Source organism: Equus caballus, chromosome 7 (assembly GCF_041296265.1).
Source record: "Equus caballus isolate H_3958 breed thoroughbred chromosome 7, TB-T2T, whole genome shotgun sequence".
Lineage (NCBI taxonomy): Eukaryota > Metazoa > Chordata > Mammalia > Perissodactyla > Equidae > Equus > Equus caballus.
The window spans coordinates 12,431,288-12,575,466 of NC_091690.1; the positions used below are offsets into that span (position 1 = coordinate 12,431,288).

At 36.0% G+C, this 144,179-nt stretch overlaps 2 protein-coding genes across 9 annotated transcripts; one reads left to right on the top strand and one right to left on the bottom strand.

Moving 5' to 3' along the window:
• Positions 1–2,950: 2,950 nt before the first annotated feature.
• On the bottom strand, positions 2,951–17,567 carry ANGPTL5 (angiopoietin like 5). The gene is made up of 8 exons (XM_005611535.4): positions 17,399–17,567; positions 15,432–15,576; positions 13,762–13,865; positions 12,785–12,878; positions 10,562–10,662; positions 8,770–8,890; positions 6,455–6,640; positions 2,951–3,520 (listed from the first exon to the last, which is right to left on the bottom strand). Exons 1-8 carry the CDS (start codon positions 17,492–17,494, stop codon positions 3,201–3,203), a joined length of 1,167 nt encoding a protein of 388 aa, XP_005611592.2. The 5' UTR covers positions 17,495–17,567; the 3' UTR covers positions 2,951–3,200.
• Positions 17,568–22,124: 4,557 nt separating this feature from the next.
• Positions 22,125–93,129, top strand: CEP126 (centrosomal protein 126). 8 transcript variants are annotated; one of them, XR_011440427.1, is made up of 13 exons: positions 22,125–22,542; positions 29,122–29,241; positions 50,904–51,049; positions 55,996–56,107; positions 62,908–63,106; positions 66,731–68,885; positions 73,408–73,570; positions 77,136–77,248; positions 79,582–79,657; positions 81,276–81,489; positions 85,616–85,680; positions 88,126–88,311; positions 92,322–93,004. XR_011440427.1 is itself a non-coding variant. In XM_014741343.3 (11 exons), the coding sequence occupies exons 1-11, from the start codon at positions 22,415–22,417 to the stop codon at positions 92,351–92,353; spliced, it is 3,360 nt and encodes a 1,119-aa protein (XP_014596829.2). In that variant the 5' UTR covers positions 22,125–22,414; the 3' UTR covers positions 92,354–93,129. The 8 variants fall into 8 exon arrangements, 2 of the variants coding, with proteins under 2 accessions (XP_014596829.2, XP_070128824.1); XR_011440426.1 differs by lacking the exon at positions 88,126–88,311 and having other exon boundaries at positions 92,322–93,129; XR_002809029.2 differs by lacking the exon at positions 73,408–73,570 and having other exon boundaries at positions 92,322–93,129.
• The last annotated feature ends 51,050 nt before the right edge of the window (positions 93,130–144,179 follow it).

Sequence of the window (144,179 nt, forward strand, 5' to 3'; positions counted from 1 at the left end):
AATGTCCATACTACCTAAAGCAATATACAGATTCAATGCTATCCCAATCAGAATCCCAAGAACATTCTTCACAGAAATTGAACAAACAATCCTAAAATTCATATGGGGCAACAAAAGACCGCGAATTGCTAAAGCAATCCTGAGCAAGAAAAACAAAGCCGGCGGAATCACAATCCCCGATTTCAAAACATACTACAAAGCTACAGTGATCAAAACAGCATGGTACTGGTACAAAAACAGGTCCACAGATCAATGGAACAGAATTGAAAGCCCAGAGATAAAACCACACATCTATGGACAGCTAATCTTCGACAAAGGAGCAGAGGGCCTACAATGGAGAAAAGAAAGTCTCTTCAACAAATGGTGCTGGGAAAACTGGACAGCCACATGCAAAAGATTGAAAATTGACCATTCTTTTTCTCCACACACCAAAATAAACTCAAAATGGATCAAAGACCTAAAGATTAGGCCTGAGACAATAAGTCTTTTGGAAGAGAATATAGGCAGTACACTCTTTGACATCAGTTTCAAAAGAATCTTTTCAGACACTGTAACTCCTCAGTTGAGGGAAACAATAGAAAAAATAAACAAATGGGACTTCATCAGACTAAAGAGCTTCTTCAAGGCAAGGGAAAACAGGATTGAAACAAAAAAACAGCTCACTAATTGGGAAAAAATATTTACAAGCCACTTATCCGACAAAGGGTTAATCTCCATAATATACAAAGAACTCACACTGCTTAACAACAAAAAAACAAACAACCCGATCAAAAAATGGGCAGAGGACATGAACAGACATTTCTCAAAAGAAGATATGAATATGGCCAATAGACACATGAAAAGATGTTCATCATCGCTAATCATCAGGGAAATGCAAATCAAAACTACACTAAGATATCACCTTACCCCCGTTAGATTGGCAAAAACATCCAAAACCAAGAACGACAAATGTTGGAGGGGTTGTGGAGAAAGAGGAACCCTCATACACTGTTGGTGGGAATGCAAACTGGTACAGCCACTATGGAAAACAGTATGGAGATTTCTCAAAAAGTTAAAAATAGAAATACCCTATGACCCAGCCATCCCATTACTGGGTATCTATCCTAAGAACCTGATATCAGATATCTCAAGAGTCCGTTGCACCCCTATGTTCATTGCAGCATTATTTACAATAGCCAAGACGTGGAACCAGCCTACATGCCCAGAAACTAATGATTGGATAAAGAAGATGTGGTATATATACACAATGGAATACTACTCAGCCATAAAAAAAGACGAAATTGGCCCATTCACAACAATGTGGATGGACCTCGAGGGTATTATGTTAAGCGAAATAAGTCAGTCAGAGAAAGACGAACTCTATATGACTCCACTCATAGGTGGAAATTAGTATATTGAGAAGGAGATCTGATTGGTGGTTACCAGGGAAAAGGGGGGGTGGGGGGAGGGTACGGAGGGGGAAGTGGTGTACCCACAACATGACTAACAAAAATGTACAACTGAAATCTCACAAGGTTGTAATCTATCATAACATTAATAAAAAAAAATAAAAAAAAATAAAAAAAAAAAAAAAAAAAAAAAAAAAAAAAAAAAAAAAAAATCAAATATATCTTCCCACTCCCAAGCCCAAAGAAATTAACATTTCTTACTGCTCTCTGAGTCCGTCTTTCTCTTAACATCCCCAATTTATTCCCATTCTGCTTTTACCCTCTGTGTTCCGTTATCTCTGTAGCGTTTATGGTGGGATAAAAACGTGAAGCCCTAGACCTTGCAATGCAGTGAAGGATGTTGCCCCTGTACAGACTCAGCAAGAATTTCAAGGTCAAGAATCCACTCATGAGATGTGTCTTGCTAAGTAACAAAATGATTTCCTTAATTTGTAAATAAATTGTTCTGGTGTTTGTATTACTCCAGGTATAAAAAGTGGTGAACCCACACTTGTGCGCTCCTCCAACCTGGTAGACATCTTACTCCACTGCAGAGACATGGGCCTCATCTCTGCCTCTAAGAGATGCATAGGAGGCCATGGGGAAACACGTTCATTCAACTGCAACCTTATCTCATGTACATTCTGCACATCATTTATTCCTGCTTAGAGAAGAGATCAAAGTGAAAGCAATCCTGAAAGGTGACCATGTCATTTTTGCCTAATCCTGAACTCACATCAGATTCTGTGTTCTGATCTAGCTTAGTCCTCTTCTCAGCTCAGATATCTCACCCTCACATCTACATCCTCATATGTAATTTTAATTCAGTCCTCTTCTCATCTCATTTTTCAGCTACTTCTACCCTCCTTTGTACATTGTCTAATTCTAACTCTGGACAAAGTACTTTTCTGTTCAATACTAATTCTTAATTGTTTCCCTCATCTTTCTTATCAATAATTGACACTTGGCCCAGCATGTTCCCTCTTGTGTTTTCCCATGGAATCCTTACCACTTCAACTCCTTCCAACTTAGTGGAAAAAGTGAAGGGGACCAGCTTGCTCCCAGAGCTACCTCTAGGCCACTGATTCATCACTCTTTCTCCACTGTCCTTCATTTAAAGTTCATACCATTCCTATTGAGTTAAATAAGAGTTAAGATAGAAATGTATTTTAGAATGCAACTGATCAAGATATAAACATACAGCAAATGTATTATAAAAACGAATAAAATTATTAACCACAATAAAATGTGAAAATGAGGATGACTCTATTTTTGCAGCAAACTCTTATTACCTGTAGAATATTGTAGAAACACCTGGAAATAGTAAGGTTTTTAAACCATATGAAGTTTATATGTTATTGTCTTCAATAGAAATTATCTGTAGATTATAGAGTTAACCATTTCGAATGAATATAGAAATAAGTATAATGCTCTCTTCAATATTCCTAATAAGCTACTATGGTTTAATGCTTTAAAGAAAAGAGAAAATCCTTTAAAAGGACAACAGACTCCAGGAAGACAAGTTGTAATTTACTTAAAACAAATTTTATTACATATTGTCAATAGAATTAGTAGTAAAAGCCTACATTGAACCATGTTTTCTTTTATAAAACTCTACAAAATTAAAGATTTCTAATTAAACTCTTAAGACCTAGATGTCATCTATAGTTAAATTTTGGCTAGTTTAAAACACTCAGTAAAAAGAGAAACTATGTAAAATCTTATATATTATCAAAAATAACTGTGGAATGTGCATTGGAATTTAAAATGAGATTATTTAAAATACGGATTGTAAGTTCTTCTAATTTTCATTGAAACAGATTTAATCTTGACAGGTGAGTTGTTTTTGGTCCATGTGCCCCACTGAATTCCAGTTGCAAGCAATCTGCCGGGGAAGTGATGGATGCCATTAAGATTTGCTAGACCACATTGGTTGAACCACCAGCCAGTGTTATTATTGAGGTGACTACAGCTCTTTACAGACTGACCATTGATCAGGCATGCAGGGCGACATTCATCATTATCAACATCTGATGTGCTGAAAGGCATTGCATTTTGATTATCTTCTTTTTTGAAGCCCCGGAATGCATCACCTAGATAAAATAAATTTTTTTAAATGACTAAATTTAAAGGCACTTTCTGTAATTTTAATTGACCTTTACCAGCTTATTATGCAAAAGCATTGCATCTAGAAATAAGATTTAAATTATTTTCTACCAGGTATCATATTAAAATATCTCCTCTAGATTGCAATATGTCAAAATCTGATGATGAATTCCTCAACACAATAGGCATCTTTAAGTGGATATTCAATATGAAATCACAATCCAAATGGAAGTTTGGCTGCATAGACAGAATCAGATAAATTAGGCCAAAAAACGATGGTATATACCTGTCATACTTCAAGGGAGAGTAATGTGATGATTGGTAATTTAGGAGAAGAAAATAATTTACATCTAAGAGGTTTTCATATCACTACCATTTTACAACACTTTAGGTAGAGAGATATGGATGAATGTGAAACTTCTACCTTTAAAAAACTTAGATTTGTAACTCCAAAAGTTATTTGGTTTCATTTAGGGACCACTAAGTTTATATCCAAAATGCCCATGTCCTCAAGAAAAACTTAGGTACACTACCGAGGTGTGCCTTTTCTTCATGGCTCCCCACAAGATGAATGGACTAATTGGATAGTGGTTAAGACAGTACAATTTCTAAGGAGTTTACATTGGACGTTGTATATATGGTATCTCTGATATTCACAATAACCTGCAAAGATTAAGTATGTTGGCCAAGGAAATCCAGTTAACTAAGTGGCAGGGGTGGGAGTCATGTTTTGTTTTATAAAAATTATATAAATAAAACATTCTAATTAGTCCGTTGTACCTAGATTTCACCTATAGGGAAACTTTGCATATGTTGGAAACACTAACTACAAGTGAAGCTATGTAAAATCTTTGAAGAATTCAAAGCACACGTTTGTTACATCATGCTTCCAAATGTTTGGCATCTCTTGAGATATGTCTTTGAGGAATCTGAAGAACTTCATTAGCAGTCGTGGCCTGTCCTATACCTCTACCCCAGAGCACCTGACTCTGCACTTCACGAAAAAAAAAATGCCCACACTCCAAGAATTCGCAGGGAGAATATATTTCCAACACCCACACGGTACAATGCCTTTCAGAAGTTCAAGTGAGAGAGACAATGCTTATGAAGCATTGCCTAAATTATATGATGCCTCCACAGAAACTCTCCCGGGATAAAGTCCAACCGTCGGAAGGCTCATACGTCAAATCGGCTCTTCACTGGATTATATTTAATAAATTTTAAAATACTATGCATAGGTCTATTTTTTAAGAAATAGCCTATGAAAAGTCATTACCATATTTTCTGCAAGAGTGTAGAGAACATGGCATTTAGTTTTCTCTGAGAACCTAGAGCAAAAGTCTCTCGAGTTTTAGAATCAGGAATATTTTCCTTTTCATGGAACAACTGTGTTGCTCACATGTTCAAGTATCATATTTCTATTCTTGCTCTGACACATGATCACACTGAACCCCCTGGTTTTATCTATGTTTCTATCTTTACATTCTATTGATCCTTTTTCTTTATTTTGATTATATTATGTGATCAATAGTTGAAAGTTACTTAACAACCTTATTGGGAAAGTATAGATTAGGGCATGGCAAAATTTGATGGTTCTGTGTTGAAAAAATTTTTTGCCATTAGAAATTTTGTCCCCTAATTAGATCCTAATTGTCTTTAAGAGAAATCTCACATAAACTTTTCCTAACATAGTATGTTCCATATTTAGATGGATCTTTACACGTTTAGAAAGGAAGCATTAAACATTATATATTGTAACTCTTTAAAATTTTGCCTTTATATCAAAATTTTAAAGATTTCAGACTTTCACCTACTATCCCAAGGCTAAGCCCCCTCAGATGTCATAGACTAACCATACCACACAACTCTTCCTGCCTGGTAATTTTCCTCCTCTGTGCCTTAACTCAAGCCACTCTCTTTGCCAACATTCCTTTGCCAAAAGCCTATCTATTCCTCCAAGAGAAGATGAGTGGTTCTCAATTATAAAGATGCCAACATATCCATCTGTAAATGCAAACACCTGGACTCAAATTTACTGAATCAGATTCTGCAGGGCTTTCAAAATCTTCTCAAGGTTAATCTAACATTAACCTCTTGTTGAAAGCTACTTCTCCATGAAGATTTTTTATATGCAATTCATGAATCATTTTCTCCCTCTCGTTAACCTCCAAAGCTCTATCAGTATTCTGTTTTCAGTTTTATCTATCTACCCCTCTATTTTGTGATCAGTTAAATAGTTGGGAATATATCTCATTCATTTTTGGATTTCTAGCAGTAAATACACATAATGAACAAGTACCATGATGAGCAACAACAGGAAAGTTAAATTTAGTATTTCTTGACTCAGATTTAAAATTTCAGCATCAAAATAGCAAATTTAACATCAAGTATTTTGAAGTTCTAACAAATTAAATTTATTTGGAAATGAGTAGATGTACTGAAGTATAGTGAAAAAACACTAAATTAGTTGTTATATCAACCTGGGTCCTGGCCCTGGCTCAGACATAATAAGCTGTGAATCTTGGGCAAGTCACTTAATCTTTCAGGTCTCTTCACTTGTAAAGTTAGAAGAGTAGAGATCAGCTCTAATGTTCTATGATTTCTAAATTCAGCCTCTCTGAACATGAAAATGTAAATAATACCTTCCCAGCCTACCCACAGGCTCTCAAACTAAAGAATCAATTGAGATTACATATGGAAAATTGCTTTGAAGAGTATATAGCACTTCAAAATCAATGATGTGGTGCAACAACCATAGCAGAATTTCAAAACTCAAGACTTGGAGGGTTTTCTCATACCTAATCTATTCTGTTACCAGTTGTGTGTCATATACCAAGAGAAATGCATTACTTTTAACTTCGCCTAATATTGAGTCAGTTATATTTAAATGTCCTGGATAATTTTAGGAATAAAAAGCTTACCAGCAGTTCCTGAATACCGTCCTAAGTGCATTTTAAAAAACCTTGTTTCATCCTCTAGCCAAAAGTTATCATATGATGCATAAGCGAATGTGTCATCTTCAGATTCCAATGTCACATACAGCATAAAACTGGTATTTTTCTGATTTACTATATAAAAAATCTTTTTTAGTCCTAGCCAAAATTCACCTGTAAAAAAAAAAATGCTTTTTTAAATATATTGTAATGCAAATTAGAATAACCCTTCATTATTTAGTGTTTGGTGGTGTTAAATGTTTCAATAACTCTGAAATGGCTCACCTAAACCCTTTGAGGGACTGGATGGCCCTAGTTCAAATCATCAGTGTTTGCCTAATCTACCAAAAAAAAATATCTCCCCACTTCCACTTCCCTAGACTGGGATAACTAGACTTTGTTTCATTTTTCTCTCTCCAAATTAAATTCAAAAGTACATTTAAAAATTAATTGAGTAAAAAGTCAAGTTTTACCTTAAGGCACGTCAACAAAAAGTCAGTTGACATGTTTTGGCAGGTAACAAAATGATGTAAACTGGTAAATGTAAGAGATTTAACCTCCAAATCAGCAGTTCCTAGAGACAAATTTCCTGATAATGCTCAGTTGAAATTGTTTTTGTCTGTCTTTGAGAATAATCCTTTGAGAACAAATATTTCTTTGTTATAATGAAGCTTGTCAGTTACCTATGAATGCAAACGTAATGTTTCCAATGAATGGAAATCTGAAATATTCCCAGGTTTAGAGTCAATATTTCCAAGATGATTGTAGATCTAGGACGAATTATTAACACCCCTAATTCAGACTGCATAGTTCTTGCATGCATATTCTAGCCAATGGCTTTCTACCTCCCCCTACTCAATGTGGCATAGCCTAAATGTGTACACTCCTGCTCTGAAATATATCCCTCCACCTGAATTATGAAATTACTACAGGAAGTAAGGGTCTAGTCAGAATAAACTTCAAAAAATTGGGGGACAATGTGACATCATTCAAACTCTTAAAACTATAGCTTAGAGGGTTTACAGCAGCATTTTACCTACACACTCACTTAGAATTGAAAAGTATTCTGAACAAGTACAGGAAGAAAGGGGGTACAGAAAGTAAGAAAGAAGTATAGGAAGTAAGACAGGTTCTTAGGGGTCTGTGTAGTGTTTCAAAGTCTATGACTCTCCAATTTGTGTCCCTGCCATCTTTCCCCTCTACCCCAATGCCAAATTTAAGACTGAACAATATATTTTCCTTAATCCTAAGTTTGTTTTTAAAAATATCCCAAGTGCAAACAGTCTGTTTACATGAAGGATACCTGCCTGAAGACCTTTTCATCAAAATTTATACAACTTCCCCATAGAAATAAGCATAATATAAGGAAGATGACAATTCAAAGCCTCTGGATCCATGACAACTTCATTCAGGAGAAAGCACTCACTGGAAATTTACAGGTAATGCTAAGAAAACGTAAGTATATTAACTGTGCTCCACAGCATGGCAGCTATTTGGCCTTATATGTAACATTTTATTACATTTCATGCCCCTTCTAAAATCACTGGCATGCCGTAGAGTTTTTAGCACTAGGATTAACACCACCACTTACTAAATCCTCGGGTAACATTATTACGGGATATTAAAGATTTACATTATAACAACAGTAACTTAAAATAACAGCATAAAAATGCTGAAAATAAGTCGCGTAAGTTCCAACTAATGTAAAATTCTACAGTGTTCAGAAAGACTGATGTTTCTATTCGCCAAGAAAAGTGATGCTGCCATCTAGCAATGATGTAAATAGATTTCACAATTCACCTGAGGTTTACATTTTTAAAATTTTCAACATAGTGATTTTAATTGATATTTTTATAAAGCACTACTCCCAGTTGACATGATTCAAATTTGTACAGCCATGTACCTAAATTTTCCATTTCATTTGCTTGCATAGACACAGCATACATCTCAAGAATTTCAAGATCCGTGATAACCCTGCCCATTCAGTTTTTCATTCTGCAAATAGTTGTAGAGCCCTTGCTAGAACTCTAATAGGTACGTGGTAGATACTTAATAAGTACTCGATTTATAATTTTCATTCAAATCACATTTCAACAGGTATCTAAAAATTTCCAAATCCCAATTGAAGAGCTACTTATTTTAAATAAGTTGGCATATGAAGAGAGAGTAATTTAAGTCATATGTTGATATTCACATGGATTTGCTATTTTTTACTGACAATTTGACCAATAGAGAGAAACAGTTTATAGGTGTAATGCCAAAAAGAAGAAAAAAAGATAGAAGAGAAATAAATAAAATTTGACCTAAAAGGTCGCCAAATCCATCCAGATAATCACACCACAACCTTTGGAAATCAATTATCCCATCAATCCTTTTCTGTATTACAGTCCATCCACCTCCTCTGTAATCCATGTCACACATTACCTAAAATAGACCCAGAAAAGACAAAAATAACATACGATTATTTTCATTCTTTTATATAAAACTCATGTTTCACCCTTAAGCCTAGAGAAAGAGAAGATACTTCCACTGAAAGGTTCCACTGCAATTGTATGCCATTAATACGTGCAGATTTTTTTTAAGTCGCTAGAAAAAATACTGTTTAGCATAAAACAAACTTGTAGTTAACCTGAGTATAGTCCCTACATCAGTCACTTTTTAAAACATATTAAGTGTTTGTAGCATTTTAAGGTCAGCCTTTTATTTCTCAACCTTATAAATAATTTTCAGTTGAGGAATAACTGTACATTCAGATGTAGCAGAATGATGTATTTCTTTATAAATTAACTTTTCCTCTGAATTAAAATACTGATTTTTTTTAAACAGTGTTAAATATGCCCATGTGCCTATCTTTGATTGCTCTTTTCTCCAAAAGCCTAGAAGGCCTGTGTTCAGACTGGAATTTTTAGACAGAAAGGGATGATCTGTATCCCCAGCAGGCACTCATAGGTGCATCTGTTGGTACTGTGTAAAATGCCCTTAAGAGGAAAACTGTAGGGGACCCATGGAAGTGACATAGGGAGGAAATCAAAGCAATCCTCTCCATCAGAAACTCTCTGCACAGAGACAGAGAAAGGCAGTGTGGAAGAAGTAAGGGAACCAATACGCTCCTACAAAAGAGGCAATTATGCATCCCACTCTTCACAAAATTAGAAGTCTTCCCTTTCTACATCTGTTCAGGCCCATTTTTGAATCTGTAGGCGAAGCAATTTAGGTAATTTTAAAATTATTTCCCCCTTAATTCCCAATTTTTTGACGTCTTGTCAATAGATGTCAAAAAATAATGTTAGTAACTCTAAGAAGAGAAACTGGTAGCATCTACTTAGAAAAAATGTATTTTATTGTGTAATAAAGACTATCAATGTGATATCAGTATCATAAACTTTCTTATGTACAAAAAAGTACCCAGGAAAATTTTATATATACAATTTTTATATATATTATTATATTATATATAATATAATAATATATTTCCTGTCAATAATATACAATTTCTAGTAGAAATGTCTTCTAGAAATCCTAGTATAGAGCTACTAAGGATAGACATAAGAGTAATTTATTTTATTCAGTTTAAGAATGCATCAGCTTCTCAATCTAACACTTTAATGAAAGGTTTTTTAAATTATTAATTTCTTATACAATCACGTAAACTCACTTGTCAGCCAAAGAAATTATAACCATATATAGGAAGGGGAATCAAAAGTATTTTTAGTAAGCTCCAAGGCAAAGCACACCGTTATTTTCTAATACCCATAAGCTAATTAAAGCAACTAAGTATTTATATTGCATAGTTCTACCTGCTATAAGGATAATATAAGATCTTGTACCAAATGGATTTATTTTAAGGAGTGTAACCATGAGAACTCAAATAGAAAGGTGAAAGATAGATTCTCTAGTTCTTTTACTGGTTTGTGGTTTGGGCAATGAATTCCAGAACACCAAAATTTTGAAACTGTAACTTTTACTAATTTATTTAAAATTTTTCAAAAAAAATAAATGTTCAAACAATTAAATTTTTAACATTAATTAAATTGGTTAGATGCTTATTCTATTCCATATAATAATATAATTCCATATAATAAGGGAAAACTTTACCTCAAATGGATAACTAGATCCTTCTGGGTAGATTATATATAAACCACTTGGTGTTTTGGTGACAGACCCAACGGTATCTTTAATATCAGTACAGTCTAAACCTATAAAAGTAAAATTAGTTACTTACGATATTTTCAATTACAATCAAGACAATCATTTTACTATAGAGAATTGACAGTGCTATCTGAAATTATTATTGTAATTTCCATTAATGATATGATGATTTTAACTTCTTGGAAATGAAAAATGATCTCAACTTTAGAAATAAGGAGAAAAATACATGGAAGAACTGAGATTAAAGAATTTATGCTGCAATGAACCTTCACTAATAACATTACTGTTAGTGATTAGTATTCCATACTGTTTAAAAGTTTCATTTGGGATCAACATTTATTTAATATATTTTATAACTATGCATTCTCTTGCCCAACAAATAATGCCCTTTCAGGAGTCTAGGCTTATCTTGGGGGCATAACATGTAAAGGAAACCTACATGAATGGGGAGGAGAAAGCCCAAAGGAATTAAGTAGATTAACTGCTACTGACACATCCTTGATTACTCTATTTAAAACTCCAGAGACTCTAATATGCTAGGGACCACTATTACAAATGGCCAAAGGGAGAAGAGGGGGAAATCACTTTCTTCACAAGGAAGAAATTATGTTTGAAGCTAGAGCCTGCTCTGTTGACAATAGTTAGAACTCCAGCGGGAATTGTAAACATATTATGTGGATATGACATCTTACTCTATGATACTGTACTCTCTGTATTATGTTTTATAAATGTAAGAAAATAAATTCAACCCTTACAATGTAAATTACCCAGAGAAACAAACCTGAAAGCCTGGGACTCCCGAGCCAGAAGCCTGGTTAGAGCCCTATTTCTGTTCTTCACCAGCCCAGAACCATTAGTTAAGTTACTTATCCTCTTTTCTTCTTGTGTAATATGCCTAATAATAATACTACCTACTTCATAGTGTTATTCTGACGATTTACATAGTAAGGCATTCTGTAAAGCACTGCACAGTGCCTAGCACACAGTCAGTACACAGAAGATGTCATCTACAAAAAATTAGCTACAAAAAATTGTTTGCTTTCCCCTTCATTTCCAGGAGACATAGATTTGTTGCCTTTGTTCTGAATTGCTGAGATATTCTGATAATACCTTTGTGCTCAGATATATGATAGAAGTTCACAGTGAAGGACTGATCTGGGTTGAAATAGCTACTTTGCCGTCACCATCCAAATAAGTCTGAACAGATTACTTCCATTTCTCTGGGCTGCCTATTCTTCATCTGATGATGATGATAATCATAGCAAATCCTTATATTGTCTTACTACGTATCAGGCAATATTTTAAGAGCTTTTCCTGTATTTACTCATTTAATCCTCACAACAATGGTGTGAGGTAGGCACTATCAGTTCACTGATGAGGAAACTGATAACAAGGACACATGGATCAGGGATTTGAAGGAAGCGGTCTGACATCAGAGTTTATGCTCTGAACCACCATGTTACACTACCTACCTAGGGATGGTGGCGTAATAAATGAGACACAATAAAATAATAGAAAATAACAAAACAACATGTAAAAGTGCCTGTCTTAGTACTCAACACATAGGAGATTCTCAGTAACTGTTTATTCCCTTCCCTTTGTAAGGAAAAAAGAAAGCTCATACACTAGGCCTTCAATAATATTTGCTTGGAATTTTTTGATATTGTTTCACATTTTTCTTAGAAATGTAAGCCTCTAGGAATCGCTACATTGTATTTTAGTACAAAAAGTACTAAATTCCGGTTTATTTCTGTCTTAAGTTTCTTTTCAAATTTTATATCCCAATTTGAAACATTTCAAACACATCAAAAATGCTTTTTACAGGTGGGAGGAACTCTGAAACTTTCTTTTCCTCTAACTGAAGATTAATTATTAATAAAATGTAAAGGGAAGCCCAGAATTCAGTTACATAAAGCTATGCTGTTTTCAACAGATTTGGAATAGCTGTGTACAGCCATGGCTTTCAAGTGGTCACAAAAGTTTCCCAATTTAGGGAAGTACACATTGTCTGGGTTGAAATTTGCTTAATGGCAGATATTACTCCTCCAGTCTGTTAGATTCTAGTGAGCAGTATTTTTTAAACAAAACTTCTAAATGCACCAACTTGTCCAGGAAAATTTCAAGCAACGAAAGACAAGTATGAAGAGGCTGAAATACCAAAGTTCTCACCATGTGACTGAACTGGTCTGTGAGGAAAAGGATCCAGCTGTTTTCTAAAAACTTCAGTAGTCAAAAGGAGAACTCGATTCATGAGCTCATTAACCTAAACACACATGCACACATTTAAGCAAATTTATATTTGAAGAAACCTTTAGCTGAATTCTGTAACTGATACCTCTAAGCCTCTTATAAATCCAGCTCTGAAAAATATATAATGCCCATTTTTCTGCACTGAATCCCTTACGGCTTTAACAAAGCAGTAAAGGCATAGCTAAACAGCAATCGTTAAATTTAGTACCGTTTATCTCCTGCACATTGCTTTTATCTGCTCATTTTCGCATTTGACTGCTCCTGCAAATCTGTTCTTTCTATCTTGCCTGAACCATCCCTGTAGTTTCTTATCTGGTCTCCCTGCCTCCTCCCTCTGCTCTTCCTCAAGTCATCCTCCACACCAGCTGCCAATCTAATCATTTCATTTCCCTGCTCAGACACTTCGGTGACTCCTTGGTGTGGCACGATTTAGTTCCTGTTTCTTTAAGTCAGTTTTCCCTATATACCCTCAACCTCACCAGCTATTCCACCTCTGCACCAATTTCAAGTAGATCGCCAGAATGGAATGCCTTACCCTTCTTACCTAACCTCTGTGACCTTTGAAATATTTATTCATCTTTCATGACTCAGTTCACAAGCTCTATTATCTGGGAAGATTTCTTTCATCTCAGATCTTGGATATCACTTTTGTGTCATTCTAACAGCAATCACAACATTTTCAATACATTTTCCTGCCCCCCTAGACTGTGTAACGCTTAAGTGGAGGTCCATTTTTTTGTGATTGCTTTCTGTTTGCCTGAGGTTTACAATGATGCATCTAACATGGTAGGCACTAAATAGATGTCTGGACATGAAGGCACTAAAAATTAATGATTGCACCTCCAGCTAACACTATCATTATACACATGCAATACCAAACACTAAAAAATCCATACCTGATTAGATAAATAATCCAAGGAAGCTTGCTGCTCATCCATCATATTTCTTAGCAGTTTTTTAGTATTTCGTGTGTAAGAAACAATAGAATTTTGCAAATTTCCTTAAATCATAAAAAACGTGTTTGCTAAATATTATATTGTTACAGAAAATAATTACAGTAAAAATAATGAATTTCACATGATTTTGGGTAAATATGTAAACACAATATATCTCTATCTAAATACTCAGAATTGTATATTCTAATTAGTATATTTTTCATTTAACTCAAGATTAACCAAGAAAACAACTGTTTCAACACTTCTTAATGAAACTATACCTCCTAATAATTTAGATTGCCCCCAATAATTTAATCCGATATAGTTGAGAGACAATATTCTCAATACCAATTCTCATGTTATAAAATGAGAGGTATAGAAACAGGAGGACTAAGACTTATGAATTCTTACTATATAAGAAAGTAAAAGGCAATAATTTCATATCATGCAAGTTAATTTTAAAAATTAATCGTTCTTCTAATTTTTTCTATTAATGCTATATTTTTATATAAACAAATTGCAAACACATACATATACACACACATAAAATTTTAGTCAAAAGTTTTGATTGGTTAGTTTCTGATTGAACTTTTACTATATATTTTCCTTTTTAAAAAACGCTTTTATTTTAAAACAATCTTACTTATAGAATAGTTTCAAAAACAGTACAAAGAACTTTCCTAAGTCATTCGAGAGCATGTTGCCATGATGTCCCTGGACATCCAATTATACTGATGATGTCCCTTATAAGAAAAAGAAGCACACGTTATTGCATACATTATTCTTTTTAAAAAATGTTTTATTTCTATGTTTTTAAATTCACTCTAGCAGTAGAATTACATTAATAACTCTTGATATTTTAAAATCTACCTCACTCAGCCTTATTTCTCTTTTTTACTTTCAATCGCACACTTTCTATGAGATTCTTATTCTTCCTGGATTTAGACATCTGTATTAATGGACATAAAGCTGCATTCATTGGTTTCAGAAGCCTGAGACATTTGTGTGATACATAGAATTAAGAACACAAAAGTGAGCTTTTTGTACTTTCTGACCTGGGAGTTACAATCCTATAAGAACTGGATTAGGTTATCATCTTCTCTATTTCTGATCCCCTTCTTCAACCCACTCCCTATGTACATATACTAGACCACGAAAATTACTACACTCTTACTAAATAGTTTTAACAAAAATCAGGATTTTACAACTTTTTATTTTTTATTCTTTGCTGCATAAATCAGCTGTGAATTTGTATTATACCTATTGGAGAAGTTATCCAATATTGGTGAATTTCCTCCTTAAAGCTAAGGTAAAATTTCTCAGCGTTTTAGATGAAAGTAAGAAAATAGCCCTAGGTAAATTGACACAACACTACCATCAGTGCCCTCTGGCTTGTCCCTTCCCTCTGTGGTCACTTTATGCCACAGGGCTATATAGAAGAAGGATTCATTCATTTACCAAATATTTACCAAGTATCTACCACATGCCAAACCCATAAAACCTCTGGCCTAGGATTATCAGGATATATATATAAAAAGAGCCAAACAAAAGTTAAGGTATATTTTTTCCATGTCTATCCTAGAAATAATAAATCATATACCTTTATAATTGCGGTTATTTTTAATACTTACTGCACATGAAATGTTTTTCTTCTCGTGTAATTTTAGTTTTAACATCACATGATTCCTCACATTCTTCGCTATAAACAGTATCGTTACTTTTACTCTCATCTTTTGCATTAGACACATCTTCTACAATGTTAACTACTGGAGAATCCTTTACACAAAGAAATAAAAATGAGAAAGAATATATGAAATATGTTATATTACCTAATACATGATAAATAAGAAGACTATAGTGAAAAGATGAGATTTTAGGACATAACACGATGATTGTTAGAAGAAAAACATAATGAAGCAGTCAGTCCTGTGTCCTACTGGTTAAGTTCTGCGTGCTCTGCTTTGGCAGCCCAGGTTGGTTCCTGGGTGCAGACCTACACCACTCATCAGTGGCCATGCTGTGGTGGCAACCTACATACAAAATAGAGGAAGATTGGCACAGATGTTAGCTCAGGGTGAATCTTCCTCAGCAAAAAAAAAAAATAATAATAATAATAATAATAATGAATTTGTTAGTTCAAGCTTCCACAAATAAACCTTCTGGATAGATTTGGGGTATGAATAAGAAGTATATGTTAATTCAATACTTTTGCTCTCCTCTTTTCTTCTCAAATTCCAAAATGATTTATTTAGAGTCTGCTCTCCATAACTGTGGCTCTATGGCTTTGACATTTAACTTTTGCACATTTCCATGTGTGGTACAGGGCGGAGCCATCCTTTTTCCAAGAATCTTGCAATTTGAAGTTCCTTGAACATGGACTAAGAAAGTTCCCTGAGATACCAACAACATTTCTATGCCACATGGACTTCTGTCACCAATTAAGAAACATGTTGGGGTGTGGGGGGATGTGTAGGAGAATTGTTGCTTTAGTTTAAGCTAAAGTATTTACAGATTTGAGAAGTAAAGTATTTATAGATTTGAAAACTATCAGTGATAGAAAAAAAGCATGGAATTTTGCTTCGCAAAATCAACAACAGATGTCATTTTAAAAAGCCAACTACAGCCGTCATTCCAAAGGTATCTATTCTTGTCAATACTATTGGTTTCTTCAATGTTAAAACATTCTTTGGTAGAAGTTATATAGATTTAAATAACTCTGTTATTAAAAGAAAATAATAACAAGCTTTGTCCTCCTTTGACCTGGATATTGAGAGAAAGATAAAGAGCTAATCATATTATAAAAGGTACTTGCTCCAAAAAGATGCTTACATTTTTGTTACATAGATCTATTTTTAAATTCTTGCTCATTCCCCTCAACTCCTATAATAATTGATATATTAGATGTTTTCAAATCTAGGTTACAACTATATTTTTTCAGATCTAAATAAGATTCTTAAATTTTTAGTATTTTAGAGAATTAAATTATTAATATTTGTGGAACTTTCCTAGAATTTATTCTTGCTTCAACTGTGGAACCATGGAATTTGATACTGATACAATGGGAAATACATTTTATAACTTTTAAAAATTATAAGCCAACATTTAAATATGTATTTAAATAAGTTCAAATCCCCATCTACTCATCTACTCATAGTACTGCATATACTACATTAGCTATCATTCTGACATTGTTTTGAAAAAAATTTTGTAATTTCCTAGGTATGCACTCACAAGACTGTATTTGAAATATGAAAGTTTATGGTGTTTTTTATAAAGCAAAGTGAATTTTTTTATTACCCATCAGACATTTCATTATCAAAGTTAACTGGAAAGTTGCTGGCTAGTTTTTAACCTAGGCCTGCAATTTCTTTAAAAATTTTTCACAAGAAATGTGTTAAGAGTCAATACTCAGTTTATGGTTTCCTAAGTTTAAAAATAGTATCATTTAAGCCAAGTCTAAGCATTTCTAAATAAATACTTTAATTATTCCACAAATTATATTGGGTGGCATAATTAATCTTTTCAAACATCTAATACATATCTTGAAAAATATATAACCATGCTTTTCTAGCTAAAATAATATTTCTGAAATTCTTACCGTAGAATGATGTACACAGTTACCTTGTACAGCTTCTCCACAAATAAAAATACATATATTTAAGAATAAGAATGAGGCTTGGGAAAGATACATCATATTTTTCTTGGAGAAATGAAAAGCTTCTTCAAATACCAGTCAGCTCTCTGTGAAAAGAACTACAGTGCCTAGAGACTTCAGTTAAAAACTTCTGGAAGGTGTACAAGAAAAACACAAGCCAATACTTAGTAGTTTCCATGCCCTCGTTTGAAGCAACACCCTTCATTCGAAAAACAAGTTAGCCTCTAGAGATCCTGTCATTTTAAGTTATACAAACATTTTTTATCACTGCATGCCCGCTTCATAAATCCATGCTTTTGAAATAAAGCAATAAATAGATAAATAAATAAATAAAGCAAGAATTGACAAATTCATTCAGTTTTTATGAGTCAGATTTTTTTTTTTTTTGCCTTAGAAAAAAATGCCTTTCATAAGATATACCTCAATAATTGTGAACTGGTTTGCATAAAACTGGTAAGAAAGTAGAAATCAGTGATGGAGTAGGAATAGTATTACATCAGAACTATTTCTACAAAACGCGAAGTAGAAATTTAATCAATGTGAATATCCAAAGCAGATAATTCAGACTGAAAATATGCTTCTAACTGAATTTAGCTATCAACGATGCTCAGATTAACCATATAAATGCCAAGTTTCCAGGACTTTAATTGATTTGTATGTTTTTCATCTATATAGTTAAAACTTTAAAAATTCTGAATATAAGGGAACTATTGTTATTGAAAATTACCACACTCTGAAAGTTGACAGACCAATGTCTGTGACGAGTCTTCAAATTCTCCCATACAATGGCTCCATCTCTTCATTACATAAACATACCTAAGTCTTCACTATCCTAAAATTAAGAGGCAAAGTAAAACTTTCCTGAGCCTTGCTTCCTGTTCAAGGTATTATTTTCTCTATTTCCTTTCCTAGCCTGAGAACCACAGGGCAGAGATCATAGTTTTTATGGTACTAGCATAGTGACTGGGATAAAATAGGCACTCAAATATAAATTAATGAGGTAATATCTTAAACTATTATCTATTCTCTGACTTTACTTCCTCACCACCGACTATGTGAAACTAAATGCTTTTATCTGTTTTTCTTCTGAAACTTTCTCAGAGTTTCTCCAGTGAGGCAGGGTGGGGTGGTTGAGAGTGCTGGCTCTAGGACAAGACTGCCTACCTTTGAATCTTGATTCCACCATTCCCTTGCTCTGGAAACTTGGGCAAAGTTACCTAATATCTCTATAGCTTAATGACTTCCTTTGCAGAATGGGGACTGTTGGGTGGATTCGATGATTTAATATATGTAAGCGCTTAGCACAGTGCACAGGAAACAACAAGCTCAAATGCTAGGTGGTGTCATTATTATTTGTATTATTATTATTATTTAACTTGGTCTATAATATAGTTCTAATATGGCTGAAAATATTAATGACCTTTAAAATCTATATTAGGAGTAGATGAGTATATATCTTTAATCTTAAATTTCCAGTTGAAGTCTTATGAAATTAAAATGAAGATGGCAGAACTTTAGCAATTTTAAATCAGCCAGAAATTAAAATTCTTTGTTCTTTCACAGCTTGCCCAGAGACAAATTCAGGAAATACTTACTTGAGCAAAAAAAAAATTCAGCAGAAGATGGAAAAAATAGCCTCAGCCAAGATGAAAGTGAAACTCAAAAAATTGTCCATCACAGGCTCCCTCACATAACTCACAAGGTTATAACAGTACTCAAATTAGATAAGTTATGTGATCATGCTTCATAACCATAAGTGGTTATTATTAGTTTCTTTTGTAAGTAGAACATCATTAACAATTTATGAGACCATGTTAATGAAGTTGGGTGTCTAATAGGCATCTCATGTTTAACACATTTGAAGCCTAAATCAATTCCTTCACCCGTCCTCAACCTATTCCTCCTCATCTTAGTAAATGACAATATCCTTTATCCAGTTATTCCAGTCCCAATCTGAGAGTCACATTTGACTCTTTTTTTTTGTTATTTCCCTCACTTGCCACAACCATTCATCAACACATCTTATTGGCTCAAGGTTAAAATTTTGAACACTTCTTGCCACTTCCATTACTACCACGCTAGTCTGAGCCTCCATAATCTCTCATCTAACGTACTATAACATTCAAACTAGCCTCCTTGTTTCTAGTCTTATCAACTTTAGTCTACGTTTCTCCACAGCAGCTAGAGTGATTCTTTTAAAGGTTAAATTAGATCATATTACTCTCCTACTCAAAATTCTCCAGTGGCTTTCCCACCACTGGAAGTTGGATTTTATATTAATTCCTTGCATACTATATAAGTCTCCACTGAATCTAAGCACATCCCCATGCACTCCTCCAGTTTCATGTCCTAGCACACTTCCTCTACCTCAGACCCAGTGATCTTGCTGTTCTTTGAACACATCAAACATAACTCCGCCCTCAGAGCCTTTTGTGCTTACAGCATCCTCTGCCTATAACATTCTTCATCTAGATATTTGAATGGCAATCCCCTTTTTTCATTCAGATCTCTGCTCTAATTCCCCTTCCTCAGAGGCCTTCCCTAAGCCCCTATCTAGAACTAGCATAAGTCTCTATCTCCCTACATTACTCCATTTTTCCTTATAGCACTTTTTACTACCTAATATATTCTAGTGGGAAAGAAAAATAAATACAAGCTTCTTAAGCATAGAGATTTTTGAAGATTTTTTACCACTGTATCCCCAGCACCTAGAAAGTGTTTGGCACATGCTCGATATGTGTTTGCTTAATAAATGAATGAATGATTTTATGGTTTTGAAGTGTGAAAGAATTAAGCATTACATTTAACACAGATGTCTCTTCTGACAAAATAGAGATTTTACTACAATTTTTTTTATTTTTTGAATCATACTTGTCTTTTGTGTCAAGAGATACAGTTCATAAATGCCTCAAATTATCTTCCTATTATCCAAATATCTAATCTTAAAGCCTTTTTTTAGAATCTAGGACTACACAATTAAATAAAATGTGGAACATCTGCTTAATATTGCAAAGAAAGAATTTAAAGGTCAAAAAATAGTTGCTGTTATTAAAAAAAAAAAAAGCTGGCAACATTGTGCTTAAAATTTCCTTTCTTCTTGGTTATCATTGTAAAGTAACATTGGAATGAAGAATGTTTATATGAGCAAGCATTTGTAGGCAAGCGGGAAACCAAGTCATGCTTCTTAATGCTAATATACCAGCAACAAAGCAGTAAGATGCCTAGAGTTATGACATACCAAACTAATACTATAGCAAAAGCTAGACTTTCAGGAAGGGTAAACCTGCCTACATACTCCAAACAGCAACCACAACCGCCACACTTTTATTTGCACTTTGCTTTGCCCTACTTTGCTCTCTCTCTCTCTCCTCTCTCTCTCTCTCTCTCCCTCTCTCTCTCTCTCTCTCAAATTGGCCCTAGAGAAACAGACTTGTGATGATAGCAGTGGGAATACAATCAAGGTCAATGCCTGTGGCCAGGCCTGCTGAAAACTTGCCACGATAGCTAATTGTCCAAGTGTACACATTTAGCCTTTCTTTGCCAAGATTATATATTCTGTCCTTTTGGCATGGTCCTGAAGGAGGCTTGCATGTTTTATGTTATAAATCAAAACTGGATGTGTTGTGGCACTTTAAAATCTCAGTCACCAGAGCACATTCCAGTTTGAGTCATTGCATCCAACTTTGCAAAAACTCTATTTTAAATAGTTTCAACTGGAAAAGTTTATTATTTGAACTCTAAAAAATGAGCAAATTGATTCACAAAGGCAGAGACATTTGAATGGTGGGTGAGTGATCTTTATTTGGTTTGTACATTCTGCTTCCAATCTGGGAGTTTTTCCACAAAAAAAATCCTGGCTGAAATGCAGTCAGAATTTATATGTACTTTTATAATGGGCTCCAACAAAAAGTTTCAGCCTTTTTTCAAATTTTCACTTGCAGAGCTATTAAACTCATGGCTCAAAAATTCACTCAATTTTCCATAGCTCCTGAAACAATTTCAATGCGATGATCTCTTCTGGCACATCTTTCCAGGAGATTGCTAGGCTTAATCTGAACTTCTTTCCAGACCACAGACGCTGTGATGGTCTATTTCCAGAATCTGGCAGCAAGGCAGGCACCATTAGGAGCCTTTGAAATGTAGACCTTTTAAGTAGGGAAATGGCAGAGGGAATGGCAGAAGCATCATGGAGTGGGTGAGGGAAGGCAGAGAAAGGAAATTTCCACTTCACGAAGCCTTTTTTAAAGAAATGGTGCTTGGGGATAGTGCTGCCCCCGAAAGACTCACGACTCAAACTCCACAACAGATTCGGTAATCACACAACAAATTCTACTCTGAATTAGCTCCAAGGCAATCATTTCAGAATCCCCATGGTGGCGTTTGCCTGTATCTGGGGATTTTGCATCTCACTGTTTTTCATCACTCTCAATACCCCAATGAAAACGTTGTCATAAAAAGGGAGGTAGAACTGAGTCAGCTCTAACATACAATTCAACTCTCCCCTCCTGCAAAGACTCCGGTCTCTGAGGATGCCAAGGCTCCTGCCCGCCGCCAGCAGGGCGGCGCCGAGCAGGCGAAGAGGGGGCGGAGGGGAGGGGCGGAGAGGAGGGCCTCCGGAGCCTCCTATTGGCTGCCTCGGGCGCCTTGCCCCGCCCCGCCCCACCCCCCTGGTTTCCGTCGCGAAGGACGCGGCGTCGGTTGGTTGTCAAGATGGCGGCGGCGGTGAGGTCGGTGCTGCCACCTCTGCGATTGCTAGGCAAGGTCGCCGCCGCAGCTGCCGTCGCCACCACAGCCACCAGCGTCGCTGCGCGGGAACGAGAGCTGCCGAGGCCAACCGTTCCGCGCCCGTGACGCGGGGCCTAGAGACGAGTGTTGGGAGGGGCCGAGGAGGAGGAGGAAGCCGGAGCTGCCATGAGGGAGGCGCTAGGGGCGAGCGGGGAGGCGGCGCTGAGGTGAAGGATGCTGGCCGGGAGGCCCGGAGTCCAGAGCGCGGTGGCGGGACTGGGCACTGAATCCTCGGACACTCGCGACAGAGCCCCCCTCAGCCCTCGGTTGAGCGGCGGGCGTCACCGACCTGGCGCTTACTTGTATCCTTCCCAGCCGTGGCTGCCGGGGTAGCAGTGTTGGAAGCGGGGCCCATCCTTTCCCCGTTAGATTCCCGTTTACCGCTGACGCAGGGTGACAGCAAGGAGCCAGTCATCTTAGTGCGGATATTTGCTTTAGCAACTGTCGTCGCTCCCCTTAGTCCTGAAATTATACCATTTTATCCTATTCTGTGACCGCTTTCCCTGCCACCTAGTTATCCCACCCTCATTCAACTTGGGTGTAAAATTTTTGCGAATTTTAAAATACATCAACCGTGTATTTTATGGGGATTGTGTTCTTGCCTTGTAGAATTATGCCATTATGTTCTTTGCTTCATATTACCACCTCCTGATTAACCATGCTGCTTGGAGAGAAGAATTCCACCAAGAAGTAAAATGTTTTGCTATCCTGAGAGTCCATTTTTAACAGTTAACCTAACACACCCCTAATTCGTTTACTCGAGCTGCCAATGCCTAGCACACTTGGGTAATTTGTTTTGTTTTTCATCCTCTGCCCAGTCTGTTGTCAGAGAGACTGCAGAGAGAAAATGAGAAGCAAAGGACCTGGACGCTTCTCGCTGGCTTGTCTCTGACCTTTCCCTAGGAAGTGGTCGAGCCCACCTTTGATGTTGCCATTGGTTGCATTGCAGAAAATCGAAAGTTTTGTTTTCAAAATATGTAAACCATGTTTATTCCTTCAGAGAATGTTACGATAGTTAGAATTTAACCCTTGGACTCTCAAACAAGTTGGTTGGTAGTGATGGTGCTGTATAATCATCTTCTTCGTTCTTGTCGGAGAATGAAGTGTCTTCTCTCTCCCCGTTAACCCCCACTTTCTTATCTTCAGTGTCTCCCACTTCTTCCAGGATGTTGCAATTTTAACAGCATTCAACAAACAGTTTTAATTTAGTGCCTGCTCTTTGGCAGACTCTGTTCTAGATGCTAGGGGTACAACCCTAGTGAGGAAGACAGGTATGTACAGAGCTTCGCTAAGGTAAAGGTCTCTCCTCTGACATGCTTTCCTCAAGCTTCCATCATTTCTGTCTTTTTTTCTTTAGCCAAGTTCTCAAAATAGTAGCCTGCAGAAGCAGCTTCTAGTTCTTCTCATCTATTCATTATTAACCCCATTCACTTTGCCTTTTGCCCTTGCTACTCTTTAAAACAGTCCTCTCAAAGATATATTCTGAAATAAACAGTATTGTTTTCTGTATGGATTTGATTCTGTCCCCTTGACATTGTATTTTCTTGGACACTCAACTCCTGCTACATGGACCCTGATTTATCTCTCAATCAGAAAATAGGGACGCATTGTAAGTGGCTCATTGATAAAGTGTATCTTTCCATCATTTTCACTAGTGAAATGGTCATAGACCTACCTAATTTTTTTTAATTTACGTGGTATGAACGTTGATACAAACATCAAAGAAAATATTTGTAAATACAATCCAGCAGTACTTCGAATAAACAAAACCAAATAGACTTAATTCCAGAATTGGGATGATGATGTCCTATAAAAAAATACATTACTAAAAATATACTTAAATACTAAATATATGGTTAAAATTAAGAAAGTTGTAAATGATCATTTCAATATATGCCCAAGAGGCTTTGATAAAATCCAACAACTTTTGCCAGTGTGTGTATATATATAATATATATATCTCTACATATGTTTTTTGCTAGTTTACATATATGTTTGCTACTATATATAAATATATATAGTCTATAGATCTATATTTAAATTGGGATAAAGGAATTTTTTAACATAAAGACTATGACACTAAATCAGGAAAATCATTATTTACTAGTTGGAGAAACACGTAAGCACCTTTTCTAAGTTTTATTTTGGATCTTCTTAGTGTCTGTAATGTTTCTCGTTGGCTATCTGATACAAAGTAGGTGCTCACATTTATTGAATGAATGACTAAATGAAAAAAAAAAGAACTATAGTCTTAAAATAAGCGAATGGCTTGGTAAAATTCCTACATGTAACTTCCAATATGAACTCAGTACTCAGAAGCCATCCAGCTTCCTGTTGAAGATGTTTTCTCACTTGAGTCAGATTTTCCTGACACTATATAAAGGGCAAAACCTTATAAAGTTCATCTAATTAAAATTAGCTCAAGTTCTATCATTTCAATCTCTTATAGGCATTCAAATAGAAATAGAATAAAGTTTGTTTAAAAAAAAGTGAAAGGTCTTTCATGTCACCTCACTAGGCAACATGAAAGACCTTTTTTTTATGAATATGAAAAAATTTTTCATTTTTCTCATAAATATCTCCAGTATTTTTCCCTCTCATTGTATCCTAGCTCCCACCTTGCCTCTTTCTTCCCTACCCAGTTTATACCCTATTCTTCATTATCTACACGTATTTTCTCACTAACATCCTTGGTTCTTTCCACTCATATCCTTCTGCCTCAATCACCCAGTGACAACTACAGTCCTATTTCTCTGCTCCTTCACTCGAATAATAAAAATGCTGTCAGAAATCAAAAAACAATAGACTGGCGCCACTACAGATTGATGGTTTCCAGCTTCACCTGAACAAGAGCAAGGTTCTCTCTTGTTCCTCTTAATGCCTATGGCAGATCTTTATCACTTTCCCTCACTCTCAGTAGACAGTCTTACCACTTCTTAAGACAATGGATGCCATGAACTCCCTCAGGTCCCTCCCAACAAACAACACACACCCACATGTTCCCATCACCACCTCAATCCCCTGCCCTGTCTTTTTTTCCCAGGCTCACTCTTAGCATATCACCTTTACTGTAGAAGGTGAATCCATTCACTTGTGCCCTTATTTCCATCACATCTCTTCTCCTCTGTAACCCTGGATTATAAATTATTCCATCTCTCTCTTATAATTTACTTTCACCTTCTCTAATGGCCTTCTTTCCTCACAGCCTATAAACATACTCAGGTCTTGGCTATATTTAAAATCAACTAACAGTCAAACCTTTAGAGCATAAGAACCCTTTGAACTATCTTCTGATATCTCCTGTCTCCTTATTTTGACTTCTAAAAAGAGTAGTCTAAATTCACTGTCTGTACTTTGAGTCACACTTTATACTACACTCCAAAATAAACTTGAGCTGATCAAAAGGTAAATATAAAATAAAATTGTAAAAGAAAACTGACAGAAAATAGAATTTCACATTTTTCCTGTTTAAAGTTATAGAAACTTTACCATTTGAAAAGAAGAAATGTCAAACGAAAAATATTTCAAAGATAACTCATTTAACTTAAAACTTTAGTGTAAGGAGAAGTTGTATAAATAAATAAAACTCGAACTATCTGGGGAAAATACTTGCAGTAACTATGATAGAGGATTAGTAGCTACACTATTCTATCTCCATTAATTTTACTGAAATTAATTTTTTAAAAACTCAAGTTCTTGGGGCGGTTAAGTTCAGTGCACTCCACTTCAGCAGCCCAGGTTTGGTTCCCAGGCACAGACCTACACCACACATCTGTGGTGATGCTGTGGTGGTGACCCACATACAAAATAGAGGAAGACTGGCATAGATGTTCACTCAGAGCAAATCTTCCTCAGCAAAAAAAATCAAATTCCCAATACACAAATGACCAGTGACTGAACTAACAATTCACCAAAGAAGAAAATAAAAATTAGTAATCAAACATGGAAAGCATTCTATTTTGCTAATACACACATAATAAAACATGATTTTCCACTTGGTCTTTAAAAAAAAAAAAGTACTACCCTATGCTCATGAGGTTTTGAAACATATATTTCTAATTATATGTAAATTTATAAAACCCTTTTATAAACCAATTTGTCTATAAGGCACAAAAAGCTATAAAAATATGTATGCCTTTGTCCTAGTATATCTACCAAGAATTGTTTCCAAGGAAATCATTCAGCTAGCTTTTATTAAGCCATTGATATATTCTAAGCACCATGCCAGGCATTGGAGTTATAGAAATGTAGGGAAGACACACGTAATGTCCTCATGAAGGTGTCAAGTCATCCCATGGGAGTTAGAAAAAGCTTCATAGGGGAGGAATTGCTTTGAGGTATCCCTGAAAAGATGAGGAGAGTTAGCTAAGCTTGTGCCGAGAGATAATGGCATGATACATCATGGCTTGTTTTGTTAATAAGTATCTTTGTGTGGCTGGGCATAGGATTCATGCAGGGCAATGTTGAAAAATGAAGCTGAAAAAACAGACCGGATAGTAGAATGCTTTATATTCCAAGAAATTTGGAATTTATCATGAAGGTGATAGGGAGCTTTTGGAGAACAACAAAGAATGAAAAACCAAATCAGACTTGCGCCTAGCTGGCTTAGTGGAGGTTCAAAAGGAGGATGGCAAGTTTAGGAGTAAGGCGATGAGTTAGAAGACTACTGAGATAGTCCAGGCAAGGCATTTAGAGCGCCTGAGCCTGGGCTGTGGAAGAGAGTACAGAGAAGAATAAAAAGATTCAGGACAGCTCTAATAAATTTGTCATTAATATACATTGTATGATTCATGGTTATTTGTGATAGTACCATATTTAAAATCACCTAAATGAGCTGCAATTAAAGACTAAATTGGAAGAGGGAGAGATGAGAATGAGTTGGGGTAGATTAGGCTATGCTTTTAAATTATAATTATTATGTCTTACTTACCCAATCCTACAACCCATAGTATTCTTGGGTTTTTTTTTTTATATTAAGTATATAAACATTACCTTCCTTTGAACACGTATTTGACAGTGATTCTTATGGAAATATCTTACCTTTCCAAGATAGCTTGTATAGAAAACAAAAATTTAACACGTCATCTAATAGTTTTTAAACTTGAATACCAAATTTGAAAAGATGCAAAGGCAGCAGCATTTCTTTATAACTCAGCAGGCAAAAATTATATTTTTATAGGGAGAGAGAGAGTCATTTGATTTAATTTGAGAATATATAGTTGTCAGAACATTAAGAACATTACATTTGTGATTTTCTTTATGTTCTTGTGATATCTCAAGCATGTTAAACAGAGAACAGAATTGTCTCCCCCTCCATCATAGTCCTGCATACTTCTCACCTGAGCCAAAGCAACTTCTCGCTGTCCTCCCCATGCAATGTTGCTCTCATGTACCCTGAAAGGAAGTTACACTTTACTCTACTGTCGTGTTGTGACTTTTAGTAGCTAGCCGTCTTATAGACATCAGACTCCTCCTAATACTCTATTAGAGAAGAACAAGATAAATCTTTAACTGTTTCCAAGCTAACGAAGAACCAGATTTCCTTCCTTTTTTGTTTCATTTTTATAAATTCTTCAAAAGGAACTTTAAGTAAAATATCACGTGTGCAAGTGTGTGTGGGTATATGTTTATCTTGAGGTCGTGCAAAATTTTATAATAAAACAAAGGTAAAATTAGTTATGGCCAATGGTATAAGGATGGTTAAATAGAAACATAATTGAAAACAAGTGAGTTCCCATTAGGAAAGTTTCGAATGACAAAAAAATTCAAATAAATATGAGTGTTTTGAAGTATATATAATATTGATGTTGAAGCACTATAGGATCCTGAAATTAACACATTTTGAGTTAACAATTATGTACAGCATAATTTATTATTGAATGTATTTATTGTGTTCTGTTTTACCATTAATAATTTATGGCATATAAAAAACCTTGGTTAAATAGACCTCTCAAAGAGAATTTTGAACCTCTGTTATTTGGGGAAAAAGATTTAAACAGGCTATTTATTCTAAAAAGACGAGTTGCATGCCCTGCAATATCTAACTTCAATACCTCATATGCATCTACATCTAATGATGAGGTACTGAATAATGACAAAATGATAAGTGAATGACCATTTTTTAAAATTTGAAATCATTAAAAACAAAAGTACTGTGATAAATTTGGTAAAGGTATTCAATAATGACAGTTGAACCACACCTAAATAAATTGGGACATCAATTAACCACATCAATACAACTTTTTTAAAGTTTCATTTTATATAATAAATTTCAAATGAATGGATGATTAGGATAACTAAAATATTTTCTTCTCTGGCAAACTTCTGAGTAAACGTTACTGTGTATGGTTTCCCTACTGTTTTTGTTTTTGTAACACAGGTAAATCAATAAGCAAGTAGACTGTCTTCCCAAACTCTCCGGTTATATTGCTATTTGATTTTTTAATATTTGGATGTGACTTTCGTACTATAGATTAAAGGATCTACTGAAACATTTAATTAATCTTTCTATTAGCGAAATACCACCTTTCTTCATTTTCCTATATACATGCCTAAGACAGTAACTTGTTAATAAGTACTCAAATATGTGTTTAATGAATCAAAACATATGCAGTCTTCTTATCCGAGTTCATGAAATCTAAAAGTAATTTATTTTTTTTCCAGGGAAAGTGAGGAATATCTTCAGTTCTAATACCAAGTCAGAAATTTTTTACATAAAATATCTGCCAGTCATATACTAACACTAGTGTGTACACATATTAATTGTTCCACAAAAATTCATTACATCATTAGTATGAAGCTATAATTATATTTATCAGATAGCACTGACACTCATCCACTAAAGATGTAAACCATTCTCCTTAACTTAATGCCATCATTAGAGATATGAAAAGCCATTTAGAGAAAAATTTAGAAGAAGAGCGCCAAATATTACTGGAGCAACAAAAAATATGTCGAAATCGAGCACGTAGATATTTTGTGGAGTCAAATCGGAGAAAAAAGTAAGTAATTGTATTTTATTCAGAAGTGTAGAAATTCAAATTCATTATAAATTAATAGTTTCTCTACTTTGTAGCATTTTATAAACTGAAGTCATGACAGTGCTTTTTCTATAAAATGACCAAGATTTGTGTGGCTTTGTAAATTTTATTATTGTTTTCCTGCCTAAATTACAAATATAGTGGTGTATTGTCTGGTCTACTAACTGTGACCATAGCAGTCTTTTCTTGTTGTAGAACTTTTTATTACAGTATCATATACACTTCTTAAAATGACTGTTAAATGTATTATCTTCTTTGTTTTTTATATTATTTCATGGTAAATTAAAAGATTACCAATTAGCATTTAGTCTCTAATAAAATATAATTCAATTTTAATTTATTATTCACTTCTATATAATTTTTCTATATATGCTACCCTCATTTATCCAATCAGAAAAATGGGGGGAAATATGAATAATGGTGGAAATGTGATAAAAAGAATTTTATAAATGACTACCATAAGAAAAGGAGCTTTCTAGTATAAACTGGAAACTAGAGTAAAAATGCATGTCATTTAATCACTGCTTAACATTTTTCAAAATTTGTTTGAATTATTAGGTTTTTGTTTTTTAGACAGAGTGGTTATGCCGTTTTTTAATGTTTTTACCACCTTGTCCATATTTCCACAACATATGAATAGCAGAAAGTCCCCAGAGTTTATTAACTGCATCATTTGGCATATGTTGCAAATCCCATTTGGGGAATACAAAATTGTTTGCCTGTAATTTTTTCCTAGTATTATATTTCTCTTTAGATTAACTCTTTCATTGTCTGGTGTAGTTGAGATGATTTAATAAAGCTTGTTTTTGTTTTTGTTTGTATTCATATATTTCAATTTTTCTCCTACATTTCAGCCCCTGAAGCCTGTAAAAGGCAGATGATAGGTGTTCAATAAAGATGAATAATCATATGTAAGAAGGGTCATGGGCTTTGGAGTCAGAGATCTAGGCTTAACTCCTAGCTCCATGAGTTGGAGCAAGTTATTTAATCTCTTTGAGCCTCAGTTTCTCATTTATGATTGGAATCAATAGTGTCTATTTCAAGGGATTGTTATGTGGAGCAAAAAAAGTGCTTTTTCCTACAAGTAGAGATAGTCTCCTTTCAGTATTTGTCAGTTATACTTTGCCATTGTTTGTGCTGTCTCCCCACTAGTACTCAAAAGATGTTCATAGCACAAAGTGCTCTTTGTTTATTTACATTAATTGCCTAAAATTGCTCATTTTTAATTTTCTTGTTATTTACTACTTTCTCATTTTTTTATTTCCCAATATTTTTCTTGTATGTTTTTATCACATTCTCAAGTTTTCCTTTCTCCCACTCAGTGTCTATATAATGGAGTCTTTGTTTCCCTCCAAGGCCTGCTCCGTTCATCAATAGGTACTGCTTCAAGAGATACTGGTTACCTTTAGGCCTAACGCACAACTGGCATCCTGAGACTTCCTTATCCTGCTCTTAGGAGTTGGAGCCACAGTTTCTTGCCTACCATAACATCCCTTTTTTCATTTCATTTTATTCCATTAGTTTGCTGGAGCACATCCTCAAGTAACTTTCTAGATGCTGCTTTGTAGACCAAGTAATTTTAAGTAACACACACACATAAAGGAAATTAAGTTATTTCCTCCATTGTTTTTAATTTTCAATTTTAGAACTATCTTTTGGTAAATAAATATTCACTCAACAAGCCTAGCTGTTGAGTACCAGTGATTAAACTTTATACCAGGAGAAAACATTATTCTGCCTAATCTATTCTGCCATTAAACTTTAGAAATGACAATAATCAGATTTAATGTGACTTTGTGAAGAGAAAAAATTGAAATAAACTTTAAGAAGAACTCAAAAGGAGCCTTCAGATAGTTTTAAAAGACCATAATGTAAGCGTACAGGCTTAAAAGTTCAGAAGATCAAACAAATTTCTTATGTAATTAACTGACAGAATAAGAAAGAAAAGGACAGAATAGGGAAAATTGCCCAAATAAAGAGAAGAGGAAACACTACCAAGTAATAGATGAGGGACAAGCACTTTGGAAGAGTCACTAAAATTTATAATAAAAACGATTCCTTAAATATCCTAAAGGCAAAAAAATTACCTAGAGAATCATGAAATGAATTACTTGGTGAATGTGAAGTTTGAGGTAGCGGCATTATCTATTTGCGAGAATGATGGAGTTTTGATTTCACCATGAAGCAAGAAAAATGTACCCTTAGCATAGATAAGAAGGAATTATACTTTAAGCAATGTTATATTTATCAAACATCCATATATGGATGTATAGTATAAGCTAAAAAATATAAATAGATTCAAATAAGTTTAGATATCAGTAGATTTAAATATCCATGGCTATATTATTTATAATATATTCATCACATATTAAAGGAATTTAGGATATTTGGAAGGTATCTTTGACCATTTAAAATATTGTCATAGAGGACAGCCATTTATTCACTCAGTTGACATTTACTGGGTTTCGTATACTGGTGGATAAAAAATAAAGTGCATGATTCCTGCATTCAAGTTACTAATAGTGAAGTAATAAAGGATGGCAATGCTCTGCAATAAATACTATGATAGAGTTGCCTATGAGGTGCTATGAAAGCACATCTCATATACTACAGAGCGAGGAAGAATTCCTGGAAGAGTAAAGTCTTTTTAGATAAGCAGGAGTTAGCCAGGGGACATGAGGGTTTAAGGTGTTTTATGCAAAGAGAAAAAATGTGAAAAAGCTTGATGTTATGAAATATAAGACGAGTTTTATGTGATTTAAGCACAGGAAAATGTGGAAGAGTGTCAGGAGAAAAAGCTATAGAGTTGGTGGGAGACATTTCATAAAATGACTTTTGTGCCAATCTAAAGAAATTAAACCCTATCCTTAGGACTCTGCGATGCTGTTGAAAGAGTAAAATCAGAGAAATGTCATGATCAGATTTACATTTTAGCTTATTATAGCAAAGCGGGTAGAGGATGAATGGAAAGCACAGGCTGGAGGCAAAGAGAACACATAGAAAGCTGTTATACTGACCTAAGAAAGAGAATGAATTTGGAGGTAGAGTTGGGCTTGAGTAGGTAGGGTTAATAGAAGTCAAAGTCAATTAATGGTGATACATAAAGAGCATTGTCAGAAATGAAATATTTATAGATTATGAAAAATTTGACATTTTTAATATCTTTCTAAATTACAATACACATTACTGTAATCTTTTATACAGATTTTGATAAATGTGGTTTGATCTTTTCTTCATGCTCTAGAATCATTATTATGAGCATCAAATATTCTACTCTATTGCTATATTACCCTTGATCTATTATGCTTTATTTGGTATACAAGAGTAGCCTTTAACAGGTAAGCTTGGTGAATTCTTCTATTAAAGATTTTCTCCCTCACTTTAGTTGTAATTTCTCTTTTTTAAATTAAACTCTTTATTTTGATATCAGTATAGATTCACATGCAGTTGTAAAAAATAATACAGAGAGATCCCATGATACCCTTTAGTCTGTTTCCCCCCGTGGTAACATCTTGCAAAACTATAGTTCAATCTCACAAACAGGATAATGACATTTATACAGTCAAGACACAGAACATTTCCCACACCACAAAGATTCCTCACATTGCTCTTCTGTATCCACACCCACTTCCCTCCTACACCCGCCCCCTGGAAATCACTAATCTGTTCTCATTTCTACAATTTTTTTTATTTCTAGAGTGTTATAAAAATGGGATTATTCTGTATGTAACCTTTCAGGATTGGCTTTTTTCACTCAACACATTTCTGTGGGATTTGTCCCAGTTGTCGTATGCATCAGTTCATTCCTTTTTATTGCTGAGTAGTATTCCATGTTACGAGTCCATCAAAGTTTGTTTAACCCTTCACTCATTGATGGACATCTGTGTAATTTCCAGTTTGGGGTTACTATGAATAAAGCTGCTATAAATATTTGTGTGTAGGTTTTTGTGTGAATATAAGTTTTTATTTCTCTAAGATAAATGACCTGGAGTACAATTGCTGGGACATATGGTAATTGCGTGTTTAGTGTTTTAAGAAACTGCCAAATTGTTTCTCAGAGTGACTGTACCCACAGCAGTGTAAGAGTAATCCAGTTTTCTACTTCCTCACTAGCACTGGTGTTGTCACTTTTTATTTTTTCTCGTTTTTCTATTTTAGCCATTCTTAATAGATGTGTAGTAATATCTCATTGTGGTTTTAATTTTCATTTCCCTAATGGCTAATGATGCAGAATCTCTTTTCTTGTGCTTATTTGCCACCTGCCCATCCTCTTTAATGAAATTTCTCTCAATGTCTTTTATCTATTTTCTAATTAGATTATCTGCTTTTTTACTGTTGAGTTTGGAGAGCTCTCTGTATATTCTAGGTACTAGTCCTTTGTCAGATAGGTGGTTTACAAATATTTTCTCCTACACTGGAGCTTATCTTTTCGCCTTTTTAATTGGGTCTTTCCCAGAGCAAAAGGTTTTTGTTTTTTTGAAGCCCGGTTTATCAGTTCTTCTTTTTATGGGTTGTGTTTTGGTGTCAAGTTTAAGAACTCTTTGCTTAGCCCTATATCCTGAAGATTATAGTTTTACAGCTAAGCCCGTGATCCATTTTAAGTTAATTTTTGTGTAAGCTGTGAGACTTAGCTCAAGATTCTTTTCTTTTTCTTTTTTTTTTTTTTTGCCTCTGGTTGTCCAATTAGCCCAGCATCCTTTGTTAGAAAACTTATCTTTTCTCCATGAATTGTTTTTGCACTCTTGTCAAAAATCACTTGAGCATATTTATGTGGGTATATTTCTGGGTTCTCTGTTCTATTAAGCTATATATCTGTCCTCCGCCAATACTATACAATTTTGATTACTGTAGCTATATGTGTCTTCAAATCGTGTAGACTGGTTCCTCTCACTTTATTATTCTTTTTCAAAATTGTTTTAGGTATTCTAATTCCTTTTCCTTTACATATAAAATCTAGAATAATCTTGTCTATATCTGCAAGACACTGCCTTGTTACTGATACATGGAGATGGAAGTCTAGGTTTACCACTTAACCTCTGTTAACACCACGTTGGGGGAGGGCTCCTTATTCCTGCTGGGCAGTAGTGGGAGTTCCAGCTCCTCACGTGGTTTCTATTGACACCAAGGTGAGAGTGGTCTCATTACTGCTGGATGGTGGTGAAAGTCTTGCCTCTCCACAACCTCCTCAGACACCGTCCAACTGGGGAGAGATAGGGGCACCTGCTTACTGCTGAGTGGGTGGAAGTCCAGACTCCCCACATTGTCTCTACTAATACTGGGGTGTGGGAGGGCCTCATTACCATCAGGTGGGGATGAAAGCCCGACATTCTACTCAGTTTCTCTGACACCATCCCGGCAGCAGTGTTGGGGGCACCTTGTTAAAGCCTGGCAAGAATGGAAATGAAACCTAGGCTCCCCTCTCAGCCTTTGCCGGCAGGACCATGGCTTTTTTCTGTGGCATTTGGATGGAGTAGTAGGATTATTGTCTTAAAGTTTTCTCTTTTCATAGGTTGCCCTTCCTCATCCTGGGGCTAGAGAAAGCAAGCTTTAGTTGGGACTTTTTTTTTTTTGTCTGAGCCTATTCACATTGCCTGTTTCTCCCACTCCAAGTCTGGAATATATGAAGCCGAAAGAAAACCCAGGGAACTTACCACATGTTTTTCCTCAGGTCCCAATGTCCCTAGCCAGTCTGCCTCCTCCTCTCCACCTTTCAGACTCTTCTTGTTTATTTTTAAGTATATATAATGTCCAGGATTTTTATTTGTACTTAGTGGGAGAAATAGCAAAAAGTATGTTTACCTGTCTCTTCCCAGAAGCTAAATTTCTTTCTTTTTGATGTTAGTATTTCTCTTTCTGGAAGACCTTTCCCTTTTCTTCCTTTGTATTTCTAGTACATTATGACCTAAGTAAAGAGAGGATTTTGTTGGAACTCAATCTAAGATAACAATATATGTGAATAAGTACCTAAGAGACTCTTATGATTAGAGTTTATGAGCTTTAATTAATTGATATTGACGTTTATTTTGGCTGACACCTCATCCTTTAGAGAAATGAGCTACTATTATATTTTCTCTTTGTAGTATGTACATTCCTAATTCTATGTGATAAATAAGAATATAGATCTTTGTTGTTTGGGTGTTTTCCTCTCCAATAGTGTGATAAGGATCATTTTAGACTTTTCATTTGTTTTCTTTTCCAGTCAAGTGACAGACAGTAAGTTAGAAATATGATTTTCAATAGAGATTTATGGGATTTCAAATAATTTTAAGTCTTGGCAAGTATAGGATTAATAACCCGGGACACATAAATTTCTTGCCAAGCAGTGAAAACTGACAGTATATTCTTGAGTTTAGTTTTATTTCTTATAGGCTGTTGGCATTACTGTTTGTTAAAAATGTTATGCTTTATTTTTAAAAACTATTTTTCCCCAGTTGCATTTTTTTAATTAGAGTGATATTTTATCTTTTTTAAAGTTCCTTTAATTTCTAATTGTCTCAAAATATAGTTGTCTTAAACTCAAATATGATCATATCTCTAGAAAGTTGTAACTACCTAAATCTGAAATATGGTTCCATCCAGAAAAAAGAATGCATCACAAAAGGCCAGCTCTCTGTTTTTGCCTGTGTCTCCTGTGACCTCAGATATTCTTAATACTACTTCTTGGGTTCTATTGTTAAAGAAAGTTGTTGCCGTGATGGTTATTTGTTCATTTCTTAAGAGTATTTTCAACAGAAGAAAATGATACTCCATAGTTGTGGGTTCCTGGGAAACCAGAACAAACAGTTTGGCATACAGCCATCATTTGATGAGGTGACTCGCTTTGAGCCAAAATAGTCTACATGTTTCATGAGGCAGAATTGCACATGTTAAACAGACCCTTCAAAAGTTGCTAAGTTACATTATTCACGGTACCCAAAATATGGAAACAATCTAAATGTTTGTTGACAGATGAATGGATAAAGAAAATGTGAGATAGATCTATATATACACATGTATATATATACCTAACATAGAATATTATTCAGCCTTAACAAAGAAGGAAATCCTGCCATTTGTGACAACATGGATGAACCTGGAGGATGTTACACTAAGTGAGATAAGTCAGACACAGAAAGACAAATATCGCATGATCTCACTTATGTGTGGAATCTAAAAAAAAGCTGAACTCATAGTAACAGAGTAGAATGGTGGTTTCCAGAGGCTGGGGACAGGGGTGAGAGAAAAGGAGAGAGATTGATCAAAGAGCACAAACTTTCAGTTATAGGTTGAATAAGTTCTGGAAAACTAACATGCAGCATGGTGATTATAGTTAATAATAATGTGTTATATACTGGAACTTTACTAAGAGAGTAGAGCCCAAGAGTTCTTAACATACACACACACACACACACACACACAAAAAGGTTAACTGTGGGAGGTGATAGATATGTTAATTAGTTTGATTGTGGTAATTATAACACACTGTATACATATATCAAAATATGCTTTGCACCTTAAATATAAGCAATTTTTATTTATCATAAATAAGTTTTTTTAAGTTGCTAAGGCAGACCATGTTTCTTTTGTGAAAAAGGCTAATTCCAGGGTTAATGGGAAGAAGCAACATACTCTTCCAACTCTAAATTCTACAATGGCAGAGAAGGTATCTTTCTTGTTTTTGTCGCCAAATCCTTTATTCCCACAGCACTTACCGTAGTGCCTGGCACATAATAGCATAAAAGGAAATCAGTAACTAGTCATTAAATGAATAAAGAAAGAACTATATTAATTATTGTTACAATTGCTTATTAAAACTTTTTATTATTGGGCCTACTATTGTGTTTAGAACTGGAAACTTCTGCTTTTTGGTCACATTGTATCCCTAGTTTAATTCAATTCAGTCTGGCATAGGCTTTATTCCCTATGATCCTGGAAAGTAGTGTGTGAAATTATTACTATCTCCATATATTTTAGCCCAGAGGACAGAGCCACCATGGAAAATATCACCTCTTAGCTTTGGAAATCCATCATTCCTCATTTCCAAACTTTGCTTAACTAGTGGTATTTCCTCAGTTTCTTAAATGCTAATTTTTTTTTTTCTCTTTTCCCAACTCAAGGCCTTTGCGTGCTGTTTCTTCTGCCTAGTGTAGTTTTCCCCCATTCTTTTTGTGACTGGCCTCCTTAGTCTGAAAATTTTAGCTTAGATGTCATGTCTCCAGAGAAATATTCCCTGTTTACTTTATTTAAATTGAGTTCCCTTGGTTCCCTATGTTGAACTAGAGTTTCTTCATATCACTTATGACAATTAGTAATTCTTTGTTTACTTGGTTTTGTTAGCTTACCTCACTAGATTATAAATAACTGCATAGATCATATCTATTTTACTTACTATTATAGCACCAGCAGATAAATTAAGTCAAAATAATAGATAACTGCTTTTTAAAGTGCTGTGATCTATTTGAAGTTGACATATGGTCATCAAGCATTCATTCAACAATGTTTATTAAGCATCTACCAGGTGCAAGGCTTTGTGTTAGGCCTAGGAATTCCAGAAATTAAATTTTTAGCTCCTGCACTCAATGAACTTAGAGTCTGATGGGGAAGACAAACAGTTAAAATGCAATTAATTCTTTCAACAATTCTCCGAAGTACCTGCTGTATTCCAAGCTCTGTGTGCTATGTGCTGACACAGACACTGTCCTTCTTATGATACTTAGTGTCTAATAAACAATACTGAAGAGTAAATACATCATTATGATTTACTGAGATAAATACTACGATAATGTTAAGCTTAATGTTCCACGGAAGACAAACTTTTGTGGTGTGTGGTTATTGGGGATAGAAGTGCTTTGAAGAGAAGAGAAAAATTACAAAAAGGCTGTTACGTAGGGTAATAGAATAATATAGTGGTTCAAAACAAGGCAGAATCAGAAGCCTAGTTTAAACTCCCAGTTCTTCTACTTAGTGATTATGTGACCGTGAAAAAATTACTTAACCTTTGTAAGACTCAGTTTTATCTGTCAAATATTCAACTCAGAGAACTGTTGTGAGATAAGACAAGGTAATGAATATAAAATACTTGTCATATGCAGTGCTTGGCCATAGTTAGCACTTGTAATAAGTGATTGCTATCATTACTCCATTTTCACAGGTCACCTTATGTGTAGTGACTAACTTTCCTTTGCTGGTAGCCTTCCCCCAAACTTTCTTTCTCAATCAATCCCTAGAATCCTGATTGTATCCTCTGCCCAAATACAAAAGTCAATTATATAAACACTTACCCACACGTATAGTGCCTTTGGGAAGAAAGTAAACATGGAAAATGTTTACCCCCTCCTAAAGGAAATTAAGATTTAAAGCAATTGAAGACATGTGATTGTATTAGAAACTGTTCCTAGAACCTCAAATTGAGATAAATGTGTACGCAAGTAATTTTTTAGGAGTGTAAAAAATTCTCTGCTTACAGCTTCTATTTTCTCTATCATAAAGAACATAAGAGGGAGGGAGAAGGTGATAGTGGAAAGCATGAAGAGACTAGTAGATATTTAATAGATACAACGGATGAGATATATGGAGCCATTATTGCTCTTCACTGTTGCATCTAACCATTGCTCTCCCTTTTCTTTAAAATCCCCCAGCTCTTTTGAACATCATCCCATTAAACTATACTGCTCACCGTTATCTCTTATTGCAGTCATCTATGGGATCCTTTATGGCATTCCTTGAAAGTTTTAGCACCTGTCTCTTTTTGTCTCCCTGCTGCTATTCCAGTGACCGTTCTTTGTAATCTGCATAGACTATCCATCTCTGGTGGCCTGTCATTTTCTTGAACTTCACCCATTCAGTGGCACCTCACTTCAGCTATTACCAATTACTCCTCCACCTCCAAAATCTCAGTTTCAGGAATCTCAATTTCTGATCTATACTTCCTGTCTTTCCATGTCACTTCCTCTAATACTTTGAATTCAGCAATTCTAAGACTGCACCTCAGTCCATTTATCTTATCACCCTTTCTCTGTTCATTCCATCCCTTATCTGCTCACTTTTGCTCAAATGGATTTTCTTACTCCCTGGTCTGTCATTATCATTCCTTTGCATTTACCCTCAAATCCCTTGTAGTCAACCTCCACCCTCATAGTAAACACTCTTCTCATTTCTGTCATCAGAATCAGTTTTGCCTGTTTTTGCATTTTGTTTCAGGCTTCTTTCACTTAATGTTGAGATTCATCCATATCATTACATGTATCAGTAGTTCATTCTTTTTTCTTGCTGAGTGGTATTCTGTTGTAAAAATATGCTATAATTTGTTTATGCATTCTTCTATTGATGGGCATTAGGTTGTTCTAATTTGGGACTATTAATAAAGCTGCTGGCAGAAAGATAATTTAAGCTGAAATAGTAAAACATGAAAGAATCAATAAGTAAGAAATCTTTTTGTGGATATATGTTTCATTTCTCCCGAGTAAACACCTAAAAGTAGAATTGCTGGGTCTTAAGCTATGTGTAGGTTTATTCATATGTGAAGCTGTCAAACAGTTTTCCATAAAGGCTAATCATTTTACACACCCATCAGCAATGTGCTTGAATCCCAGTGGCTTCATTACCTTCCCACTCAAGCTTTTTAGTTTTAGTCATATAGTAGGTATAAAATGGTTTTATTTTGTGCTTCCCTGATTAGCCATCCCTGTATGTTTTTTGTGAAGTCTCTTTTCAAATATTTTGTCCATTCTTTCATTGAGTTGTTTGTCTTCTTCTTGTTAAGTTGTAAGATTGTTTATATATTTTGAATACAATTCTTTTGTCAGAGATATATGTCACAAGTATTTTCTTTCAATCTGTGGCTTGCCCTTTCGTTTACTTAATGAAATCTTTCAAAAGAAGTTTTAAGTTTTGATGAAGTACAGTTTCTCAATTTTTTTTCTATAGACAGTTCTTTTTGTGTCCTAAGACGTTTTGTCTACCCCTAGGTTATAAATATAGTCTTCTTATTTTCTTCCAGAAAGTTTACAATTTTAGCTTTTAGGTTTAGGTTTATCATCAGTCTCAAATTATTTGTGTATGGTGTGATGTAAGGGTTGAGGTTCATGTTTTCCATAAGTTTATCTACTTGCTCCAGCACCATTTGTTGAATAAAACAATCCGTTTCTCCATTTAGTGGCCTTGGCACCTCTTTCAAAAGTCAGTGGACCGTATATGTTAGTGTCTACTTGCATGCTCTATATTCTGTTCCATTGGTCTATTTATCCCTATACCAATCCTACACTGCCTTGGTTATTGTAGCATTATAGCAGGAATTCTCAAAAGCCACACTGTTGACACTTTGGAAGAGATCATTCTTTGTTGTGGGGGGCTGCCTATGAACTGTAGGAGTTTTAGCAGCATCCCTGGCCTCTATTCACTAGATACCAGTAACACACCCCTGTCGTGACAATTAAAAATGTCTCCAGACTTTGCCAAAGATCCACTGAGGGGGAAGGAGCAAAATTGCCCCCAGTTGAGAACCACTGTTTTATAGTGAAGTAAGGTAGTGTGAGTCCTCCAATTTTGTTTTAATTCAAGATTGTTTTGCCTACTCTATTTATTTTTGTTTTTCTGTATAAATAAACCTGCCTGGTTTTGCATGGAATTGTGACGAATATAAAGGTCAACTTAGGGGGAATTGATATCTTAACAATACTGAGTGTTGCAATACGTGAAAGCCATGAATATAGCATATCATTTCCTCCTCATGATTTTTTTTGTTTGTTTAATTTCTCTGAAAAGAAATGTCAGCATTTTCTGATTTTCAGTCTAGAGGTCTTGCGTGTCTTTTGTTAAATGACTCCTAAGTATTTCATATTTTGTGATGCTATTGTAAATGAATGTGTTTCAATTTCATTTTCCATTGTTTGCTGCTTATATGTAGAAATACAATTGATTTTTCTATACCAATCTTGTATTCTGAGAACTTGTTAAATTCATTCCTTAGTTCTAGGAGTTATTTTATAAATTCCTTAAAATTTTCTATTTGTATAATTAAGTCATCTGTAAATAAAGGGAATGTAATGTCTACGTTTCCAATTTATATGCCTTTTATTTTTGTGTTGGCTTTATTGAACTTTCTAGGACCTCCAATGCAATGGGGAATATAAGTAATAGGAGTGAGCATCTTTGCCTTCTACGCTTTTGGGAGGAAATATTCACCATTCATCATTATGCTACTAGCCTAGGGATTTTTGGTAGATGGCCTTCATCACATTGAGGAAGTTTCCTTTCATTCCTAGTCTGTGGAGAGTTCTTATCATGAATGTGCCTTGAATATTGTCAAATACTTCTTATTCATTTGTTTTGGCAATCATATAACTTTTTCCCTTTGTCAATATTGTGAATTGTACTGATTAATTTTGAAATGTTAAGGCAACCATGCATTACAGAGAGAACTCTGTAGGACTTTATAAATTTTACTAACATTTTCATAAACAACTTTAGTCTATGTGATCTCTATTTTTTTGTTCACTATTTCATTGGTTTCTTTTTTTATTTTTGTTAGTTCCTTTCTTCTTACTTTAGGATAAGTTTGCTTATCTTCTAGCTTCTTAAGGTGGAAACTGAAATCATTGATTTTAAACCTATCTCCTTTTCTAATATAGGCATTTAAAGTTATAAATTTCCTTCTGAACAATCTTATAACAAAATTAAACAAATCTGATATCCTGTATTTTCATTTTCATTTAGTCTAAAATGTTTTCTCGCTTTGCTTTTGATTTCTTCTTTGACCCATGGCTTATTTAGAAACATGTTGTTATTGTGGTTTTCAATTTCCAATTATTTGGAGCTTTTCCAGATATCATAATTGATTTCTAATTTGAACCTATTTTGGTCAGAGAACATGCTCTGTAAAATTTAAATCTTATGAAATTAATTGACATTTATTTTATGGCTCAACGTAAGATTTCTTATGGTGTACTTGAAAAGAATGTGCAATACAACCGTTGGGTATAAATAGTTGTTGCTCTATAAATATCAACAAGGTCAAAGTAGTTGACCATGTTGTTCAAATCTGTATTCTTACTGATATCTTTTATCTGGTTGTTTTGTCAAATATTAAGAAAGGGATGTTACAATATGCAACTATGATTGTGGATTTGCCAGTTTCTCCCTTTAGTTCTGCATTTGCTTCATGTATCTTGAAGGTCTGTTATTAGATATATTTATGATTTTTATGTCTTCCTGCTGAAGTGACCCTTTTATCATTACAAAACATTGTTTACATCTTTGGTATTACTCCTTGTCTTAAAGCCTACTTTGTCTGATATTAATTTAGTCAAATAAATTTCTTCTGCTTTTCCATCCTTTTGCTTTTGACCTATCTGGATTTGCACTGATCCTCTTGGGTCCTGCTTTATATCCAATCTAGCAAGTGCTAAATCAGAAACTGTGAACTGTGAAGGGTCTGAGATTTTAACCTATTTGCAAACCAGTGATTTAGCTTACCACAATTTCATATGTATTTGTAGCAGGCTGAAAAAAACGCAAAATTCCCTCATTCAAAGACAAAGACTGTATATTACTCATGGAAGAAGCAGCAGCCAAAGAAGTATCTTGTGTCAGTTCCCCAACCTCCAGTCCCCAAAGGGCAATACAGTGAGGGCCAGACAGTACCTGTACATGCAGTGGGGTTCATTATACACTAGGAACCACAAAATTTGAAAACTCTGATCTTATACGTGGCTGCTGCCTATCCTCACCACCAGAGAGAGAGAGAGAGAGAGAGAGGCCTTATCTTTACTCTGGAATGTAAGCAAGTATTATCTGGGGAAGCGAAGGAGACACCTCTGTCTTTACTACCCCAGACTGTCTTCATGAAGGGAGACCTCTGTAAGGTTTGCTATCCTGGAGTGTTTCCTTATACAAACACTTTTAATTTGGTTGTAAATGCCTTTACTCAGAGGACCTGAACTGTGCAGAAACATGAAATATTCAAAGAGAATGTCTCCCCCAAAATAAGACTTTGCCTTTTAAAGAGCGCTCAGTCCATTTACATTTAATAACTATTGAAATGGTTTGATTTAGTTCTATCATTTAACTATTTTCTATTAATTCTGTATTTTTTTCTGCTTTTTGTGTTTTCCTCCTTTCCTGCCATTCTTTGAGTTGGTCCACAAAAAATTCAATTTTACTTTTTTTAGTGGCTCCCCTATGATTACAACATTCATACCTAACTATTTAGAGCTACTATTAGACCATTTCACATCAAAATGTAAAGATCTTTCAATACTGTAAGTCGATTTACCTCACCAACACTGCTGGCATTATTTGTGCTATTGTTGTCATTTCTTTTACATCTATACATGTTATAAGCCTCACAAAACTATGTGGTAATTTTTGCGTTAATCCTCAGTTGTCTTTTTAACAGTAAGAGAAAAGAGAATAACATATTCTTTTCCATTTTCCCACATACTTATTGTTTCTAGTGTTCTTCATTCCTTTGTGTAGATCCAAGTTTCCATCTGGTATAGTTTCCCTTTTAGCTTGAAGAATTCCTTTGGCATTTCTTGTAGTACAGGACCTCTGGCAACAAACACTCTCAGCTTTTGTTTATCTAAAGATAACTTTATTTTACTTTCATTTTTGAAATATAGTTGCATTGAATATAGAGTTCTGAGCTAGCAGCTATTTTCTTTTAGCACTTTAAAAACACCACTCTATTGTCTTCCAATCTCCATGTTTCTCCTGAGAAGCTGGCTGTCATTCATATTGTTGTTCCCTTATATGTAATGTCCTTTTTCTATGACTACTTTCAAGATTTTATCTTTATCTTTGGTTTTCAGCAGTTTAACTAAAATCTGCCTAGGTCCGTGTTCTTGATATTTATCTTAGTAGGAGTTCACTGAGCTTTCATCTGTAATGTAATATTTTTTCACCAAATTTAGAAAATTTTAAGCCATAGTTATTCAAATGTTTTCTGCCTCATTCTTTTTCTTTCTTTTCTATTTTTGGGACTCTGATTACACACATGTTGTACACATACACGTGATAATGACCACTTATCATTTAGTGACCCATAGATCACTAAAGCTGTTATTCATTATTTTCTGTCTTTTTCACTCTGTTCTTCAAATTAGATAATTTCTATTAATCTGTCCTCATGTTTACTCTCTTCTTATATCTCCAATCTGCTGTTAAGCCTACTAGTAAAATTTTTATTTCAGATACTATAGAACCATTTGGTTCTTCTTTTAAAATAACTTTCATTTCTCTCCTATGTTTTCCTTTAAGTGCTCAAGCTGTAAAAGGTCCTCACACATTCAGTATTTTGAATTTACTAATATAAAACCAATGTAAATATCAATTACATTTTCTCTCTCTTACAATAGTAATAATGGATAATGGTTAACAAATTTTTATTTATTATTCCTTGCTTCCTAGAATCTTTTCAGGATCTCTTATCTTTACAGTACCAATGAGTTGGTGATTAATTCATTTTGCCTGTTTTGAGATATTAAAGAACAAATAACTTATTTTTTTGTTTTTGTGTCTGCTATGCCACATAAGTGTTCACTGTCTTATTTGACAACTCAGATATGAGATATCACTGAACAACATCACGTACTTGAACTAGAGGAAAGTTTACATAACCATTATTTAATAAATTCTCTTAAGCATGTAGGCAGCCATGGATTTCTCAAGCCAACTGTCAGATTTATCTAGAGTTAGCTCCATATCAGCCAGATTAAGGAACAGACCATCAAAGCATTTTCCCAGGAAAAAAACAAATCTATAAGGATCACTGAAACATCACTAAAGTAAATCAGTAATACGTATCAACTAAGGTTTCCTCCTTACCTAGCTAGATAAATGTAAATTGTTCTCATTACCAGTGAAATAGACAGTGCCTTAGAAGAAAAATACAAAAAATACCTTGAACAGACATTTCTGTTAAAAAATCTTTATATGTATATAGTAAGTGTAAATTGTTTTGTACAATTGCATGCTGCACTATCAGCCATGAGACATAGAGGTGACAGTTGCCTAAACTGGCAGTTGCAATGCACTGATACTCTGAAACTGAATAATTTATGGCACAGTGCTATTTACTGAGAACACTTCATTTTATTATCAAAAACTAATTTCCAATATGCCCTTAAATTTTCTTAGAAAAGCATATATAATAAATGGATTTAATAAATCCTTTATAATTAACATAAAGAAGTAAACAATTTTTATTAATAAAGGTTTATCCCCAGCCCACTAAATAAATGATTAAAAACTTATTAAAGTTATTATTCTGGTCACTTACTGCTGTATAACAAAACACCCTAAAACTGAGTGGCTTAAAACAATTTTTACAGTTCTGTGTGTTGGCTGGTTCAGGTGGTAGATTCCCACTTGGAAGTCTCATGCTGTTGCACTCAGATTTTGGCTGTGGATGGAGTTATCTGAAGGTTCTACTGTGCTGGACATCCAAGATGGCTTCTGTCACATGTTTTGTGCTTGGGCTGGCATGCCTAGAACAGCTAGAGGCTAGCCATGCGTCTCTCTCCATGCCCTCTCTCCCTTTAGCTAGCTTGGACTTCTCATCATGGTGACCTCAAGGTTGTCGAACTTCTTACACAGAGTCTGGCTTTCCTTAGAGCAAGCATTCCAAAAGACCAAGTTGGAAGCTGCAAAATTTCTAATCTAGTCTAGGAAGTCACACAGCATCACTTATATAACATTCTATTGGTTATAAGAGAGCCATAGGGCCAGACTGCTTAACATGGAAAGGACTATATAATTATGCTTTATTGGAGACTAGTTCCATGGGAGTGCACTCATATTTTTATCCCTTGACACTGCCATTTTAATCTCAAGTAATAGCATATGAGTTTAATACTTTGAGTTGACTCCACCAGCTTCTACCAAGCAAGCCTCAGCTCCCTCCTCCTAGCAGAAAGTAGAATACTCTACTAAAGCCTGCATTTAATTGCCTCTGTTTTCTTTATCTCTCTACAAAGACTACATTAAAAAAAATGAACTGATCTGCCATATACTTTATTTTTCTCTTCTCAACTCCCAGTTCTCTCTTTATAGTTGTGTCCAATTTAGGTGTCTTAATATTCACGTCCAACTTGAACCTCTGCCTTCCTCCTTCCTCAAACATTACCTTCCTCTAATCTGGTGGAAATTGGGGTTAGGAATAGGGAAGTAGGTGTTTATCTTACTTCCCACCATAATTGTTCACCTAGTATTATTTCTCCATATAAATTGACCCTAGGTATCGCCAATTTTGTTGAGGCCTGCTGCTGGTTATTGCCAATAATTTTTGGAGGTAGCCCCCTTGATATGCTGTACAGTCTGCGTGCATGGCAACAGAGTCTAAATACCTAACAGGTCCACCATTCTCCAGGATTCCACCACACAAGGCTGCAGTGATGTATCACACTTTATTGAAAGATTTCTGGGTGAAAGTATTTGGAGTAGAACAATTCTTTTTTGTATGGAATTGTCCAATGCATTATATGACATTTAGCGTTCTTGGTCTTCGGGAACTAAAATCTTGTAGCCCACCCCAATAATTGTGACAATCAAAACTCCTCCACAGTTTTTCCCAAGCCATCCTGGGGAAGGATAAAAGTCCCAGGTTGATAGCTACTGGATTAGAGTAATTAAAGGAAACTCTATTTAAAAACAGAAAAATTTTGTAAAATTAAATAACTATGTGTTTTCCTATGGTCTAAGGGAAAACTACTTAAGAAGTTAAATTTATCCCTTTAAAGACCCTCCTAGTTTCTAACCTGTATCCCTTGTCCTCAAGTCTTTGCCTGTCTACAAAAGTCCTTCCGCCTTCAGAAAAGTCACACTGCCTATCAGCAGAGGTTCTAGTCTATTAAGATAACCATCAGTCTCATGTGTCTATTGAGCACTTAAAATGTAACTGGCCCAAATTCAGATGTAAAAATATACTTAGTATGAAAAAGGATAGAAAAAACTCCAATACTTTTTATATTGATACACGTTGAAATGATAATATTTTGGATATATTAAGTTAAATAAAATATTGAAGGGCCAGCAAGGTGGCTCAGCAGTTAAGTTTTCATGTTCCGCTTTGGTGGCCTGGGATTTGCTGGTTTGGATCCCGGGTGCGGACCTACACACCTTATCAAGCCATGCTGTGGAAGGAGTCCCACATATAAAGTAGGGAAATATGGGCACAGATGTTAGCTCAGGGCCAGTCTTCCTCAGCAAAAAGAGGAGGATTGGTGGCAGATGTTAGCTCAGGGCTAATCTTCATCAAAAATAAAGAAAGAAAGAAAGAAAATATTGAAATTAATTTCTTCCCCTTTTTTTAATGTGGCTACTAGAAAATGTAAAATTACATATACAACTTACATTTTATTTCCAGTAGACAGTGCTAATAAATTATGTCTTAGTATGGAAGAGCTTAGGGGTTGAATCTGGTTAGACAAAGGAGCTTAAAGCTGCATTCGTATTGTACAGTACACAAAGTTGAAAAAACATCCTCAATATCAAGGACCTGGGGAGATTCTTATTTTTTGTTGTGTAAAATATACATAACATTAAATTTACCATTTTAAACATTTTTGAGTGTATAGTTGTGGCATTAAGTACATTCATATTGTTGTGCAACCATTACCATCATCCATCCCCATCTGGGGAACTTTTTCTTCTTCCCCAACAAAAATTCTGTACCCATTAAACACTAACTCCCCATACCCTCACTCCCTCCAGCCCCTGGCAACCACGTTGTACTTTCTATCTCTATGAATTAGACTATTCTACGTACGTCATATAAGTGGAATCATACAATATTTGTCATTTTGTGACAGGCTTATTTTACTTAGCAGAATATCTTCATAGTGCATCGATGTTGTATCACATGTCAAAATTTCCTTCCTTTTAAGGCTGGGTAATATTCCATTGTGTGTATATGCCACATTTTGATTATCCATTCTTCTGTCATTGGTCACTTGAGTTGCTTCCACCTTTTGGCTATTGTGAATCATGCTGCTGTGAACATGAGTATATGAATATCTCTTTGAGCCTCTGATTTCACTTCTTTTGAGTAAATTCCCAAAAGTGGAATTGCTGGATCATATGGTAATCATATGGTAATTCTGTGTAATTTTTTGAAGAATCACCATACCGTTTCCTACAGAAGCTGCTCATTTTACATTCCCACCAACAAAACATAAGAGTTTTCATTTCTCTACATCCTTGCCAACAGTTGTAATTTTCCAGATTTTCTATAATAGCCATCCTGATAGGTGTAGAGTGGTATCTCATTGTGGTTTTGATTTGCATTTTCCTAATAATTAGTGTTGCTGAGCATCTGTTCTTGTGCTTATTGGCATTAGTATATCTTTTTTGGAGAAATGTCTATTAAAGTCCTTGTCCCATGGTTTAATCAGGTTATTTTTGTTGTTATTGCATTGTAGGAGTTCTTTATATATTCTTAATATCACTATTTTATCAGATATATGATTTGCAAATATTTTCTCCCATTCCCTGGGTTGCCTTTTCACTATTGATAGTGTTCTTTGATGCATAAAAGTTTTTAATTTTGATGAAGTCAAATTTATTTTTTCTTTTGCTGCCTGTGTTTTTGGTGTCATATCCAAGAAATCATTGCCAAATCCAGTGAAGCTTTCTTCTGTTTTTTTCTAAGAGTTTTATAGTTTTAGCTCTTATGTTTAGGTCTTTGATCCACTTTGAGTTAATTTTTATATATTCTGTAAGATAAGGATCAACTCCATTCTTTTGCATGTGAACATCCAGTTTTCCCAACCCCATTTGCTGAAAAGATTCTTCTTTCCCCAGGGACACAAGGTTTTGACACGTTTGTGGAAAATCATTTGACCATGAAAGAGTTTATTTCTGGGCTCTCTAATCTACTCCACTGGCCTTTGTGCCAGTACTACACTGCTTTTATTACCATAGATTTCTAGTAAGTTTTAAATCAGGAACTGTGAGAGCTCCATCTTTGTTCTTTTTCAAGATTCTTTTGGCTATTTGGGGTCCATTGAGATTTTATATGAATTTTTGGATAGATTTCTCTATTTCTGTAAAACACATCATTGAGATTTTGATAAGGATTGTCACTTTGGGTAATGTTGACATCTTAACAATATTAAGTCTTCCATAACATGGGATGTCTTTCCATTTATTTGTGTCTTCTTAAATTTCTTTCATCAGTGTTTCAGGCGAAAAGTCTTTTACCTCTTGGGTTAAGTTTATTCCTAAGAACTTTATTCTTTTTGATGTTATTGTAAATGGAATTGTTTTCTTAATTTCTTTTCCAGATTGTTCGTTGTTAGCATATAGACGCAACTTACTTTTGTATGTTGATTTTGTATCCTGCAACTTTGCTGAATTTGTTTATTTACTCTAATAGTGTTTTGTGGAATCTTTAGGGTTACTTACATATAATATTACATCATCTGTGAACAGACATGATCTTACTTTTTCCTTTCCAATTTGGATACTTTTTATTTATTTTTCTTGCCTAATTTCTCTGACTAGGATTTCTACTACTATGTCGAATCAAGTGGTGAAAACAGGCTTCCTGGTCTTGACCTAAGGGGATTCTTGAAGGAAATTATTTTGGGAGATAAAAATTCTCTCTCCCACCTGTGACACTACACCACTATCTCCTACCTACCCCAGGGGCTGAACTACTTGGAGCTCTATAGCCCTACTGCCCAGAAGTATAGTTCCCTAAATCTAAGTTGTTTAGACTAGAATAATGATCCAGCCAGTGGAGGTCTTTCGAAGGATGGTTACTATTCACCTGTGCACTAAAGATCTTAAAGTGTTCTTAACCAACCACCCCCCAACCCCATGCATTCCAAAGAGGTCACTTTGAGGTTTCTCTACCAGTGAGTTGCGAGCTTGCCTTTTCATTTTTAATATTGTCCATCAGATAATTATTGAATCACACACACATGCACACGTATTTTCTACAGACAAAATTAATTATTTGAAACAGTTTAAACTAGAGAGCATAAACTCAAATACCTAGGAGCAATCAGAAATAAATGAAATGCGAAAGTTAAAAATAGGGAATGGTAAGGATTATGGGCAGGTGTTTGTAGCCATGTGTGACTGAGTCCAAGTCTGCCAAATCTTCCATATTTTCAAGAAAAATTGAGAATAAAGACTTTTATGTAAACTGTCAGAATTACTAGCACAGTTTAGACTTAACATGACAGCCAATTTTAAACTTTTGGTCTAAAAGAAAAAGAGAAATATACAGTATTCTCCTTACAGCCCAATAATTTACAAGGCTGCTTCTTTCACCAATGAATTAGTTCTTCACATTGCTACCAATAATATAGATTTTTAGAAAAGAATTTTTCCACGGCAGTGCTTAGGAGGTGGAAACGTGTACAGGCCTGCCAGAAATTAGAGAGTCTCATAACAGAGCCTTCTCCTAGTTGCAAAAGACCTGGATAAGATTCTGAAACTACCATTACAAGATATTTAAATTCTTAGCCAAGGGCCTTTTGGTTTTTTAATTTAAAATTCATTGTTTCTAAGTAAGTAAACTTTTGAAATATGAAAATACTGTTATATAATAAATGCATAGTTTTGAAACTATTATCTGTGTTGAGATTTTTAAAAACTTATTGCCTAATTCTATCTACTTTATGTTTTAAATATAGAGCTTTTGAAGAGAAACGAAAAGAACAAGAGGAAAGAGAACACCAAATCAGAGAACAAATACTTCAACAAAGAAAACAAAAGTTTGAAGAAGTTACTGAAAAATTCCAACGTGCCCATATTCCTCTTTCACAGCGAAGGAGAGCAGGTGCCTTAATTTCAACAATATGAGAACAAAAATGAAAGTTATACTCACATTCAACTTGAGTAGACAATAAAATGATAAATTAAGAAACAAAATGGAAATTCAAACTAAAAAGGCCAATATGCCTTTTGAGTCAGAGGACTTTAGCCAAATGAAAAACTGTAATTTGATTTAGGTTTAATTTGGAGAATATTTTGTTGACTCTATTAGTAAATTCTGAATGCTCACAAGTTTGATTCTGTTTCATATGCCTTACAATGTTTTATATTTGTAAAATGATTTAGTAAGTATCTTAATAAAAAGAAAATTTAACATTTAGTTTCCTTAAATCAGTGTCACATTCATTATGGCATTTTATTCACATTTTGATTTCATATTTGAGAGACTGGCAAAATAAAAAGAAAGTCTACAGAGTGATATAATCCAACAATCTAAGACCTGGAACTAACTAAGAATTTAAATATGATTGTGGTCAATTCTTTGGCATCACATCTTTGATTTTTAAACCATAAAGAGTAACACAGAATTAACAACAAAACATCAAAGCTTCAGAAAGAAAAAGGAGAGGCAGAACTTTTATGTATTAAGCTAACATATATTGTACTATGTAGTACTTAGCCCTGGGTTAAGCTGAGATACAGAAAAATCTAATTATGCTCTACAATTAAACATCTCACAAAAAAGATCTTATTTTGGAGATGAGAGTAATATAAACAATTAATGTCAATAAATATAATGATAATTGCTATGGTAGCAGAATGTGTAAAGTACTGTGAGAGCACATAGGAAAGAAGAGTAAACCTATACAGGGACATCATCTCTGGAAAAATGACTTAATTTGAATCTTAAAGAATGAGCATTTTGAGATGCAAAGAGAAAATTTAAAAACATTCCAGGAGGCCGGCCTGCTGGTATAGTGGTTAAGTTTGCACCCTCTGCTTCAGCGGCCCAGGGTTTGGCATGACAGGGTTTGGCCAGGCTGTGGCATGACAAGCATTCCACATACATAATAGAAGATTGAAGGGCCAGCCAGGTGGCACAGTGGTTAAGTTCACACGTTCCACTTTGGTGGCCTGGGGTTCGCCAGTTTGGATCCCAGGTGTGGACCTACACAGCACTTGGCAAGCCATGCTGTGGCAGCCATCCCACATATAAAGTAGAGGAAGATGGGCACAGATGTTAGCTCAGGGCCAGTCTTTCTCAAGCAAAAAGAGGAAGATTGGCAACAGATGTTAGCTCAGGGTCAATCTTCCTCATAAAAAAAAAAGAATTCCAGAACAGCTTTTGCAAACAAATTCTGTATTCAGTGTATCCAAAGCATATCATGGGAAAAATAGAAGAAAAATTGACATAAGACTAGAAAAATAAGTTGGAACAAATCCTCAAGGAGCTTTATATGACATGCTAGGAATTTCGTCTTTATCCAAAATGCAATACTTAAAGTTTTTTAACTGGAAAGCAAGCCATTACTGTGTTATTAAGAGATCTTACTGTAAGTAAGGGCAGCTAGTAACACTGCTAAAAATAACAATAGCTTAAACATGATAAGAGTTTATTTTTCTCTCATATGAGAGTCCAGATTTAGGGAGTCAAAAGCTGGTTTGATGATTATGCAATGTGACTGGGAACCCAGACTCCTTCTCCTCTCAGCTCAACCATCCTTAGCATGTCATTTGTTTCCTCACTCTCATGGTCATATGGTAGCTGGTGGAGCTCCAATGATCATGTCAGTGTTGTAGGCAGGAAGAAGGAAGAAATGTAAAGGACAAAAGGGTATACCTTTGAGCTCCCTTTAAATTGTTTTCCTAGAGGCACCCATCTATCTGCTTATATCTAATTGCCAACTCCATGTACAAGGGAAACTGAAAAAAAAAAAATGTATTTAATGTGGCTATACTGCCACCCCAACAATATAGGCTCTCTTGACAAGAAGGAAAGGAAAAATGTATGTTAGGTAAGAAACTAGAGGTCTCTGCTGTAATTAGATTTGTTTGTTAGAAAGATAATTATAGTTACAACAAGGAACATAGATTGAAGTAGAAACAAACTAATTAAACTGGTAGGAGTCTATTTCAGTCTTTGTGACAAGAGGTATTAAGCTGCAAAATTAAAACATGGCACTGGATATGGCGATAAGAGGTAATATATCCACGAGAAATAATCAATAGGATTCAGTAACTAATTGATGAAGAGTGGTGGAAGAAGGCTAAGAGGAGAACAGTGTCCCTAGGACTTAGCAGAGAGCCTCACACATTTTTAGCACTCAATAAATACTTTTTTAATGAATTAATTATTTTGGTGGATGATGATATTAGTCAAGGTTACAAATAAAGGAATAGAATTAGGTTAGAGGTGTCAAAGATCATTTATTAGGTTTTAAATGCATCTATTTTGAGCCTCCCAGGGCTCATCCAAATGGAGAAATCAAATCAGCAACTAGAAATATGGGTCTAAGACTTAACAAAAAGATATGAAATAGAAATATATATTTAAGAGTCAATAATGAATAGATATGTAGTTGATAAATGAAGCCATGGGAAAGATAAGCTAAATAACAGAATATAGACCACAGATTGAGGACAAGGCCTAAAATAAAACCTTAAGGCATACTAGTATTTACTATAGGTTGAGCAAGAAAAGGTAAAACTGGATTTTGAGAAGTAGTTATGAAGAAAGCAGGAGGGGAAACAAAAGCAAACAAAGAAAATAATGAATAAGAAAGCAAAAGAGAAGGTAGTTTTAAGAATGAAGATGTGGTCAATTGGGTTGAGTGCCTTGGAGAAGTAGTCACCAATCCTGAGTATTATTTGCCCCAAAGAGGGTGCTGACTACCAAGAGTCTAGGTAGAAAAAGTCAGGAGTTTCCGTGAAAACAAATGACACAGACATCCACCCAATGGAATATTATACAACTTTAAAACAATATTGGGGAAACGCTCTATGGACTGATATGGAAAGATCACTAGCAGGTAGATTTAGATGAAGCTAATGAGGTTTAAGTTTCCGGAGCCCTCACTGTCTTGGCCCCTAAATCTAATTTTATAATAGTAATTTTGCATTATTTTTTCTTAATAAGGTCCTCCAAATTGTATAGGCCTTATACTCCCATGCAACCTCGATATATCCCTGATTGCTAGCATATATTGTTAAGTGTAAAAACAAGGTCCAGATCAGTATGCATAATACTCTGCCTTCTATGTAAGACAAGGGGAAAATTAGAATATATATTTATATTTGTTTGTATTCACTTAAAGAAACAGTGAAAGAATGCACAAATGACCAGTGAAAGCAAGACTTCCAAATGTGTATCATATTTGTTTTTTGATTTCTGAATATGAATATATTACATATACAAAATATTAAATTAATATTTTAAGAAAATTCAATGCTCTGGATGAAGAGCAAGAACAAAGTTGTGAAAGACAACTATTTATTTGTCTGTTAGTTTATTCCCAAATTGTGAGAGTTAAACTAAAAGTTCACCAAGTATGAATGATAGCTGACCTTTCCCCTTGCTACAAAGAAGGACAACAGATTGGGGATTTCAATGAGGTCATAAAATTGTTGGAGTGAGAATATTAGAGTAAAAGAAGTGGAAAGGTTGGAGCTCGTGGATTAAATGAGATAATAAAGCCCTAATACACAGTAAGTACTCAAAAAATGTAGGCTTAAATTATCATCAGTGAATGAGAGGTAGTGACTGGGAGGTCATTAGATAACAGCAACAAGAAGCAGTGGTTGTAAATTGACCTCAGTTAGTTTTAAAATTAGTTTTAAGTTCTCTTTGGTAGACAAGAAATGGTGAGGGTTTTAGATGTTAAGTATGCTAATTAGGAAGACAATCAATATATAAAGCCTAATAGTATCTGCCTCAAGAGGATTGGTCCTTTATGATTAGAATATCCAGCAAACCATCCAATAACTGTGCATTCTTCACTAGTATATTATGCCATTGCCCCTTGATTAGAGAAACGGGCTGTCTCTAGACGTCAGTTTGAACTAACCATACATAATATACTGTTTTGCTTAAATATTTTAAGGTAAATAACAAACATTGTAATAGTGGAAAGTCTGATGACATATGGGTTTTTTCAAGGAGAAAGGAGGAAAGACAGTTCAGAGGTGTCAATGGAGAACTAAAGTCACCTACCCTACCTTCAGGCCTTCAGTTATTTGTAGCATGTGATGGGAAGAAAATAATGTCTCCACTTATGAAGGCTACAGGAAAAGCAATATCCTTAAAAGACAGATGTGTTTCAACTCGAACAAGAAGGTGAAAAAAATATTTAGAGAAGTAGGGGAAATAGAGTATGTTGAGTACCAAAGAGCAAAGTGAAAGACTTTGGGAACGTGGATGCCTTTGGGAGGTAGGGTTGGATTAGAGGTTGTGCAGAGTAGTAAGTGGATGAGTGTCCATATAATGTATGACCTTGAACAAGTTTCCTACCTTCTCTGTGCCTCAGTTTCCTCAGTTGCAAATTGGAGATTCAAATAGCATCTGCCCATAGGCTGTAATGAGGATTAAATTAGTTAATACTTAAAAAGTGCTTAAAAATATGTCTCTAACAGTAAGAGCTCAGTAAATATTAGTTGGTCTTTTTATATCTTCCCCTTTTCTCATAAGAATATTTATAAATTTTGTCAGAAATGTATGAAAGTATGAGATCAAATATAGTGGGTTTTGCATGCCAAAATAAAGAATCTGGACATTTATCAAGTTTCTTTTTTCTAGATAAATATTCTTAAAATTGGTGATGAGAATTTTGAGGTAACAATTTCTCTTTGGGGAATTTTATGTCTAAATTTAAAATATTTACACTATTTTAAAAAAATGTTTTCTTTTTTAAAAAGTTTTAAAGTAGTATTTTATCATTGATCAATTAAATTTATAAAGAGATCATGGAAGATGAAGTGATTCTGTACTATTTGATCTTTCTTTATTATCCTTAGTTTTTCAAAAACCAGTTCCTCCATTAGAAGAGGCCCTCAAACAAATTCAGGAATCTAACTTAAAATCAGAAGTAATCCTTCCCTCTTCCCACAGATCAACAATAAACTGGAGGTGAGTAATTTATGATTATTATGTGTACTTATTAATGTATAATAATTAAATAGCTTTATAGTTGCTGAGTTTGTAGGTTTTTTCATTAGTTACTCCTCACCTCTGTTTTAAAGTTTACTATTTTATTTTCACAGATTAAGTTGAGGTAGAGTGGAATATAAATTGCTTCAAGAATAAGACAAAATTCTAATTGTTGTCTTCGGTATTACAATGCTGCCTATGTTGAATAATTTTCTATGGAAACTATCATCAAAACCATTTTAAAATATTGATATTGGTTATTCATCTTTCCCAAGAGGAAAAAATTGTGTTGAATTTTAATGACATACATTTAGGTAAAAGGAGTAGCTTCATCATAGAAATGGTTTTTCCTAACTGAAAATCTTTCCTGGATCTCTTGAAAAAGCTGCAGTGTCTCCTAGTTCCTCACCAGATCAGTTTAAATGAATCATCTAGAAGCAATAGGATGGACCAACCCACCATAGAGTACCTCTGACATCCTCTGTTTTCCATTTATTTATTATAAATGCTTATTGAAGCTACTACATGCTTAGCACTAGATCAGGCATCGTCAAGGGGATATGGAGAAGTATAATATTGTAAAATACAATCCCTAGTGTATAATCTAGGAGAGAGGGGAAATAATGCTTTAAAAAGTATAGAATAGTACCAAATGAGTAATGATAATATTTGATATTTATTTATATAAAGATATCTACAATTCAGACATAAATTATGTTAATATTTTACCTGTACATAATGTTATTTACTAAAATACTTCCATTTTTAGAATATTTGTGGCCAATAGTTGCCTTGATCAGAGCTAAGAACAATTAAATTCATCCTGTCAGTCTTAATTATAGTTCAGGAAAGACCTCATGGAAAAGAAGACTCTTCAGCAAAGCTTTGAAGAAAATAAGAGTTTATCATGAAACAAGTGGATACATGGTATTCCAGACAGAGGGGTGAGCATGTGCAAAGCCTAGAGTAAAGAAGGAATGATGTGTTTTAGGAGTAAGAGTATGGCTGAATGATAGAATGCAAAACACCAATAGCTTGGCTAGATATGAGATTGGAGAGGTAAATGCATCTGTATGCTAAGGAATATAAACTTTATCCTGAGAGTTTAAGAGAAGTCAATGAAGGATTTTAAGCAGATGGATAATAACATCAACTTTTCTTTTTTAACATATCATTCCATTGTGAACAAATGTGCATAAATGGATTGAAAAAGAACAAAACAGGAGGCTATCTCAATGTATGTAATTGAACTTATATGGATCTAGAGCTCGAGAGAGAGATCTAGGCTTAAAATATTTTGAAATCAACACAATGGATGAGATTAGCCATGGAGAATATGTACTGTGATGACAGGACTAGGATAGAACACTGAAGAACAACATTTAAGGAAATGGGGAAAAAGAGAAGCCTGCAAATAAGAACACATGTTTGGTATAAGACTAGGAGAGGTGGTATCACGGAAACTAAGGAATTATAGAGTTTTGTGGAAAAAAACCAGCTTATAGAGACCAAATGGCTTCTTGGGAGTTAGTAACATAAAAAGTTGTATGAGTCAGGATCCTGGTAGGAAACAGGTGGCACAGTTAAAAAGGGTGACTGAAAAGTGGTTTAATAGAGGAACTGGGAAGCCAACAAAGGATGGTGAAGCACCCCCGGAACTGACAACACAGCCAGTATTACCACCACAGACCTGAACAGAAAAGAGCTGTAGCTCTAGAAGAGGGCTCCTGGACAGGACCTGTGGTCCTGGTAGAGGAACATTGCCACTGCTACAGCAAGCCCAGCAGAGAGGAAGCCAGAGGAATAATTATCAAAAACCTCTTTCTTCTGTCACCCTCCCATCTCTTGCTAGTGCTTTCCAAACTTAGCCATAAATCAAAAGGCAAGGGATCATTCAGTCTCTGCCAGCAGAGATAAGTGGAGAAGTGTGGAATGTGAATCTGGAGGGGCAGAGAGAATATCCAGCACAGAAGCAATGTGTCCACTATATTTCACAACAAAAATATCATACAGGTGACTTTTGTCAGAGCAATCTCAGTGGAGGGATGGAGACAGAAAAGAGATTGCAGAGAGTTGAAAAGAAATGGAGAGCAAGAAAGTAAAGATAACAAGTATAGCTTGTCTGTGAAAGAAAAAGAGAGATAGAACAATAGCCAGGGGGAATGTGGGGCAAAGATATGGCTTTTTCCCTTAAGATGGAATAGATCTTATCATGTTTAAGTATGGATGTCAAACTGATGAGTAACAGAATTGCAGTCTAGAAAAGCAGAGGAGGATAAAAATGTGAAGTGTCTTAAGTACCTATTCTGTACCGGGCATTGATTAGCACTGTTTACACCTATGAATGAGACATAGCCCTTTGCCCAAGAAGGTTTACATTACATTAAACTATAATACCACGCAGTTACATTATAATACCATATAATGATATTTACATTATAATACACATGTAATACTAGGTAATGAAGGCTGTTACAGAAATATTAGCAAAGTGATAAAGAAGTACAAAATTTAAAGTTGGAAAGAAGCCTTAAAGGATGAGTATGAATTGTCTAATGAAGCCTCGGTTGGGTTTAGGCATGTTCAGGCCTATAGTATTGTAAATACAATCCCTTTTAGGGTCCAGGGGGAGTTGAGGGACAAAAATTTCCAAATCATTTAGTATAGAAGTAATTTACGTTTTTGTATACAGGCTTTCTTCACCCTCAGGTTTTTTTTCTGTGTAGCAGTTGTTATCCTTTGTGTTATCAGATATTTTCAATTAAAAGAGCACTTTGGGGGCCAGCAGGGTGGTATAGTGGTTAAGTTCCCAGGCTCCACTTCAGCAGCCCGAAGTTCACAAGTTCAGATCCCAAGCGCGGACCTATACATTGCTCATCAGGCCATGCAGTGGTGGCATCCCATATACAAAATAGAGGAAGCCTGGCAGGGATGTTAGTTCAGGGACAATCTTCCTCAAGCAAAGAGGTGTGGAATCTTCCTCAGTGAAAAAAAAACAACTCTTTGTACTATGAATGAAAGGATGGACTTTTTTTGTTCAACAGTGTATAGTTCCTTGAAGTCTTAGAAGAGATAAAGTGTCATAATAACTTTGATTTCTCTATAGCAAACAAATATATTATTGTCATTATACCAAATCTGTGATAGGACCTTAAATAACATACGTCATCTTTGTTTTGTGAGAAATGACCTCCTTTCTAAACTAGAATACATAGTTTTTATTTGTTATTGCAATATACTATTATGACTGTGATGTCATGGTACCTATATCTGTCTGGGTATACGTACACGTACACACATATAAGTGTTATGTATTTGGAAAACGACAAATGTATACAATATGTAGAGAGAACACTATGGTTCACTTACTCCAAAATTGAGCTTCTGTCCACAGGTAACTAACAATATTAAATAATGTGTGAAAATGCTTTGTAAACTATAAAATGCTGTACAAACATGAAATCTTGGAATATTAAAGATCAGGTATTAGGCGAATAGAAATATTTATATGTGCTATTTATTGAAAATATAATTAAGCTACAAATATTGATAAGCTATTGTCACATTAAAAATACATTTTCTGTGGAGTATAAGCCTAAAATGTGTTAAAGAATAAAATAATGCCAAGAAATGGGAAGCTTCCAAGGAAGTAGAAGTATATCAGTACTCATAAATGATTGTTCTAATGTGGAAAATATTAATGGTAGATAAAAATAACAAGATGTTGGTAATGTGATAATCTAAAAAAGAAAAAAAATGTTTGAAAAAATCGAGGGCACTCACTGCTTAAGCCTCAAGAAAAATCAGAGAATTTTGTCCATATGAAATGTCCATATGAAAGTAGAAGCAGCTTTAGGAAATAATGAAATATAAGAATATTAATAAAGGACTAACACTAAAAATGTAAGTAATCGGCCTTCCGTTGCAACCAAATCCTTATCACAAGGATAATATACTTGACCCTTCTGGTAGATGTAGAGTAAAAGAAGCTATATTTCCTGCCATATTAAATTTTTATGCTTTAAGGTGGTGATGTTAGATATCTATCTCCAATATCCATGTAATTTGTGGTGAGACAATTGATCCTGAACTACGTGCTACCCTGAGAAATCTGGCCAGAGCTGAGCAGTGATTTATTTGACCTCTATTTGACTTTTGTACTAGTACTTCAAACCAGATTTTCTGGACCATATTCATTATCTGTATGACTATCAGGCTTCTGAAAGGTGAAAATATTTTAAGAGCAAGGAATGAGAAAAGGGGAACCTAAATAAGCTATGTACATTTCTCAGCCCATGTGAGAGGACACTGGTTGAAAAGAAGAACATCATGCATGGACCCTCAGGCCAAAAAAAATACGAATCAAAAGCCTAGAGGCAGCCCAATAAACTAAACAACCATCTTAATAAGGCTGTCTTTCTACCTGCCTGTCCAAATGCTTTTCCACCTGTGCAGATCCATTCCTGCCTGTCCAGCTGTCTCCACACCTGGCCCCTACTTACCTGATCAGCTATCTCCTTCACGGGCCCCATTGCTATCCCACCATTCCCAAATTCTTCCTAGCTATCCAACTGTTTCTCCTACCCGCCAGCCCCGTACCCTGCCTATCCCTCCCTCTGTCCCCTCTGCTCTTCCAAAGACCTTTTTACCAGCCCCGTTACTGTCCTCCCCAGTCAAATATCTTCCTCGCCCTCCAGCCCCAGTTACTTCCAGCTTTTCTAGCAGTCTCCCTCGTCTACCAACCCCAGTTCCTTCTGGCCCACCTGACCATCTACCCCACCCACCCCAAAGTTCTCCAATCACTCCTGATTCTGACTCACAGAGCAAGTTATTTTACAAAACTTTTAGACCCAAACATTTCCTTCCAGCACAGCGTTCTACCCCAGCCACTCTAATGCCTGCCCTTGTTCGTCGTTCCCTTCCAGCTCGACTGGTTGTTTCCCCAACCCCTTTGGAAGCTCTCCCTGTTTTGAAGCCTTCCTGTTTGTTCAGTCATCCCCCTCATCAACCAGTCCCCACTCTTTCTTATATCACTCCGTTGCCTGAACATCCTGCTAGTTTAGATACTTTTCAGTCAGACCAGCAATCTGTTCCACAAATCACAACATTGTCAAATCTGCCCCAGGCCTTTGTAGACCATCCATCTGCCTCAGTTCTCTCCTGTCCACCTCCCTGTCATTCTCCATCCTCTTCTTTGTCTCTGTCTCTTTCTACTTCCACATCCTCTTCTTCACCCTCTATACAGGCTTCTTCCTCTTCATCCATTCTTTCCTCCTCTTCACCTTCCTCTTCTACTTCTCCATTTTTACCTCCTTCATCTATCCCTCTTTTTTCCGCTCCTTTGCAATCAGCTCCCTCTCCGTGGTTGCCCCCAACATATTTAGATTTTCCCCCTACAATTCCTCCTGTATCTTCTTCCTTTATGATTTCTTCTTCCTTTCCCCCCATGCTTCACTCTCCCTCTCTTTCTACCTCCCCATCTCCTTTTATTCCTATCCATCCCTTCAATCCTCCTCACTGGGGGAAGAAAGTAGAGAAGAGAAGAGAAGCAAGTGGAGTAGAGAAGAAAGAACTAGAGAAGAAAAAGTTGAGAGACGACAACTTTAAAGGTAAATAAATTGAGTTTATTAGATATTTTGTAGATTTAGCAATATTTTGTTTGGGAAGGGTGATTGAAGGGAAAAGGACTATGTAAGAGTAGGAAAGCCTAAAAGGAAGAGAGAGAAACATCCTCTCAGTGTTCAGGAACTTGTGTTAAATACCTTCTTGCCCTCCCTGATCTCCTTGTGGTCTCAAAAGGATAGTCAGGAATCTAGTAATCATTGACCTTGACTATTTCAGTCTGTCCAAATAAAGATATATATGGGTATTGGAGATAGGTATACGTCACATGTGGCCATGTGTCACCTTCCAAAATATTTTCATCCTCATTGAATTGGGAATAATTCAAATGAATTGGGAGTAAATGCACTTGGGATTCACACTAAGGCCCTAGTCAGCTATTTGATATACCTCATCCCCATCCACCCTGCCCTGCAAATCTTCCTTTGTTCTTTGCTTTTCACTTTGTACATACACTGAAATGTAACATGCTATAAGTTTCCAGAAGATGCAAAATTTTAATAGAAGCTGATGTCATCCACTGATAATTTTTGGGTGGCACTTTTGCACACTAAAAGTAGACTCTGCATTAAATGTATCCCTTCTGTGGCATGAAAACCATGCTTATGTTTGTGGTACACCTGAGAACAAATATGTACACTCTCCTCCATGGAACAAGATCCAAGCTCCCAAACCTAGTAAAGTAGATGGAAATTCCTGACAAGCAAATTTTCTATTTTCTGTCTGCTTGAATCTTCAACTAATTCTATTAGCATTAAAGGAATGCCTACTAGCCATGACACTGGCCTCTGAACTAATGGGTAATGCAGCATATTGTTATCCAGATAGGAATGCTCTTAAAGAACTGAGGACTGACTCTATACATCTGTAGGAATTCCTTCTACATTTATCCCAAACAATAAAGGAATAGGACTTAATAATCAAAGTCATGAATAATTCCTACATGGAGGTGGAGTGCTTTATTGGCACTATAATCCCACAAACATTTTTATTCTATTGTTGACTGCCTTAATTCCCATTCTAATATGTCTATATATTTCTCCAATATCCTTATATGTGATTATCTGGACATATACACACACATATTACCTGAATGTAATATATATATAAAGAAGTTTATTTAAATGTACTAAACATTTTTTATGTATGGTTCACAGAGCTATAAATAATGCCTTGCTTTCATCATTGTCAAAAAATGATCAGAAGCATCAGAAACATCTCTTATCCAAAATCAATTGTGATAAAGAAATGAAGGAAAACAGCAGGGCAAACTTGACTGCTAACAAAGATGTGTTCCAGCTTAAACTGGAGGAAACTCAGAAACTCCTAGAAGATCAGCATCTAAGCAGTTTGCAAGTATGAAACTATAAATATTTTATTAATATTTTAATATCTGGTAATAATTCTGTCCCATTTTTGCTGTGTTCTCCACTAAAGACATGTATGCCATTAGCCAAGGTTAGGATGTGGATGAATCAGTAAAAATTCATCACAGATACAAGAGAAATAATTTTTTAGTTTTTCCCTTTTACTCATTTTTCTCTCTGCTTCCTCTATTTTTTTCCATCATTCATGCTTAGAAAAATATGCTTTATGACTGTTATTTCCTGACAAACATGAAAGCTATTTGAAAGTACAATGTAATATAAGTATCATTGTTAGAGACTGGATTATACAAAGCAACCTGAAAATTGTAATCCATGTGGATATTAGATCCTTAATGAAAATATGGCACAATTAGCTAGAAATGGTGTTTCTATTCTGTCTCTAGCCGGGAATTTATTTTGATATTTTCCCACAAACAAGTATAGATTTCAGCTGATTTTCCTGAACTGTTCATGTACTTTATTTTTCATGAGTAATTACACATATTTATGAGATTCTTAATAGGCCAATATCAGGGTTAAATTCTTAACTTTGGCCTGATTTAGCCAACAACTGAGCAATAGTGGCAGGCTAAAAAAGCAAAGCAGGAGAATTCTTCTGGCTATGATGAAGTGCTTTCCTGCCATAAACAACTATACTTATGAATAAGATATATGAAACAAGTGTTTTTAGACATTAGACAACAGAGACTGCAGGTATGATCTTGAAATAAAGGGAAATAAATGAAGTAAGCCCTATGATCACAAAGGCTTTTTACCTGGACACGTTCTCTGGACAAGCCTCAAAAAAATCCCCAGGTAACCCAACTACCTGTCAAGAAAACCCTGAACACTCTCTTAAAGAAGATTGAAATCTAAACATACAATATAATGCTTACAGTGTCCAGCATTCAATCAAAACTTGACATGTATAAAAAGCAGGAAAATGTGACCCATAGCCAGGAGAAAAATTAGTCATTATAATCAGACACAGAAATTACAGAGATGATAGAATTCATAGACAAGGATTTTAAAACTGTTTTTATAAATATTTTCAAGGAATTAAAGTAAAAATGAACATAATGAAAAAAGTTATTTTTTAAAAAACTAAATAGACCTTCTAGATCTGAAAAACATATCTGAAATGAAAATTTCACTGAATGGGCTTAACAGTGCAGGCATTACAGACAAAAAGATCAGTGGACTTGAAGACATAGCAGTAGAAATCATCCAAATTGAAGGGCTAGAAGAAAAAGACTGGAAAAGAATTGACAGAATGTTAGTAACCTGTGAGACAATATCAAGCAACTTAACATACATTTAATTAAAGTCCCACAAAGGAAAAAGGGAATGTTTAAAGAAACAGTGGCTGAAAATGTTTTAAATCTGATGAAACTATAAATAAACTGATTCAAGAAGCTCAACAAACTTCAAGAAAGACAAGTGTGCTCGCATGTTCACATGCACACACACACCCTGACCAAAGGCATTTCAAAATTGAATTAAGCCAGAGGGAAAAAAAGATACATTACATGCAGGTGGACAAAGATAAGAATGGACCACACTAACTTCAAGCCAGAAGACAGTGAAATAACATTTTTAAAGTTCTGGGGAATAAAAACACTACCAACCTAGAATTCTGTATCCAACTAAATACCCTTCTAAGATGAAGGCAAAATAGGCATTTTCAAACAAACAGCTGAACACCACTGCAGCACACCAGCGTCTGCACTATAAGAAATGCTTCAGAAAGTTTTTCAGGCCAAAGGAAAATGATATCAGATGAAAACTCAGATATATAGTGATGGAAACCAGATTAGTGGTGGTTAGTGATGCGTAGATATTGACTACAAAGAAGCATTAGAGAACTTTCAGCAGATGGAAAGGTTCTATATATTGTTTGGTAGGGTGGTTATGGGCGAATAATTTGTCAAAACCCATCAGACTATACATTTAAAATTAGTGCATTTTGTTGTAGATAAGTATACCTCAATAAAGTTGATTTGAAAACTAAAACACAAAGCATGTTAAGTCCAGTGCAGTTCATATCAGTAACTTACAAGAAAAACTTGAATTTGATCATAATGTTTCATCTTTTAGTGGTGAGGAAAATTCTGGGGAGAAAAAAGTATAGTTTAGTGAAATCAGAAGGTGCTGAACTTCTTCTGAAGTGCTTTGGAAGATGAGGCCGTGACAGACCTACGCAAAGAGAAATCTTAGAGCCATGGACATCACACTTATGTCTACAAGGACCTTTTAACCCAGATTTCTACATCTCACTAGATGCAATCTCAAAGGAAGCTCTTCAGGCCTGGTTTCCTTATCATTATCAATTAAAATAACTCAGTTCCAAAAATAGACGTTAAAGGAGCTGGGCTTTGTTTTGTTCTCTTAATTAGGTTAAGTGACCATCACTTTAAAAAGACATCACAGTACCGAAGGATGTGATAAGCAGGGGGAAAACGCTAGTAATATCAAATTCTCTTGAATCATTTTCAAAACTTATTTCACAATAATATATCAATAACCATTAACTGTACAAGCAAATATTTTTATTCTGTAACTGATTTCCTTGATTGATTTCTTATTTTATTTTCTGGGCTAGAAAAATAATAAATGTTTGTTTAATACCAGAATATTTAAGTTTTCTAAAATTTTTGAAAAATCTTGAGGAACACTAATTTTCTTTCCTTGAGTCCATTTAACTTTTTGACTAGATTTTCAGTTTAAAGTCTTGAATTTATTTCTACATTTGTGATACAGATTAATGTATTCTAGATATGTGTGAGAAATTAGAAATATTTTTAAATATTTACCATACTTTGAAGTGATCGTGAAATTTTATTAAATACTGATAAGTGCCATGAACTTTCATTGAAATAGTTATAGGAATGTCTATGGAATTCATGGGAATTATTCCTGTGCTGAATCTCCAAAAAGGAGTCATTAAAATCAATTTTTCTCAACTTTAAATACATATTAGAATTACCTGGGGAATTTAAAGATAATAATCCAGTACGTGGACCCCATCCAAGTACTAAATCAGCAGGATCCAGGCATAGATATTTTTACAAAGCTCCTTACATGATTCCAATATGCAGCCAGCACTGAGAACTCTACTATATAGACCATAAGATTAACTTTTATAAAACGATGTAGCCCTACCACCTGTCACAGAGCTTTTAGTCATAGAGCTTTTAGGAGCCTCATTCACATCCAGTGGAGGTTTCAGGAAAAAATACCATCTGTAAATAACTGTTTTTCATAATTTCACATTCTGTTATGAAACCTTCAAGAAACTCCATACTCTGAGTGGAATAGCAATAGCAAAATTATTTTCTAAGCTATACCTGTGGCTAGAATAACTGGGTAGTTACTTTAGGTGTAAAAATTAAGGCAGACAAACTTTATTGTTAAGTCTTTGTTAGTTCCCTCTTTTTCACCCTGAGGACTGCTCCAGAGATATAGATTATTTATATACCTACAGCGTTTATAGTCATTTTACTCTATTTTATACACCAAGGAGAATTGGACTCGGTAACAATGGTGTGTTGAATCATTAATTTTGGCATTTAAAAATTTCTGTTATAAAACAATGTTCTTTTTTTTCTTTCAGAATTTTTGTGATGAAGTTAATCAGATAACAAATTCTGAAACCCTCTCAAGCGTAGACAGTCTTGAGGCTGGGGAACATGAAGAAATATATTTAACACTTAATAAGGAGCCTTCCACATCAGTTCAGCAGAATTCTAGTTTCCTCAAATCAGCAAATCTGCAATCAACTGATCTAAGCTGCTTTGATGAAGATAAACTGTCATTCTCTAAAACTCAACATATAAATAATTGGCTTACAAATTTAGATGATCCAAATACTCAGATTGTCACATCTTGCTCAGATATTTTTAGTAAACCTAATGCTCTACCTTCCTGTGAATGTTTTAATAGTAAAGAACAAACTCCATCTGCTCTGAGTAGAGCTGTGGAAAGAGCCACAGATACTGCTAATAATTCGGTAGCCTTTGTATATAGTCCACCTACATTTGTTCAAGATAAAAAAAGTGAAAAGACCTCTGAAACTAGTACTCTGAGGACAACTGACTCCTCTTCTGAAGCATTCAAAAGGGAAAGACCATTAGTTACTGACAGCCCAACGTTTAAATTCAGCAAAGCCTGGACCACTCCACATTCTCTAACCCAGGAAATGGCTACATTTTCAGACGAAAAGAAATATTCTGAAATAACTCAAGAAAAAAGAACTACTTCAATTCCTACTTCATTTGTACCTGTGGCAACGCCTTTAGTTTTGCCATCTAATAGACAATCAGCTAGGCCTTTACCAAACAGCAGTATACAGATAAAAGAAATCGACCCAGTGCAGTGTTCTGATAAGTTAGGGGAATTGAAAGATGTTAAAGATGAAAAGATAAAATATTTTAATTGTAATAAGGAAGAGTTGCCTTTATTTTCAAATGACCTTCAAGCTGCCTATATACCTCACAACTCTGATTCAAAAGATAAAAAACAGGAAATAGCTGAAACACCAACGTCATTGTCTAATATGATATCTAATTGTGACTTAGTTGCCCAACACAAAAAAAAGAAATATGACATTCATGAGAGAAATGGGGTGAAGTTTCTTAAAAGTATTTTAAAAAAAGAATCTAAGTACGAACATGATTGTTTTAAGACACTAGTTATAAACCAAGGCTTTGAGTTAGGAAGTCAAAAAGCAGCAGCTATCAGAGATAGTATTGAATTAACAAAAGAAAAAGGAAAAGGTGCAGAAATTCCAAAGACTATTAAAAAACTGAGATGGTTTGATGAAACTGGAGATGCAGAAAAAAATGCTGAAGATAATCATTCACTGAAGAATAGAACAGGAATATCTCAACAGTGGTCTCAACCATTCCACGCTCAAAATGAAAGCGGTACTGCCAACAACATAATTAGTGTTCCTGCCTGTGCTGTAAATTCTGCTGATAGAAAAAAGCCCAAAGATGATTCTAGCTCTGAAAATGTCGCTGCTTTAGGAGGACCTGGAAGAGACTATGTGCCTTTGAACTGTTTTATACCTTCAGATTATAACATTGCTGAACAAGCCTGGCCAGCCTCAAAACAAGAGGAAAGTAAATCCCCTGTATATAGTGGTGATTCTAAAACTCAGAAAGCTAATCCACAAAGAGGTGGAGCAAAAGTAGTTAGAAGAACAAGATCTGCTAAAGTCCAATCAGCCTTTATATACACGAACAGAAAAGGCACTGTTATTCCACCACAGTCTGCAAGCAAAGCCAACACATTTTTACAAGCTCAGGGTAGATTAATTGTACCTCATCCCCCTCCTAAATCTCCATCAAATATTAGGAGTCATAAAAATATACAAGCATCTCAATGTCAATCAGTAAGGTCTGAAAATTCTCAAAACATTATTACACATAACTATTTAAATTCAAAGCCTGTGCTTCCAACAGAAGACAAAGTGAATCAGTGGAATCAAGAAAGTAGTCTTCCACTCTCACGTGTTTGTTCTGACTTAGACACTGTGATGCCATCTCTACCTTATTGTTCTTCTGAGTGCCAAACTTTAGCAAAAGTAAATCATTCAAATGGCACTCACATGGTTGCTCAGCAAGATGGGACGTTACATTATACCCAAAGATGTCCTGTTTATGAAGAAAGTCATCATTCTGTGACTCTTAGAACTACTAAAGAAGAATCTGTTCCCTTGTGGAAAAGACAGTGTAATATTCTGGGTCAAAATGAAAAGGCTGCTGGTAAGAATAAATTTATATATTTTTATAGACAAAATATGTAACTTTTTAAATTCATGTGAAATTTTTCTTACTGAGGTATGGCAATGTGTACCTTATAGATATTAATATTAAATAATAACAGCCTTATAGAAATAACTTATTTCCCTTAATATTGTACCCTTGTCTCTCTAGTAGCTGAAGGTTTTAAGAAAACAACCCAAACTTTACTCAACTAAAATTAGAAAGTTTTGCCAGCTTCCATTTTTTCCATGACTTTTCTTGTTCGTTTAAAAGAGGGAGAACAAAGAATAGGGTCTGATTCTTATCCCACATCATTCTGTCATTACCCCAATATTATAGTCAAAATTTTATCAAAGTAAGCACAGAGAAAAATATTGTTTAAATTATTCTAAATAGGTGAATAAATGTGGTTATAGTACTTTCTTTTATTTTTCTTTAAACTGTTTGTTAAACTGAATTGTTATAAGCTAACAATAAGTGTGCCTAACCCTCCCCTCCTCTTTCCAAAGACTGGCAGTTCTACTTTTATCTGTTATGTATGTTGGTTTTCATATGGAGAAAAAATGATAGCATTCCTATAAAGATTTTTGAAAATTAATTCTCTATAGAATGCCATTGCCTGTAGTTGCTGGTTGAGTCCTATAAAGCTACTTTCCTCTGAGGGAATTGACAAGAAGACTAGAAATAAATTTTCCTACTAGTAGGAATTAATTGCCTATTGAGAAATAGATAGGACTTGGGAAAAAATCATAAAAGCAACTCTTTTCTTTTCCCAAAGGTATGAATAAACATTAAGAAGGTATAAAAAGAGAATTAGTTTAAAATTTAATATTCAAAGTCTTCTTCAATTAGACCATGAGATTTTAAGGACAAGGGACCTTTTTTGTAATTCATCACTGTATCCCAAATCCTAACAGTACCTGGCACTTAATAGGCACCAAAACTTTTCTTGAATTGAATGGACACAAGCCATATTAGCAGATGGGAAGCTAAATGCGAAGACTCTAATCTAAAAATCTTCAAGACTTATCTACAAAAACCTTGAGTTTAAAAAATTATTTCTTTCACTAAAGGTTTCATTCTCCTTTTATTCAGCCATTTCACAGTGTAACTTAAGTTTTCATACTACTTCCAAAAAATGAAAGCATCATACAGATTTGATGTTCTAAAGTAAATAATGATAAATAAATTATGATGGTTACCTTTTTGGGGTTCCTAATCTATGCAGGTTACAGTGCTAAGTGCTTTACCCTTATTGTCTCCTTTAAACCTCACAACAAGCCTGAAAAGTAAGCATTTTTTAAAACCCCATTTTGCAAAGAAGGAAATAAAATTGCCCAAAGTCAAGAGCTAGTAAATAGCAAAACTGATATTTTAATCCAAATATCTATGGCTCCAAGTCTAGGGTATCCTCCCTTACTTAAAGCAAACTGATTATGGACTTCAATAATATCTACAAAATATCTTTACAGCAACACCTACATTAGTGTTTTATTGAATAACGAAGGACTGTAGATTAGGTGACACATCAAAAAGACCATCACCAATTGTTTTAAAGGCAAAACATTTGAATAGGCTTTTTACAAAGGATAGCCAAATGGTCAATAAACATATGAGAGCCTCAATCCTCAGGAAAATTCACATTAAAACAAGTAGATGCAACTCCACATATATGAATGGCTAAAATTTAAAAGATACAATACTAAGTAAGTGTTGGTAAAGATGTGTAACCCCTGGAAACACATATCTACTAAAGTTGAACATATGCATATTCAAGGACCCAGCAATTCCAGTCCAGGAGATTGTGTGTGTATGTGTACATGTGTCAGAAATTCATTCACATGTAACCCAAAAGACATGTACAGGAGCTTTCTTAGCAGCTTGATAACCAGAACCTGGGATTATCTCAAATGTCCTTCAACACTACAATATGTAAATAGAGTGAAATTCCATGATTCATTCAATGAAATACTGTAATGAAATGAATGAGCCACTAGTAAGAAAGAGTAACATGGATGAATCTCACACCATAATATCGTGTGAAAGAAGCCAGTCATAAAAATGCATACTCCATTTCTATCAGGTTCAAGAACAGATAAAACTATGCTGGGGGGTCTGTGGAAACGGAGGGAAGATTTTTTCAGTGATAGAAATGTTCTGTTTCTTGACTCAGGTGGCTGTGCAATCTGGGTGTGAGTATATAATCTGTATACTTATAACTTGTGCATGTTTCTATAGGTGGTTATACTTCAGTTTTTTAAAAAGCCAAATGATGTTGGCTTATTAAATACTTTGAAATCTGATTTCAGAAAGAATGCATTTTTTTTCTTTTCCAGGAAGGATTAAGAATACCTTCAAGGAATAAAAAATTTGATTACTAGAAAGGACCAAAGATACAATTGAGTTTAACTCTCATATTTTATGGTTGAGAAAATTCACACACATAATAGTGAAACTATATAGCCCAAGATGACACAGCTGGTTCAAAGAAGAGCCAGGATTTTGTTTTGCAGCTCCAGTGTTCTTACCTTAGAACAAATCTAGTTTTCATGAGATCAGAACTTTAATCAGAGACACTGAAGCAAATTATTAAAAATTAGATAGTATTTACTATGTGCCAATCACTACGCTAAGCACTTTACATGTGGAAAAAAATTTAATTCTCCCAACAACTCTGTGAGGTAAATAGTGTTACTCTCATTTTATAAATGAGGAAACTGAGACAGACAGAGTTAATAACTTGTGTAAGTCATATAGCTAGTATAAATGACATAGCCAGGATTACAATGCAGGCATTCTGTCTCTAGTGTCTGTGCTCTTAGCTACTTAGCTATTAACCTTGTTTAAAAAAAGAAAACTCTCTAAGTGAGGGGATGGAGGTGTTAACTAACCTTATTGTGGTAATCATTTTGCAATATATATGTGTATCTAATCATCACATTGTACACCTTAAACTTACCTATGTTATATTGTCAATAGTATCTCAATAAATCTGGAAAATATTAACTAATTTAGTTTAATTTTTAGAACTCTGAATAGTCACAGGTTTTTCATTGATATACATGAAAAAAATATTACATTGATCTATACAGTTTATGGAATGCACGGAGTGGCAAAGGAAGTCATTAATAAAATGGAGGATGGAATCAAGATGATTCAAAATCATCTTTACTAACTGAAATGATAAACCAAAACTAATGAAGTTCAATTTAGCAGAGATAACTATAAAGTCATGTACTTGCATTCAATTTACTTTTTAAAGTTCTTTAAATGTGAAATATATCTCACATACGAAAGAATGTATGTAATATATAAGAACAAGTTAAAGACTAGTAATTAAAAAAGAACCCTGTACCCACTGCCCAGTTTTAGAAATGAAAATCACTAGTATCATTGAAATCTCATATGCTCCTCCCCTTCTATTACAGAAGTGACCACCATATAGAATTGTGTTAATTATTCATGTTTTTTAAATAATTTTACCACATGTAAATGTGTCTCAAACAATATTTAGTTTTGCCTAGTTTTGTAACATATAAATGGAATCCTTTTGTCCCTATTCTTCTATGATTTGCTTTTTTCAATCAATTTAGTTCTTTGGGTTCATTATTATTGATTAGTTTAGCTGTACTTCACTTCATTTGTATTCATTGCTATATTACATTCCATTACATGAATGTACAAAAATTTTTCATTCTATCATTGGACATTTGGGTTGCTTCCAGTTTCTTGCTTTTATGAACAATGCTTCTAAGAATAGTTTTGTATGTCTACTGATACACATGTTGCTGCATCGTAGGATATGTGTATTTTCAACTTTACTAGGTAATGCCAAATTATTTTCAAGAGCAATATATGGAACTTCCCCTTACTACATGCTCACCAAAACTGATACACTTTTTAGTGTTTTCAATTTTATGGGTGAGAAATGGTGTTTAATTATAACAATTTGCATTGCCCTGGTTACTAATGAATTGAGGACTTTTCATATATTTATGTTTTTATGTGCATTTCCTCCTCTGTGAAATGTCCACTGTTGATTTTTTTTCTTATTGATTTAAGTTCTTTGTATATTCTGGGATATATAGTTGTATGTGTTGCAGTTACTTTCTGCCACTTTGTGATTTTTGGTTTCACTCTTCTTGATGAATAAAAGTTCATTTTAATGTGGTCTTTTCCTTTGCAGCTTGCTTGTATGTATTTAGTTAGGATTTTTTTAAATTTTACAGTTCCAAGAAGAGAGATATTTGCCTTGACAACCATTCTTATAAAAAAGAGGGAAAAAATCTGCACAAAACTACACACACACGCACAAAAAGTTTGCTATAGCTGTTAAAAGCTTAATATAATTTTATGCAATAATAACCAGATCTTTGAAAGTACTGCTGTATTCTACGATATTTTAGGCTATGTTCTAAGGGCTATTTAAACAAGCAGGGGTGACCCAGGACTTCGGAAGGAGGGGTTGGATCTGAAGACCAATTAAAGGAGCACAAGCCTAGCTGTGTACGTATATTTAAAGGTTTATCGTATGAAAGAAGGAGAAAACAGAACTAAATGAAGGGGTAACATCTGCAAGGATGTTTTCAGCTCAGCACAAGGAATGGTTTGGGCTAAAACCACCAACAACGGAGGAGGGTGCCCTGTGGGGTAATGGCTCCCCATCATATACCATTCAAGCAGAGGTGAGTAATTTAGAGCTTTGAGTAAAAGGTTGAACTTCTAAGATCTCTTCTAAAGGCTGTAATTCTGTAAATGTCTCCAGAATTTTCTCTTACGTTTATAATTAAGAATACTACAAATTTAAAAATATACAATACTTTATTAAAGATTCGTAGCTTTATTTTGAGTTTTGGTAGTAAAACTATCATATCTAGAATTTTTATATGAGACTATAAAGTTGGCCAGATATGCCAGTACAAACTGTATTGTTTTTACAAAAATACCAAGGTTCTCAGCTATTATATTAATTAGGAGATAGTATTTAAGTGCATGTATGTGAATAGAACACTAAACAGTTTTAAGCATATAGTGTATCTGTTCCTGGGATCCATAATCTACAATCCACAAAACTGAATGTTTACACAAAGAACAACAAAGCACAAAGAAAATAATTGTGCTACAGATCAAGAAAGTACAAAAATGTTGGTAGGTCCTACTTCCAGAAGATTTATGAACAGGCTGAAGGAAGGGAAAAACTCTTTTTTTTTTAAAGATTGGCGCCTGAACTAACAACCGTTACCAATCTTTTTTTTTTTTTTTATTGCTTTTTCTCCCCAAATCCCCCCAGCACATAGTTGTATATTTTAGTTGTGGGTCCTTCTAGTTGTGGCATGTGGGACGCCACCTCAACATGGCCTGATGAGTGGTGCCATGTCCGCACCCAGGATCTGAACCAGTGAAACCCTGGGCCACTGAAGCAGAGTGCGTGACAACCACTCGGCCACAGGGCCGGCCACAGGAAAAACTGTTGATGTAGCAGTCATGTGGCCAAGGAAATTTTCACTTAAGGTGTTTTTAAAGCTCTTCAAAAACGGAAAGAGAGAGGAGCCGGCCCTGTGGCGAAGTGGCTAAAGTTCTGTGCACTCTGCTTCAGCAGCCTGGTTTTGCTGTTTAGATCCTGGGCGCAGACCTACTCCATCCATCAGCCCTGCTGTGGAGGCATCCCCCATACAAAGTAGAGGAAGATTGGTGCAAATGCTAGCTCAGAGCTAATCTTCGTTAAGCAAAAAAAAAAAAAAAAAAAAGGAAGATTGGCAATGGATGTTAGTTTAGGGTGAATCTTCCTCACCAAAAAAAAAAATAAAAGAAAGGGACTTTACAGAATTTAGGAGCAGACAATTCCAAGCATAGAAAACAGCATAGAAACTTTATTACTGCCCAGATGATCTCACTAGAAACTATAACATTTAGCATTTAGCTTACCCATATGCATGGGAATAAAAATGCTTTTTAAACTATAGGTCATGACTTATTAGAGGATTATGAAATTAACTTAATGAGTGGTGACCAGAACTTTTTTAATGAAATATAATTTTGAATCAAAATGTTCTAGAATAGACACTACCAGAGGGCATCATATATCATCAGGGTAAATAAGTTTCACAAAATTGTGCATAAATATGCATCGTGGGTAACACTGCCAAATCTATTTCTTTCTGTGAGACACAGTCAAATCAGAATGAAAGTTAATAGCACAGAGAGTAAGAGCTAGAATTTTAGATTTTAGAGACTAACTGCTTGGAGCTAAATCCCAGCTTTGCCCTTTACTGGCTCTGTGACCTTGGGCAAGTTACTTATCCTCTACTGTGCCTGAATTTCTTTATCTGTGAAAATAGTAATGATAATAGTAGCTATAGCCCTTGGAACAATGCCTGGGCAATCATAAATGCTCAATAAATATTAGCTAGAACTCTAAAAGGTCAGGTGTTCAATTACTAGCCAACTTTCTTGAAAGTTGAAAGCTTTTGTGTCTTTGTTGTTATATAGATATAGATAGTTATATATAAAGTTTTATATGTAGTTATAGTATATGCATAAATATATATGTATAGTTGTATATAGAAATATATATATACAACTATAGTAACATAACTTAGATTCACTATTCAATCTTATGTTCTCCAGTACGTAATTTCAGAGCTAAAAATATTTTCGTTTTTTCTCTTACCTTAACTCTTATCACAAAACCACACATGCACACACTCCCATGTACTTCCCAAGACATTTGTGTTTACACACATACTTATAGTCTATGCCCCAGATGAACTGAATTTTCCACCTCTCAGCAAGAAACTTAACTATCCATCATTGTTACTTTACACCTTTGAACATAATGTTCTTTTTGACTCGGAGAGTTCCTTCCACTTGGGAACCAACTACTCCTTTAAGACCAAGCTCAGCCATTACCTCTTGATTCTCACAAAGACACTCTAGCTTCTGTGCTTTCACTTAATTCTGTTTCTAGCTTTACATACAATTTATTCCTTTTACTGTAATAATCCATTTAAATTCATATCCATTATTCTAGACTAATGGACTTCAAGATTTCTTTATTGTACTGCTATTAATAAAAACTATGAGCACATATTGTATATATACGCCATACACATGTATTGCTGTACTAATGCATACATTAAGTACCTTAACCAGAAATAGAAATTTGTAAAGAATAAGATAAAGATGAAGTACAAACTTTTAAAATAATTTTTAAATTTTGTATTTTATAAATAAAACACTTTAAAATAATTAATAAAATAATTTTATGTATTAATATATCCAGTACTTTTTCTCTCATATATTAATAATCCTCCGAATGCTTAGTTTCAAATGTCTTAGCAATTATGATGACTTCATTTCACATACCATCATTAGCTAATATCTCAAGGCACATTATGCATTTAGGGTGAAGTTTATTGTTATAGTTTTTTGATAATTTTTTAATTTGTGATCCTGACTTTGTTACAAATATAATTATACTGTCATTGTCATTATGTGGCAAAGAGTTTGTAATGAGAATAAGAGATGTGTCAGCTCTGCCTTTTTCTTATTCATCTGTGCTTGTATTATTAGTATTATCTTTGATCTATGATTTTGCAAGAATGTTTTCAATTAATCATGCAAAAATCATAGGAAGATTAGAAATATCCATGTATCCACCATTCATTTTAAATAATAAAACATTACACGTACAATGGAAGCCCTACAAAAGTGTTTTTTAAGCCTCTTTCCCATTTTGTGAGGACTCATTCAGATACTATGAGATATCCATAAATCCACTTACCAGGGCACACATAAAATTTAGTATATAGCAGAAAGCAGAAGAGCACGATAAATGATAGCACTGCCAACCTCACACACTTAGAACCTCTACTCTTCTCCCAAGACCACTGTTCACTGAATGCAATACGTGAACATCTGCCTTGCAAACTGACAGGGATGCCAGTGTCAACCGTATATTGCCATAGTAAAACTTAATTTATAATTTTTAGATAATAGATATAAATTAGAATTCTAATATGTTCTTCCTGCACAGCAGAGATTTATTTTGCATGTCCTCCTGACGTTCCAACACCACACTTTCGAGGTCACTGCTCTAAACTATAAAACCCTCAGAAGCAGATATTTTGTTTAATTCATGATTGTAACTGTGCCATGCATAGCACATGTAAGAGAAGCTTATAATGTGGTGGATATATATTATCTACTCAATTTGTCTAACTTTTGACATTGTGCTGGCATTTGTTTAAGATTCTACTGTTATAAGAAGAAAACGAACTGTTGAAAATAAGCAGAGAAATCTTTTAGAGCAGAAAAGAGAAAACTCTGGATCTGTAGGACAGAAGTACAGTGAACAAATGAATGTAAGTACAGTACTAGTAAAAATCTCTGTTCAATAGTGGAAAATTGCTTGGAAAACAGAATGTTCTTAAAGGACTGTGTTCTTGCTGTAAACTGTGCATCATGACATAACTATAAACATAGCCATTGTGAAGCAGCCTTGGAATCTCTATGCTAGGGGCTTATGGTACTGAACTTATTTGCTGTATTCTAATTAGTCTGTGTGATCAGTTACTAATGAAGATTTTAAACCAACGTTAAGAAATTGCCATTATTATTTTATTTGTTATAATCAACTCTGGAGAAAAACAGATTATTCTCAAAAAGTTATTTAAATATATATTTTTTAAAAAAGTAAATTAGAGCCATGGATAGAGGAAGTATATTAATTATAAAGATTAATATAATTCCTTGTGTTTCAATGTCCTATTTGGATCTGAGCTTCCTGGAAGACATGGCAAAAGGAAAATAGGATGAGTTATATAGTTCTCGGGGGATATCGATAATGATTTTACGTTACACTATATTAAAAGACATTTCCCATTGAGGATCTTCTATAGGGGACCTTGAAGTTCATAATGGATATATCCCTATGAACAGTCAACAAAAAATGAATGACAAGTTTTATAGCTGTTTGAAATAGAGATCTTCAATAATAGTCGAAGCATAATAACATTAATTTAAAAATTAGTGGAGGTAATTCTCAGAAAGCTAAATAAATGTGACCTAAATATGACGTTTTCTAGAGGTCTAGCTTGATACAAGGATTAAATTTTAAAATAATAAAAAAATCTAGATGGATAAGTAAATAGCATTTCACTTGGAGTTTCTACTTTCAATATTACTTCTTTTATCTTTATTTTTTCTATATTTTTATTAATACATTTTTTGTGAAAGTAATGTGTAGTTATAACAAAAAAAATGAACTAAATTTTAAATGCCTGTTATTAGTACCCTCTCTAAATTCATCTTTATTTTTCTGTGTCTTATTTTGTTCTTCTATGTCTTGCTCCTTTGCATTCTATCCACTGCCTTTAGAGTACATTTTTGTCCTGCTTTCCAGAAGCGTCACTTGCACTTTCCCATAGACATCTTCCACTTGCACACCCACTTACAAGTCTTCCGAAGTCTTGTTAGCTTTAGAATAGGTCAGTGTTCCTAAATCAAAATCAGCTTTGAAGTTTAATTTTTTCATCCCTATTGTTTTGTTTTGATTTTTGGTTTTTGGTTTTGTTTCTTCCTTTACTCAAGAGCCTAAAGAAGGGTTTGAGTTACTCTAGCACTGGCACCTGTCACTTTGTGTTAGGAAATGTATTTTATCATACTGGATTTTTCCCAGCCCACTACTTCTATGTGAAGAGAATCTAAAAGAGATCAATGAAAGATAGCAAAAGCACCATCGCCCGTCTGTGCCAGGGTCTCAGTCCAAGGTGTCTCAAGTATATAATGGCGATCATTCAAGGCTATGAAAGCTATTGAAGGAGGGCTGTTGCAGAAACCTGCGTCAGCTACTCTTTAGATTAGACTGAACAAAGGCTAGGTACAGCCATAGCCAGGCAATTTTATCTGAGGGAAACAGTCATTTCTTAAAGTGGAACAGAATGAGAAAAAAGAAGCAAAATAGCCCCCTTGCAGGACATTTGGGCCTGCCCAAAACATCCAGAAGACATTTGGTTCATGCCAAAAGGTCCTTGACAGTTGTTCCTGTCCAAAACATCCATGAGCATATTTGGTACATGCCAAATGGTTTTGGACAGGACCAAATATCAAGGACCTTTTGGCATGGACCAAATGTCTGATGGACATTTCGGACATGTCCAAATGACTGCTAATCAAGTAAAGCACATCCAGGGAAGGAGAGTTGTTATCTCTCAGAGAGTGTCAAATGGCTGTGCTGAGATTTCCCATTTCCCCATTCTAGGCAGCACTGAGGCAGCTATCTCTGTTTTAGGTTTTGTTGTCTAAGATGCTTACCTGTCCTTGGCATTAGCCATAATTAGAGGCTTTTGGCTAGTAGTTGTGATTCACCCTTACAATGATAAACCAGCTAGGTTACCAACCATAAGGTAATTTTTTACCTTCTAATTAGCACTTTTGATTGCTACCCAACTTACTTTCCTCTTCCAAATATCCAACACAACACTGCAGTGCAGTCTGAAAATTTTCCAAAATTGGATTCTTTTCCAAACCATCCTTTTCTCAAAATTCTTTTCCAAACCAAAGAAAATATGCAGCTTATATGAACAGTAATAACTGAAGATATATACAGCAAATAAAAGTTTTTTAAAATTCAAATGTATATATCATGAATTTTAAATATGGAATTATGTTCTGATTTAATATTCTATTTTTATAGAATTTTGGACAAAGTGTCCAGCTAAGTTCAAGTGAGCCAAAAAAAACCACAAGGGGTACTTCTAATATTGAAGAAGGTATGTTTTAGTTTAAACATTCTCCTCTGAGCTTTGTTCTCAGTGATTTCTTTCTTGCATGTGTTTTCCCAAGTACTAACATATTACATGACTGTTAAACCACCATTTGGGACCTGAATTCTCCTCACCCTACACATTTAGGTTATTGCCAGTTTTTCTTTAATCTAAATAATAATGTATTGAACATCTTTCTGTATCAAGCTTTTTCCTGACTTCTCCTTATTTCCATAAGATAGATTCCCAGAATTAAAATTATAATACTCGGCATGTAATAGGCACCCAATAAATATTTGTTGAATGAAACTCAGCATATTAAATGACTGCTGGATCAAAGGAAATAAGCACTGTTATACCTTTCCATACATATTCCTAAATTATTTTCCTGAAAAGATTATCATTTAAAATTCTTCTGGGGTATATTCCAACTTGAGGTAGAATCACTTCTACTATTTGCTTATGTGACAAGCAAAGAAATGGCGTTTTATTAGTTTTGATTCATACACGTTTTGTTAATAATATGCTGAATTGTTTTGTGTGTATATTTAATTTTGGTGAATTGTTTCAACATATCATTTTTCCCTGTAGATACTGGAGCTTTGGTATTTTCTTACTGATTTCTGAAAATTCTTTGAATATCAAGGATTCTAATCCTTATATTAGTTGCAAATGTTTTTGCTACTTTATTATTTCCATTTTATTTCACTTATATTGTATTTTTACATATAGAAGTGTTGCTTTTCATTTTTCTTTCAATAAATGATTGTTGAGAGCTAATTTCCTCCCTGCAACTAGATATTGGAGATACAATAATGAATAAAATATTAAAAAGTCTTGACCTTCAGAAATTTAAAGTCTCTTAGCGAAGACTGGCCTTAAATAAACATGTTTTTAGTCTTTTCTTAGTGAGCTCTCCATTAAGTTTCTTTTAAGCTCAAAGAAACTTCCCAATACAAAAATTTAGAAACATTTATTTCTTTTCCCTCTAGATTGCTTTAATAGTTTGATTCATTAAAGTTAATTTTTTAACTTTGGAATTTGTTTAAATGGATGGTATGAAGTGAAATCCCAAATTGTTTCTTTCATAAACAACAAACTAATGTATTGAGTCCTCTCTCCCTTCTCTCAAGTCTTTGATGCTGCTTTAATCATTTGTTAAGTTCTTATATCTCACTGGGTCTGTTTCTAGGCTGTCAGTTCTATTCAGCTGATAATCTAATTTTCTAATCTTCCCTTAAATTCCTTTTCTCTTACTCTTTTATTTATAACTCATCTTCATTGCTATTATAAAGACAATCTACTTCACCTTCTCTTTGTACTTCCAAAGAATAACAAAAACACAACAAAAGATAATCTAAACATAATGTATTTTTTCTTTAGTTCAGTTAATACTCTAGGAATTTTTATTACCTCACTACCACCATTTTGAATATTTTTTTAAATTAAGGATGGGAAAATACTAGATATACAGGATCCTGATAAATAAAATGCAAAGTAATAGATTTACTGAGTTTCTGTTTGTGAAATGAATACATACAGATATATGTCAGTTAAGTATGTATAAGGGCTGATCCAAAAGACGAAAAGAGATCAAAGAATAGTTAACGTAGAATTTCTGTAGTTTCAGACAGTACTTCTGAGTTTTTGATGGCTGAAAACCTGGTGAAAGCTTCAGTGCCTGAGGATGAAATTCTAACTGTCATGAATAGCAAGCAGCTGCAGAAACCAAATCTGGCTTTAAATAAGACCCAGCGATTCAACATCTGTGCACTATCAGCTGAAGAACAGAAGATCCTACAATCCCTAAATCGTCTCAATGAAAGGTTACACTTACTGTAAGTATGGAAAAACACCTTTTGAAAGAAATGTTCTATTTTGCACTTAAACAATTTTAATTTAAAAGTTGAAAATAAAAATGCAAAATGTGTCCAGATTATCATCTACTTAAATCAAGTATGTAATAATTAGAAATATATTTGAATATACCATACTGTTTCAAGTATACTATACTCATGTCATTTATGATGATGCCAGTTTCTTGGGCAGGCTTAACTGTCTTTTATAATGTATGAATACACTTCCATTTCAGCAATGTGACAAGCCAGCTATCTACTGACCATCCATCAAAAACAACCTCAAATTCTGGATTAAGCTCTTTAAAAATCTTAAATATAGCAATAAGCTGGTAGGACTATAAGAAATTCCTAAGACCAGGAACTGAATATAGATAAGAACCCAGAAAGATAAGGAGAGTGCTGCAGCTAGCCTTTGTCTTGAGGACGTTTACAAAGAGTGAAATTGAGTTTTGCTTTTCGTCACCTCACAGAAAAAAGGGAACAGGAAACAAAATCCAGGGTCTACTCAAGATGAGTAGTCTCGTAGAAGATCCTCCCAGCCTCAAGTGGGGTTTCCCAAAGCGCTACAACCTACACAAACATACATACACACACACACACACACACACACACACTCACACTCACAGAAGGGAAAAAAGCTTGCATATCTTGAACTTCAGTATGGAGCAGATGAAGGTACTGGGACAGACACAGCAAACTTTGTTGATTGCCCCCAGGGCACAGGTGAAAACTTACTGAGGGTAGGGAAAAGGTAAAAGAAAAAAACTTCTACTCCTGGGGGAGGAGCAAGAAATAGGCATGGGCCCAGATTATTAGAGATATCCTGCTATTGGAGGAGGGGCACAAAATTCTCTTGCACAAAACCTGCCAAGAAGACAAGGCAAAGTTGACTGCCAAGGGAGGGAGAAGCAGGATGACTAAGAAGGTACAGAGGACATGCCTAAGCCTGAGGCTGGACCAGGACAATCTAAAAACTCTCCTACTTCCCAACCATGAGGCTGGCAATTACTAAGTAACAAGCAATAGAAATCTGCTGGAAGAGAGGCAAGAGCATAGTGAGAGCCTCCTTCTATTGTGCAGACACCAAGAGTGGAGCAGGAACATTGAAGGAAACAAACCTCCATGACCCCAGCAGAAGCACAAAATAACACTGGAATAGTTTGAAACCAGTGATGTACTGAAAGGTAACCATGACAACAACAAAACCCAAACCCAGCTAAGTTGATTGACTACACACACACACACACACACACACCCCAATTGCCTAGCAGAAGAGGCATGTCCATTTCCAGGCACAAATATATACCTCAGTATACGCTATTCTAAACATGAAGTTCAACATTCAATCAAAAATTATGAGACAGGGACTGGCCCCATGGCGTAGTGGTCAAGTTCACATGCTCCACTTTGGCAGTTTGGAGTTCATGGGTTTGGATCCCGGGCACAAAACTACACACCGCTCATCAAGCCATGCTGTGGCAGTGTCCCACATACAAAATAGAGGTAGACTGGCATAGATGTTAGCTCAGCAACAATCTTCCTCCAGCAAAAAGAGGAAGATTGGCAACAGATGTTAGCTCAGGGCTAACCTTCCTCACACACAAAAAAATTGTGAGACACACAAAAAAAGCAAGGAAAAAAATTCACTGTCAAGGGACAAAACAATCAACAAATTGAGACACAGAAATGATCCAGATGTTGGAACTATCAGTTAATTTTAAATAACTATTACTAATATCTTAAAGGTTATAGTGGAAAAGGTGGACAACATGGGAGAGAGAGACAACATGCATGAGCAGATGGGGAATTTCAGCAGAGAGATGGAAACTTTAAGAAAGAGTCAAATAGAAATCTGAGAAATAAAAACACTGTAACAGAATTGAAAAATGTTTTCTGTGGGCTTATCAGTAGACTCAACAGGGCTAAGGAAACAATCAGTGAATTTGAAGATAGGTAATAAAAAATTTCCAAACTGAAACACCAAGAGAGAAAACAAAAAAATGACAGAAAAAAACCAGGACAGAGGATCTAAGAACTGTGGACAATATAAAGCAGTCTAACAAACACATAATTGGAATCCCAGTGTGAGAAATTGCAGCCCTTTTTGCTGGGAGAAGGAACGACCAATTTCATAAGAAGCTGGATTTAGGCACAGCCCCTCTCTTATGAGGTGAAAACCTGTTCTTGGTTCCAAGATAGCACACTGACGGAAAAGCTATAAAGAATGTGAGGGGTCATTTTCAGAAAAGCTGTTTGTCACTTCATATTGGAATAATTAGATACCAAATATAAAGAGATTAAATTGAACTGGCACCAAATACCATACATAAAAACCAGTTCCAAAGTGATTAAAAATTAAATGTGAAAGAAAATATATAAAGCTTTTAGGAGATAACATAAGAAAATTTTTTCTAACTTCAGGGTAAGGAAAGATTTCTCAAGTAGAGCACAAGGAACATAATCCATGTGGCTGTAATAAAATTGCAAATTTCTCTTCATACCAAAACATCACTAAAAAAATGAAAAGACACACCACAAATGAGAGAAATTGTTTATAATACATAGAATAAAGGACTCATTCAAAATATATAAAGAACTCCTGTAGATCAATAAGAAAAAAAGACAACTCGTTAGAAAAACAGGGAGGAAAAACACTTGAACAGAAACTTCACAACGAAGAAAATACAAATGACAATAAACATTAATAGATATTCAACATCATTAGTAACAGGGAAATGCACATTAAAACAATAAGATAGTTGTATACTCATCAGAAAGAGATAAGTTTAAAAGCCTGGCAATGCTCAGTGTTGGTAAAGACGTGCAGCAATCAGAGTTCTTGTACAATGCTGGTGGGAGTGCAAACTGGGGCTACCTCTTAAGGAAATGTTTTGTCACCACCTAACAAATTGAACATGAACATACCCTACAACCCAACAATTTCACTTCTACATGCATACCCTAGAGAAAACCCTGCACATGTGCATCAGGAGACATGTATAAGTATATAGAGATCATCCTTGTTTATAATAGCCAAAAATTGAAAACATCTATACATGGTATATTTATGTGCTAGAATACTATCCAGCAAGGAAAATGACAAACTACAGCTATACACGTCATCATGGATGAATCTAAATAATGTATAATTTTGAGCAAATTATGGCAAATCGCAGGGGAATATGAAGTTCAGAAACAGGCAAAACTAAACAATATTATTTGGGGGTTGTATTTATATATGTTAAAACTATAAATAAACAAAGTCAGTATAGCGGGTTACCTCTGTGGGCAAGGGAAAGGAGTGGAATCCACCGGCTATGTGGAGGCGAGGAGCTCCAGGAAGCTTCTAAAGTAGTGACAATGTTCAAATTTCTTAATCTGGGCAATTACACAGACATTAGCTTTATTATGATTAATTAAAATATGCATATATTTCTCATGTTAATTTCAAAATTAAATTTTAAAATAATATATTAATAAAAGGCAAGGTGCTACAACCACAAAAGTAGCATAAAACTAAAGCTGTAAGTTTAAGATGTAAAATTATGAGATAAAGAGTAAAAACTTCAAGGCAGCTTTTTGGGGAAGGCTTTTTTATTCTATTAGGTACTTCCACATATTTCAATCAATGCTTCGTGTAAAAGGTTCTGCCTGAATCTTGTTTTATTTTGCCCAGACCCTTGCTATTATACTCACAAAAACCTAAACATTGAAAAGGCAAAAGTTGACCAAATTACTCAACGTTTTTCTGCCTTTAGTGAAAATAAACATCTCCTCGTCCTTCTTGAGATGCTCCATCAGTGAAATTCATTTTTGGTTTAAAAAAAGAAGAAAAATAAAAAAGGAAAGAAAGAAAACCTAGCATTTGAACAAAGATTGTTATAGAGTAGTCAAAGTACTAGGAATTCTTTTTTATCAACATAAGTTTTATGTAACTGTTTTTAATCAAATTACATAAAGACTGTTTCTGGGGACAATAGAAAAAAGTCTCGCACTCAACTTTGAATATTTTAACACAGCCGAATTTAATATGTGATTCTTTAGTCATTCGTCTCTTTCAATATACATAACTAAATTATTTTGTATCATGGTATAATTATTTCAGATGTACAAGAAACTATTTGCAAAAATCCACGCATCAAAAATACCTTACAAATAACATCACTTCCGGTAAGTATTTTAAGAATTTTTTTCTCTTATTTTAAGAAACTTCATGATTTTTGTGTGTAAGAATCCTGTATTGATATTAATTTTTCTTGAGATTGACTTTTAGAGAGTTTTTCTCCCCAATAAATGTTCAACTATAAGATGTTTTATTAGAATCAAACAAATATCCTCTCATTTAAAAAAATCACAATATGAAGATTTTTACATCCAGAGTATTTCATCAGTCATGGGAACAGAAGCAGCCATCAGTGCACTACTCTTCAAATAATTTTAGATATGTAGCCTAACTGGATAATTGTTAAGAAATTTACATTGCTAATGATCCCATCCTTGCCCATATCCCTTTCAGAGTTCAAAACTAGACATTACTATTTTGATTTTTTTTTTTTTTTGCCTTGGCACTGGATTCTGGTAAAGATACACATATAAATGAAAAACAGTCATTGCATTCAGGAATTTTCAGTCTAACAGGGAGAAAGATACACATGGATAGGATATACAAATAACTGAAATACAAAGTAAGATAAGAGGATCTGAGGCACAGTCTTAGGAAATCACAGAAGGAAGACATCACATCTGGCTAGAGGTGATCAGGAGACATTCCGGTCATAGAAAGGGCACCCTCAAACAACGACACTACCTGTTCTCTCGCAATCCACAATTGAGGTGTGCAACAAAGAAATGTTTTGTTAGAGAATTAATTGGATGCTTGCTCAATTGTTTCTCATCAAGTGCCCTCAGTTCTGAAATCTTGACAGGAAAAAGCAATATTATGCAAATACACTTCATTTCTTGTTTGCTTTTATCTAAATAAAGTTATACATTTCTTACCCGTGTTTCAGAGTTTTGCTATACTCTGGGTACAGTAATGAATAATCGTTAGTAAGAAAGAGGCTGTCCCTGCCCTCATGAAGCTTGTTGTTTACTCTGAGCACATGGTTCCTAGAAGCGACCTTTTTGGTGTGGCTTTTTTTTTTTTTTTTTTTCCTGAGGAAGATTAGCCCTGAGCTAACTACTGCCAATCCTCCTCTTTTTGCTGAGGAAGCCTGGCCCTGAGCTAACATCCATGCCCATCTTCCTCTACTTTATATGTGGGACACATACCACAGCATGGCTTGGTAAGCAGTGCCATGTCTGCACCCGGGATCCGAACCGGCAAACCCAGGGCCGCCGAAGCAGGACGTGCACACTTAACCGCTGCGACACCTGGCCAGCATCTGGTGTGGCATTTTTGAAGCTGTGATTGTTAAGCACAACTCTTGGCAATGGTCACTGTGACTCCTGATACATGTTTTCATGGTTATTTTTTGCATGCTAGTTTGGCTTCTTGCTCAATTTTTCATCTCCACCGATTTAGCGAGTTAAGTAATTTTTGCAGTGCTAATTTTTCTTTCTCTGAATTTTGACTGTGACAATTTTCTGTCATTTATGACATTTATGATTCTTATTTCCCCTTAGCGATATAATACCTTTTAGTGACTGAGATCACTCTTCTGTACACTTCAACTCAACCTGAAAACAGTGTACTAACCACAACACAACTAACTGAGCAAGAATTGTAAATACTACTCACTAAGGAGAAAAAGTTACTAATCAGCAAATTACTCTGTTATCACATGGGTGCGCCATGTCATTATATTCCCAGAGTATCTGACTAGTAACTGAAAAGTTAATGGTGTGGATTAGGGCCGATTGGTAGGCTTAAAATCATTTTTATCTTACATCTTTTTCATTCTTTATGACAGTTAGTAACCATTAGTTTTCCTCAGGTCTTTCAACTCCAAAGATGTTACTCTTCCTTATTTTAACATCACTAACATGGGTCAGAAACCTTCCATTTATTTTCAGGGAAAATGGTAAAAAAAAGAAAACCCACAAAATTACTGCCTGTTTAAATAGCTGGCATCAAAATTACCCATCTCCCTTCTCCATCAAAACTGTTTCATTTGCCATACTCTGCATGTGGATTTGAGCATTTTATTCCTGTTTCCTCTTGTTTCTGCTATCTTTATTTTATGCTATTTTACCCTTCACTTGGATTCACCCGTCGTTAACATTTTGCCATGCTTGCTTTATATGATGGATGGATGCATGGATGGATGGATGAATAGATAAATGCATGGACAGATGGACAGATGGGAGAAAGAAAGAAGGAAGGAAAGAAAGAAAGAAACAAGAAAGAAGGGAAGGAGGGGAGGAGAAGAGAAAATAAATACAATACAATAAAGATACATACATACACATATACAAACATACATTTTAATGGTGATTCTTCCTCCCTAAAAACTTCAGTATACATGTTCTTCTAAGAACAGAACTTCTCCTACATAACCACAATACCAACATCACCTCCAAGAAATTGAATATTGGTAAAATATTATCTGATATGTACTCCATATTCCAAATCCCTAAGCTGTCTGAAAAAACTATTTTGTTTCTCTGATCCAGGATCCAACCCAGGATTACGCATTGAATATTGTTGTCAAGTCTTTTAATCTAGAAAAGTCTCCACTCTTTTTCAATCTTTCATGCACATTGATAGTTTTGAAGATTCCAGGCCAGTTTTCTTGCTGAATATCCCATGATCTGGATTTGTCCAATTGTTTTCTCATTGGATTCAGGTTAACATTTATGGTGGGTGACAAGTTTCAAAGTTTATGTTTTTATGGCCTGTTTGTTTTCTTTTTATCACCTGGGTTTATTTCTACCTATATCTTGCCTTCAAGTCTTCTATTTAGCTGCCTACAATTTATTTTGACTCCAGAAAACAGATGTCCAACCTGTTAAAGTTATGTTTAAAGCAAGAATAGATAGGTACTGAGTCCGGCCTAGTGGTGTAGTGGTTAAGTTTGTGCACTCTGCTTCAGCAGCCCGGGGTTTGCAGGTTTGGATCCTGGCCGCAGACCTAGCACTGCTGCTCAAGCCATGCTGTGGGGCATCCTGCATAAAATAGAAAAAGATTGGCACTGATTTTAGCTCAGCAACAATCTTCCTCAAGCAAAAAGAAGAGGATTGGCAACACATGTTAGCTGCGAGCCAATCTTCCTCACACACAGACAAAAAAGAATAGATAGGCACTTAGTGCCTCCCCTGGAAATAAAGTATATGGACTTTAGATATATTTTAATCTTTTAAAAGCTTTCAAAATTGGTTTCTAGATCTCCATTGCATTTCAAATAAGTAAAATCATTTAATATGTAACTTCTAGAAAGGCAATATATAACCATATTCCTACACTTTCTGTATACATGACAGAAGAGACCACCAAAACTATATTGTATACACCAGGACAGTTGTGGTATGCCCTAGTTCTAGTCAATAGGAGTTTTTCTAAAAGGAGATTTCCATCTCTTTCCATCTCCAAACAATGATGAAACTACCTATTTGGGAGTGTTTGTTGTTTTAGAGATGTTGCAGGTAAGCTTTTTTTATTAATGTTTTTATTTCATCTTACATTTCAGATCCAATGTTTTCATACCCATATGAACGTACAAGAATTTTTTAATTATAACGTGTCAAATAATATATGTCTAGCTTTATAATTTACATGTATTATATAGTTAATTCAGGAATTAATTTCTCAGCCTAGCAACGTCAATTATATAATAAATCTACCAGGTACCCCAATACTGAAAACTCAAATGCCATTGGCTTAAGGTTTGAGAATTGATGTTTAATTACCACAAATTATATATCTCTTTGGAAAAGTCACCAACTGGGTGAAGTTTATATATTAATTCACTACCACCCACCCCACACATGCATGTTTTTCTTGTTGTTGCTTTTCGCTTATTTCCCCCATTCTATTGTCCTTTGGGTTTCTTTTCCCCCACAGTGCTTGGTGGTATTGATTTGGGTTTCTCTCAGGCAAGGAACTAATACGTTTATTCATGCTAAGGTGTTTAGCATGAATTTTAAAAGATGATTTGTCATTTTTAAAAATCATTTTAAAGGACTTAAAGCCATTTAAATCGTTTAAAAAACAGTATCTGGAGAGAAAATAGTGAATTTCTAATAAGGGGATTTCAAACACTGTAACACTTGAATGAGAGGAATAATTTGGAGCAGGAAAGCCTTCTCAGTATCTCTCATAGCGCAGGCAATCAGCTACCATTGCTTAGAGCAAGTGCTGTTCTGAGACTTCAGAAGAAAGAAATTCACCCCACCCTTTCCTGTGTCCCTTCGACGAACACTCCTGATCATCTTAATAATAATAGTATCTAACCCACAGATGGCGTGTGAAGATACACTATGAAGATTGTGTGAGATAATCACCCATGTAAAACACTTACCACAGTGCCTGTAACATAGTACATGCTAAATATGTGTTAGGTTGCATTATTTTTATTGCCACTGTTGCGGTCATCTTAGCTGTTTAAATTATCTCAAAAAAATGTAACATTCCTGAAAGTGGGATTTATATGCAAAGCGTAACTTTCCCTTCTAAAAGGTAGGAATTATTCTAACAACAATTTGTAGTCCCACTTGCCTTTCCTCTTACAGTGTGAATCTTCCGTTCCAGCCAAACACGCTTAATATATTGTCCATCGTTTGCAATACTCTGTTTCTGCCTCCATGTTTTTCTCATGCTTTGTTTATGTTCATGCCCAGTTCCCAACTGCACTGTACCTTTGCTCTACTTTCCAAATCCAGCTCATCTGAGCACCAACTTAATGTCATTTCCACCATGAAGCCTTCCGTAACCAATCCAACCTTCCTCGGAAGGGTCACTGTGGTATCTTTAGTTTTGTGCTTGTACCCCATAGGCATTTTTGTTAGTTGTCTTTGTACATTAATAATCTTCTTTGGAACTATATTCTTGAGGTTATTTTTCACTTATATTTGTCTAATACATAGAAGCTAGTACGTACTAAATATTTTAAAATATCGGTTGAGTCTTTATGATTTTTTTATACGTGGTCTTTGAATATATAAATTGTTTCTCCTTTTCAGACTGCAATAAAATGCAGTGATTTGCTCAATCCTGAAAGTTTTTTTTAATATTCTGAAGCAAGACTTTATACTCCATCAAAATACCTCTGTTTCTGGAGTTCTTCCAAAGCCCTTTAATGAGTGTTAACATTGAATCAATTAGTACTCTTTAGTGGCAACTGAACATTGTTGAGATGTAATTAGAGAGAAGAAAGGAAACACATTTACTGGGCTTCTATCATCAAAAAGTACTGTGCCAAATGGTTTCACACATGTTCTCTTGTTTAATCTTCTAAGTTAGGGATGTCAAATAATTTGCTCAAGCCTTAGAACTGTTCAGTGGCAGATCCAAGATTTATATTTTCCCCTTTTCTCCCCAAAATCTGTTCTATATTTTATAGTACTTATTTCAATTAATGACACAATCATCCACCAAATCTCCCAGACAGAAATTTGTGTCTCATCCGCCTTCTCATTCCCCCACACCCCTAGTCAATAAATCCTCCCAGTTATACTTACTAAATGCATCTCATATCCATCCACTCCTCTCCATTCCTGCTGACAGTGTCTTAGTTCAGGAATTCATTGTGTCTCATCTGAACCATTTCAACAGCCTCCAGGTTTGCTCTCTCCATATCATCACCACCAGGGTAATATTTATAAAACACGAATATGAACATATCACTCTCCTGCTTAAAACCCAACCTCAGTAGTTACCCATCACCAAAAAGATAAAATTGCAACTCCAGAGAACGGCATTCAACACCTTTCCACCTTCACCTCCAGTTGCTCCCCCGCTCATAACTTACACTGCTGAGTAACAAGCAGGTCTCTCTGGAACTCCTTGCATTCTTCCAGGGCCCATATTACTCCTACTGCCTCAAGGACTTGCTCTCCAAATGCCTCTCTCCCACTTACTCTTTAATACTTGACTTCAGTGTCATCCCCGCTAGGAAGGCTTATTCAGTTCAAGCTTTGTCCTGTCTAAAATTTAGAATTTCCTTCTTTTGGCAACCAAAGCAGCCTAATTTTTTCTTTTGTAAAAGTTATCATATTGGTCTCTTTTTATTCATTGAACAGAGATTGCCTGAGTTCTTACCATGTGTCAGGCACTCTGCTAGGGCTGGGACTGGAAAGAGAAAACATTTTCCTGTCCTCAAGTAGCTTGCATTCCAATAGAGACAACATGCAAACAGTATAGTGTAGTGGGGTTGCTGCAAACCATCCTCAAGATACCTGCCATGATTTTCAGTGGAAAAACTGAATCTTAGAAGCAGAATTTTCACTTTGGAGTATTATATTTACGTTTTAAAATAAAATAAATTTAATGAATTTTTAACAATTATCCTCCCAAGCGACTTATTTCTTTAGCCCAATATATGTTAATCTGCTCCTAGGGTGTTAGATGGGCTCCAAGTGCTTCCTGTAGAAAATAAAATTATTAAATTTTGCCTATTTACAGAGCAAATTATGATGAAAAGCACCTCTGAATCACATCTTACCAATAGCAAAGAGCGAAGATTATGAATTATTATAATTACTAGGATGCCTTACATAAAGTGGTACTTGTTATGTTGAGATTGATGTATATGTGGCATTTGAGAATTTGAATTATAAGTTTAGTCTTATTAAAATCTGTAATCTGTAAGGCCATTTACCTGTTAAAGTCTATGAATACTACAGTAAAAGAATATTCTGAAATTATGTTACAGAACAGCCAGCCAAGGGCCAGTCTCTCTCGTGATGTCGGACCCAGACTGCAGAGGCGACACTGACTAAGCACAACAGCAACTGTGAAATGGAATCATTATCTTCGAGAATCTTGTGTAAATATATAATACAGTTCTGCATTTGTTAATGACTTAAAACACTGTCACCACAAAATAAAGGTAAATCATAATATGGGTAATGGAGATAAATTGACTAGTTTACGTTTATGCTACAAATTCTACTTCATTATGTATTTTATTGTTAAATACATTTTTAATGAATGGAAATACTTTATTGTTTTTAATGAGCATGCTACTGGAAATAAATTCATTATATTTAAAAATACAACAGAGGATATTTTGTTATTCAAATTATGTATTAACTATAGTTGTGAAGCTTTGTTTTTCTGTAATTCCTAATAAATTCTATTAAATTTTTGTACAATGATGTAAAAAGTTTATGACTAATAATATCCCATATATATAGTAAAGCTGTTTATTTAGGGCTTTGAAGGACCTCTGTACTTTGGAGATGTTACCAAAAGGTCTTGTTCTCAATTTTGCATGTTCAGAAATTAAAGTTATCACTTTATCCACGGGTAATTGGTCTCTAAAGAACTGACTATACTAGCAAAGCTCATGAGGTAAATGGTAAATATAAGAAATAAACTGCAATCCCAACTGGATTACTTGAATTGCCTGATCAATATGTTCTTTTCCCATTAGGATTGTCTGCTGGGGAAACCAGGTTTATATTAGAAACAAAGCCAAAAGTTGCATGATCATAAAATAAAAAATTTCATAGAATTACTATAGTCTCAAACATATTTTTATTTTCCCTCAATTATTTCTACGTCAGGCTCTCCTCACATCTCATCTGGTCTATTTCAAGCTGAATTTCTTACCTCTGGCACCAATAAAGCTGCTAGAATGGCATTTCTAAAGTGCGAGTGAAATGGCCAGAGTGAAAATCTATCATATCAATCCCATCTTAAAACTTACACTGTGGGGCCAGCCCCGTGGCCAAGTGGTCAAGTTCGCAGGCTCCGCTTCAGGGGCCCAGGGTCTCACCAGTTCGAATCCCGGGCACGGACATGGCACCACTCATCAGGCCATGCTGAGGCAGCACCCCACATTCCACAACTAGAACGGCACACAACTAAAAATACACAACTATGTACCTGGGGGCTTTGGGGACAAAAAGGAAAAATAAAATCTTTAAAAAAAAAAAGTTTCCAGAGCTTCCCCTTCTGCTGCTGGAGAAAATTTGCATTCTTTATCATGGCATATAAGGCTCTTCCTATTGTGAGTCCTCCCTGCCTACCTAGCTTCATCTTTACCACCTTTCCCACCATGCCACTCCTTCCAATGTACCAAACGCCTTAGAGTTCCCCAAATACAACCTTCTATTTCATGCCTCTCTGCCTGTACGTACACTATACCCTTGGTTTGGAATGCCTTCTCTCTCACTCCACTTACACCTGCCTGATAAACTTGTATTCATTTTTTTAAATTCTGCTCAGGTTGAACTTTGTCTAATTTTTCCTATTAATCTTCTCTACTACCTCTGCTATGTAAATTATATCCTCTATAGCCTGAACCATAATTATTTGTGGGTGTATATATGTCTCTTCTTCTAGATCAAGAGCTCCTGGAAAGGGGAGATTGTCATTCATTTCTTTGCCCTGAGGAATTAAAATAGGATACATAATGACAGATCAATATAACAAATAAAGGAAAAAATATTCAATTGTTCAATTTATGAAGCCATACTATGTGCTAGGTTCTGCTCTATATGTTAGGAATACAATAAAAGACAAAACAAATTGTTTGCCACCATGAAATTTAAATTTTAGTGAAAGACAGATTTTAAAATGTAAGACTATGCCATCAGATAGTTATAAGTATACTGAATGAAAAGCAGAGCTGGTAAAGGGACAGAGAGTGAGGGGAGTACTGATTTAGATAGAAAGGTAGAGTGGTCAGAGAGGGTCTCTGAGGTGACATTTCAGCAAAGATCTGAGTGAAGTAAGGGAGCTAAACTTGGCGGTAGTGGGAGAATAGCATTCTACATAGAGGGAACTGTACAAAGGACCTTATACGGGAGCATGCTTAACATGTTTAAGAACAGAAAGGCCAGTGTGGCTAGTGAGCAGCAAACAAGGCAAAATTAGTGGGAAATGAGGTTGGAATGGTAGCCACAAGCAGGATCATATAGGGCTTGTAGGCCATTGGAAGGATTTTGGATTTCAATCTAGAGTAATATGAATGGATCCTTTGCAGGGTTTAGAGTAAGGGAGGGATAGGATCCTTTTAAAAGGATCACTCTGGAGGCCAGTCCAGTGGCGTAGTGGTTAAGTTCCCACACTTGGCTTTGGCAGCCTGGGGTTTACAGGTTTGGAATCCCAGGCGCAGACCTAGCACTGCTCGTCAAGCCACACTGTGGCGGCGTCCCACATAAAATAGAGGAAGATTAGCACAGATGTTAGCTCAGCGACAATCTTCCTCAGGCAAAAAGAAGACTGGCAACAGATGTTGGCTCAGGGCCAAATCTTCCTCACAAAAAAATAAATAAATAAATCAAAAGATCACTCTGGTATCTGGAAAATACACTTAAGGGAGGAAAGGAGGTAGCAAGTATTTAAGAAGGGGGACCAATTAGCTTCTGCAATAACCTAAATGAGATAAGTTTATGGCTTGGATAAGATTAGTAGTGGTGATGGTAATATGAAGTGGTAAGGGGCCGGCCCTGCGGCGGAGTGGTGAAGTTCACATGCTCTGCTTCGGTGGCCAAGGGTTTCGCTGGTTCGGATCCTGGGCACAGACATGGCACCGCTCATCAGGCCACACTGAGGTGGTGTCCCACATGCCACAACTAGAAGGACCCACAACTAAAATGTATAACTATGAACCCGCGGGGCTTTGGGCAGAAAAAGTGGAAAAAAAAAAAAGATTGGCAACAGTTGTTAGCTCAGGTGCCAGTCTTCAGAAAAAAAAAAGAAATATTTTTACAAAAATAAGTAGTCAGATATAGGATATATTTTGAAATACTTATTTTATGATAGACTGGATGTGAAGTACAGGAAAAAAGGAGGAATCAAGGATGATTCCAATGTTTTTTGGCCTGGGTAGCTGCGTGAATGATGGAACCATTTACTGAGATGGAGAATATGGGGAGGAGATGCAGGTTTGGGTTGAAAATCAATTTTTAGGTCTATTATGCTTATTAGCTATCCAAGTGATGATATTGAATGGGCTTTAATAAACAAGTCTGGAATTCAGGCTTGAGGTCCTGGCTGAACATATAATTTGAGAATTGTCAGTGTGTAGATGGTGTTTACAGCCATGAAATTGGATGAAATCACCTAGAGAGAGAGTGTAGATAGAGAAGAGATCTGAAGAGCCAAGCAAAGAGATTGTTTCAGGAAGAAGGGAGGACTCCACTGGGTCAAAAGCCAGTAACAAGTGTGAGTTAGATTCAGACTGAGAAACTCCCATCGAATTTGGCTACCTGGAGGTCACTGGTGGCTTTGACAAAAATGGTCCCAGTGGAATATTGGGAGAAAAACCTAATTGGAATGGGTTCAAGAGAGAGTGGAAAAAAGATAATAATATATTATTAGCAAATTTATGGTAATAAACTTAAAAGTTAGACAAACTAGAAGTGATAAGCAGAATAATCATCCCCCAAGATGTCCACATCCTCCTCCTCAGGACTTGTGGATTTATGACCTCACATGGCAAAAAAATTTAGGAGATATTACTAAGTTAAGGATCTCGAGGTGAGGATACTATCCTGGATTATCTAGATGGGCCCAATGTGATCATAAGGATGTTATAAGTGAAAGAGGAAGGCCGGGGACTCAGTAACAGTCAGAGAGAGAGATTTCAATATGCTAAACTGCTGGCTTTGAAGAGAGGGGGTCACAAGCCAAGGAATGCAGGTGGCCTCTAGAAGTGGGAAAAGGCAGAGAAACGGTCTCCCGTAGAGCCTACAGAATCAACAGCCCTAAAAACACCTTAACTTTAGCCCACTAAAACTCATTTCAGATTTCTGAACTTCATAACTGTAAGGTAACAAATTTGTATTGTTTTAAGCCACTAAGTTTGTGGTAATTTGTTACAGCAGCAATAGGAAACTAACACATTATTTTAAATAATACGTTCATGGATAATGGGGATTAGGATGTGAACATCTTTGGGGGATCATTATCCTGTCTACCATAATCCACCCTGTGGCCCTCAAAGATACACATCCATCCCACACGCAAAATACATTCACCCCATCCCAAGGTCCCCAAAGGTCTCATCCCATTACAATATTAAGTCAAAGTAAAAAATTTCATCTAAATCTCAGCAGGTCAAAAGTCCCAAATTGCATTATCTAAATTAGGTATGAGTGGGACACAATTCCTCTCCATCTGTTTACGTGTGAAACTGAAAACTCAAATTACCTGTTCTCAAACTACAATGGTGGGACAGGGAGAGGATAATGGTTATGGTTACGGACATTTTCATTCAAAAAGGGAGATAATGGAAGGAAAAAAGGAGTCACTGTTCCCAAAAAATTTCAAAATCCAGCTGAACAAACTCCATCAGGTTTTAAGGCCTGAGAATAACTCCCCCCACCCTCTGGCTCTCTGCTCCACTCTCTGGGCCATCCTCTCTTTCTTACGAAAGGTGGAACATGTTTGTAGCTGAGTAGTTTTATCAGCCTGTTTCCTGCCTATAGAGTTTTGAGTATCAGACAGCCTTCTTTGATTTCATATTTTACCTGTCCTTTTTGGTCCCAGTTGGCAATGTTTCTGCTGATATAAAATTCTCAAAAACCTTGTGGGTCTCCTGGGGATGTTATAGGAAGTCCCTCCATTAGACGAGAGGCTCCCCCAAGACAGTCACATCCCTATTTCTAGCTTCTACTGAGGTAACTGAGGGGATCTATGAGTCACACACTTAATCTCTTTAAAGAGGCATTTTTGTGACTGAATACTGTGATCTTTTGATCTTTCTGTGATATTAGGAAAAGGTTTTACAGCCACATCCTTAGCTTTTGGTATCCTGACAGTGAATCTCTTAAGTTTAGCATCTTTTGAAATCTGGTTAGGTTGAGAATTTCTTACACCAAGTCATATTTCCTTTTTCTTTAACAGTTCTTGCCTCAATCCATCTCTTTCCTCTGGCGCTTTATTGTAAACAGCAAGAGGACATCAGACTGCACCTTCAACACTTGGAAATCTCCTCAGCTAAATGTCCGATTTATTGTTTATAGGTTCCACTTTTCCACTTAACTACAGGACACAATTCCACTAAGCTTCCTGCTATTGTAGAACAAGGATGCCCTTTCCTCAAGTTTCCAAGAATATATTCCTCATTTCCATTCTGAGCCTTTACCAGCAGCTCCTTTAACATTCCACATTTCTACCAACAATCTGTTCATGATGATTTAGGTATTCTCCAAAATGATATATGTTTTCTCTACCAGGCTCTTCACTTCCTTCTGAGTCCTCACTAGCAGAGTCATTAACATCCGTATTTCTTCTAACAGTCTGTTCAAGGCACCCTGGGCTTTTCCTGCCTTGCTCCTCGAAATTCTCCCAGCCTCTGTCCATTGCCCAATTTCAAAGCCATTTCCACATTTTCAGGTACTTTTTTCAGCAGCTCCCTATATCCAATACAAAATCTGTGTTCGTTTCCCATTGCTGCTATGACAAATTACCACAAACATAATGGCTTAAAACAACACAGATTTATTATCTTACAATTCCGAAGGTTAGAAGTTTGACACTGGTCTCACTGGGCTGAAATCCAGGTGTCAGCAGGGCTATGTTCCTTTCTCAAGGCTCTAGGGAAGCCTCTCTTTCCTTGCTTTTTCTGGCTTCTATAGGCCGCTCGAAGTCCTAAACTCACGGCCCTCTTCTTCCATCTTCTAAGCTAGCAATGGTGGGTCAAGTCCTTCTCCCATCACATCACTTTGACTTCCTCTTCTGCCTCCCTCTTCCACTTTTAAGGACCCTAACAATTATATTGGGCCTCCCCAGATAATCCCAGATATCTGCCAAATTCAGCTGATTAACCAACTTAATTCCATCAGCAAACTTAATTGCCCTTTGTGACATAACCTAACATATTTACAGGTTCTGGGATTAGAAAGTGGACATCCCTGACCGAGGAGGCATTATTCTGCCTACTATAGGAATGTAAAGCCAAGAGAAGATTTGGGGGACAGAGACTATAAGTCGTCCTCTACTATTCATTCTCCTCTTTCTTTTCTTCTTAGTAATAAAAGCTGTTTTACAGGTACTTGGCCACCAGAATAAAAACAATGTTACCCAGCCTCTCTGGTAGATAAACAAGGTCATATGACTAAGCTTGGAGCTGTGCCCTTAAGGGCATGGGGCAAGCCCTCCTTTTCCCCTTCTACCTTTTCCTTTTCCATGCTGGCTGGAGTGCAGACTTAAGGTGTATCATTGTGCCGTGCAGATGTGGCTCATAAGCTAGGGATGGTGGGGAAGCAAGCTAGAAGAGACCTGGGCCCCTGGTGATGTTACAGGGCAGTCATCACATCAGTTAGACCTTTATGCAAGCAAGAAATAAATTTCTATCTTGTTTAGGCCACTGTTATTTTGAATCTCTGTTGAACTTAAATCCTAGCTAACACATTTTTTTAAAGGTGGGAAGTGTTGTAGTGTTACAACCACTCTTTAGAAGCAGATGGACCCCCACCCAATTTGATTCGGAAGGAGAGACTGATGATGCCACACACACACCAAGAGGGTATGAAATGTTTTATTACTTACATAATGAAGTCTCTAAGGGGAGCAGGTCAGGCCTCTCAAGCAGATATGAATGGTCTGATGGCTTGAGAGAACAAGGAAAAGAGACTGGCTCAGGGTTTTTATTGTTGTTAGGGGGTGGGGCCAGGCTAAGGGTGCCCAAGCTTAGGCTGGGGCTTAAATCTCCTGGTTTGAATTTTCCACTGGAACCAACAGAGAAAGCAAGCGCTCAGACTCTCTTATCACCTTCCTCAGACGTGAAGCAGAGGGGAAGAAGGAAGGGTGAATCTTAAAAGCTGTCAGCAGTCAGACATCACAAAATGGAGTCAGACTCTTTTTTACATATAGCATAATTGTCATGCAGTTAAGAATGATTCAAGAGAGAAAAAGGTAGCTACAGGAGCCAAGTTCTTGTGTAGGTAATGGTGGTTAGGCTCTAGTGCAAGAGGAGAAGCTGCCTACACAGAAGAGCTGTGACAGGAAAACAGATATTTGGGTTCAGAAACAGGTAGATTTAGAGATATGGTAGTAGAAATATGAGGAAGTTCTCTCTGGTAGCCTTTATTTTCTGTTAAATAAGAAGCAAACTCATGAATTGAGTAAGGAGAAGGAAGAGGGACTGAAGACTTGAGAAGAGAGAAGATATGAAAACGTTGCCTCTCAGAACTTAAGAATGAATTGTAGAGAAACTTGAGGTATCTGGTCATAAACTTAAAGAGGGATTATTCATCAAGGTTGTGTTTTGCACCAAACTTCGTCAGTTCATCTAGAAGAGTGATTGGATTTGACCAGGGTTGGGTTTTTACCAACTGTTCTAGCCCATCTTCCCTAGAAAGCAGCCTGAGGCAAAGGACTTATGTACTATTATTGGAGGGACAAGGGGCACGAAGCAGGGAAGGAGGGAAAGCCAATATGAGGATGAGATCATATTCATATGATCATATTCATGTTTATCATATTCTTCTGAGGATAAGATTAGGTACGAAAAGGCCAAGAAACTGAGTTGCCAGAGTATTGGGTGGATTGTTATGTGGCTGTTGAAATCACCAGAAATGATAATAAGCACAGCAGTGAAAAGAAAATAAGCCAGGTACTAAAGTCTGTTGAATTATGAGGAGTTTCCAGGATGAAGGCTGATGAATCAACCAGAGGGAAGAAGTAGAATATTTTCATAGCACATAGCATATATTTCAAAGGAGGTGGGGCTTTTTAAGAAGAAGAGAGGAACAATGGTTTGGAACAGTACTTCTCAAACTTTAATGTCCATTCCCATCACCTAAGGATGCTGGTAAAATACATTTTCTAATTTAATAGGTCTAGGGTAGGACCCAGATAATACCAATGCTGCTGGGCCATGGACCACATTTAGAAAAACAAGGGTCTAGAACATACCCTTGGCTGCACATTGAAATTGGATGGGGAACTTTAAAAAATACTGAAGGCCGAGTTACATCAGGGTGCAGCTTGGGCATGTGGATTTTTTAAATCTCCCCCAAAGAATTCTAATGGGCAACCAAGGTTGAGAAATACTGGTTTAGAAGTGCAATGAGAAACACTAAAATCACCTTTCCTTCCTCCAAGTCCAGGAGCACAGGGCTGGGGAATGAAAATGTAGCCTGCACTACTGAGGAATGCCAGTGAAGCAGTCGGGCTGGGTACCCTCTCCCGCTGACAGTACTGGAAATACACTGACAAATTATTCTTCTTTAGACAGTCTTTTTCTGGACCTCCCTTAGTCCCCAATCTATCAATAAAATAGCAGTACTACAGAAATGTTTAATTAACTATTAGTAACAGTCAAGTATATTGGATTTATGAAATACTCATATCTTAGGAGCAAATTTTTTTATGTGCCCAAAACTTTGCCACATTCTCAGAATACATCATAAGTGTGAAATAGCCTGTGTTTTGTCAAATTTGCTAAGGCTGGGGTTCACATTTCCAGGTTAGAATTGGCCAAAAGAGGAAGGAGAAAATGACCATAAGCTGTTATTCTTAGAAGGCCACCATGGACACTTACAATGACAAACAGACACAAAGGTGCTTCAGACCCACACCTGCAGACCCACAGAGACAGCTTCACTGAAGCAGAGTTTTCCCACATGCGGCAGTTTCCATAGATTTCTCATCAAGGTTCTCTTCCCGCGGCAGATTTCTCATCAAGTTTCCACTTTGGCAGCTGGGCATGCTTGGACTATCAGATTTCTCTGCAAGCTTCAACCCGCCTGCCCATGCAGTGCATCAAACCACCTGTATCCTGACTGTGTCTCTGATTCTCACTGGCTCTCCCTACTAGTGCAGTCTAGATTTTGATCCTCTGCCCCAAGTACTCTGGTCCTCCAATTCTCCCCTTCCAGACCTTCATTCTCCAGCTTCGCACATATTTGGTAGAATGTCATTCCTGTAATAAATCCCTTAGCCCTGTAATTCTTACAACAGCTTTCTTGACTGATACAGTCAGATGGAGGAGACACACAAATGAGCACCTGTAAATCAGTGTAAAAATTGCTAACCTCACAAGCTATATGAACACATGGAGATGAATGACATTTTGAATTCTGAAAAAAGCTTTGGAGTTAGCCAAACGAATATCGTTTCAGAGAAGGAAAAGGAGGAAAAAACCTCTGAGGCCCAGATGAGGCAGAGAGACAGGAAAAGAGTGAGAGACGAAGCTGGAGAGAGAAATGGGGGCTAAAGGACTCCGTAAGCTTCCCTCTGAAGGACCCTAACCATGTGGGCTCCAGGCCCTTTCATCAATAGTGCCATCGATGTCATTTTCACAAGTTCACCCCCAGAACTTCCCTTTCAGCTATACAACACTGTAGTCTTTCTCAAGACTCAGAATTTATCCAGAAATAATTTTTTAAGTAAAGAATTTTAAACACAGATGCAAATAAATTAGAATTTATAACCATTCTCTCAAACCTGAATTTTTAATGAAATTATAAAATGGACTTTTCCAAAATGGAAATTTTACCTTTTAGAACAAAAAGGTCCTGTTGAAAATAACACAAGGATTGAGGTCAATGATCCTGGGAGAATTATAGTGGGATTCATTGAAGGTGTTGTTATTTGCCATGCTGGCCTGGTTTGTAGCTGCAGGGTTTGGCATGTGTTTGTATGTTTGTTCCTTCCATTTCTAGAAGAACGGGTAAGAGAGAAGACAGGACTAACAGCCACAGAGACAAGAGATAATTGCAGCCAAATCTGCCTGAGAGGACTTTTCATATACTTCTCTGGTACTAGAGGCACACCATTTGCCAGAACAATCTATAGGAAAGCAGGTGTGCAACAGAACCCCTGAATGTTTGTCCTAACTCAGAACTGGAGAGTCGTAAAGTTTGGCCGAATTCCGAGAATACCGTGAAAGACATTATGCCTGCTTGAACCAAAAGCAGGACACAAACTAGCTCTGAATACATGCACAGGATGAGCGCCCAGCATTGATACTTTCAAGTAGAGCAAGTATGCAGTTTTTCCAAGAATTCACGGTGGTCCTTTGCAGTTATAGATTCAATGATTAAAATATATGTTACACAGAAATTTCTGTTTCTTAAACCTCTTGCTCTAACTTTGTGAGAAAATTTTTATAAAGAATGGCATTTTGGATTTTTTTAATTGCCCATTTTGGTATTTATTCCCAAAGTTACCACATCCCTTGGTGGCAACACCAAGACCTTGGTGGCAACAATAGAGCAGAGGTTATCTTTCTGTGTGGTGAAGGGAGGCCCTCCTAAGGTGCTGGGACCACATTGTGTCTTCCAAATTTAACAGCTGGAACTTTGGAATACCAAAAAAAACAAAAGTGGGTTTTTTTATTAAAAGGTAGTGAATCAAAATTAAAAATTTTAAGAGAACAAATCATTGTGGCCCTTTGTTAATGACACTGTTAAATTCTGGTTTGCAAAGCTTCATGTAGTGGGAAATACTTACCATATGCCAAATGCTGGGCATATAGTTTTATTTAATCCAGCCAGCCAGCCAAAACATGGATATTTTCATCTTCATTTACAGATGAAAGATCAGAGGTTCAAAATGTTAAACCCATCCAGATTTACACAGCCACTCAGTGACAGAATCAAGATTCAAACCCAGGTCTATATGACTCCAAATCCCATGTTCTTTCTGCAACACTATATTGGTAGTCTTGGGAACTACAGAGCAAAATTAGGGGGAAGAGAAAAGGAAATGAAAAAGTGAAGAAAATTAGTTTAAATAAATGACTGACTGAAAGAGAAGTACTTTGTATTTTCCTATTTTGTAATACTTAGGAAGGCAACAGAAAATTTAGAGCTCAGATTTTTAAAAATAGAAAGTTTACATGCCACTACTAGTAAATATTTGGGAGGTTTTTTTATGCCATCAAGATAAAATTTTGTGAATTGGGATGTTATTTACAAAATGACATTTCAACGGGGTAAGCAGGCCAAAGGAGTGTGCCATGATGTTTGTGAAGCATTCCAAGCACTTCAAATGAAAACAATTTTATTAAAAGAAAAGACAAGGATTTATATTTATTAACTACTGTAGTTGTACTCAGCAGCCAAACCAACTTCATAGTTAATAATAGTTAAAAATAGTTAAAATCCAGTGTCAGGCTAGGCCAAAAAAAGCTTACTAGTAAGCTGGTAAAGCAGGACAATATTTTTATTTTAGTAGTACATGTATATTATGACTTTGTCCTTTTATGAAACTATGGTATGACCAGAATCCCTGTGCAATACTGGCCATAAATCCTCCAGAAAGAGATGTTAGAATTTTAGTAAATTCAAAGTAGCCTCAGTAAAAGTGACAAAAGTAGAAAGACAACTGAAGACTAAAGATTCTTTGTGAATCAAAGTGGAAGAGAATAGCATTTTGCATGCTATAAAAGGGAAGACTAAGTGAGAATGTGATTAAAAAAATGTATATATAGTACGAGAAAAAAAGCCTTAAATATCATGTTTTAAATTTTAGAACAAAAGAATCCCCTTTCAAATTGAGAAGGTAAGTTTAGAGGAAATCCAACATCACTTTCTTCAATGAATAAATTTACAAGACTCATTACAAGAGATAATAATCTTTTGGGAAAAGAATATCAAAAAATCAAAAGAAAAATTTGAACCCTTTTGTGGGTGGCAGAGCTTCTAATAACTCGTGAGAGAAATTTAGACAGATTTATCTTTTTTGTGTGTATGAGGAAGATTGGCCCTGAGCTAACTTCTGTTACCAACCTTCCACTTTTTGCTTGAGGAAGATTGCCACTGAGCTAACATCCGTGCCAACGTTCCTCTATTTTAAGTGAGACGCTGCCAGAGCCTGTCTTGACGACTTGTGCTACCTCTGCGTCTGGGATCCGAACCTGCGAACCCTGAGCCACCAAAGCGTAGCACACAAGCTTAACCACGCCACTGGGCCCGCCCCCTAGACAGGTTTATCTTTAAAATTGGCATCATGGAGGATTACTTGCTTACCAGAAGAGAGCATGGAAACATTTGGATGTTTGAACTATCTAAGGATATGTCCAGGAAATTTTTTAAGTAACTGTTTTAATTAAAATATAGCACATATATGAAGGGTGAACAAATCAGATGTATATATAGCTTGATCAAAATTTTATGAAGTGACCACCAGCCAGATTAAGATAGGGAACATTACTGGTACTCCGGAAGTATCAAACACTACTCCCCAAGATGACTGCTACTCTGACTTCTATCACCAGAGATTTGATTGTTCGTTTTGGGCCTTTATATAAATGAAATCATACTGGGGAAAAAATATATAATAACAAAATAAAATTGGCATGGGGAGGATTACTGTGACCTCATTTTAAATGCCATCAAATGCACCAATACCACTCAATAAAAGAAACTTAGAGACAACCTTTTAATTGTTTCTGAGAAGAAAAAGACCTCATTAGTTTTACTCAGAACGGTAATGTCTGTGTTCCTGTGAATGTTGACACTTTTAGAGAAAACTACGTCGTATACATATACATAAATAAACATACACACACTTGTAAATATTTTGGTTATTACGTGCACTAGATTTTCTCAATTTTGTCTACTTTTACCCTTTTCAGATACAAAAAATTCAAAAAATGCTTATTTCTTCTTTCTTTGACTTTGGGAAACCTGGCTTTTAATATCCACAATACATGCACTAATTTGTTTAACCCTAGTATACAATGAAATACATTTATTTCATCCATTTATGCAAAACAAATTTACCGACTAAATCACAGTGTTTATACCATTCTTTTTGTCTTGAGCCTTAGTGATTCACTCAACATACTGTTTTAATATACTCAATATACTTAGGTCAGTTCCTTTCTTCCCGACTCCCTTTCAGTGTGTTCTGTTATTAATTTTAATATAGTTAGATTTATTTGTTACAAGCCACATTCCATGTTGAGTTCTTCCAAAATCTTGGCGGATGTTTTCTTAAATTTGCATACAGTAAAATTCTCTTCTTGTGGTGTACAATTCTATGGGTATCGACAAATGTGTAGACTGTGTTTCAACCACCACCGTGCCGTGAGGAATGGCTCCATCAAGCCAAAAGTTCTCTTGTGTAGCCCTGAGCAACCACTGATCTGTTTGTTTTGTTTTGTTTTGTTTTGTTTTTGTGGTTTGATGTTTTTATTGAGTTCATAATAGTTTACATCATTGTGAAATTTCAGTTGTACATTATTTCTTGTCTGTCACCACATAAGTGCTCCCCTACACCCACTGTGCCCAACCTCCAGCCCCTTCCCGTAGTAACCACTGGACTGTTTTCCTTGTCCATGTGTTTGTTTATATTCCACGTATGAGTGGAATCATATGGTGTTTGCCTTTCTCAGCCTGGTTTATTTCACTTAGCATAATGCCCTCCAGGTCCATCCAAGCTGTTCCAAATGGGATGATTTTGTCTTTTTTTATGGCTCAGTAGTATTCCATTGTATATATATACAACACATCTTCTTTAGCCAATCATCAGTCAATGGGCACTTGTATTGTTTCCATGTCTTGGCTATTATGAATAGTGCGGCAATGAACAAGGGGTACATTTGTTACTCTAGATTGTTGATTTCAAGTTGTTTGGGTAGATAACCAGTAGTGGGATAGCTGGGTCATATGGTAGTTCTATTTTTAGTTTTTTGAGAAATCTCCATACTGTTTTCCATAGTGGCTGCACCAGTTTGCATTCCCACCAGCAGTATATGAGGGTTCCCTTTTCTCCATACCCTCTCCAACATTTGTTATTTTTAGTCTTAGTGATCATAGCCATTTTAACAGGTGTAAGATGGTATCTTAGTGTAGTTTTCATTTGTGTTTCCCTGATGATTAGTGATGTTGAACATCTTTTCATGTGTTTATTGGCTATCTGTATATCTTCTTTGGAAAAATGTCTGTTCAGATCCTCTGCCCGTTTTTTGATTGGCTTGTTTTTTTGTTGTTCAGTGGTATGAGTTCTTATATACTATGGCGATTAACCCCTTGTCAGATATATGATTTGCAAATATTTTCTCGCAGTTGGTGGGTTGTCTTTTTGTTTTGATCCTAGTTTCTTTTGCCTTGCAGAAGCTCTTTAGTCTGATGAACTCCCACTTGTTTATTTTCTCTTTTATTTCCTCTGTCTGAGAAGACATGGTATTCGAAAAGATCCTTTTCAAGTTCCATGTCAAAGAGTGTACTACCTATATTATCTTCCAGGAGTTTTATGGTTTCAGGACTTATCTTCAAGTCTTTGATCCATTTTGAGTTTATTTTTGGGTATGCTGTGAGATAATGGTCTACTTTCATTCTTTGGCATGTAGCTGTCCAGTTTTCCCAACATCATTTATTGAAGAGACTGTCTTTTCTCCATTGCATGTTCTTGGCATGTTTGTTGAAGATTAGCTGTCCATAGATGTGCAGTTTTATTTTCTGTTCCATTGATCTGTGTGTCTGTTTTTGTACTAGTATCATGCTGTTTTGATCACTACGGCTTTGTAGTACACTTTGAAGTCAGGGATTGTGATGCCTCCAGCTTTGTCCTTTTTTCTCAGGATTGCTTTACCAATTCGAGGTCTTTGGTTGACACATATGAATTTTAGGATTCTTTGCTCTACTTCCGTGAAGAATGTCATTGGGATTCTGATTGGGAGTGCATTGAATCTGAGTGAATTGAGATTGTTTTGGGTAGTATGGACATTTTAACTATGTTTATTCTTCCAATCTATGTGCATGGAATCTCTTTCCATCTCTTTATGTCGTCATCTATTTCTTTCAATAATGTCCTGTAGTTTTCATTGTATAAGTTCTGCACCTCTTTGGTTAAATTTATCCCTAGATACCTTATTCTTTTTGTTGTGACTGTAAATGGGATTGTATTCTTGAGTTCTCTCTATAAGTTCATTATTAGAGTATAGAAATGCAACTGATTTTTGTAAGTTAACTTTGTACCCTGCAACTTTAATGTAGTTGTTAATTATTTCTGATAGTTTTTCAATGGATTCTTTAGGGTTTCTATATATAAGATGATGTCATCTGCAAACAGCGAGAGTTTCACTTCTTCACTCCCTGTTTTGATTCTTTTTATTCCTTGGTCTTGCCTAATTGTTGTGGCCAAAACCTCCAGTACTGTGTTGAATAAGAGTGGTGATAGTGAGCATCTTTGTCTTGTTCTTGTTCTCAGAGGGATGGCTTTCAGTTTTTCACCATTGGGTATGATGTTGGCTGTGGGTTTGTCATATATGGCCTTTATTATGTTGAGGTAATTTCCTTCTATCCCCATTTTGTTAAGAGTTTTTATCATAAAAGGCTGTTGGATCTTGTCAAATGCTTTCTCTGCATCTGTTGAGATGATCATGTGGTTTTTATTCCTCATTTTGTTAATGTGGTGTATCACCTTGATTGACTTGCAGATGTTGAACCATCCCTGTGTCCCTGGTATAAATCCTACTTGATCATGATGTATGATCTTTTTGATATATTGTTGTGTTTGGGTTGCCAATATTTTGCTGAGGATTTTTGCATCTCTGTTCATCAGCAATATTGGCCTGTAGTTTTCCTTTTTTGTGTTGTCCTTGTCAGGCTTTGAGGTCAGAGTGATATTGGCCTCATAGAATGTGTTAGGAAGTGTTCCATCTTCCCTAATTTTTTGGAATAGCTTGAGAAGGATAGGTATTAAATCCACTTTGAAAGTTTGGTAGAATTCTCCAGGGAAACTGTCTGGTCCTGGGATTTTATTTTAGGGGATGCTTTTGATTACTGTTTCAGTCTCTTTCCTTGTGATTGGTCTATTCAGATTATCTATTTCTTCTTGATCCAGCTTTGGGAGGTCGTACGAGTCTAAGAATTTATCCATTTCCTCTAAATTGTCCATTTTGTTGGCATATAGCTTTTTGTAGTATTCTCTTTTAATCTGTTGTGTTTCTGTGGTATCCATTGTTACTTCTCCCCTTCATTTCTAATTTTATTTATCTGAACTTTCTCTGTTTTTTTCTTTATAAGTCTGGCTAGGGGTTTGTCGATTTTACTTATCTTCTCAAAGAATCAGCTCTTTGTTTCATTGATCCTTTCTACTGCCTTTTTTGTTTCAATAGTGTTTATTTCTGCTCTGATTTTTACTACTTCTCTCCTTCTGCTGACTTTGGGCTTTGTTTGTTCTTCTTTTTCTAATTCAGTTAGGTGTAGTTTGAGATTGTTTATTTGGGATTTTTCTTGTTTGTTAAGACGAATCTGTATTGCCATGAATTACCCTCTTAATATGGCTTTTGCTGCAACCCATATGAGTTGGTATAGTATGTTTTCATTTTCATTTGTCCCCAGATATTCTTTTTAAATATTGGCACCTGAACTAACAACTGTTGCCAATCTTCTTTCTTTCTGCTTTTTCTCCCCAAATCCCTCCAGTACATAGTTGTATACTTTAGTTGTGGGTCTTTGTAGTTGTGGCATGTGGGATGCCACCTCAGCATGGCCTAATGAGTGGTGCCATGTCTGCACCTGGGATCCAAACCGGCAAACCCTGGGCTGGGGAAGTGGAATATGCACAATTAACTGCTGCACCACCAGGCCGGCCCTCGAGATGTTTTTTTATTTCTCCTTGGTGGAGTGTCCCTTTAATCATTATATACTGCCCTTCTTTATCTCTCTTCACCTGTCTTATCTTGAAGTCTACTTTGTCTCATATAAGTATTGTGACACCTGCTTTCTTTTGTTTGCCATTAGCTTGGAGTATCATCTTCCGTCCCTTCACTCTGAGCCTCTGTCATTGGAGCTGAGATATGTTTCCTGGAGGCAGCATATTGTTCGTTAACAATTAACAAGATGTTGTTAATCCATCTTGCCACTCTGTGTCTTTTTATTGGAGAATTCAATCCATTTACGTTTAGGGTGATTATTTTTTCTTTCTGCTTTGTCTCCCCAAATCCCCGCAGTATATAGTTGCATATTTTAGTTGTGGGTCCTTCTAGTTGTAGTACATAGGATGCCGCCTCAACGTGGCCTGATGAGCGGTGCCATGTCTGTGCCCAGGATCCGAACCAGAGAAACCCTGGGCCACCGTTGCGAAGCTCGCAAACTTAACCACTTGGCCACAGGGTCGGCCCCTAGGGTGATTATTGATATATGAGGGCTTAATGCTGCCATTTTATCACTCATTTTCTGGTTCTCCCAAATTTCCTTTGTTTCACGTCCTGTGTATTTTGGTCTGCCAATGGAGTTGTGCAGTTTTTTATGCTGTGCTTCTTTGTTTTCTCCTTATTTATTATTTATGTCTCTGTTCTGCTTTTTTGTTTAGTGATTACCATGAGTTTTGTATTGAAAATCTCATAGATAAGACAGTCCATTTTCTGATGGCCTCTTATTTCCGTAGACTAAACCAATTCAGTCCCTTTCCTCTTTCCCTCCTAAGTTGTTTTTCTCACATCTTATTCCATTTTGTGTTGTGAGTTTGTGATCAAAATGACAAGATTATCTTTGTTTTTGGTGTTTTCCTTCCCTTTATCTTTAATGCTATTCTTAAGTATTTGTTAATCTGTTCTGATGTATAGTTACAATTTTCTGATTTTGTCTACTTATTTATCTCCTTACTCTGTGTTTTGTAGCCCCTTCCTCCCTTTTTTTTTTTTCAGGTATGAGGGCCTTCTTGAGGATTTATTTTAGGGAGGAGTCTCGTGGCTATGAACTTCCTCAGCTTTTGTTTATTTGGGAAAGTTTTTATTTCTCCATCATATCTGAAGGATATTTTCACTGGATAGAGTACTCTTGGTGGAAAGTTTTTGTCCTTCAAAGATTTAAATATGTCATTCCAGTCTCTCCTAGCCTGTAAGGTTTTCTGTAGAGAAATCCACTGAAAGCCTGATAGGGGTTCCTTCATAGGTTATTTTCTTCTGCCTTGCTGCCCTGAGTATTTTTTCTTTGTCATTCACTTTTGACAGTTTCACTACTACATGCCTTGCAGTAGGTCTTTTTACAGTGACATATTTAGGAGCTCTGATAGCCTCTTCCACATGGATTTTCATCTCCTTACCTAAACTTGGGAAGTTCTCTGCTATTATTTCTTTGAACAAGCTTTCTGCTCCATTCTCTTTTTCTTCTCCCTCTTGAATAGCTATAATTCTTATGTTGTATTTCCTAATTGAGTCAGATATTTCTCAGAGACTTTCTTCATTTCTTTTTAGTCTTAGTCCTCTCTCCTCCTCTAGCTGGAGTATTTCAATGTGTCTATCCTCGATTATGCTGATTCACCCCTCTATAATGTCCGCTAAAGCATTCAGGGCATTCATATTTTATTTCATCTCTTCCATTGTGTCTTTCACCTCCAATATTTCTGATTGATTCTTCTTCATAGTTTCGATCTCTTTTGTGAAGTAGCTTCCGAACTCTTGAATTGTTAAATTATTTCTCTACATTCTCTTTTAACCTGAGTTTTTTGATGATAGCTATTTTCAATTCTCTGCCATTTAGATTTCATATTTCTGTGTCCTCAGGACTGATTTCTGGGTGCTTGTGATTTTCTCTCTCGTCTGGAGGTTTAATATAATTTTTTATGGTCTACTAGAGGGCGTGGCTCTGTTTTCATGCATCATGGTATTATTTGGTCACAGTTATGCCTATTGCCACTGGGTGGGGGTCAAGAGCTGTGTATTCTGAGCCCTCTGTGTTCCACCAAGACCCCAAGCAACAGACAGATGAGGAGGAGGGGCACTTTCTTCTGCGTGCTCTCAGGCTTTTCTCTCTCTGCCCTTGATATCTGCTCTCCTAGGGGGTTGGTTTGATGAGGTCACACCATAGTTTGTTTTCATCTGGGTAGGGGCTTTCCTCTAGGCTGCGATGGCCCTTGGGGAATCTTTGATGTTCTCACCAACGAATATCCCCTCCCCCATTCCTTCCCTCTTGGAGCTGCCTGCAGTCCCAGATCCCAGTCTTTTGGGAAGGGAGCAAAGTTTTCTCTTACCCCATTCCACCTCCTCCAAGGGGGGCTCCAGCTTCTCAACCCTCCGTTGTATAGCTGCATGGGTCTCTTAGACATCTTTGTGTTGTGTTTGGATGTCCTCTGTTGGAGTATGAATGTCTTTTTCACTGATGGTGAAGGGGAGAGATTACCGGAAAAGCTCACTCCACCATGATGCTGACGTCACTGTCCACTGATCTGTTTTTTGATCTCGTGGTCACAAGCCCTCATTTACTTATGGCATATGTCTTATCAAAATGACAAAAATAACCCCTCTTACTGTCATAGTGAGGAAAAAGAATCCACCAACTCCTGGTTATTTGAAAGAAAAAGAAAATCTATGTGCCAAGAAAAAAATAATTTTATTTTGCAATAAAGACCTGTATATTGTAATAATAGCTAACATTTATTGAATGCTTACAATATGCCAAATCTTTTACAAAACTCTTTATATGCAAGATCTCACCTAATCCTCCCAAAAACCTAGTGAGGTAAGTATTACTGTTGTGTCCATATTTCAAATGAGATAACTGACATGTAGTGAGGTTGAGTAATGTGCCCAAGGTCACAAAGCTAAGAAAAGATATAAGGAGTCAAAACAAAGTCTATTTGCCTTCAGAACTCACTTAACCCTCATAATGTACAACCAGGTCTCTTTACAGAACAGAATATTCTAAATGATTATGAGTATGGCTATATCTGCAAGACTTAAAACAAGCTAAAATTATCTTTTAAATCTTTTTGCAAGCACATCTAAAGTGAACATATAGTAAAAACTTTGATATACAAATACATATACCACTTAGATGGAGAATTGTTTAGTTTGCCGCATGAATACTTGGGGCATGTTGAAACTTGACTCTAATTCCTTGAGCTTTTGTAGACCAGAAGTGGAATGTACTAGGAACCCTGTCTTCTTAATGCTGAAAGTGTCAGGGTTGTTGCCTGCTGGCCAAATGGCAAACAAAACCACCTTACCTACTTGGCTAGTGTAAGAAAGGGATGGAAGAACAAGGATGATTTAGCCTCAGCTGTGTATTTCTGAAGTGACTATCATCCCCCAAGGTGTCATGAGGGAAATATTAGGGAAACCTAAATTATCTTCCAAAATTCCCTTTCCCTTTCTTGTCTGGCTGAGCCTGACTCTCTCTCACCATCAGCACAAAAAACAGTCCATCTTCGGTTTGCTTTGGAGGTTGGATAGCTGCTTTTTAGTGGCATGTACAGAAGGAAGGATAGAAGTATCATTGGAAAGATTATATAGGAAATGATCTCATTACAACATCTGTTCATTGTACTTTTATTTGCTCATTTATTAAATATGCATTTTAAGCACTGTCTATGTGACAGGCACTACCACAGTTAGAGAAACAAAAATGAATAACACATCCCCTGCCTTCCAGCAGTTCAGTTTCCTGGGGAAAAGATACAAAATAATCAACTGTAATAAGGCTAAATTTGGCCCCAAATGAGGGGAGTGGAGAAAACACATACTTGGACTTAACTCTGCCTGGGACAGTCAGGATATTGGGGCTTGTGGTGTATGTTGAGATTCACCAGGCAGAGAGAAGCATGAACAATATTCTAGGAAGAGAGGACAGCATGTGCAAGGCAACTACAAGTAGCTCAGCATGACTGCAGCTCAGGTTGCAAGCTGAGGAGGGGCAGGATCTGGGGCTGGAAAGGCAGACATAAACCAAACAACATGGGTAACTGCATTATATTATCACAGTTGTCTTCTTACAAAATCATACTGCATATCATTCATTAATATATCCCTAACTCAATGTATATACCACATAGTAGGTCCTCAAATAACTTTAAATTAACAATCCAACAATGTTTTTAAGTGTAATTTTATGTCTTTCATAATCAATTGTAAAACTAGGTCAATTTATATTAAACTATTTTGTCTGAGATTTCTTAAAAACCTAATGTAATATACTGCCCTCTAGTGGTTATAAGACAACAAGCTTTTCTATCACTGTCAATGCCAGTAGCTTTCACACATTTTAAAAACAATGCTGGACAGGGCAGGACTGTGTTGACAGTGTGTGTAGACCTTCGAGCCATGGGGTTTGTCAGCTGCAGAAGACTTGTCCTTCTCAAACAGCCACAGAAGAGATTGGCCCCACCTTGCGTGCTCCCATGCCTAGGGCCAGCACCACTCATCTGCAATCCCGAGAGAGCTGACAACACCCTTGCAGGCTAGAGGCCTACAGCAATTGCAAGCCCCTGAGCCTAGTAACCAGCTACAATGGGGACCTAGTCACTTAACATAAAAACTGTAACAGGAATGTGCTATTAGACCTTGCAGCCAACTATGCTGGGGCTCCTCACCCCCAATAAAGTGACTGAAGGATCTGTAGCAGCCACACACAGTTAAGCATTATGACCAGCTGGCCAGTGGGACAGCCCAGCTTCCCTGGGCACCTGCAGCTAGAGCAACCCTGCCACAATAGAAGGACACACATAGCCCACACAGGGGACACCCTTGGAACATTTAGAACTGGTGACAAGAGGGAAGCACACTGCTGGCCCTCATAAGGCACCTCTTATATAAGGCCACCTCTCCAAGATCAGGACACATAGCTGACCCATGTAATGCATAGATATAAGCATGGAGAAAGAGGAAAAATGAGGAAAAAGAATACATTCCAAGTAAGGGAACAGGACAAAATCCCAAAAAAGAACTAAATGAAACAGATATAAACACTCTACCTGACAAAGAGTTCAAACAAAATGTCATAAGGATGCTCACTGATCATGGGAGAACAATGGATGAACTCAGTGAAAACATCAACAAAGAACTGGAAAATATAAAAAAGAACCACTCAGAAATGAAGAATATAATACTGGAAATGAAAAATTCAATAGAAGGACTCAATAGCAGAGTAGATGATACAGAAGAACAGATCAGCAAGCTGGATGAAAGACTAGAGGAAATCACCCAAGCTGAACAGATAAAAAAAGAATTAAAAAGAATGAGAATAGTCTAAGTGACCTCTGGGACAACATCAAGCACACTAACATTCGTATTATAGGTGTCCCAGAAGGAGAAGAGAGAGACAAAGGGGCAGAGAACATATTTGAGGAAATAATAGCTGAAAACTTTCCTAACCTAAGGAAGGAAATAGACATCCAGATACAGGAAGCACAGAGAGGACTAAACAAGATGAACCCAAAGAGGTCCACATCAAGATTCATTATAATGAAAATGTCAAGAATTAAAGATAAAGAGAGAATCCTAAAAGCCACAAGAAAAGGCAACAAGTTACATACAAAGGAAACCCCAGAAGGCCATCAGCTGACTCATAAGCAGAAAACTTACAGGCTAGAAGGGAGTGGCACGATATATTTAAAGTGCTGAGAGGAAAAAGCCTACAGCCAAGAATATTCTACCCAGCAAGGTTATCATTCAGAATAAAGGAATGATAGAGTTTCGCAGAGAAGCAAAAATTAAAGGAGTTTATCCCCAAGAAACCAGTTTTACAAAAAATGCTAAAGGGACTTATTTAAGTGGGAAAGAGAAGATCACAAATAAGACTAAGAAAATTATCAAAAAAACAAAGGCAATAAAATCACTGTTAAAGGCAAAAATACAGTAAAGGTAGCAGATCAACCACTTATGAAGATAAGCTGAAGGTCAAAAGACAAAAGTACTAAAATTACCTATTTCCATGATAAGAGGGTAACAGACACACACACAGAGAAAAAAAGAGGTTAGATATGATATCAAAAACATAAAATATGGGAGGAAGGAAGTAAGAGAATAGAGCTTTTAGAAAGAGGTCAAACTAAAGAGACCATCAACTTAATATAGATTGCTATATACGTAGGTTATTATATATGATCCTCATGGTAATCACAAACCAGAAATCTATAAAAATTACCCAAAAAATTAAGAGAAAAGAATCCAAACAATACTAAAGAAAACCATCAAACCACAAGGGAAGAGAGCAAGAGAAAAAGAAAGGAACAGAGAAGAACTACTAAAACGCCCAGGAAAAAAAGTAACAACATGGCAATAAGTACATACTTATCAATAGCTACTTTGAATGTTAGTGGACTAAATGCTCCAACCAAAAGGCATAGGGTGGCCAAATAGATTAAAAAACAAGACCCATATATATGCTGCATATGAGAGACACACTTCAGACCTAAAGACACCCACAAACTGAAAGTGAAGGGATGGAAAAAGATACTCCATGCAAACAGCAATGAAAAGAAAGCTGGGGTAGCAATACTTCTATCAGACAAAATAGACTTTAAAACAAAAACTGTCGAGAGACAAAGAAGGGCACTACATAATGATAAAGGGAACAATCCAACAAGAGAACATAACACTGTAAATATCTAAGAAGTCAACATAGGAGCACCTAAAAATATAAAGCAATTATTAACAGATATAAAAGGAGAAATAGACAGTAACACAATAATAGTAGGGGACTTTAACACTCCTCTTACACCAGTGGCAAGATCATCCAAACAGAATAGCAATAAGGAAAGATTGGCCTTAAACAACACATTAGACCAGAGGGACTTAGTATAGATATTTACTACCAAGAATACACATTCTTTTCAATTGCACATGGAACATTCTCCAGGATTGATCACATCTTAGGCCATAACATAAGTCTCAATAAATTTAAGACTGAGATAACACCAAGAATTTTTTCTGACCACAAAGTTATGAAATTAAAAAAATCAACTACAGGAAGAAAATCAGAAAAGCTACAAATATTTGGAGATTAAACAAAATGCTACTGAACAACGATTGGCTCAATGAAGAAATCAAAGGAGAAATCAAAAAATACCTATAGTCAAATGAAAATGAAAATACAACATGCCACAATTTATGGGATACAGCAAAAGCGGTTCAAAGAGGGAAGTTTATAGCAAGAAAGGTCTACTTCAACAAACAAGAAAAATCCCAAATAATCTAACAGTTTGTTATATTGTTAATGACAATCTAACACATAAAGGGACTGGAAAAAGAAGAACAAACAAGGCCCAAAATCTGTAGAAGGAAGGAAATAATAAAAATCAGAGTAGAAATAAATGAAATAGGGACTAAAAAACAATTTTTAAAAAATCGATGAAACCAAGAGCTGGTTCTTTGAAAATACAAACAAAACTGATAAACCTTTAGTAGACTCACCAAGAAAAAAAGAGAGAAATCTCAAACAAATAAAATCAGAAATGAAAGAGAAGAAATTACAACAGACACCTCAGAAATACGAAAGATTATGAGAGAGTACTACAAAAAGAATATCCACCATAAAAATGGGATAATCTAGAAGAAATGGATAAATTCTTAGAATCATACAACCTTCCAAAAGTGAATCAGGAAGAAATAGAGAATCTGAGTAGACCAATCAGTAAGGAGATCAAAACAGTAATTAAAAACCTCCCAAAAAATGAAAGTCCAGGACCAGACAGCTTCCCTGGGGAATTCTACCAAACATTTAAGGAAGACTTAAAACCTATCCTTCTCAAACTCTTCAAAAAAACTGAAGAGAAGGGGAAGCTTCCTAACTCACTCTATGAAGGCAACATCGCTCTGATACAAAAACCAGACAAGGACAAAACAAAAAAAGAAAATTACAGGCCAATATCACTGATGAACATTGATGCAAAACTCCTCAACAAAATAATGGAAAATTGAATACAACAATACATTAAGAATGTCATACACCATGATCAAGTGAGATTTATTCCAGGGATGCAGGGATTGTTCAACATCCACAAATCAATCAACGTGATACACCACATTAACAAAATGAGAAATAAAAATCACGTGATCATCTCAATAAATGCAGATAAAGCATTTGCAAAGATCCAACAGCCATTTATGATTAAAAAAAAAAAAAACCTCAACAAAATGAGTATGAAAGGAAAGTACATAACATAATAAAGGCCAGAGATGACTAACTGACAGCCAATATCATACTTAATAGAGAAAAACTGAAAGCTGACCCTCTAAAAACAGGAACAAGACATGGGTGACCACTCTCACCATTCCTATTCAACATAGTACTGGAGGTTCTGGCCAGAGCAATTAAGCAAGAAAAGAAATAAAAGGTATCCAAATTGGAAAGGAAGAAGTAAAACTCTCACTGTTTGCAAAAGACGTGATTCCATAAATAGAAAGCCCTAAAGAATCCACAGAAAACTACTAGAAATAATCAACAACTACAGCAAAGTTGCAGGGTACAAAATCAACTTACAAAAAGTCAGTTACATTTGTACACTCTAATAACAAACTTACAGAAAGAGAACTCAAGATCAAAACCCCGTTTACAATCACAACAAAAAGAATAAAATATCTAGGAATAATTTTAACCGAGGAGGTGAAAGACCTAGACACTGAAAACTATAAGACATTATTGAGAGAAATTGAAGAAGACATAAAGAAATGGAAAGATATTCCATGGTCATGGATTGGAAGAATAAACATAGATAACATGTCCATATTACCTAAAGCAATTTACAGATTCAATGCAATCTCAAAGAGAATCCCAATGACATTCTTCATGGAAATAAAACAAAAAATCCTAAAATTTATATGGAACAACAAAAGACCCTGAATAGCAAAAGCAATCTTGAGAAAAAAGAACAAAGCTGGGCTATAACCACCAGACAAAAAGTAACAAATGTTGGAGAGGTTGTGGAGAAAAAGGAACCCTCATGCACTGCTAGTAGGAATGCAAACTGGTTCAGCCACTATGGAAAACAGCATGGAGATTTCTTAAAAAATTAAAAATAGAAATACCATATGACCCAGCCATCCCACTACTAGGTATCTATCCAGAGAATTTAAATCAGCAATTCAAAGAGACTTACGCACATTGTTCATTGCAGCATTATTCACAATAGCCAAGACGTGGAAGCAACATAAGTGCCCATCAACTGATGATTGGATAAAGAAGAAATGGTGTCTATATATATACAATGGAAGCCTACTCAGCCATAAAAACTGACAAAATCTTCCCATTCACAACAACATGGATGGACCTTGAGGGTATTATGTTAAGTGAAACAGGCCAGATAGAGAAAGATGAACACTGTATGATTTCACTCATATGTGGAAGATAAACAAACACATGGACAGAGAGAACTATTTAGGGGTTACCAGGGGGAAGTGGGATAGGGGGGTGGACACAAATGGTGAAGGGGCAAATCTATAAGCTGACTGACAAATAATAATGTACAACTGAAATTTCACAACGTTATAAACTATCATAACCTCAACAAAAAAAAGAATAAAGCTGGAGGCATCAGAATCCCTGACTTCAAAATATACTGCAAAGCTATAGTAATCAAAACAGCATGGGACTGGCATAAAAACAGACACACAGTCAATGGAACAGAATTGAAAGCCCAGAAGTAAACCCACACATCTATGGACAGCTAATCTTTGACAAAGGACATAAGAACATAGAATGGAGAAAGGAAAGTCCCTTCAATAAATGGTGTTGGGAAAACTGGACAGCCACATGCAAAAGAATGAAAGTAGACCATTATCTTATACCACACACAAAAATTAACTCAAAGTGGATTAAAGACTTGAATGTAAGACCTGAAACCATAAAACTCCTAGAAGAAAATATAGGCAATACTCTCTTTGACATCAGTCTTAGCAGCATCTTTTCAAATAGGATGTCTACTCAGGCAAGGGAAACAAAAAAAAAATAAACAAATGGGGTTGCATCAGACTAAAAAGCTTCTGCAAAGCAAAGGAAACCATGAACAAAAATGAAAAGACAACTCACCAACTGGGAGAAAATATTTGCAAATCATATATCTGACAATGGATTAATTTCCAAGATACATAAAGAATTCATACAACTCAACAACAACAAAAAATCCTATTAAAAAATGAGCAGAGGATATGAACAGACATTTCTCCAAATTCCAAATTCTTTTTATATATGGATAGCCAAGAGGCACATGAAAAGATGTTCAATATCACTAATCAACAGGGAAATGCAAATCTAAACCACACTGAAGTGTCACCTTACACCTGTTAGAATGGCTGTAATCACCACGACAAAAAATAACAAATATTGGAGAGGATGTGGAGAAAAGGGAACCCTCATACACTGCTGGTGGGAATTTAAACCACTGCAGCCACTATGGGAAATAGTATGGAGATTTATCAAGAAATTTAAAATTGAAATACCATACAACCCAGCTATTCCACTACTGGGTATTTATCCAAAGAACTTGAAGTCAAAAATTCAAAGAGACTTATGCACCCCTGTGTTCACTGCAGCACTATTCACAATAGCAAAGATGTAGAAGTAACTCAAGTGCCCATCAACTGATGAATAGGTAAAGAAGATGTAGTATATATATATATATATATATATATATACAACGGAATGCTACTCAGCCGTAAAAAAGACAAAATCGTCCCATTTGCAACAACATGGATGGAACTTGAGGGTATTACGTTAAGCAAGATAAACCAGACAGAGAAAGACAAGCACCACATGATTTCACTCAGCTGTGAAAGATAAACAAACACATGGACAAAAAAAAACAGATTAGTGGTTACCAAAGGGGAAGGGGGGAAGACGGAGGGCAAAATGGGTAAAGGGGTACATATGTATGGTGAACAGGTAAATTGGGGGTGACCAAGACACAGTCTATATAGAAACTGATATACAATAATGTACACCTGAAATTACACAATGTTATAAACCAATATGACCTCAATAATTTTTTTTTTTAAATGCTGGTTGTTTCCATATCTTGACTGTTGTAAATAATGCTGCAATGAACACGGGGGTGCAGATGTCTTTTCGAGATGGTGATTTCATTTCCTTCAGATAAATAGCCAGAAGTAGAATCGCTGGATCATATGGTAGCTCTATTTTTAATTTTTTGAGGAATTTGAAAGTTGCTTGGCTGTTAACTAAACTTAGTATGGGAATCATTTCACAATATATACATATATCAAATCATTATGTTGTATACCTAAAACTAATATAATGTTACATGTCAATAAAAAAAATGCTGGTTACAATCAATAAAATACTTTCACTCACTAATAGCTTGCCACCCAGTTTGAAAACCAGTAGTCTCTGACAACACTTGTTTCATTTATATTTATGCATACATATATATATTTGCACAACATAGACTATGGTTCATGATATAATTCATTCTGATTTTAGATATGATCTAACTTTTTCTCAAATAGAAAGTTGGTTAGGTTTAATTATACAAACAAAATTCCCCGGACACTACTATTAATAAATAAATTCAGGGCCAGCCCCAGTGGCCTAGTCGTTAAGTTCGGCACACTCCACTTCAGTGGCCTGGTTTCAGTTCTGGGCGTAGACCTATATCACTCACCTGTCAGTGGCCATGCTGCGGTGGCAGCTCACATATAAAAAGAGGAAGACTGGCTGTGGATGTTAGCTTGGGGTGACTCTTCCTCAGCAAAAAATAAAAATGAAAGTAAATAAATGCAGTAAATATATTCCATTTACTAATTTATCTACAGTTCACATGTATTATCTCAAACAAAATCTCTACTTACAAACCTCTTTACTTTTATTCTTCAGAGTTGAAGACTGAATTCCCTCAAGGATAAAAAAGACAAATGTATGTAATAAAGTTTAATGTTATAATAGGAAAACTTAATAAAACACTCTAACTGACAATAGGAAAAATGTTAAATTGTGTACATTCATATGATGACCATTACACAGCTATTAAAATCATATTTTTAAAGAATACCTAATGAAATAGAGAAATAGCAATGATTCATTGTTAAGTGGAAAAAGAGGGCTACAGAGCTACACTTCTAGTCTCTTGACTAGAGGGAGGAAACAAACAAACATGGAGAAAGAAAAGCCAGGAAATTAACACAACAGAGTATTCACAGTGGTGGTTTCTCAGTAGTCGGATTTCAGGAGATTTTAACTTTTTCTCAATAAATTTTTCTATATTTTCACACTACCTACTTTGTGCATTTATTCCTTTTTCATTGGATAAATCCAAAAAATTAAGAGCATATGAGATTGTCTCCTTTGATAAAAGCGTACACATGAGGGGACGAAGAATGCCCCCCAGAGTCTGCCTTTCCAGATTTCCTGTGAAGCTGGACTGTGGACTATAGAACAGATTTTCCATAATGGAGGCTGAGTTTGCTTGTCACACTAGCATCTTCCAGGGCATTCTTTAAACCAATATTCCTAAAAGGGGTTCCTGTAACTTCAGAATCAGAAGATGAGCAACTAAAAAGAAATTTGCTTTAATTCCTCCTAAATATGAACATCAGTGAAAATAAACTCTCCGAGAACTTCCCTTGGAAAGGTTACGAAAGTCTGACTCTTGTTCCAGTGGTTGGCACTTCTGGAAACAGAGTACAGTAAAGCTACAGAATGGTAAACTAGTGAAGCAAAAATACAATGTTAAAGGGTTGCCTTAAGGATTTTTATTGCTTATGTTTTCTAAAATTTGGATTATGACCAAAAAATATTTATGAAACACCTAAAATGTTTTTGTAAATCTTTTCTCCATTTTTAATATTTTATCTTCGTATTTTTGCTTATGTAGTAGTTGTCATAATGACTTTCTCCTAGAGATGTTTATAATTCCCAGATATTTAAAAAAGGAAAAAAAAGTAGCAAGATTTCAAAGAATTTTAAAGAAAGAACTTTAGACATCATGTATTCCAAACTCCTCCTATCAGTGATGAAATCCAACTTGTAAATGATGTTGGTTAAAGCTTCAAAATCTATGATTCTAATATCCATGAAAATAAAACTAGCATTTTGCCTTTTTTGCTTTGTACGGTCCAACAAAGAAAGAAAATTTAAAAATCTTTACAGACAAGTGAGAGATTTATAAGTTACTGCATTTATGGAAAATCAATTCAAAGTTATGTGATTTATCTCCATATTCAGTCAATACAACTCTACTGAGTACCTCTTAAATCATCTCTGTGCTCGAAACATTGGACTTCAGTAGAGATCAAACACAGTCCCACTGTCAATAAATGCATAGCCTATGAGTTCTTAAAGGCTGGTAGACAAGCAATTACAGCAAAGTGTGATAAATGTTACGATAGCAGTAACAAAGATTATAATGTAATCACAAAGAAGGAGTAAGTAAGCCAGACTCGGGCTGTGAAGGCAGGCTTCCTGGAGACTGTGACTGCTCCACTGAGACCTGAAGGATGGATTAGACAAGCAAAGATGAAGAAGGAAGACATGTAACTTCAGACATCAGAAACAGCACATGTCATACTCTGCTTTACCTTTGTTTCAGAAGTCTCTGAATCAGAATACTAAGCTTCCAGGCAAGAAGAGCAATTGAACACATACTTTTACCTCTGCTCCTTCCTAAACCGAACTTAAATGACAATTAAGGGGTAAAGAAAGAATACAAGGACAAAGAGGTCAGGAAAGAAAACGGCACAAAACCTTTGAAGCTTAGAAAGCAGGTGGTCAAGGGGTAACTGACTTAGGTGACCCAAGAAAGCTGACACCTATGCTGGCCCCGGGGGAAGCCTGAAAGCCAGCTGGTCTGTCCTGCAGAACCACAGAAAAGCTCGGGTTTGAACAACAGGGAGTTCTGAAAACTGGGGCAAAGGTGAAATTGAAACAGGATTAGTTAAAAGTCTGTTTAAGAAGCAATTAGACCCCAGATCCAATTGCCCACAGCGCAGAGTTTACCAAAGCAGGAACATGTAACAAACAGAATAAAAGAAAGCTTCGTCAACCTGTTCAAGGGCATTTAGCGCTTGCTGTGATACTCTGCCGAGATTCCCCCTTCGGGACAGAGGAGTCTTCGCCCAGCTGGTGGGACTGTTGGCAGCTGACAGCTCTCAGCTGAGTCACACTGCAGGCATTGTCCTCAGGCCAAGAGACTTCTCACAAGGGCCATACCCAGTCCCTGAGGGCAATCCTTACCCAGTGCCTGGTTGATGAGGGGTATAAGGGCCAGGCTCCTTTGCCTCAAGGTGAGATAATTCTGAAAGGCATGACTGCCCACCAGCAAGAAACAGAAAATGTAACTTTTTAAAAGAAAAGATACCATTTACATCAGCGACAAAAATTTAAAATATCAATGATGAATCTTTAAAAAGATATGCAAACCTTTTCTGGAAAAAAATATAAAATATTGAAAGACATTTAAAAAGACAGATAAATGGAAGGATGTACCACGTCATTGGATTTGAAGACTCAGTATCATAAAGATGTCGGTTCTTCCCATTGATCTTAAATATTCAATGCAATTCCAGTCAAAACACTAAAAGGCTGTTTATGGAACTTGATAAGCTGATCTGAAAATTTATATGAAAGAGGAAAGGAACAAGAACAGCCCAGATAAACCTGGATAAGAAGAACAACGTGGAGGTGCTTGCTTTCAGCAAATAACAAGACTTAAAAGAAAGCTCTTCTAATTAAGATAAGGTGGTACTGGCACAGGGATACATATGAAAATCACCGAAACAGGACAGAGAACTCAAAAATAAACCCACGGAAACAAAGAAACCTGATTTATGACAAAGCAGGCGTTACAGGTCAGTGGGGAAAGGATAGAAGTGGCAGCCATGGGTGTGCATGGCTCACATTTCCTTTCAAGAGATAACTTGTACCAACGAGGATCTTGGCTGACAGCCTCTACCTGCTGTGCCTTCAGCATCCACCACAGTGTTCACACCAACGCCACCCTCCTCCCAGGCTGTTCCCTGTGACTGAATATAGTGAGTCTACTAGAAGCAGACTATTACTGCCCAATGGGAGACTCCTCTAGTGAGCAGTCTTTATCACAGGTGCCTCACAGGCCTGGGAAAGACTTTCTCAGAGCTGCTCCTTCCTTCCCTCTCTCCTTTCTCAGGTGTCAGACCCACATCATAATCTCAAGTCTTTCCTAGCTAATCCCTGCTCCTGCTCCACTTTATCCTTCACAGGTGTTTCCTCCCAATAAATCTCCTACTCCTCTAATTCCATCATGGTACCTGCTCTGCACATACACTGAACTGAATAGCTGGTGCTGGGAATGGTCCAAGGAGGCAGCCTATAGGGTAGAGACCAGCTCACTCACTGGCTGGCAAGGAGAATCCCAACCTCAGTGGAATACTGGCCACAGATTTGTCTCTGGCACAGGGTGGTTGTTCAACCTCTGAATATTTCACAGATAATCACCTGGGGAAACATCCAGTGGAGAAAAACAGGCTAACCAATGCAATAATTCAGGCCTTTAAAAGACACAGAAGGGAAAATGCCTGCAAGGACAGAGGCTGTTATTACTAAGTGAATTGAAGCCCTTCAGAGGGATAATGAGAAACTGAAGGCAGTTAACAAACAGTTAAAGGCTAAGTGTGAGAGCCAACTTATCTTGTGGCGGTATTGCTTCCAAGACATCCTTATCTCCATGCGGTGGAAGAGAGAACACAGCTAAGGAGCAATCACAGGACTTCATAGTTAGAGTGGGGACCTGCAGAGACAATTAAACGCTCTGTTACACTAAAGTCAGAGCCCTGGAACACAGGATGGGGACGTCTGGGTGGATGTCCCCAAGAATGGGGGCTAACAGACTCCCAGCAATATGCCCACTTTCTTACCATCAGCCCCAGACCACAAAGAAGAGCCGCTACTGAAGTTCTTAGTGATGCTGGTGCCTCTCTCACCATCCAGTTCCTTCTTGCAGTTCCTTCAGGCCCAGAACTTCCCTAGCTGTATTGCACTGGGATTTAGCAATAGTTATCTGCCCGTCAGTCAGGACAGGAAGTGGGGGCAACTCTGAGGGCTACCAATTGCCTTGTGGTGGAGAGGCCTCAGCAGAGTCTTCTCACAGGGGGGAAGTGCTAGCTCTTAACAAAGACGAGTGGTATCACTAAGAACTTCAGTGTTGGTTCTCTGTAGACCAAGCCTGAAGGTTTGAGAGGAGGTCACAGAGCCATCATTAAGAGTGATGGACATGATGAGCCCTGAAAGAGAGAGAGACCAGGTAGCAGGACTTAACTGCCAGAAGCCAGGGGGCCACAGTCACCATAACAACCGACAAGATTAAAGAGGCAGCCAAGAGAACTTGACTGGCAGGGAGATGATTAATAGAATTTGGGGCTCCTAGGGACAAAATAGCCAGGCACCCTTCAAGGGTATTACTTAACACCTACAATCAGAAGGTAAGAATGGAGGAGCAGGAGGCTAAGGACAGAGGTCCCAATAAAAAGGCATAATGGGGCCAGCCCCAGTGCCCGAGTGGTTAGTTCGTCATGCTCTGCTTCAGTGGCCTGGGTTTTGTTCCCAAGAGCAGACCTACACTGCTCTCTTAGTGCCCATGCTGTGCTGGCAGCCCACATACTAAAAAATAGAGGAAGACTGGCACAGATATTAGCTCAGGGTGAATCTTCCTCAACAAACAAAAAAAAGTCACAATGCCTTGCTCAATTTCCAGACCTGAGACCTAGGTTCCATTTCTAGATTGAACCCATTGAATGAAGAGATGGCCAGGTCCCCAGGAAGAAGGACCTGCAACACACCCAACAAATATATACTGTAAAGATTTCCTCTGTCCTTGCCTAAAGGGACCTATGGTCATTTCAGTGAATACACATTGAGAAAAGGGGAATAACCAAATATTTAAGGAATATTGGACGCAGGATCTTAGTGCACAGTGATCTTAAAGTACTAGAGGATCTGATCCACAAATACACGGGAGTAAACTGAGGAAACAAAGATACAAAATCTAAGAAATAAGGCGGCTATGGTGGCCATGAGAATGCACCTTGCAGCCCTCCAGCTATAGGAGCATAATTGACGAAGGGCCCTGGCTGCTGTGCTCTGAAATCCAGCCCAGCCCACACATCCCAGCAAATGAACGACCCTGTCACTAAGGCATCCTTTTTCCTAGGAGACTTAGAACTCTTCCGATGGACCACTTGAAGTCTTGTCTAAGTTTCCATACACCACGCGGGGGCCTAAGACCCTTCCATCCAATCACCTCCCCTCAGGGTCAGGCTTGCCTCATGGTCTGATGGATCCCTCAGCCTCTCCCAGCTCCATCTCCATTTTTGCTCACAGGCATTTCTCTAATAAAATCTTTGCTCATTTAATCACATCTTGGCATCTGGTTTTTGGAAAAACCAGTGTCAACACAGGAAAAGTTTAAAAAAGAAATTCCCAGGATGGTGGTAAAGGAAGATTCCAGCTGTGCGCCAAGCCTAGAAAGTAACCAGTCAAGATAAACACAGAATGGATGGCTACAGAAGATAAAAATGAGAGAAAGCTTACCGTGTTTGAATGGTATTTCTTACTTTGCACTCCGACAGAGTAAGAATTAGCAATAAATTACGTAAAAAACTAAACAGAGAATCATAATTTTAAAAAATAACCAAAACAAAAAGTTGAACAAGAAAGAAAATATATCTATAGTATACTAGATGACAACAGCAAAAAATTATATTTACATCATAATAATGCAGTTATTAAATATTAATATAACAAAAATTGTATATTGGTATGTATGTTAGTAGGCTGAGAGGAAGGAAAGTATAGGGAGAAGTGTAGAGAATGGTATAAGAAATATTATGTAGTAAGAAGATAATATATCACTTATGAATCTGAAATATCAAGAATGATAGTACAAGCATGTTATTTAGACATACGGAGGTAAATACTAAAAGAAAAAGCTAAAAGAATTAAATGTAATTATCTCTGAGGAGAAGGAATGGAGATGGATCCTGCCCCAGGTTTCACAATAACATGTAGATTTTTAAGCTATGTGTAATTTTGGTAAAGTTTAAATTAAAAATAATTATTAAAATTAAATTATATAAAATAAATTAAATATAATATAAATAAAATATATTTTCAAAAATATAAAATAAAATTAAAATCAATGAGATTGCAACAATTTGACACTCATATATGGAATATATAAAGAGTTCTTAGAAATCAGTAAAGGGAAAACACTATAATGTAAATACAGATGATTCATGAAAGAACTAAAAGTGTGAATAAAAATGTAAAAATATTTCATTTCAGAATTAATTAAATGAGAGTTAGAAAAGAGCAATGAGACTACAGTCACGCGTGGCTTAATGACAGGGTACATTCTGCGAAATGCATCATTAGGCGATTTTATCACTGTGCAAACATCGTAGAGCATACTTACACAAGCCTAGATGGTATAGCCTACTATACACTTAGGCTATATTGTAGTAATCTTACGGGATCACCATTGTATATATGGTCCATTGTTGATCAAAATGTCGTTATGTGGCACATGACTATACTTCTAGATATATACCTGAAAGAATTGAAAACATATGTCCATACAAAAACTTATACAAAGCTGTTCATTTCAGCATAATTCATAATAGCTGACAAAAGTTGATGGACCCAAATGTCCATCAACTGATGAATGGATGCAGTAAACCACATAATGCAATATTATTTGGCAATAAAAAAGAATGAAGTTCTGATACAGGCTACCACATGGATGAATCTTGAAAACATTATGCTATGTGAAACAAGCCAGTCACAAGAGGCCATATAGTGTATGATTCCATTTATATGAAATGTCCAAAATAGTCAAATCCATAGAAGCAGAAAATGGCTTAGTGGTTGCAGAGACTGATGGAGGAGGAAACAGGGAGTGACTGCTAATGGACATGGAGTTCCTTTATGGGATTATGAAAATATTCTAAAATTAGATAGTGGTGATGATTGCATGACTCTATGAGTGTATTAAAAACCAATGAATTGTATATTTTATAAGAGTAAATGCTATGGTATGTGAATTATATCTCAGTAAAGCTGTTGGAAAAATAAAAACACAGAGAACATTAAAAATACCAAAAAAAAAAAAAAGCAATGAGAAGTGTAGAGCAGAGGAAAATAGTAACATTAAAAGAGGAAGAAACAGAAGAAAAGCAAAAAAAAAAAACACAGTTCAAGCAAATATTTAAATAAATGAGAGAAATTACAGGATCCTTACTCACGGGGTCACGCATTGAAGATTATGTCTCAAATTTGAACACAATAAGTACAAGGATCATATTACTTTTAATGTGTCATTTCTGTATACAAAATATTTTATTGTACATACCAATTACCACAAAAAAAGTTCAAATAGCTCAAGATATGTTTTTTAAAAACATTTTTAAGGATTAGGGATTAGAATAAAATCCTATCACAGAAACTATTTCATCAACAAGGAGAAATAGGACTGTTTTCTTCTTGGCTTGAGAAAAAAAACAAAGAAGAAATGGGACAAAAAAAAAAAACTTTTAAAGCCACAGGCTTAGCAAGCAGACACCACATTTCTAGCAGAATCCAGCTGATCTACCCCAAAATATTCCATTGTATTTATTTAGAGTTGCTTTCCAAATGTGTGTTCCACCTGAAGTGAGTGAGGTTTTCAAATGGCTTTTTGCCAAATGGATTGGGAAGGCAAAAATATCATCAAAGACCCAGAGATGCTATCAAAGCATTACGAGAAAAGACTTGGAAGGTGTGCATGGCTAAGAAGCCAAGAGAATCTTTAATCCAGATGAATCATGAGTCAAAAGCATTATTTTAAACAGGAGAGAATGAAATCAGCCTCTTCCATAAAACCACGTCCTCACTTTCCAGTTTATTTCTGTGACAAACAAGCTAGAGATTACACGGGATTTAATTGACAAGGTTAGTTTTTTAATCATTTGAGTCATATTTATAACTCAGATATAAACGCAAGGCAATCTCCTCCCAGAAGCATCTGCTGTGGTATTTCTCCTCTATGGAGCTTTCATTGACTCATACTCTCTCTCAGTCAAATTAGTCTTTAAATAGTTCATGTAACTTCATCTTTCAGCGTGGGTACCTAAATAAACATCAAGTAAACACAAACACTTTTAAAAAAATTTTAAGAAAACAAAAGAAAAGGAATCTTTTTAAGGAATAGGGTGTTCAAGTGCTGCATTTCAGGTATCCAGAAGGCAGGAGTCTGTGAAAACCTTCCACGCCCAGCTAATATATCTGCCTCCTGAGTCTATTTTTTATTGTTATGAATTGGAAATGCTATAGCAGTATTAAAATCTATATATATTTGTCCACATTCTTGTTAAAATAATCTTAAAATAATTTCAAGTAATTCAATTTCTATTCCCACTTCCAAAAAGAATGATCATTTTTATGTCCCACCATTTCCAGAACACATTTCATTTTAAGGTAAAATTCAAACTTCCTATTAACAAAGTATTTTGATACGCCTCTTTTTAAGATTAAAGCAATCAATAAAAAATAATTTAAGTGACAGTTGATTAAGCATATATGACCTGACAATAGATTCCAGTAACCCATAAACAGAAAGGCAAGAAAGATCCAACAAAATCTTTAGTCACCTTTTACTGAGGACCCACTTCGTGTCAAGCCGTCATAAATTAAGGCATTCTAGATGCTTTTGCAGAAGTAAACCATGGTGTGCAGGCACGAGCAGCTTTTGAACAGGTTACAGTAATGATAATTTATTGACATTTATAATGGATGTTAATTGATATTGACCATAGTAATTTAATGACAATTTATTGAGCACTTACAATGCGCCTGCCATTCTGCTAGGCACAGTACATGATAATCTCATTTAATGCTCTCAAAACCTTATAACGTAGGTGGGACAGTCTTACCCCTCTTAAAAGACAGGAACAGTGAAGAATAGAGAAGTTAAGAAACTTGCCCAAAGCCACACAGAAATATACAAGCTGGAATTCTAAACCAGGCTATCTGACCCCAGAACCTACACTCTTAACTACTACACCACCTCTTGAAACTAAGAATGAATTTTCCTTTGGAATCATAATATTGTAACTGTAATTAGTTTCACATGCTAGCCCATGAAAGCCTCAAAACATGTCTAGACAACAGACTGCACGCACATAGTTGTACTTAAATGACTGATTAGCCAATTCAGACTCAGAAGGAATTGGTAGCAAAAGGGATGTTTATCTCTATTTTTAGCAATGGTCATTTTTAAGGTAAAAGGATTTCAAACATTTTAAAGCCAAAGAATTCTCTTCTCAAGTGAAATCTTATCCAGCTCTTCTATTTGTAAAACGGAGACGAGTAGGGCTGCTCTAACTGAAGTGTGAAAGGAAAAGCCATACTCTCCTTCCTCTGTTCCCCAAAATAGATCCGAGACACTTCCCAAAACATTCAGCGTTCCAAGGAAGACAGCTTGAAACCCACTGAAGTAGAGAAAGAGAATGCTGTGGACTCAGTGGATCTTATTTTCAGGAAATCATTGGACAAAGTATCTTATGATGTACACATAGATGAAATAGATAAATATGTTTTGTAAGCTAGTATAGTTTTGTGTCACAATAGATCTGTCCATCTAATGGTCTTTAGTGTCACGCCAGAGGACTTTGTATCTGGTCCCATCCCATTCAACATTTTTCATCAATATGTTGGATGAAGTCATAGAAGGTATGCCTATGAATCAAAACAGAAAACAGTTGTAAATTATAAAACCAAACATAATCAAAGAAAGTGTGAGCTGCAACCAGTTCAGGAATACAAATTTTAAAATGCTGAATATTTTCCAAAGAAATCTTTTTTGGTGAGACATAGTATGCGGGAGCAGACCCTTGAAGGAGTCAAAACATTCAAGACTTCATCTTAAACTTAATAAACCCAAAAGTTAAATCACCTCTCTCCTTGCACAGAGTTAACTTTCCAGTTGTATGAATTCCTACCCTCCTCTCCAGGCTGCGGGAGCAGATTGCTCACAAGACCACAGGGAGTGCCAAAATCAAAAGAACAGAAAAACTAAACTCCAAGAGGCCAGAATGAACTACAAATTAAATTGTCTAGGAACAGATACTAAAACCACCGTAAGGAGCCAAGAAGAATACAAAAACCAGGGAGACAGGCGATAACTGATCCATGGATCACAAGGAGAGGTCTGGGCTGACTGTTGTTCTTTTGTTTTGCTTATATAAATTGGCCACATGTGGAGTATGGGCTGCCAGCCAAGTTTAAAGATCCAGAGTCGAAATAGACACAGTCCTCTCCAAGGTAGGTTGGAATCAGTATTTTCCTGGTTAATCTAATGGGAAGTTGTAATGATTTCCAGGCTTTTCTTGAGGTGAGTGCATATTCACATGACCTCTTTCAACCCCCAAGCACTCTTCAAAATACACTATGTACTTGAACTGATTTGGTGTCAAAAGCATTCTACTTCTTTTCCACTCTGTATCCAGTTGCCCATCTCAGATTAACAGAGTGTGGGGTGGAGGGCAGGGCTTCAGCTTGCCAGGTGAACCAAGGAAGTGCTGGAAGATGGGGCAAGGAAGAGAGTAATGAAAGCGGGAATATCGTAGTGTTAGTGAATTCCACAAAGATGAAAGACCCAATCTCCAGTTGTTGTTGTCTTTGTTGTTGTTTTTATGGGAAGGCAATGCATATATGTTGGAAGGAAAGATGAACAGTGTCTCCCTCATTGCCCCGTAACAATAGGTCTATGACTTGTTCTATTAGTAATAACCACGTAACAGTGTCTTTGAGAGAGTTAAGTGATAATCCATGGAAAAGGTTTAGAAAAATGTCTGGTAAAAGAGTACATGCTCAAAAATATCAGCTAAAAACATAATGAAAAAAATTTTCAGCTATTATTTTATTACTTATACTATCATTGCTATGATCATCATCCTAGCATTATCATCCTGGCACCCATTAATCCTCTTCAGCAGCCTGTAAATCCTCCAGGTACTGGCCAGCTACTGGGGTGGTGATATAGAGTAGATATAGATTCATGGCACTAGGAAATAAGAATGTTTCAGCTCAGATCTGGGATAAGGGCAAAGTCTGGAAAGTCTATGAATGCCATCTTAAAAAATTGATGTCACCTGCCTAAGGTGTGTCTTCTGTTAACTGGCCTCTCCGGGGCAAATGAGTGGTGATGCTTCCTGTAGGTCTGGGCTCTGGGGAGTGTGTCTAGGCTCCTACATGAGTATGGAGAAACTTTGTTTTGGACTTGGCTAGGGAGTATACAACACAGACCCTGGACACCAGCTCTGTTTTGAAATGACTCCAATTTAGGGGAGCTCTTTTACTCTCAGGCAGAGTCTGGAAATATCCTCTAGCAAATACCTTTGTTCAGGATTCAAGGCCCATGTGGGATGGGAAGCTGGGGTGGAGGCGGAGGCTGTATGGTAGTTTATTGGAGTCGTAGATAATGCTATTGGCAGAATTCAGAGGTAAAGGAAGTGTAGAATGTGGATTTCCAAGCAGGAGAGACTGAGAACTAGAGAGAAACACATGCAACAGATGAAGAAAACTAGGAGTCCTCAGAGTCCAATCCCATATGTAGCTCTCGGGGACAGTTTTACGGATCACCATGGCGCTTAGCAGCAAGTATCCATCAGCAAAGGCTACCTCTTCCAGAGCAGATTTGGGTCTAATGAGCAGCTGGACCAGGACTTGCAGTATATTCTAGTTTTTTTCCTTATGTATGATATATATTCATACATGTTTTACAAATAATGGAATAATTATTACATAGCTTTTCTTAGCTGCTCTTTTTTGCCTAACAATATATGAAGAAACTCTTTCCATATCATTAAATAGTGTTTTACCAGATGTTTTATTCACTTATCAAAGATTTACTGAGTACATGCTAGGTTTCAGGTGCTGTCCTAGACACTAAGGATATGGTGGTGAATACGACAGATGAGGTTCCCAGTCTCAAGGAGATTCCAGTCTGGTGGGGGAAAAAATAAATAAATAATAAACAGAGAATGAAAATGCCATGACTGGATAGGTGCCAAGCAAAGAATTACAGTAGGATGATGTAATTGAGTGCCTAAGACTACTTCCAATTGGATGCTCAGAGAAGGCCTCACTGAAGAGGTCTTAAGTTGAGATCAAATGACTCGAGCCAGCTATGTAAAGATTAGGCTAAGAGTAGTTCAGACAAATAGAAAGCTAGTGCAAAGGCCTAAGGCTGAAACAAGCTCAACCTATGTCAGAAAAGCCAGAAGGCTGGGATGACTGGGTATAGCGGGGAAGGGAGATGAGGTCACAGAGATTAGAAAGGCCTGGATCCCCCAACAGAGGAGAGAAGACTGTGGAGTTCTATTCCAAATGTTAAGGGAATCCCTTGCAGGCTATTTTATATAAAATTGTGTGTGTGTGTGTGTGTGTGTGTCTATCAGCTTTATCAAGGTATAATTTATCTACAATAAAATTCTCCCACTTTTAAGTCTACGATTCGATTAATTTTAACAAATGTATATAGTCGTGTAACCAACACTATGAGCTAGAATGTAAAACATTTTCATTGCTTCAGAAAGTTTCTTCTTGCCTCTTTGCAGTCAATCCCCTTTCTCCTAACACTGACCTGCTGTCACCAGAATTTTAACTTCCCTAGAATGTCATATCAATGGAATCACATGGTCAAGACAACCACATAATTTCCAGGGCCCAGAGCAAAATAAAAACATGGGGTCCCTTGTTAAAAGATTATTAAGTACTTTAGGGCAGTGATGACAGAGCATTGTACCAAGCATGGGGCCCTTCTGAGCATGGGGCCCCGTGTGACTACACCAGTTGCAGGCCCATGAAGTCAGCCCCATCTTCATTATGTAGTTTTTTGTGTGTCTCGCTTCTTTTACTTAGTGTGGAGATTCATTTATGTGGTTGCTTGGATCTGCAGTTTGTCCTTTTTTATTACTGACTAGTATTCCATTGTGAGAACATGCCATGAGTTATTTGTCCACCAATGGATGGACATTTGTGTTGTTTCCAGTTTGGAGCTGTCACGAATAAAACTGCTATGAACATTCAAATACAAGTCTTTGTATGATGCCTTTTGAAGCAAAGAAATTTTTATTTTGATGAGGTCCAACTTGTCAACTTTTTTCTTTTATGGTTCTACACTTTTTGTGTCCTAGCTAAGAAATCTTTACCTAACCCAAGGTAACAAAGATTTTCTCTCATGTTTTCTTTCAGAAGTTTCATCATTTTTGGTTTTACATTGAGGTCTATGCTCCATTTTGAGTTAGTTTTGTATACGATGCAAAGCATGATTCAAAGTTCTTTTTGTTTTTTCTGTATGGATATTCAATTGTTCCAGTTCCATTTGTTGAAAAGTCCATCCTTTCTCCATTGGACTGCTTATGCACCTACATATAGGTCTATGATCCATTAAAGGGCTTTAAGCAGAGGAATGACAAGACCTTTTAACAAGATCATGCAGCTGCCGTGACGAGATTGGATTATAATGAAGCAGGAGTAGAAGCAGAGAGATCAGTTAGAAGACTTCCTAGTAAGGTGAGAAATGATGGAAGCTTGGACTGGTTTTGAGCAGAGGAATGATCAGATCTCATTGTGGTTTTAATTGGCATTTTCATAATGACCAATGATGCTAAAGATTTTTAATGCTCTTATTTACCACCTGTTTATCATCTTTGGTGAAGTGTCTATTCAAATCATTTGTCTGTTTGTTCCTACATGTATTTCTATGATCTATCGGAGGGTTTTAGGCTGAGGAGCTTGATCTTTTAACAAGATCATGCAGTTGCTATGACAATGGATTATAGTGAAGCAAAAATAGAATCAGAAAGATCAATTAGAAGATTGTTTATAGTCCAAGTAAGAAATAATGGAGGCTTATACTGGAGTTGGAATGGGAAAGAGGAAGAGAAATGGACAGGTTTGGAATATGTTTTAGAAGTAGAGTTGATAGAAGCTGCTGGTAGATTAGCTGTGGAAGATAAGGGAAAGTCAAGAACCTAGGGTAATTCTTATATTTGGGGCTTAAACTACAAAAAAGATGGACTGTTGACCAGAATGGAAAAGACTAGAAAGTAGTGGATAAAGCAGGAATGGGAGGTGGCCTGTTTTGGCCATGTTAGATACGGGGGCTTGTTAGACATCCACACAAGATATTAAGGAGGCATTTGGAGATACAAGTCTGGAATTTCAGAGAGAGGTGAGAGACAGGAATTTTTAAAAATTGACATGCAGATGGTATTTAAAACTAAGATAATTATTATGTACGAAATTGTGTATCCTCCTCCAAAATTCATAGGTTGAGGCCCTAACCCCCACTGTGATTGTATTTGGAGATAGAGCCTTTAAGGAAATAATTAAGGTAAAATGAGGTCATGAACGTGGGGCTCTAATCCAATAGGACTGGTGTCCTTATAAGGAGAGGAAGAGACAGCAGCACAACTGCTAACAGGTCGAGTAAGAGGAGAATGAAGAACAATAAGATTTACAAACATTGGAGGCCACGAAGGCCCTTTACAAGAGCAGTCTCAGTGGATGGGGCAGACAAAAGTTTGACTGGAGCAGATGGAGGAGAAAATGTGAAGTCAGACAGCGACTACAGACAAGTCTTCAAAACATTCCACTGTGAAGGGGAGCTAAGAAATGAGGTGGTAGCCAGAAGAGGATATGGAGTCCAAAGGAGATTTTATGGATGTGTTTTTGTTTGTTTTGTTTTTAGGATGGGAGATAATAGCGTATGTTTGTGGGAATGATCAAGTAGGAAGATCAAGTAGAGAGAAAGAGCTAGTGTAGGACAGAGGGAAATAAATGCAGAAGGTAAGTCCTTGAGGAAGTAGAGGGGATGGAATCCAAGTGAAGGGTTTGATGTTTGATGGGGGAGGGGACAATGATGTTTCATGCAGGTTGACATAGTTGATGGTGTGAAAATGAGGGAATTCTCTCTGATTGCTTCTATTTTTCTCATTTAAATACGAGGCAAGGTCATCAGCTAAGGTGAGAATGGGAATGTAGAATTTAGAGGCTATAGGAGGAAACGTGGTATAGCTCTTTTGGAAAGTCAGAAAGTGAACATACCAGAGAAATTTCATAGGATTACCCAGCAACGTTGAGAGTCCAGGGAGGAGAGTCTTCCCTAGAAGGTTTCCAGATGCCTGAGCCTTCTCTTGCAACAGCCTAAGTGGGCCTCTGATTTACCCCTCAACTAGGGACTGAAGCAGCCTTCATCTAGAATTACTGGACCTCTACCCAATCCAAAGACATGACTGATTCTGTTAGCAAGGAAGACGGTTGGGAACTGGCTCTGGGATAGGCAACCACCAGTACGTGGCATACTTTGCCCAGTTGATAAGTGAAGAAAAAAGACATCATTGGTTTAATTTATACTTATTTCTTTGATTATTAGAAATGTCGAGGTTTTATTTTTTTCATTTTGGTTGGTTATTTAATATTTTTTCTTTTGTGAATTGGTTGTTCACATACTTTGACCAATTTTCCATTTTAAATTGATGTTTATGAGCCTTTTATATACTCAGGATAGAAGTCCTTAATCCATTTTATTTATTTCAAAATATATTTTCCAATTATCATTTGGCTTTCTGTTTTGGTTATGGCATTTTACATGTATAGACGTTTCTAGTTTTTCATCTGCTTCTGTCAGTCTTTTCCTTTCTTTCTTGAGTATAATGCTTAAGGTAAGTTCTGTGGTATCATGCTTTTAAGGAAAAACCCAAGCTTTTACAAATATTTACATATTTTTACAATAATTTTATAGTTTCATCATATGTAGATCTTTAATCCACCTGGAAATTGTTATATAGTGTGAGGTAGAGATTTGTTTTTTCGTTTTTTTGTGTTTTTTTTGGCCATATAGTTGCCTCAATGCAGTTCTGATCATGTTAGTCTCTTAATTAAATACTCTCCCCACCCTCTGACCCTCACCTCCAGAACAATGTCCAGATTTCCTGTCCTGGCATTCAAAGCACTCAAGGGCCTGGCCCTATTTTCTTTCCTGCTCTATTTCATGAACTCTGTGGTCTTCCTACTGGTTTTCAAACCGTACTCAAATGGGACCTTAGGAAGTGTGTAAAGCCCTCTGAAAACCAGGTTGGCATAGAATAAGGGAATCGAACAGGAGAGGACCCTAGCACTCACTCCCGATTCAAGCACAGAAACTCCCCTTTCACCTAATTTACCTCACCTGATTTACGGGTTGGCGCTTCCAGACAAGAATTTTATTGAAGTAATTCAATTGCTTTAAAAGAAGAAAAAATCCCACTTCTCTAGACCAATTGATCCTCCTAGGCAGGTCTCACAATGTCTGCTTATTGTAGATGGAGTTCCACAGGAAACAGACTTTGAGGCAGAGATCTGTGCACAAGAGGTCTTTTGAGGCATGCTCTCCTATAAAGGAGTAAAGGAAGTAGAACTAAACAGAACTAGATGGTGGCACTATGAAATAGTTACAACAAAGAGTCTAGTCAATCTCAGATGGAGCTCTGAGGCTCGGATGAGATGGCCCAAATGGAGGTATGGGGGCAATGTTGTCCAATCGTTGGACTGTGGCTGCCCGGAGGAAGTAGTGTAAATTTTATAATGAAGCTCTCTTTTGTTGTGGGCTGTTACTGGAGAGAGTCTCAGCTGTAAGCCATCCACAGACCACAATTCCATCAGTTGGGGGAATGAGTGCCTCAGTTCTGCAAGTGGTTCTGGGCGGCACACACAGCATGTACACTACCTCTATGCACTGGCACAGGCTATTTTTATCAAGGATGACATTTCTCACCACCTCCAAATCCTACCTACCCATTAAGCCTAGCTCAAATGCTATATCCTCCATTAAATGTTTGTTGATTCTTGTCACTGTAAATAATATTTTTCTCCTCTAATTCTCAAGGACTTTATCTGTATTCCTCTTATGGCACTATGGCATTTATCTTGTTCTACCTTCCATTAGGGCTATTTTTCACTTCAATAAATTGAGAACTTTCAATAACACAGGCAATAAACTGGGACCTAGGATGTAGACTGGACAAAACAGATATGATCCTCTCCACACTTATTTAAACAAATAACTGAAAGTTAGAGAGTTCACAGCAGTAAAAGAGCATGTTGAGCAGAATTCAATTCAAACAAAGGTGTCAGAGAATGACTCTTTAAAGAAATGACATTAAATGCAGACCAGGAGGATAAATAGAGACTAGCTCAGTGAAAAGAGGCGGTGAGGATAAGGAGTAGATGGTATTCCAATGAGAGAGCAGCAGATGCTACCGTTGGCATTTATTCAACAACTTTATATATTGATCTCTACCTGTGCGGCCGACATCACTTTAAGTGCTGGAGTTGCTTCACTAAACAAAAGAGAAGAAAACTCCTTCCCCCCAAGGAGTTTACCTTCTATGAAATGAAAGAACCCAAGATAGCTGGAGTTTAGAGAACAAAGGAGAAAGTGGTATAAGAGGGACCATAGGGGTAAGTAGAGGTAGATGACTAGTGGCCTTGTAAGAATTTGAAGATTTTAATACCACGGGACATGATCAGATTGGTTTTTAAACAATCACTCTGGCCGTAGTGTACATATCTTGCCTCCCTCACTGTACTGCAAGCTCTTAGAAGACTGCCCTCTAATTCATAAGCACGTAAAGCCCCTTTGTGAATAACAGACACCAAACAAATTATAACAATGGGGAATACTTGAATGTTTTCTATGTACAGGAGACTGATCTAAGCACATTCCGTATATTGAATCATTAATCCTCACAACCCATCATCCCAGTTAAGTGGCTGAATGAGAGGAGGTATGCTTAATCATTTGGAGCATTGGAACCTGGACATGCTTGAAAATCTATAGATAGTACTTTACGTGTACAGTGGGAGGAGAGAGAGGGAGCAGAGAAAAAAATCAAAATGCCACATGCACAGCTCCATATGCCTTTGCATCTTATTCAAATCAAAGCATTTAAAAATAGTCACAGTGAACAATAAAGATAAGAAATATATGGACATGAAAACAGTGTGATCCTATGGCCAAGAAAGATGGTGTACACACTTGCACATCTCTAGGACCTTAATCACATTGTCTGTATTAATAACTATTCAAGTGTATGACTACGGAACATGATGAGTTGACTTAACACAGTTAATATAGAGGATCTTTGACCAGATTTCCATTTGAATACAAAACAAGTGTGAAATGTCCCAGTGGTTCCTTCCTTCAAGCAGTCCCAGTCAGTTCTTGGATTAAGTATAGTTTTACCCATAAAGAAAAACATATAAATAATAATCAAGAGCCACACTCCGCCCCATTCGAGCTTTATTTCTGTGCAAGAATTTCCCTAGGACTGACCCTTGCTTTGTCTCTTTAGTGTTTTCCCCCATCACAGGCAGTGGTTATAGTCCCTCTCTGGGCCTCATACACCCCCCAACACACACACTGCCCCCGTCCCCCCAGTGCTGGAGGCGTGACAGACTGATTTGAGTAGGAAATTGGGGTACCTCACTTTATAACATTTCACAAACTTTGTTTAAACAAGTGTAAACCAAAACCAGGATTCTGCAATAAAAGTATTTTTATAGAATCAAACAAGACTAACATGAGTTGTACCCAGCCATTAGGAAGGCAAAGGAACTGCCTTTCTTGACAGCCCTAAAAAGCTTTAAATTAATGTCAAAGACAGGAGTCCTGTCACAAAACAGACAGGTTCCAGCCCCTGCTTGTTTATATCTTCCAGCAGCTATAACTCCACCCCATCCCATCCCCCTTCCACCCCACCCCTATGGTAGATGTCTTCTAGAAACAGAAGGCAGTCAGGTTTAACTCTTTCCTTTACCACAGGACGTTTTAACTGCCAGCAGATATATGACAAGATGAACTAGAGGGTGCTGCTGTGCTAAACATAGTCAAAATTAATAAGCAAGTAACAATAATGTTCATTTAGTCAGTACATACCAGGCACTGTAAAAAGCACGCATATGCGCTTCCTCAATAAATTCTTGCAACAACCCAGAGGACAAAACTGAGAATTAGAGAAGGTAACTTGCCAAGTTACCTTCCTCCATACAATTCATAAGTGGCAGAGTGAAGAACAGATCAGCTTGACCCTAAAATCTATGGTTTAACCACAGTACTACACTATCTACAAATTAAATTTATAAAATGTTATCTTTAAATAGGTTTCATAATCCTTAAGAGCTCAAATTGTTTTAAATTAAATATATCCCAGCAGCAAGTGTGTCTGTGACTAAACTCAATGCTACACAAAAACCTAATTTGTCAACTTAGTCAAATTATTTGTCTTTTTCACACATAATATATAATATACTGTAGCTCAATAAAATCAGAATCATCGATTCATTTACTCAATAAATTTCTTGAAATTCCCTCCTGTGTGCCAGTCACCAAGAACACAACGTTGAACAGAATTCTCAGTCTCTGACCTCTTGAATTTTACTGGCGAGTGTGGGAGACAAATATTATCTATAGAAGCACGCAAACATTTAAATGACTGCACATTCTTATAAGCACTGTGAGAGACAAGTATGTGTTACGAGAGAATAACCAAGAAACCCAGTATTGATTGGATGGTCAGGAAGTCCCTCTAGTGAAGGGATTTCTAATCTGAAACCTGAAGGATGCACAGGAAGTACATAAACGACAAGTAAACAGGAGGAAGGTGTTCCAGGCAGAGGACATACTTTTTTTACCAAGGCCTTGAGCAAGAAAAAAGCTTGGCTCTTTCCAGATCAGTGATCCCTGAGCTGGGAGCCTGGGAAGGAGATCTGAACTGAGGCTGGAAAGGAAGAATACGAACCATCAGGAGTTTGGATTTTACCTAAGTGCAATGGAAACCCATTAAAGGATTCTCAACAGTGTACTTTTAGAGTCTGATTTGTCATTTTAAAAAAGCTCAATCTGGCTGCTATGTACAGAAAGGATGTCAGGAGGGCAAGAGTGGAAGACACCCATTAGGAAGTTCTACTTACAGTCATCCAAGCAAAAAGATGGTGGTATCTCGGACTAAAGTGGCAACGGTAGAACCTGGAGAGGAGTGGACAGATTGTATATACATTTAGATTATAAGATTAAGGGATGTATTTGATATGGGAGAGGGTGGGGGAGGGGTGGGACAAGCTGGGATCAAAGATAAGTCCCAGGATTCTGATTTGAGCAACTGGGTAGATGGAGGGGTAAATAGCTTGAAAGTAAGAGTATAAGTGGATGAGGCTGGTGAGTACAGTGAATGGATATTGTCTAAACCAGTGCTTCTTATTTAATGTGCAAGTGGATCACCTAAAGAATCTTGTTAAAGGCAGATTCTGATTCACTAGGTCTAGGGTGGGGCCAGAGATACTGCATTTCTACAAGCTCCCCAATGATGTCAGTGCTGTTGGTCCATTGACCACATTTTGAGTAGCAAGGTTCTACTCTAGCAACACCAGGCACACGGGGTTGTAAACTTTTTGCCAAATAAAAATAATTTTTTGATTTAATTATCATGATTTCCTAAAGAAAGGATATTTTAATTATCAAAAAAAGAGAGCATAATTTAAACATAAAGAAGGTTCTTTAATAGGAAGAGATTTAATTTTATGAAAAAGTACAGCACCCTTAGTTTGTTCATTTAGCCACAGAGGAAGTGACATTTTTATCACAAACTGACTTTGAAGAGCCAGTGATCTAAACAAAACAGCTTATCAATGAACAACGTTTTTCAAGACACACTCACTATTTCATTCTTCTATAAATAGTAATCATAGTCACTATTTCATTCTTCTATGAAAGATGAAAATCTGTCAGTATTTATCAGGAACACACAACCAGTAAAATAAGCCTAATATTATTCTTGGCTTCTAAGCGTGTTCAGTAAATCTTTTGAGATCATTAGAATCATAGAAAATTTACACCGAGTAGAACCACAGAAAGAAAATAAGTGCTGTTTTGGGACATAGATATAAGTTGATCTTAGAATTAGCTCCCTCTTCACTTTATTGAATGTTTTTGGTCAGACTTACTTTAGGTCAAATATATGTGTATTCTAAATTCTCAGATAAAAGCTAGTAGCTTGGCAACTTTAGACATGACTAAAGGGCAAGTAAATAGTAAGAAGAGTAGTACTGAATTTTAGAAAGATGAGAGGAAACAAGTTGAGTTTAAATACATAAAACAGGAAGGTGAAAAGAATTGTTCAATAATTCCAACTAATTTGTAAGGGCTTTGCAGGCAGGATTAATATTTTATGCATTTTGGAATTCCCATAGTGCCTAGCAACATGCAGGGTATGTGCTTATTGGCCAGATGAAAGGAATGTAAAACTCGAAAGAATAATGACAGCTAATGACAAAATATTAGAACAAGCATAATGTTTCACTTGGTAAAATTTTACAATTAAATGAAGTAAATGGGAGCCAGCACTAATAACTAACACATTTATCTTGTAGTGACATTTACAATCCAATGAGGCAGTCAGTATTAGTGTCTGTTTTAAGGATGCAAAACTGAGGTTAATAGAAATTAAGTGGTGAAAAACTAGAAACAGCTAATGGAGATAAAACAATCATTTCTAATCCAATTAGTCCCTAGATGATAGCCATAAGTTGAGATACGTCAAGTCAAACTTTATTTCCTACACGTACAAACTATATATTGAGATTCTGTTCTTAGAAGCCCATATGAAAATAGCCACTAATATTAATGACTACCATACACTGGAATTTTAAGTGTCAGTCATTGTGATAAGCACTTTATACAAAATAACTAATTTGATCCTCATGATAATCCCATGAGGTAAAAAAAATATTATCTTCAATTTACAGATGAGAAAACCTAGACACTAGAGCTGGAATTGGATTTCTGATCTGACTTCATTGTCCACTCTATTAAACATAGCTATACTGTGAAAATACCAAAATTGGTCATAAAAATCAAGATAAAATAAACCACAAACATATATAAAACCAAACACAATATGAGAACTGCTTTGTAAACATGAAAGGTTTTTCCCCCGCATATACTCGTCTGGCCAAGGCTTCTTAAAGTGTGAGTCAATGAAATTTAGACTAAAAGCATCTTTTTCTGGTGAATTTCCCTATGGAAAGTATTCTTCTTTGCTCTAAGAATTTGAAAAATTATATCCCTAGATTATGGATATTTTTATTCTTTTTGCTTATTTGGGGTTTTTTTTTCCTGTATTAAATATGTGTGACTTATGTGATTTCTTTTAAAAGTTTAAAGATAATTGGGAGATACTAAAAAAACACCGTCAAGAATGAATTAGTAAAGGTTGTATAGAACATATATCAATCATGCATATTTAAGTGACAACCAACAATTAGAAAACTATCCATTTCCAAGTAAACATTAAACTTAAGACTATATACTCAAAGTATATCATTGATTATATGGTTGAAAAAAAGATGAATTTCATCAACAATATAATAAAATGATTTACTTTTGAGTATTGCAAAAAATAAGCAGAGAAGTTCCTAAACTTAAATTTGCATCTTAAACCCAAAATAAAGATAATTATACCTATATTTTTATTTGGGGATTTTTTAAAAAAACAAAGATCACACATATCAAACCTCATCATATCGTACACTTTAAATATGAGCAGTTTATTGGATGTCAGCTATACCTCAATAAAGCTGGAAAAACTTTTTAAAAAATTAACTAAACAAATACTATGTGCTTAGGTCCTGTGGAAAGTGTTTTTATAAAGTTTTTCTCATTGAACAGTCTAGAAAACCTGCCTCAAATTCATCCAAAGGCTGTATTAAAAATATAAGTTCCTAGGTGCCATCCAAGACCTTTGGAATCTCAGTCTCAGATGGTGGAATCAATGAATCTACATTTTAATAGCTCCCCCAGGAAATCCTTCCAAGATGAGCTGATGTTTACAAGACCTTTCCTTCAATAGTCTCATTTACTGACATATGCAAAG

Coding starts and splice junctions, on each gene's coding strand:
- CEP126 (XM_014741343.3), top strand. CDS start 22,415: ATGCTGGCCGGGAGGCCCGGAGTCCAGAGCGCGGTGGCGGGACTGGGC. Junction 79,658..81,275: donor TACTTCTAATATTGAAGAAG/GTATGTTTTAGT, acceptor GAATTTCTGTAG/TTTCAGACAGTACTTCTGAG. Junction 85,681..92,321: donor TACAAATAACATCACTTCCG/GTAAGTATTTTA, acceptor ATTATGTTACAG/AACAGCCAGCCAAGGGCCAG.
- ANGPTL5 (XM_005611535.4), bottom strand. CDS start 17,494: ATGATGTATCTTTCCCAAGCCTCATTCTTATTCTTAAATATATGTATT. Junction 12,879..13,761: donor TGGATTATTTATCTAATCAG/GTATGGATTTTT, acceptor ATGTGTGTTTAG/GTTAATGAGCTCATGAATCG. Junction 3,521..6,454: donor ACGGTATTCAGGAACTGCTG/GTAAGCTTTTTA, acceptor TATTTTATCTAG/GTGATGCATTCCGGGGCTTC.